General features: G+C 44.0%; 1 protein-coding gene across 2 annotated transcripts; it reads left to right on the top strand.

Moving 5' to 3' along the window:
- Positions 1 to 35,632: 35,632 nt before the first annotated feature.
- Positions 35,633 to 143,144, top strand: LOC125458324 (fibroblast growth factor 18-like). Of its 2 annotated transcripts, none has more exons than XM_048543524.1 (5): positions 35,633 to 35,938; positions 36,396 to 36,432; positions 40,430 to 40,607; positions 126,533 to 126,639; positions 142,268 to 143,144. In XM_048543524.1, the coding sequence occupies exons 3-5, from the start codon at positions 40,436 to 40,438 to the stop codon at positions 142,532 to 142,534; spliced, it is 546 nt and encodes a 181-aa protein (XP_048399481.1). In that variant the 5' UTR covers positions 35,633 to 35,938; positions 36,396 to 36,432; positions 40,430 to 40,435; the 3' UTR covers positions 142,535 to 143,144. The 2 variants fall into 2 exon arrangements, with proteins under 2 accessions (XP_048399481.1, XP_048399480.1); XM_048543523.1 differs by having other exon boundaries at positions 35,633 to 36,214.
- Positions 143,145 to 144,179: the final 1,035 nt, after the last annotated feature.

Here is a 144,179-nt window from a genome sequence, read left to right as displayed (position 1 = left end):
TTATCTTAATACCCTCTTCAACCTACCTCCGCCACACATCCACTCAATGTATTCCATACCCTAACTATTCCCTGAATGAAAAATATTTTCCTCTTTTCACCCTTGCAGATCACTTAAATCTATGCCTTCCTGCCCTTTTTCCTTTTATGAGTGGGTACAGTTTGTCCATATGTACTTAATCCTGCTCACTCATGATTTTGAAAACTTTCAACCAGATCCCCTCTTAGCCTTCCTGTCTCCAAGGAGAACAGTCCTAACTACTTCAATCTGTCCTCAGAGTTGAAGTTCATCATCCCAGGAACTGTTCTTGCAGGCCACTTCTGTACTCTCTCCAATGCATTCAATCCTGTATTGTGTTACACAAAACTGTACTTTACTCCAGCTGAGGTCTAACAACAAGTGTCTTATATAAGTTCAACATCACCTCCTTATTCTTTTACTCTATGCTCCTATGAATAAAGCTGAAGATACTACTACTTTACTCACTGCTCTCTCTGCCAGCCTTGCCACCTTTGATGATCTATGCACAGATACACTCTGAACCTGTATCACACTTAAAATTGTAACCCTTTTTTTGTTGTCTTTCAGTGGTCTTCCAACCAACATACATCACCTCACATTTCTCTGCACTGAATCCCATCTGCCACTTATCTGCACAAGCCACGAACAATGCCCTTATTGCATTTGACACTGTCTACATAGTTTATAACTCTTCCAAGTATTTTTGTCATGTGTAAACTTTGAAATATCCCCGTGCACACCAAGATCTCGATCATTAATGAATATCAGTCAAAGCAAAGGTTCCAATACCAAACCATGGAGAATTCCATTACAAACTTTCCTCCAGCCTGCAAAATATCTAGTCTCCCATCATGCAGCTAATTTTGTATCCATGTTGCAACTGGCCTTTTCATTTTGTGACCTATAACTTTTCTTACAAATCTATTATAAGAACACTGTACCAAATGCCTCCTGAAAATCCATGTACACAACATCAAAAGTGTTACCCTCACTGACCCTTTCTGTTGCCTCTTCAAAAAAAACAGGCAAATTAGTTAAACATGATTTCCCCTGTGACTGTTACAATAATGACTGCAATAGGACAGCATCAAACGAATGTGAAGTGTCAGATACACACTGGTGCTTTGTGAAACTTTGTGAGCTTCATACAGCTTTGTAAAATAGATTAGGCTGGTGATCCTAAAAGTGGAGGCATCAAATATACAGTTGAGGCTGTACAATGGAATGATTTTGTCCCAAGAGAATAAATGAAGCTGAAAGCCCTATTCAATGGTAAGAATGAAGATCTTGAGTTCCAGATTGTACGTGTTAAGCAAAATTTGGTCTGAAGCAAGTGTAAAGCTTGGGCTGGTAAAGGTACTCATTTCAGAAGAGATTTGTCACATTTTTCAGGCTGTTAAGCCATTGACTGCTGAGCAACTCCGAGAACATTATAATGATTATTTTACAAATTTGTACTGTTACAAGTGTATGGTGATACTGGGGCGTAGAACAAGAAGCAGATTGCTCCAGAATAGAACTGCAGTGATTGGAACCAGGTTGACATTATTAAATACAAGGTTCTTGAGTGGGGTTGTTAAAAAGTAGTAACTAGGAGGTTGGCTAAGCTCACCATTAACATGTCTAGGCAGCAGGACGTGGAAGGGGTTATGTGTATCCCCCCCCCACACTCTCGATGCCTTTGGGCGTAGTTGGCATGGCGGGTTATGCAGTGCTTTATTTCCCCCACAAAATCTATTTTGATTTGATCCCTACCCTCCCCCTCACTTTTTCTTTCACATAGGCATTGTCCCTATGGGGGCAGTGCTTGATGCAGTGTGCACCAATACTCTCGACATCATTTGGAAGAGACCGAGACCACGGGGTGTGGAGTGCTTTACTTCCCCTTTGAATTCCATTTTGATTTGATCCCTACCCTCCCCCACACTTTTTCTTCCACGTAGCCTTTGCCCCCAGGGTCTTTGCTTGATGCTGGTTCTTTACATCACATGTGTGTTTTTCCTGGTGGTATTATGTTAATAAAGTTATCTCCATGCCTGTTGTTTTCACTGTGTCTTGCACCTACACACACACATGGGTGCTGGGGACAATAATGAATCTAAATAGGAGATTAAGAATCTGCTCAGTTCAGTGGACTGCCTTGAGCTGATTTGCCACAGCCAGTGTACTGTGCCCAAGTAAATAAAGGGGTGACTTGGTGATGGGACATTGGCCTCTGTGCAGTTATTTCAGCGGCAATGGGAAAAAACAGGGTGTACCTGAAGAACATCCACTTGCAACTGTCATCTAGGAGTTGGGGTAAGTATTTCTGCTATCATGCCTCGATTTGGAAAACCTGACATGTTTGACCCTCCTGTCAAAAGCTGGGCCCAGGATATGGAAAGAATGTGATATGTTTTCTGAGCAAATGATATTGGGGCAGATGAAAAGCACTGAGTAATCCTCCCGACTGCATGTGGGCCGACAACATTTTCAGTTTAAGGGTCTTAACTTTCTCAGCGTCACCAGACACAAAAACATTCCAAAGGTTGACAGGGGGAGGTGATGGCCTAATGGTATTATTGCTGGACTGTTAATCCAGAAACTCTAATAATGATCTGGGGACCTGGGTTCAAATCCTGCCATGGCAGATGGTGGAATTTGAATTTAAAAAATATCTGCAATTAACAGTCTAATGATGACCACAAATCCATTCTTCACTAATGTCCCTAGGGAAGGAAACTGCCATCCTTACCTGGTCTGGCCTACATGTGACATCAGATCCACAGGTTGACTCTTAACTGCACTTTGGGCAATTAGGGATGGGCAATAAATGCTGCCTAGCCACCAATGCCCTCATCCTGTGAGTGACTCCTGAACCTCCTCTAATCCTGAGACACCATTGGTTTTATTCGGCCGTTAGAGAACAGAGTGAAATGTATCAGGATTTTTGACGAGATTATGGCAGAGGCAGGTGATTTTAGGTTAACCCTGAATGAGATGCTGAGAGATTGTTGGTTTGTGGGATCAATGATGCAGAAGCGCCCACTAGCAGAAGCCCAACTGGAATTCAAAGAGGCTCACAACTAGCTTTGTCATTAGAAAATGTGGCAAGTGGAACATGGGGGAGCTACTGGGCATCCCAATGGAAGCGACCACTCTCACCTGTCCAGTTGAGCTGGGGGAACAACACATGAGTGTAGGAAATTGCAGAGCCTCACACAGGGCACATCCTGAACAGAGAGACCTGAGGCCAGTCCACAGCAGAACCCCGCAACAAAGCTGGGCCTCGGCCAAGTGACTAAACAATTCTTCAGGATTTGGGCTGACAATCCATTGCAGTTGTTGCTAGTATGCTGACTTGAGACAACAAAGAAGTCTTACAAGGTCTCACTTGAGTAGGCAAACTCATAGGCCGGTACCCAGGGGAGTGCACACCCTGGAAAGTTTGCCTACGCTTGAGTGGGAACAATTAAATTTCTTAGTGACGCCCAAATCAGAGCTAATTATAATTAATGTTTGGTTAAATGGTCACCCAGTTCCTGTGGAGGTTGATAATGGCATAGCCGCATTTATGGTTGCAGAATCTGTCTTTAACAGTCCAACCTTTAAGCTTGCGCAAGATCTCAAGTCCCAGAATTACTCGACAATTAATAGCTATAACGGTTTATATCAATATACGGACTACCACTTGGGGTATCATCAGCCCATGGCTTTTCCCAGCAGACCATGAAGAACATTTTACAAGGACTACTCCAGGTTGCCATTTATCTGGATGATATACTAATAACAGGGAAGAACATTAAAGAGCACTTGGAGAACTTGGATGTGGTGCCTAAACGTTTCTCCCAAACAGGTGTATGCTTTAGCTGGGAAAATCTTGTGTTCCTGGCACTCCAAGTGACCTGCTTAGGTTACAGAGTTGACAAAACTGTTTACGCTCATTGAAGAATAAAATGAGGGCAATCAAAGGAACCCCGGCTCCCACGTCCGTTCCAGAGAGCTTAGGTCTTTTCTTGGGTTAGTGAATTATTGTGGAAAATTCATACATAACCTGGACTTCATCTTGGCACCATTACACCTGCTACTCCTAGAAGTAGCCTTTAGGGAAATGAAAAAGCGGCTATTGTCAGCTAAGGTACTGGTCCACCACGATCCAAAGTGAGAGGTAGTGCTGATATGCAATGCCTGCCCATATGGTATCAGGGTAGTGTTGGATCCCAATGACCCAACGGAGAGGAACACCCCAGGGCATATGCTTCCCGCTCTTTGGCTGATGCTAAATCAAGTATACCCAGATAGAGAAGGAAGGTTTAGCAGTCGTCTTTGGTGTGAGGAGGCTCTACCAGTAACTGTACAGACAGGAATTTATGATAGTAACAGATCACACACCTCTGCTAGGGATACTGAAGGAAGACAAGGCTGTGCCGCCAGTAGCTTCCCATAGAATTCAGCATGGGGCCTTATTCTCAGCAAGTACAAGAACAGCTATAACACTGTCTTGGAAGTAAAGTAGCTAATGCAGATGCCTTGAGTTACTTCCACTGGTGATACCTCCCCTAGAAGAGTCCATTTTTCCTTTAAACTTCCTGGACAACCTTTCAGTCATCGTGGGCAATATTCGACTGTGGACACAAAAAGATTCTGTCTTAGTGAAACTAAAACAGCTGGTGATAATGGGGGAGCAGAAGGGTCATTGCAACCAGGATTGAAACCTTTCTGGATAGAGACCAGATCACCATAGAGGATGGTGTATTGCTACGGGAAGCCAGGTTTATTGACCTGAGTAAAGGTCACTGCCACATATTGGCTGAACTCCATCAAAGTCATAGAATCATAGAATCCCTACAGCGTAGAAACAGGCCATTCGGCGCAACAAGTCCACATTGTCCCCGCAAAGAGCATCCCACCCAGACTCATTTCCCTACCCCTGATTTCCCATGTCTGACCCACCTAACCTAAACATCCCTGGGCACTATGAATAATTTAGCATGGCCAATCCACCTACCCTGCACATCTTTGGTGGACTGTGGGAGAAAACCGAAGCACCGGAGGAAACCCATGTAGACACAGGGAGAATGTGCAAACACCCTACAGACAGCCGCCCAAGGGTGGAATTGAACCTGGGTCCCTGGCGCTGTGAGGCAGCAGTGCTAACCACTGAGCCATCATGCCAATTGAAGTCATCAGGATTTTCCAAGATGAAGATGCTAGAAAGTGCCCAGAGTGCCAACAAGGACAAAAACTGCCACCAGTAGCACCTCCACATTCATGGGAATTGCTGGGTAAACCCTGAACTCGGTTGCATTTTGACTATGCCATTCCTTCCATGGGTTCAATCTTCCTGGTCATTGTGGACACCCACTCAAAGTGTTTGGATATGCATAAAGTTCATTCAGCAAACTCAGGGGTGGTGATTGAGAAGCTGTGAGCATTGTTTGCACTATATTGACTCCTGGAGGTACTGTTCACATTCAGTGGGACGTCATTTAGCAGCAGGGAATTCAAATGTTTCCTAAAGTCCCAAAGAATTTAGCACATAAGGACTGCTCCATAACATTTGTCATCCAATGGTCCGGTGAAAATAGTGGTCCAAAAGTTAAAGACAGGCTTAAAGAAGTAGCCTACGGCATCACTTGGGACCAAACTGTCCCAGTTCCTGTTCGATTATAAGACCAACACATAAGCAACAACAGGGATAGCTCCAGCAGAGTTGCTGATGGCAGGAAGACTCCACATTGGTTTAAACCTGATATTTCCAGATCTGCGGGGGAAGGTGAAATGCCAGCAGGAATGTTAATGCTATCCAGATGCCACAGAGACAATTTAATTCACGGGTGAAGCTTGGTGCAAGAACCATGGAAATGGCCCTGTATGGGTATGAGGTGAGGTTGATGCAAGGTCAGGCCCGGTGACTTTCAAAGCCCCGTACAAACACCTGGATCACCCTAAAGCTGTAACCTTGCAAACAGGGCAGGAGCAAAATATACCTGGCTCCTGAGAACAGCCCAAAGACTCAGCAGAAACTGCAGATGCTCTCCTTCCTTCCAGTGTCGAGGAAACCTCAGAGTCATCAAAAATGAGATAACGAGAGCTCAGAGGCAGTATGTTTCTGTTAGGGTGAAAAGCAAGGCTGGTAGGTGTAGGGAATGTTGGATGACTAGAGAAGTTGAGGTTTTGGTGAAGAAAATGAAGGAAGCATATGTCAGGTATAGACAGCAGAGATCGAGTGAATCCCCAGAAGAGTATGAAGGCAGTATGAGTATACTTAAGGGGGAAATCAGGAGGGCAAAAATGGGACATGAGATAGCTTTGGCAAATAGGGTTAAGAGGAATCCTAAGGGATTCCACAAATACAGTAAGGACAAACGGGTAACTAGGGAGATACAGGGCCCCTTAAAAATCAGCAAGGCTGCCAATGTGTGGAACCGCAGGAGACTAGGGAGGTACTAAATGAGAATTTTGAATCAGTGTTTACTGTGAAAAAGGATACGTAGGATCATAATTATTTAAACTTTGTGTCACATATAGACATGATGGTTAAAAAGGTGTTTAGCACGCTTGCCTTCATCGCTCAGAAGAACTGGACCTGGGATGAAAGCATTGCATGAAGGAGCTACAAACAAAAGACCAGACCTATATCCCCGGACTTAATAAGCACCCAGCAACAATCCCCTGTGCTATGCTCCAGTCACACAGGAACTGGCTCCCTATCAAATAAGGTGATACCACCTCCACTTTTGCACCCTCCCCTGTCCCGCCTGAAGATCCTATAGCCCGGAATGTTAATTTGCCAGTCCTGATCCTCCATCAACCGGTTGCTGAGACAGTACAACATTAAAGTTCCATGTGTCAATCCATACCTTTAACTCATCTGTCTTGTCTCTAATACCGCCTATCATTGGGAAACAGAGTGGGGAGTGGAAAGTGTATGCTGGTTAGAGTCATAGCTCACACATAGGAAAGTCATTGTGGTTGCTGGAGATCAGTCATCTCAGTGCAAGAATATTGTTGCAGGAATCCCTCAAAGCAATGTCCTAGGCCCAACCACCTTCAGCTATTTCGTCAATGACTTTCCTTCCACCTTCGTTCATGACTCTTCAGGTACTCAGATATGTGTGTCTAAGACTTGGATAACATTCAGGCTTGGGTTGATGAATGGCAAACTTTTACACCACTCAACTGGCAAGCAATGGCTATCTCCAACAAGAGAGAATATAACTTTTGTCTAGTCTCTCCTTAAAGCAATTTAGATAACTCTGACCGGAATATTATAAATGAATTTGCTGTGGAGTCCTACAATACCAAAGCAGTCAAATCAATACATACACTAACTTATGCCAATTCAAAACAGTCCCAACTTTACTAAGAGAAAAGTTACAATGATTTTTAAGACTAAACATAGTATTTTGAATCTTTAATCCTGTTTGGCCCCTTAATCTTCCCAAGTTTCCTGCAAATGTATGCAGTCAATCTATCTTGGGATCTATGAAGCTGCTTTCTCCTATCTCTCTCGCTCGGTCTCTCTCTCTCTGCATGGCCAGCTGGTCTCTGCCTCTTGCCATGCTGGTCTCCTCAGAAGGCCTCAGTTGATTTCAAGAACTGTTCCAAGAGAGAGGTCTGTAGGTGAGCCCTGTTTTGATACCTTCTAGATGGTTTTCTGGAACATTCTGTAGTTCTGGCCAATCAGAGAGATACACTTAATAGTTTGAAACATGAGTCAATCATTTAGATGGCATGCTACAGTTAGTTTCTTTGTGTAGTAGGACCTGGTGTCATTCTGTCTGGGCTCTCCTTTGTGTAGTAGAGAAGTTGCTGGAGGTATGTCTGTCCAGAATGACTGTTGTCTTTTTACAGTATGTTAATATCATTAGCACCTGGCTGCTGTGTTTGCAATGTGTCTGGTGAGTGGGTTTTGTGATTTCGGAGGTTCATTTGGCTAGTGCCCCCAGCATCCCTTGCTGTTTGGCCAAGTTAGCAATCTATCTGGGTTTTCACAGCTAGGACGCTGCCACATTCACCTTTTTTGAACAGAAAAAAGCTCCTGCGAATGAAGTTCAAACCAAATTATAAAAGCTCACTATGTTTGTTGTCAGGGGAGTCTACATGTTGGTACAGAAGCCATTGTGTATATTGTGTACATTGGCCAAGTTTATTATATGAGAAAAAGGGAAAATCCTGTCACTATAATTAATGGACAATGTTCAGTAATCAGAACAAGTACAAGTAACAATAGTACTAACCCTGGGATTTCCATCCATGTGAAAGCTTCTATGTGCATGTACAGTATTATTCAGAGTGAGTAGCTGATCTCGGGATATCAGTCTTTCTCAGCCTGCAACCCAAACAAATACCTTTATTTATAATTCAAATATTTTCAACTTCATAGGTACTAAGCCTAACTTTGTCACTCTGGATTACTGGAATCCAGAGCGCCAAACCCAGTACTTCGCCAAAACTGTCCTCGCAGTTGTCATTATACCATACCTTGTTGAGCTGCTGCAGCTGACAACTAGTGATGTTGGTGTGAGCTCTCTCCTGGAACCAATGTACATAGAGTCATATAGCATGCCTCACTAAGCCAGGGTGGGAGCTTCCCTCGGCTAGCCTGCCTGAGTCCTCCCTCAGCTGTTCAATCATCCAGTTTCACCAGATGCTGCTCACTGTTCTCCCTGATTTGGCCCTGGATGATCTTGTTGTGACCCTCTAGTATCGTCACGAAGTGGTGGCTAGACTGAATCTCCATAGTTATCCTGTGGTCTCTTGTTGATTAGCTGCATTCAGTTCTTATGGGTTTGATTGATTTGTTGGGTCAAGATTCTGAGTTTATTTTCCAAATTAACCAAATCAACGGCACTGATGTTGGCACCCCTGCCCTGTACGCTGTGTCTAGATCATTAAGGATATCTCTTTTCTTTCATCTATTAACTGCTAGAGGGCGCATCTGTACATAACTGCAAAGTCTGGTGGGTCATACCACAGGTATCCTGGGTACATTGTTTTCCCTTGTGCCTGTGTTACATTTTTGGATAGTCATTACAATAATAGATAATATACAATAAACACTTTGTAAGGATTACATCACTGTCTTGGCGTAGCCGCTCTGGTGTGCTTCCTAAAATGAGAACAGGGCTAATTTCTGAAATTATCTTTGTCTAATAGGTGACACCATTCTCCATGTAACATTTTAAAATTGTCAAATTGTCCAATTGTCACCCCTCTTTTTTTTTTAAGAAGACGAAAAGGGCAATAGAATAAATGCGCCCAGTATGTGGATGGCAGCTTGTGCATTTGTGACTGGGTACCTTTAACGCTATTGCTATTACAGGGTTGCCCCTGTCATCTTCAATGTATAAACCACAGCCTGTTTCCATTCTAGCTGTTGCTGCCAGTATGGTACCCTGGATGTTGGCCTCTTTTTCCGACTTCCCAGTGCCAGTTTGGAAGTTTTGGTACCCAGCAGTCCCGGATGAAATGGCCAGTTCGGCCACAGTTATGGCACAGATCAGGTTTGAGGCTCATTTGTGGGGGTTTCCCTATTCTGGGGGCAGGGGAATTGTATGGAGGGTGAGTCTGTCTGGGTTTTCATGATATATTCATGCCCCTTCTTTCATTCCTCCGAGTTGGAAGTGGGGGTGTAAGAGGTCTGGACCACACTTTTGTGCATGGGTTCTGATTTTGGATGTGGGACAAAGGGTAGGGTTTGAAGGTGCTATCACCTGGGAGAAAGGTGGCAGGGGTCCCCATCTGTGGGGTGGAGGTGGAAGTGTCAGTGTAGGGCCTCTCGTTAGCTTCCTGAGGAGGTAGGACCCCAAAGGCACAGAGTTTTCCATTCTGAGCAGAAATTTGGTTCTCTGGGGGCTGTATTTCTTCCCGGTACGTTGAATGCTCATGACTAGGACCTGATGTCCATTGCTCTGCATAGCAGGCTTGGGCAACCTTCATGATTGCATGGAGCTCCATGCATTGTTCTTCCAGCTTCTCAATGTATGCTGAGGCTGCCTCCTGATCCTCAATGGCACTTCACACACCGGAATGGGCTCTTTCTAATTGTGACTGCAACTGTCCTATATGGATCAGAATTTCCTGTATTCTGGTGTCCTGCTCTTTAATCACACGCTTTAATTTTTCTAATTCATCAGCAGTGATTTCTAATTGCTCCTGCAGTGATGTAATCTCATCTGGTCGTCTACGGGAGTCTTCTAGGCTACATGCTGTTGCTATTTCTGTGATTTCTTAGTGGCCTTCCTTCCAAATTTATTATGTGTTTCTTGCCCTTTGTTTTGGAATGTGGAACCCATGGTCCAGGGCAAGTCTAGGCTGTTAAGAATTCTGTCCATTTGGGCCACTTTTTAAAAAGGTATAGTCCTCCCATATTGGATGCAGGAACACTTGTCCCATTTTGCTAAACAAGCTGGGTTCATTACTGGAATTGTCTCAAAAGTAAAGCTTCCTCAATTCTTTGGAACTCAAAGGTCCCTCAACGCTCTTGATCTCAAAATAAAGTTTGCTTGACTCTTAAAATAAAAACTGACTTTCCCTTGACTCCATCTCCACCAAACCTTCTTGAGGTGGGTCAACAAGGGGTCGAAATACAAAGTAAACTTTCCTCTACACATTAAAATGCAAAGTAAGTTAAAATTAAAATCTCCTCAGCTCCATTACCATCAAACACAGGGACAAAAAGTGTTTAAAATTCAGAAGAAAATGTCTTTTACTCATCGGAACTGAAAATAAATAATATAAAACTCTCCTTGTTCTCTCAAGGAGTCCAAAGTGTCTCTAAGGTTTCTACACGAGAGGCACATATCTATCCCCACCTCGGCTGACTTCCTCAGGGGCTCACAATACGCAACTATCCTTTTCCAGCTCATACTTTACTCACTCTGGCTGTAGAACACCTGGATCATGCAGCGCCCGTCACATTTTAAGGTACCTGGTTTATGTGCCTGCATCTTGCACGTTCAGTTATATCCAGACCTTCATGTGGAGCAGCTGCCCTCTTAACAACCAGCTCAGGCTGAATGTGCATGATACCAGGCAAGGTTGGCTGCTCAGGTTTGGAGGACCTTAAGGGTCACTTAAGGTCTCTTAAAGCCCCTTAACAGTAACACCAACCATTGTCTGGTTCCTCTTTAAACAAGTTACAGATAACTCTGACCAGAATGCTACGAATGAATTTGCTCAGGTATCCTACAATACCAAAGCAGTCAAATCATTACGTACACAAGCGGGTACCAATAGAACACAGTCCCAACTTTTATTACAAACAAAGTTAAAGTCATCTTTAAGGCTAAACATAGCATCTCTAATCTTATTTCAACCCTTAAGGTTATAATACTCTCTGAGTCTCTTGGAAACTTATACCGATGTTCTTTCTGTGGCTCTGTCTCTGGGTCTGTGAAACTGCTTTCTTCCTCTCACTCTGTCTGGATGGTTAAATGGTCGCTGCCTCTTGTCTTTCTGCTGCGATGAACAGCAGCCAAAAACCCGATGATTCTGAGAGCGGGTTCCAAGAGAGAGGTCTGTAGGCGAACTCTGCTGTTATACCTTTAGGATGGTTTTCTGGTGTTTTTCTAGTTCTGGTTAATCAGGGAGATACATTACTGGCACACAGTGGCAGCAGTGTGTACCATCTACAAGATGTTGCAACTTATCAAGGCTTCGTCCAAACCCTCCTACTACTACCATCTAGGAAGAAAAGCATAGCAGATACATGGAAACTCTATAAGCTGCAAGTTCTCCTCCAGACCATTCACCAGCCTGGCTTGGAAATATGTCTGCAGTCCTTCACAGTCATTGGGACAAAATCTTGAAACTCATTTCCTAACAGCAGTGTGGTAGTTTAGATCTGTTTAAGGTGGAGGTTCATCCCCACTTTTTCAAGGGTAATTAGGGATGGGCAATAAATGCTGGCCTAACTAATGACAGTCTATTCCTATGAGCAAATAAATTTTTAAAAAATCCCTTCAAATTTAACTGGCATAATGAACATCAAATTGTTATATGTTAAACTCCTAGTTAAAGTTTACAGCATATCTCTCTTTTTTTAGAAAATGAGAATTCCCTTTGAATTCACTCTATCATTCATATATTAGCTACTAGGGATCTGCCTCTAAATTTTACTGGATTCCTTACTGTGAAATTCTCTAGTTACGTTTTTAAAGCTCTAATTATGCTTTATGGGTCATTGTCAAATTCAGTGGTTGCTGCAGGTGGCAATATATTGCTGAAATTAGCTGAAGTACAAATGGGCCAGTTAAATGAGAGCTTACATTTATGTGGTGCCTTTCATGATGGCAGAATGCTCCCAAAGTGCTACCTATCCAGTGCCATGCATTTGTAATTCCAGTTATATTTGTAATGTAGGAACAGCAGCAGAAAACCCGTGTGTTGCAAGATCGTACAAAAAGGTGGTAAATTATTGAGGAAGGGTGAAGGAGGCTTCAAGGCGATTTAGACACAGAGTGAGTGGCAAACACATAGCAGATGCAATAGAATGTGTCTACGTGTGAAGTTATCCACTTTGGTGTGAAAAACAGAAAGAGTATTTTTTAAACAGTGATAAGTAGGGTAGCTTGGATATACAAAGTGATCACGGTGTCCTTGTACATCAGCCAATGAAAGCAGGCTAGCAAATGCAGCAAGCAACTAGGAAGCCAAATGGTATATCGGCCTTCATTTTAAGAGGATTTGAGTTCAGACGGAGGGATTTCTTACTGGAGTCCTACAGGGCCTTGGTGTGGCCACATCTGGAGAATTGTCTGCAATTTTGACCTCCCTACCTAAGAAGAGATATACTTGCCAGAGAAAGTGTGCAGCCGAGGTGCTTTAAACTGACACCAGGGATGGCAGGACTTGCTGCATGAGGACTGGTTCATTTGGCTGGAGTTCACTAGAGTTTAGAATGATGAGAGGGGATCTGATTGAAACGCATAAAATTATAACAGGGTTGTAAAGACTAGATGCAGGGAGGATATTTTGCCTTGGTTGTGGACACAGTTTCAGGATATAGTTTAGGACCGAGATGAGGAAAATATTCTTCAACTCAGAAGGTAGTGAATGTGGAATTCTCAACCTCAGAAGGCTATGGAGGCCAGATCACTGAATATACCCAATAAAGTTTTTTTTTAGATTTTAAAAGCATCAAAGATATGGTGAGAACAAAACAAAATGACATTGAAAGAGCGGATCAGGCACAATCATGCTGAAAGGGGGGAAGCTCAGAGGGCTGAATGACTTACTACTGCTCTTGATTCTATGCTTCTATAATGTTGTCTCAGGCATAATTGTTATCAACAGCCCAGGGAGCTCACTCATTCTTTTTTTAATCGCACCATGGGATTTTCCACTTCTGCCTGAGAGGTCAGACCTGCTGAAAGACATCTGAAAGACAGCACATCTGACAATGTTACACTCCACTGGGAGTATCAGCCTGGTTTATGTTTACATATTTCTAGAGTGGGACCTGAAGCCTTGTTCTCTCGGTCAGAGGCAAGAATGTTACCGCTGAGCCAAGACTAAAAAGTAAACCAGCTAAGATTGCTGCAGTTGATCCCTGTCTACACTGTCTAAATGGGAAATATATATTCATTAGGTGTGACAGTACACCAAGGGATTGTGATGGCCCTGAATGACATGTCTAGATTTGAAGCTACAACTTATAATTGAAGAGCTTGTACAAGGTACAATAAAAGGGGATTCCTGAAACTAGTTTCAGCAAAGCGGAACACCTTCAGGAGGACATCAAGGAATATTGGAAAAAAATAATAGAATTACTTTTTCAGCTTTGATGATTGATCAAAGAACTACCTCAATGACACAATATTGGCAGAAAGATAGGTGCTAAAACAATGTCTGAAATACTCTTCCCCTCCAGTGCTGTCTAACCAGGATCTAGACTGATAAAAAAAATCAAGCAAACAACTTCGAGATAACAAGGTGTAGATCTGGATGAACACAATGGGCCAAGCAGCATCAGAGGAACAGCAAGGCTGACGTTTCAGGCCAAGACCCTTCTGAAGAAATGCATTTCCTCATTGGGTCTAGGCCTAAAATGTCAGCTTTCCTGCTCCTCTAAAGGTGCTTGGCCTGCTGTGTTCATCCACCTATACACCTTGTTATCTCAGATTCTCCAACAGCTGCAGCACCTACTGTTTCTGAAGCAAACAATTCCCATGGGCCAACTTAGTTTCTAGTTCAAGGAGCAGATTTAGACTCATTTATTTAGAATTAGATTTAGTTATTTGTCACATATACTTATATATTCCTATATTTAGTACATCAAAAAGAGCACAGAACTGCCACTCGCTGGTACCCACTTGGTGGCAAAAACAAGAATGAAAAGATATTAGCAATGCTAACAGGTAAGCCATCAGTGCCTCACCGGCCTCACTCTCACTGTCACTGTCGCACCGGGGCTACCAGACCCACTCTCACCGCCATCACTGACTCACTAGCCCAACTCTCACCGCCATCACAGCCTCACCGGCCCAGCATTCACCGCCATCACTGCCTCACCGGCCCCACTCTCAACGCCATCACTGCCTCACCGGTCCGACTCTCACTGTCATCACTGCCTCACCGGCTCCACTCTCAACGCCGTCACTGCCTCACCGATCCTACTCTCACCGCCATAACTGCCTCACCAGCCCCACTCTCACTGCCATCACTGTCTCACCGGCCTCGCTCTCACCGCCATCACTGCCTCACCAGCCCCACTCTCACTGCCATCACTGTCTCACCGGCCTCGCTCTCACCGCCATCACTGCCTCACTGGCCCCAGTCTCACTCTCACTGCCTCACTGGCCTCACTCTGACTCTGACTGCCTCACCGACCCCACGCTCACCGCCGTCACTGCCTCACCGGCCCCACTCTCACCGCCATCACAGTTTCACCGACCCCACTCTCACCGCCATCACTGTCTCACCAGCCCCACTCGCACCGCCATCACTGACTCACTAGCACAACTCTCACCGCCATCACTGCCTCACTGGCCCAGCACTCACCGCCATCACTGCCTCACTGGCCTCACTCTCACCACCATCACTGCCTCACCAGCCCCACTCTCACTGCCATCACTGCCACACCAGCCCCACTCTCACCGCCATCACTGCCTCACAGGCCCCATTCTCACAGCCATCACTGCATCACTGGCCCCGGCTCCACTCTCACTGTCACTGTCTCACCAGCTCCACTCTCACCACCATTACTGTCTCACCATCCCCACTCTCATCGCCAACACCGCCACACCGGCCCCACTCTCACAGCCATCACTGCCTCACCGGCCCCACTCTCACCGCCATCACTGCCTCACCGGTCCCACACTCACTGCCATCACTGCCACACTGGCCTCACTCTCACCGCCATCACTGCCTCACCAGCCCCACTCTCACTGCCATCACTGCCACACCGGCCCCACTCTCACCACCTTCACTGCCTCACTGGCCCCACTCTCACAGCCATCACTACGCCAATGACCCCACTCTCACTGTCACAGCCTCACCGGCCCCACTCTCACCGCCATTACCGCCACAGCGGCCCCACTCTCACAGCCATCACTGCCTCACCGGCCCCACTCTCACCGCTATCATTGTCTCACCGGCTCCACTGTCAATGCCATTACTGCCTCACCGGCCCCACTCTCACCGCCATCACTGTCTCACCGGCTCCACTCTCAATGCCATCACTGTCTCACCAGCCCCACTCTCACTGCCATCACTGCCTCACCGGCCCCACTCTCACCGCCATCACTGCCTCGCCGGTTCCACTCTCACTGCCATCACTGCCTCACCGGCCCCACTCCCACTGTCACTGCCGCACCAGTCACACTCTCACCACCATCACTGTCTCCCCGGCCCCACTCTCACCGCCATCACTGTCTCACCTGCTCCACTGTCAATGCCATTACTGCCTCACTGGCCTCACTCTCACCGCCATCACTGCCACACCGATCCCACTCAAACCGCCGTCACTGCCTCAAGGGCCCCACTCTCACCGCCATTACTGTCTCACCATCCGCACTCTCACCGCCATCACTGCCACACTGGCCCCACTCTCAACGCCATCACTGCCTCATTGGCCCCACTCTCACCACCATCACTGCCTCACCGGCCCCACTCTTACTGTCACTGCCTCACCGGCCCCTCTCTCACCGCCATCACTGCCTCACCCACCCCACTCTCACTGCCGTCACTGTCTCACCAGCCTCACTCTCACCACCATCACTGCCTCACCGGTCCCACTCTCACTGCCATCACTGTCTCACCGGCCCCACTCTCACTGCCATCACTGTCTCACCGGCTCCACTGTCAATGCCATTACTGCCTCACCGGCCCCACTCTCACCGCCATCACTGTCTCACCGGCTCCACTCTCAACGCCATCACTGTCTCACCGGCCCCACTCTCACTGCCATCACTGCCTCACCGGCCCCACTCTCACTGCCATCACTGCCTCACCGGCCCCACTCTCACCGCCATCACTGTCTCACCGGCTCCACTCCCAACGCCATCACTGTCTCACCAGCCCCGCTCTCACTGCTATCACTGTCTCACCGTCCGCACTCTCACCGGCATCACTGCCACACCGGCCCCACTCTCAACGCCATCACTGCCTCACCAGCCCCACTCTCACCGCCATCACTGCCTCACCAGCCCCACTCGCACCACCATCACTGCCTCACTGGCCCCAGTCTCACTCTCACTGCCACACCGGCCTCACTCTGACTCTCACTGCCTCACCGACCCCACGCTCAACGCCGTCACTGCCTCACCGGCCCCACTCTCACAGCCATCACTCTCGCACTAGCCCAACTCTCACTGCCATCACTGCCTCAGCACTCACCGCCATCACTGCATCACCAGCCCCACTCTCACCGCCATCACTGCCACACCAGCGCAACTCTCACTGCCATCACTGCCTCACTGGCCCCATTCTGACCGCCATCACTGTCTCACCGGCCCAGCACTCACTGCCATCACTGCCTCACCGGCCCCACTCCCACTGTCACTGCCTCACCAGCCCCACTCTAACCGCCATCACTGTCTCAGCGGCCGCACTCTCACCGCCATCACTGTCTCACCGGCTCCACTGTCAATGCCATTACTGCCTCACCGGCCCCACTCTCACCGACATCACTGTCTCACCACCCCCACTCTCACTGTCGCTGCCTCACCGGCCCCACACTCGCTGCCGTCACTGTCTCACCGGCCTCACTCTCACCGCCATCACTGCCTCAGCAGCCCCACTCTGACTGCCGTCAATGTCTCACCGGCCTCACTCTCACTGCCATCACTGCCTCACCGGCCCCAGTCTCACTCTCACTGCCTCATCGGCCTCATTCTGACTCTCACTGTCTCACCGGCCTCACTCTCACCGCCATCACTGCCTCAGCGGCCCCACTCTCACCGCCATCACTGTCTCACCAGCCCCACTCTCACTGCCATCACTGTCTCAACGGTCTCACTCTCACCGCCATCACTGCCTCACCGGCCCCACTCTCACGCCATCACTGTCTCACCATCCGCACTCTCACTGCCATCACTGCCACACCGGCCCCAGTCTCAACGCCATCACTGCCTCACCGGTCCCACCCTCACCGCCATCACTGCCTCACCGGCCTCACTCTCACCGCCATCACTGCCTCACCAGCCCCGGCCCCACTCTCACTGTCACGGTCTCACCGGCCCCACTCACACCGCCAATACTGTCTCACCATCCCCACTCTCACCGCCAACACTGCCACACTGGCCCCACTCTCACAGCCATCACTGCCTTACCGGCCCCACTCTCACAGCCATCACTGCGTCATCGGCACCACTCTCACCGCCATCACTGCCTCACTGATCCCACTCTCACCGCCATCACTGCCTCACCGAACCCACTCTCACTGTCACTGCCACACCGGCCCCACTCTCACCGCCATTACTGCCTCACCGGCCCAACTCTCACTGTCACTGCCACACCGGCCCCACTCTCACCGCCATTACTGTCTCACCATCGCCACTGTCACCGCCATCACTGCCTCATCGGCCCCAGTCTCACTATCCCTGCCTCATCGGCCTCACTCTGACTCTCACTGTCTCAGCGGCCTCACTCTCACTGCCATCACTGCGTCACCAGTCCCACTCTCACCGCCATCACTGCCACACCGGCCCCACTCTCACCGCCATCACTGCCTCACCGGCCCCACTCTCAGCGCCATCACTGCCTCACTAGCCCAACTCTCACCGCCATCATTGCCACACGGGTCCCACTCTCACAGCAATCACTGCCTCACCGGCCCCACGCTCACCGCCATCACTGCCTCACCGGCACCATACTCACCACCATCACTGCCACACCAATCCCACTCTCACCGCCATCACTGCGTCACCGACCCCACTCTCACTGTCACTGCCACAACGGCCCCACTCTCACCACCATTACTGCCTCACCAGCCCCACTCTCCCTGCCGTCACTGTCTCACCGGCCTCACTCTCACCACCATCACTGCTTCATTGGCCCCAGTCTCACTCTCACTGCCTCGCCGGCCTCACTCTGACTCTCACTGCCTCACCGACCCCACGCTCAACGCCGTCACTGTTTCACCGACCCCACTCTCACTGCCATCACTGTCTCACCGGCCCCACTCTCACTGCCATCATTGCCTCATCGGCCCCACTCTCACCGCCATCACTGTCTCACCGGCCCAGCACTCACCGCCATCACTGCCTCACCGGCCCCACTCTCACCGCCATCCCTGTCTCACCGGCTCCACTCTCAACGCCATCACTGCCGCACCAGCCCCACTCTCACTGCCATCAGTGTCTCACCGGCCCCACTCTCACTACCATCACTGTCTCACCGTCTCCACTGTCAATGCCATTTCTGCCTCACCTGCCCCACTCTCACAGCCATCACTGCCTCACCGGCCTCAGCACTCACCGCCATCACTGCCTCACCGGCCTCACTCTCACCGCTATCACTGCCACACTGATCCCACTCTCACCGCCGTCACTGCCTCACCGGACTCTCTCTCACCGCCATTACTGTCTCACCATCGCCACTCTCACCGCCATCACTGCCTCATTGGCCCCACTCTCACTGCCGTCACTGTCTCACCGGCCTCAATCTCACCACCATCACTGCCTCACCGGCCCCAGTCACACTCTCACTGCCTCATCGGCCTCACTCTGACTCTCACTGTCTCACCGGCCTCACTCTCACCGCCATCACAGCCTCAGCGGCCCAACTCTCACCGCCATCACAGCCTCAGCGGCCCCACTCTCGCCGCCATCACTGTCTCACCGGCTCCACTCTCAACGCCATCACTGCCTCACCGGCCCCACTCTCGCCGCCATCACTGTCTCACCGGCTCCACTCTCAACACCATCACTGTCTCACCGGCCCCACTCTCACCGCCATCACTGTCTCACCGGCCCCACTCTCGCCGCCATCACTGCCTCACCGGCCCCACTCTCACAGCCCTCACTGTCTCACTGGCCTCACTCTCACCGCCATCACTGCCTCACTGGCCCCACTCTCACCGCCATCACTGCCTCACTGGCCCCACTCTCACTGTCACTGTCTCACCGGCCCCACTCTCACCGCCATCACTGCCTCACCAGCCCCACCCTCACTGTCACTGCCTCACTGGCCCCACTCTCACCGCCTTCACTGCCTCACCAGCCCCACTCTCACCGCCATCCCTGCCTCACCAGCCCCACTCTCACCGCCATCACTGCCTCACCGGCCCCACTCTCGCCGCCATCACTGTCTCACCGGCTCCACTCTCAACACCATCACTGTCTCACCGGCCCCACTCTCGCCGCCATCACTGCCTCACCGGCCCCACTCTCACAGCCCTCACTGTCTCACTGGCCTCACTCTCACCGCCATCACTGCCTCACTGGCCCCACTCTCACCGCCAGCACTGCCTCACTGGCCCCACTCTCACTGTCACTGTCTCACCGGCCCCACTCTCACCGCCATCACTGCCTCACCAGCCCCACCCTCACTGTCACTGCCTCACTGGCCCCACTCTCACCGCCATCACTGCCTCACCAGCCCCACTCTCACCGCCATCCCTGCCTCACCAGCCCCACTCTCACCGCCATCACTGCCTCACCGGCCCCACTCTCGCCGCCATCACTGTCTCACCGGCTCCACTCTCAACACCATCACTGTCTCACCGGCCCCACTCTCGCCGCCATCACTGTCTCACCGGCCCCACTCTCACCGCCATCACTGTCTCACCAGCCCCACTCTCACTGCCCTCACTGTCTCACCAGGCTTACTCTCACCGCCATCACTGCCTCACTGGCCCCAGTCTCACTCTCACTGCCTCACCAACCCCACTCTCATCGCCATCACTGTCTCACCAGCCCCACTCTCACTGCCATCGCTCTCTCACCAGCCCCACTCTCACTGCCATCACTGCCTCACCAGCTCCACTCTCACCGCCATCACTGGCTCACCAGCCCCACTCTCACCGCCATCACTGCCTCACCAGCCCCACTTTCACCGCCATCAATGTCTCACCAATCCCACTCTCACCGCCGTCACTGTCTCACCGGCTCCGCTCTCACTGCCATCACTGCCTCAACAGCCCCACTCTCACTGCTGTCACTGTCTCTCCGGCCCCACTCTCACTGTCATCACTGCCTCAACGGCCCCACTCTCACCGCCATCACTGCCTCACCGGCCCCAATCTCACTCACACCGCCATCTCTGCCTCACCGGCCACACTCTCACTGCCGTCACTGTCTCACCGGCCTCACTCTCACCGCCATCGCTGCCTCACCGGCCCCAGTCTCACTCTCACTGCCTCATCGGCCTCACTCTGACTCTCACTGTCTCACCGGCCTCACTCTCACCGCCATCACTGCTTCACCGGCCCCACTATCACTGTCACTGTCTCACCAGCCTCACTCTGACTCTCTCTGCCTCACCGACCACACTCTCATTGCCATCACTGCCTCACCATCCCCACTTTCACCGCCATCACTGCCTCACCAGCCCCACTCTCACCGCCGTCACTGTCTCACCGGCCCCGCTCTCACTGCCATCACTGCCTCAACAGCCCCACTCTCACTGCTGTCACTGTCTCTCCGGCCCCACTCTCACTGTCAACACTGCCTCACCGGCCCCACTCTCACCGCCATCACTGCCTCACCGGCCCCAATCTCACTCTCACCGCCATCACTGCCTCACCGGCCACACTCTCACTGCCGTCACTGTCTCACCGGCCTCACTCTCACCGCCATCACTGCCTCACCGGCCCCAGTCTCACTCTCACTGCCTCATCGGCCTCACTCTGACTCTCCCTGCCTCACCGGCCCCACTCTCACTGCCATCTCTGCCTCACCGGCCCCAGTCTCACTCTCACTGCCTCATCGGCCTCACTCTGACTCTCACTGTCTCACCGGCCTCACTCTCACCGCCATCACTGCTTCGCCGGCCCCACTATCACTGTCACTGTCTCACCAGCCTCACTCTGACTCTCTCTGCCTCACCGACCACACTCTCACCACCATCACTGTCTCACCAGCCCCACTCTCACGGCCATCACTGCCTCACCGGCCCCACTCTCGCCGCCATCACTGTCTCACCGGCTCCACTCTCAACGCCATCACTGTCTCACCGGCCCCACTCTCACCGCCATCACGGGCTCACCGGCTCCACTGTCAACGCCATTACTGCTTCACCGGCACCCCTCTCACTGCCATCACTGTCTACCGGCTCCACTCTCAACACCATCACTGTCTCACCGGCCCCACTCTCACCGCCATCACTGTCTCACCGGCCCCACTCTCACTGCCATCACTGCCTCACCGGCCCCACTTTCACCGCCATCACTGCCTCAGCAGCCCCACTCTCACAGCCCTCACTGTCTCACTGGCCTCACTCTCACCGCCATCACTGCCTCACTGGCCCCACTCTCACCGCCATCACTGCCTCACCGGCCCCAATCTCACCGCCATCACTGCCTCACCGGCCCCCCTCTCACTGTCACCGCAACACCGGCCCCACTCTCACCGCCATCACTGTCTCACCAGCCCCACTCTCACCGCCGTCACTGTCTCACCAGGCTTACTCTCACCGCCATCACTGCCTCACTGGCCCCAGTCTCACTCTCACTGCCTCACCGGCCTCACTCCGACTCTCACTGCCTCACCGACCCCACTCTCATCGCCATCACTGTCTAACCAGCCCCACTCTCACTGCCATCGCTCTCACACCAGCCCCACTCTCACCGCCATCAGTGACTCACTAGCCCAACTTTCACCGCCATCACTGCCTCACCGGCCCAGCACTCACTGCCTCACTGGCCTCACTCTCACTGCCATCACTGCCTCACCGGCCCCACTCTCACCGCCATCACTGCCAAACCAGCCCCACTCTCACTGCCATCACTGCCTCACCGGCCCCACTCTCACCGCCATCACTGCCTCAGCAGCCCCACTCTCACCACCATCCCTGCCTCACCAGCCCCACTCTCACCGCCATCACTGCCTCAACAGCCCCACTTTCACCGCCATCAATGTCTCACCAATACCAGTCTCACCGCTGTCACTGTCTCACCGGCCCCGCTCTCACTGCCATCACGGCCTCACCAGCCCCACTCCCACTGTTGTAACTGTCTCTCCGGCCCCACTCTCACTGTCATCACTGCCTCACCAGCCCCACTCTCACCGCCATCACTGCCTCACCGACCCCACTCTCACCGCCATCACTGCCTCACTGACCCCACTCTCACCGCCATCACTGCCTCACCGACCCCCCTCTCACTGCCATCACTGTCTACAGGCTCCACTCTCAAAACCATCACTGTCTCACCAGCCCCACTCCACCGCCATCACTGTCTCACCGGCCCCACTCTCGCCGCCATCACGGTCTCACCGGCTCCACTGTCAACGCCATTACTGCTTCACCGGCCCCCCTCTCACTGCCATCACTGTCTACCGGCTACACTCTCACCGCCATCACTGTCTCACCGGCCCCACTCTCACTGCCATCACTGCCTCACCGGCCCCACTCTCACCGCCATCACTGCCACAGCAGCCCCACTCTCACAGCCCTCACTGTCTCACTGGCCTCACTCTCACCGCCATCACTGCCTCACTGGCCCCACTCTCACCGCCATCACTGCCTCACTGGCCCCACTCTCACTGTCACTGTCTCACCGGCCTCACTCCGACTCTGACTGCCTCATCGACCCCACTCTCACCGCCATCACTGTCTCACCAGCCCCACTCTCACCACCATCACTGACTCACTAGCCCAACTCTCACCGCCATCACTGCCTCACCGGCCCAGCACTCACTGCCTCACCGGCCTCACTCTCACTGCCATTACTGTCTCACCGGCCCCACTCTCACTGCCATCACTGCCACACTGACCCCACTCTCACCGCCATCACTGCCTCACCAGTCCCACTCTCACTGTCACTGCCACACTGGCCCCGCGCTCACCGACATTACTGTCTCACCATCCCCATTCTCACCGCCACCATTGCCTCACCGGCCCCACTCTCACTGCCTTCACTGCCTCACCGATCCCACTCTCAATGCCACCAATGCCTCATCGGCTCCACTGTCAACGCCATTACTGCTTTACCGGCCCCCCTCTCTCTGCCATCACTGTCTACCGGCTCCACTCTCACCGCCATCACTGTCTCACCGGCCCTACTCTCACTGCCATCACTGCCTCACCGGCCCCACTCTCACCGCCATCACTGCCAAACCAGCCCCACTCTCACTGCCATCACTGCCTCACCGGCCCCACTCTCACCGCCATCACTGCCTCAGCAGCCCCACTCTAACCACCTTCCCTGCCTCACCAGCCCCACTCTCACCGCCATCACTGCCTCACCAGCCCCACTTTCACCGCCATCAATGTCTCACCAATCCCACTCTCACCGCTGTCACTGTCTCACCGGCCCCGCTCTCACTGCCATCACTGCATCACCAGCCACACTCCCACTGCTGTCACTGTCTCTCCGGCCCCACTCTCACTGTCATCACTGTCTCACCAGCCCCACTCTCACCGCCATCACTGCCTCACCGGCCCCACTCTCACCGCCATCACTGCCTCACCGGCCCCACTCTCACCGCCATCACTGCCTCACTGGCTCCAGTCTCACTCTCACTGCCTCACCGGCCTCACTCTGACTCTCACTGCCTCACCGGCCTCACTCTCACCGCCATCACTGCCTCACCGGCCAAGCACTCACCGGCCACACTCTCACCGCCATCACTGTCTCAGCAGCCCCACTCTCACTGCCGTCACTGCCTCACTGGCCCCAGTCTCACTCTCACTGCCTCATTGGCCTCACTCTGACTCTCCCTGCCTCACCGGCCCCACTCTCACTGCCATCTCTGCCTCGCCGGCCCCACTCTCACTCTCACTGCCTCATCGGCATCACTCTGACTCTCACTGTCTCACCGGCCTCACTCTCACCGCCATCACAGCCTCACCAGCCCCACTATCACTGTCACTGTCTCACCGGCCTCACTCTGACTCTCTCTGCCTCACCGACCACACTCTCACCGCCATCACTGTCTCACCAGCCCCACTCCACCTCCATCACTGTCTCACCGGCCCCACTCTCGCCGCCATCACGGTCTCACCGGCTCCACTGTCAACGCCATTACTGCCTCACCGGCCCCACTCTCACCGCCATCACTGTCTCACCGGCTCCACTCTCAACGCCATCACTGTCTCACCGGCCCCACTCTCACTGCCTCACCGGCCCCACTCTCCCGCCATTACGGGCTTACCGGCTCCACTGTCAATGCCATTACTGCTTCACCGGCCCCCCTCTCACTGCCATCACTGTCTACCGGCTCCACTCTCAAAACCATCACTGTCTCACCAGCCCCACTCCACCGCCATCACTGTCTCACCGGCCCCACTCTCGCCGCCATCACGGTCTCACCGGCTCCACTGTCAACGCCATTACTGCTTCACCGGCCCCCCTCTCACTGCCATCACTGTCTACCGGCTCCACTCTCACCGCCATCACTGCCACACCGGACCCACTCTCACCGCCATCACTGCCTCACCGGTCCCACTCTCACCGCCATCACTGCCTCACCGGCCCCACTCTCACTGCCATCACTGCCTCACCGGCCCAGCACTCACTGCCTCACCGGCCTCACTCTCACTGCCATTACTGTCTCACCGGCCCCACTCTCACTGCCATCACTGCCACACCGACCCCACTCTAACCGCCATCACTGCCTCACCAGCCCCACTCTCACCGCCATCACTGCCTCACCAGTCCAACTCTCACTGTCGCTGCCACACTGGCCCCGCGCTCACCGCCATCATTGCCTCACCGGCCCCACTCTCACCGCCATCACTGCCTCACCGATCCCACTCTCAATGCCACCAATGCCTCACTGGCTCCACTGTCAACCCCATCACTGCCTCAGCAGCCCCACTCTCACCGCCATCACTGCCTCACTGGCCCCACTCCCACTGTCACTGTCACACTGGCCCCACTGACACCGCCATCACTGCCTCAGCAGCCCCACTCTCACTGCCATCACTGCCTCACCGGCCCCACTCTCACCGCCATCACTGTCTCACTGACCCCACTCTCACTGCCATCACTCTCTCACACGCCCCACTCTCACCGAAATCACTGACTCATTAGCCCAACTTTCACTGCTATCACTGCCTCACCGGCCTCACTCTCACTGCCATTGCTGCCTCACCAGCCCGACTGTCACTGCCATCACTGCTTCACCGGCCCCACTCTCACCGCCATCACTGCCTCACCGGTCCCACTCTCACCGCCATCACTGCCTCACCGGCCCCACTCTCACCGCCATCACTGCCACACCGGCCCCACTCTCACCGCCATCACTGCCTCACCGGTCCCACTCTCACCGCCATCACTGCCTCACCGGCCCCACTCTCACTGCCATCACTGTCTCACCGGCTCCACTCTCACCGCCATCACTGCCTCACCGGCCCCACTCTCAACGCCATCACTGCCTGACCGGTCCCACTCTCACCGCCATCACTGCCTCACCAGCCCCACTTTCACCGCCATCAATGTCTCACCAATCCCAGTCTCACCGCTGTCACTGTCTCACCGGCCCCGCTCTCACTGCCATCACTGCCTCACCAAACCCACTCCCACTGCTGTCACTGTCTCTCCGGCCCCACTCTCACCGCCATCATTGCCTCACCAGCCCCACTCTCACCGCCATCACTGCCTCACCGGCTCCACTCTCACCGCCATCACTGCCTCACCGGCCACACTCTCAATGCCATCACTGTCTCACCGGCCTCACTCTCACCGCCATCACTGCCTCACTGGCTCCAGTCTCACTCTCACTGCCTCACCGGCCTCACTCTGACTCTCACTGCCTCACCGGCCTCACTCTCACCGCCATCACTGCCTCACCGGCCAAGCACTCACCGGCCACACTCTCACCGCCATCACTGTCTCAGCACCCCCACTCTCACTGCCATCACTGCCTCACCGGCCCCAGTCTCACTCTCACTGCCTCATTGGCCTCACTCTGACTCTCCCTGCCTCACCGGCCCCACTCTCACTGCCATCTCTGCCTCGCCGGCCCCACTCTCACTCTCACTGCCTCATCGGCTTCACTCTGACTCTCACTGTCTCACCGGCCTCACTCTCACCGCCATCACAGCCTCACCAGCCCCACTATCACTGTCACTGTCTCACCGGCCTCACTCTGACTCTCTCTGCCTCACCGACCACACTCTCACCGCCATCACTGTCTCACCAGCCCCACTCCACCGCCATCACTGTCTCACCGGCCCCACTCTCGCCGCCATCACGGTCTCACCGGCTCCACTGTCAATGCCGTTACTGCCTCACCGGCCTCACTCTCACCGCCATCACTGTCTCACCGGCTCCACTCTCAACGCCATCACTGTCTCACCGGCCCCACTCTCACTGCCTCACCGGCCCCACTCTCACCGCCATCACGGGCTTACCGGCTCCACTGTCAACACCATTACTGCTTCACCGGCCCCCCTCTCACTGCCATCACTGTCTACCGGCTCCACTCTCAAAACCATCACTGTCTCACCAGCCCCACTCCACCGCCATCACTGTCTCACCGGCCCCACTCTCGCCGCCATCACTGCCTCAGCAGCCCCACTCTCACAGCCCTCACTGTCTCACTGGCCTCACTGCCTCACTGGCCCCACTCTCACCGCCATCACTGCCTCACTGGCCCCACTCTCACAGTCACTGTCTCACCGGCCTCACTCCGACTCTGACTGCCTCATCGACCCCACTCTCACCGCCATCACTGTCTCACCAGCCCCACTCTCACCGCCATCACTGACTCACTAGCCCAACTCTCACTGTCACTGCCTCACCGGCCCCACTCTCACCGCCATCACTGCCTCACCAGCCCCACTCTCACCGCCATCACTGCCTCAGCAGCCCCACTCTCACCGCCATCCCTGCCTCACCAGCCCCACTCTCACCGCCATCACTGCCTCACCAGCCCCACTTTCACCGCCATCAATGTCTCACCAATCCCAGTCTCACCGCTGTCACTGTCTCACCGGCCCCGCTCTCACTGCCATCACTGCCTCACCAGCCCCACTCACACTGCTGTCACTGTCTCTCCGGCCCCACTATCACCGCCATCATTGCCTCACCAGCCCCACTCTCACCGCCATCACTGCCTCACCGGCTCCACTCTCACCGCCATCACTGCCTCACCGGCCACACTCTCAATGCCATCACTGTCTCACCGGCCTCACTCTCACCGCCATCACTGCCTCACTGGCTCCAGTCTCACTGGCCCCACTCTCACTGTAATCACTGACTCACTAGCCCAACTTTCACCGCTATCACTGCCTCACCAGCCCCACTCTCCCTGCTGTCACTGCCTCACCGGCCTCACTCTCGCCGCCATTGCTGCCACAGCGGCCCCACTCTAACTGCCATCACTCCCTCACCGGCCTCCCTCTCACCGCCATCACTGCCACACCAGCCCCACTCTCAACGCCATCACTGCTTCACCGGCCCCACTCTCACCGCCATCACTGCCTCACTGGTCCCACTCTCACCGCCATCACTGCCTCACCGGCCCCACTCTCACTGTGATCACTGCCTCACCGGCTCTACTCTCACCGCCATCAATGCGTCACTGGCCCCACTCTCACCGCCATTACTGCCTCACCAGCCGCACTCTCACTGCCATCACTGCCTCACCGGTCCCACTCTCACTGTCACTGCCACACTGGCTGCACTCACACCGCCATCATGGCCTCACCCTCCCCACTCTCACCGCCATCACTGCCTCACCAGCCCCACTCTCACTGCCATCACTGCCTCACCGGTCCCACTCTCACTGTCACTGCCACACTGGCTGCACTCACACCGCCACCACGGCCTCACCCTCCCCACTCACACCGCCATCACGGCCTCACCAGCCCCACTCTCACCGCCATCACTGCCTCACAAGCCCCACTTTCACCGCCATCAATGTCTCACCGGCCCCACTCTCACTGCCATCACTGCCTCACTGGTCCCACTCACACCACCGTCACTGCCTCACCGTCCCCACTCTCTCCGCCATTACTGCCTCACCGGCCCCGCTCTCACTGTCACTGCCACACTGTCCCCACTCACACCGCCATTACGGCCTCACCATCCCCACTCTCACTGCCATCACTGCCTCACCAGCCCCACTTTCACCACCATCAATGTCTCACCAGTCCCACTTTCACCGCCATCACTGCCTCACCAGCCCCACTTTCACCGCCATCACTGTCTCACCGGCCCCACTCTCACTGCCGTCACTGTCTCACTGGCCCCGGTCTCACCACCATCACCGCCTCACCAGCCCCGCTCTCACTGCCGTCACTGTCTCTTGGTCTCACCGCCATCACCACCTCACCGGCCCCACTCTCACTGCCATCACTGCCTCACCAGCCCCACTCTCACTGCCATCACTGCTTCACCAGCCCCACTCTCACTGCCATCACTGTCTCACCAGCCCCACTCTCACTGCCATCACTGTCTCACCGGCCCCACACTCACTGCCGTCACTGTTTCACCGGCCCCGCTCTCATCGCCATCACCACCTCACCGGCCTACTCTTACCACTGATTGTCTCAGCAGCCTGGTCTCGCCCCCTGACCAGCCCACTCTTCTTCTGCTGCTGTCACTCTGGCCTACGCTCGATCCACTGTCGCTACAGAACACCGCCCACGCATGCAGCTCCCGCCACACGGTTCCTGGCCGTGGCCTGACTACTTCCTGACTCCCTTGCTAGGTCGTTAGACGGACAGGAGTGTGAGGAATAGAATTACTGCAGAGAGGAGTGAGAAGAAGAGAAAAAGAATGGAGAAAGAAAGGGAACTGGTTGAGCAGAGTGAAGCTCCAAATGGCGTGATTTAGCTTGCTTGATTGTTTTAGAGCCTGATGCTCAGGGCTAAGTATTTCATATTTTTCCATTGGGAAATTACTGATAGCACTTAATACATGCACACAGATGTACAAAAGACAATAACACTGCACTCAAACACATGTTCGCACATGTACAGGCTCAGATATGGACAGCATTATTGGTGTTCAGTTCATTTGTAAAATAAAAACAAAATATGGTGAAAAATATGTAACTTAAATTATCCTGACTTTTGAATGAGTCCATTCAGGTATATTTTTCAAGCCTGAAGTAAAACCTATGACAAAAAAACGACCCGCAGCTCAAAGCAGCTGCCATTCAATTTTGTATTCAAGTATCATCCTGGATTACATGTTCAAATCTTTAGACTAATTCAAAACAGCTACTTGACCAAGTGTGACAAAGAGGAATTTTAGTAAATTAGAAGTCAATGAAAATTAAGGGAAAGCTCTGCACTGGCTGGAATCACACCTCGCATGTAGAACTTAGTTGTGATTGTTAGAGGCTACTACTCCCAGGACATAATTGCAAGAGTTCTTCAGGCCAGTGTCCAAAATAAAAGCATTTTCAACTGTTTCATCAATGATCTTTCCTTCGTAAGTAGAGATGTTCACAGATGATTGCACAGTGTTGACTGTCCTGCTTATGAAACAAACCATGCCCACATGCTCCAAGATCTGATCAACACTCAAGCTCGGACAGTGGCAAGTAGCATTCATGGCACATAGGTATCACCACCAAATCAAGAGTTACCAAACACCTCCCATTGATATTTAAAGGTAATACCGTTGCAGAAAATCACCCTATCATTACCTTGGGGTCATGGCCAGAAATGCAACCAGGACAATGACATAAATATTGTGGCTACAAGAGCAGATCAGAGGTTGAGAATTCTGTGGCAATTCCTGACTCCAGAAGTCTTTGCACTGTGTACAAAGCATAACCAGGAGCATGTTGGAATACTCCTTAGTCTTCTGAAAGAATTTAACTTCAGCAACTACAGCTTGACATCATCTGAGACAATGCAGCCCTTTGATTGGCATTCAATCCACCACTTTGTACCCTTGGCCACCATGCTTACCTTGTGTACTATTTAAAAGATGCACTGCACACTACAGTTGCAACCTTATTACCTAGCAACACAAGGACAGCAAATGCTTGGAAATATCATCACTTGAACTTTCCACTTCCAAATTATCTACCATCCCAATATGGAAATATACCACCATTGTGGGAAAAATCCTCTAATTTCTTAACTAAAAGTACCCACACAACATGGATTGCAGCAGTTGAAAAAGACAGCTCATCATCACATTCAAGAGTAAATGATGATGGGCAATAATTGCATGCTAATGATAGCTATGTTACATGAATAAATAAAACAACATTCTGATTCAGAAACAAGAGTTTAATCAATCAAGCCAAGATGAAAATTGGAGAGGAAACTTGCAAATGGTTTCTCCCAAGTACAAAAATTCCTCAAGATGTAATAATTATGCAATTCTTGTGTTCACAAACATTTTGTGTTTTCAGTTTGAGGTATTCGCAGTTCGCTGACAGGCCTGGAGTTCACAACAGTTCCGTAAAGTGACCCGCAGGTGGCAGCAGAACTACTTTTGAAGCACCTCGGCTGCACTGGATTAAATTGAAATAGAACAGAAGATTGAGATCACAGGACTGACATCTCACTTGGTGCACAGGTGAAGAAGGCGAAAGAATCTGCACCTCAGGTGAAAATGGAGTGATAATAATCTAACTTGTAATTCTACTGAGTAGCCCTTTGAATTAAATTGATAAGATGAATATAAAATTTTTATATATTAAACTATGACCCCAAAATCATGAGTAATATTTTTGGCTTGGGAAAAAATGGAAATGCCTTTTGCATTAGATCTCCCGGTCAAGTATTAGCTGTTGGTAATTTATGTCTTCACTGGATCGTTCACTCCATCAAGCATTTATTCAAAATTTAATTAAATTTCAATCAGGTTCTTAAACAATAAATGTTTTTAGTCAGAGTTGGTACTGATTCTCTGTGCAGGTGGCTGTTGCATTGTGTAATATAGTTGAGGTATATGGTCACCTAACTTAAGAAAGGCTTGCATTTATATGGTATCTTTCGCATATAGGCATTGCTGTAATGGAGGAAATACAGCTGATAATTTGTGTAAGGTAAGTTCCACAAACAGCAGCGAGATAATAATTAAAGATAACAAGGTGTGGAGCTGGATGAACACAGCAGGCCAAGCAGCATCTTAGGAGCAGAAAAGCTGACATTTCGGGTCTAGACCCTTCATCAGAAATCAGATTTAATAATAATTAAATCTGTTTGAGTGATATTGACTGAGGGTTAAATATTAGACTAGACTCCGAAACAAAATTTCCCCTGCACATGTACAAATAGTGACATGTGATATTTAATGTGCACCTGAAGAGGCATTTATCTTAACATGAATTCTGGAAGTTGGTAACTCTGACTGACTATGTCATAGTAACCTTATTGAGTTAGTGAGTAAATCAGGAGTTGGAATTAATCCTTTCATTGTGTCAGAGTTGAGAAGAGCTACAATTAAGCTGAGAGAAACAAGAAAATTATTTCAGATTTGAGAACCATCTGAAATCACCTGAACCACCCAATAATGGCAGATCCTTGATAAATCATAGATGACAACAAACACCTAATGAGGTAATGTGTGAAAGACCCCTCTTCCCCAGAGCTGCTGAAATGGGAGCTTGATTCTGATAGCACAGACAAACAAAAAATCCCCAAGGACCAGCCTGTTCCTGAAGTGGGGAGATTGTCATTTCTAAAAGGCTTTACTTTCAGGACCATGTTTCTCACCTTTCTGTTGGGAAAACTGCTGTTAGCAGCCAATGCACACACATCAATAGGTACGAACATAGGAATATACAGATATACATTCAATAACACTGCCATTCAACAACTACACACACAGACACATCTCTGCACAGTGCTAATCAATTGCAAAATAACAAATTACAATTACAATTGCAAAATTTGAATTATTCCAATTAATGAACCAACTTTTATAAGCTTATTTTTTCTCAGAACTCTTTAGATCTCTAATCTACCATATGATCTGAAAACTTGATTTCAACAAAATTTCCCAATTCTTGATATATTTTGTTTTTCAGAAGTATTTGTAAAATCAATGTGTTTCCTCCAAATTTAATTTGTTTCTTTGTGACTTAGGCTTGTTATCCTGCAATAAAGGACCCAAGTCTAACTTGGATGGAAGAGGATTATCCAGGTAGAAGGGAAGGAATAATTGTGATTCAGATCCAATCTCAAGTGGAATTTGATGTAAAGAGTAAACAATACATTAAATTGGCTTTATTTGCCTTGTGAAGCACATTAAACTATGCTACAAAGCTGTAGAGGAAGTCAGGACACAAATCAGTCAAAATCTTATTGAACAAAAACAAAGTTACTGGAGAAGCTCAGCATGTCTGGCAACATCTATGGAGGAGAAAACAGAGTTAACGTTTTGGGTCTGGTGACCCTTCCTCAGAACTGGCCCTTTGTCTTGTTCTGAGGAAGGGTCACCTGACCCAAAACGTTAACTCTGTTTTCTCCTCCACAGATGCTGCCAGACCTGCTGAGCTTTTCCAGCAACTTTGTTTTTGTTCCTGATTTACAGCATCTGCAGCTCTTTAAGCTTTTTATAATCTCATTGAATACTGAAGTCTGCCAAAGGTGCTGAATGATCTATTCCTTTTCCTTTTCCTATGTGCACACAGCCTTGGATAGTTATTATAGATGCTAAAATTAAAGTTAATATATATTCTTAAAAACTTTTACATCGGAGATAATTGGGAAATTGTGCCTGAGATGTTTTTAAAATTGCACCTTTCTGCTAAAATTTATTTGCATAATCACAAGCATAAAATCTTCCATAAAGCGAAGCAGTAAAGGTGGCCAGTGTAAATGAATGAAATTGTTTCTATTTTTTTCCTATGGGAAAATATATTAATATCTTTGAGAATGGGAGCCTGTCACAGTTTATTAAAGCAGATAAAAATAGACTTATCACCAAAAGTAAGCATTTTCACTCAGTGTCCAATCCTCCCCCTATGGCTTACTTGCTTTTAAATCACTAAAATACTTAAAACCATGTAGTAATTTAATTTGTATACATTAGTAAGTTTCTCAGTAAAATGAAAAATTATATAATCTTAAATTTGCTTAGTAGTGTTGTGCACTTGAGAAAATGAATTTATTTGTTATTTTGACTTGGGTTTGTGGGCAGTGGGAGGTGATAGCCAATGGTATTATTGCTGGACTGTTAATCCAGAGACCTGGTACAAATCCCACTATGGCAGATGGTGGAATTTGAATTCAATAAAAAAATTGGAAAAAAAAATTGGAAATAAAAATCTAATGATGACATCTGAATCCATTGTTGAATGTTTGGAGGGAGGAAGAAATCTGGTTCACAAATGTGAGGGAAACTTACCTGGTTTGGTCTATATGTGACTCTTAACTGCCCTCTGGGTAATACTGTCCTAGCCAGTGATATCCTTGTCCCATGATTAAACCAAAACAAAAGCTTTATGAGTGGAATCAGATTCAGGTTACTTAAAAGTTCAACTTACCTACATGTGTTCAGACAACACAGATAGAAATAGCCATGGGTGTAGCTTACCGATGTTTAAGATTTCCTAGTCTTTTACACTGATTCAGTTAATTCCAACTGGATTATGCCAATATTACTGCATAAATGAGCAGAAAATCTTTCCTTAATCAATAGGCCTCAAGCAGTCCCTGCCTTGTTTAATTGAATGAATTATGAAAATACATTTCCCATTTTGTACAGGCAATACACCTCTCCCATTAATGAAGACAATTTGTTGATTTCATCATCAACAATTACTATTTCGTTGCTATATGCATTAATGGATCAAAAACCATTTAAGATTGATTATTATAAGGGTAAGGGACAGTGAGCTGAATGCATCAGATGCACGGGGAAATGAACAATTTATTTCCCTTGAAGAATTTATAAATAGTAATGAAGTTTCTAAAATGGTCAGTCTTTGGCTCAGAAAGCAAAGGGTCTGATGTCCTCTGGCTCCAGTGCCTCTGCAGTTCTGACTACTCTAAGTTTCTCTTTGTCGACTTATTTGTTTGCCTCTTTCTGTCTGTCTCTCTCTCTGCCCGTCTCTCTCTCTGCCCATCTTCCTGCCTATCATTTTTAATTTTCATTTAGTCTCCCTCTCTCTGTCTCTGTTTATCTATCTACTTCTTTTCTCCCGACTTTACCTTTTATTCTGTGACCCCCGGTCTTGCTGTCTGTCCTCCCCATTTTATTTTTACACTGCCTTTAATTCTGATCTGCCTCTGTCTGTGGCTGCTCCCTGTATTGTTAAATACCGTTTCATTCTGACTTTTCTTCTTTCTCCATCTCTATTCCCTGCTTCATTTAGTGTTCCGTCTGTCTGCCTCTACTCCCTCTTTCATTTAGTGCCCTCTCCGTCTGCTTCTACTTCCGGTATTATTTTGCAATTTGTCTCTTTGCTTTGCTCTTGCTTTATTTATCGTTCCATCTGCTCCTTGTTTAATTAATTAATTGTGTTTTTCTCTTTATCTGTTTTACAGTCTTGACCATCACTCTGTCCTTCCTTTCTTATTACTGTATTGCTGAACAAAAGTAACTCACTTAACTGCCACATACTGGACACTTCAGGCAGAGGTTACAGCAATAGGTTCCTTTTTTAAAAAAGATCTGTAATTACAACAGAGACGAAAGGAGGAATGGGATGCAACGGCTCAGCACTGATGTCATACTGAAGGCAAAGTATCAGTTCTCGTGGCCCTCAAATTAACTTTCAGGAAAGTTCTCTCGTTCTCGGAATGAATATTATTTCTTGCAACTCGTTTATGGGGATAGTTGTCTTTTAGACAGCTTACAATCCTATGATTTTGTCCATGTGTATGCTTTTTTAAAAAAATCTCTCACTCTGCTTTCATGCCACTGCTGCCCTGAGATTGCGGGAGCCCAGTCGATGCTGTAGAGGGGTAATGTGGAGAGGGAGCGGGGGCTGGACGGAGCGGTCAGGGGGTCGTACACTTGCTGTGGTACCAGGCTGCAGCACCCCTTACGGTTCCGGGCAGTTGTCCTCGAATTGGCACGGGGGGGGAGTCTGTCACACCTCTTTCTCTACCTTGCTCTGTGTGTGTGTGTGTGTGTGTGTATCTTCGCTACGTCCCAGAAGGACACATGGAGAATTAATCAGAGGGTACAGAGAGACTGGAGAGAGCTCGCATCAGAGGTGAAACCTTAGTGCTATACAGACAGAAAGTGAGAGAGAAATAAAACACTGTCAGAGCAAATATTCCGCCTGGGCTGCACCTTTAATCCACAGTGATTATTTCAAGTGCAGGAGATGTATTCCGCAGAGCAGCCGCTGTTTTGTTGAAGGGTGGGTCCCTGAGTGGAATTGATCGAGGAGGGAGGCTGGTTAAAGGACCTTGAGAAACCGACTACCTTGCACGTCTCGGCGCCGCGGACAAGGTTGGTTGATGCCGCTGTGAAGAAGCTTGAGACACTCTCACTCCCACCTCGTACTTCTCCGCATGAGCACCAGGTCCCAGAAGGGAGACTCACTCCCCTACACTCCAATCACTGAGGTGGCACCGAGCAGCAATCAAACGGATTAAAGCCGCTTTTAATTTATTCCCAGTCCCCTCTTTTATTTTCCCTCTTGCAATCGTTATCAGATTTTTAAAAATTTATACCTTTTTGAACATCCACAGCTATGAACCCGGCCTGTTCAACGTTCATTTGCCTGTAAGCATCTCGCAACTTTCTGACCGAGTTTCTGTTTTAATTTGTGATTTTATTGCTACTGTTAATTTGTTTTCTTGAACAAGGGGTTGTTTTAAAGGTGGAATTAAACACGTTTTAATTGCAGAGAATAGGTATCCGGAGACGTGAAACACTTATTGTTTTTGTATTTTCTCTCTCTCAGATGTTTACACGTGATACTACTGTGCTTTGGAATAGAGGTTAGTACTATACCGTTTTAAGCCACTTCGGATTTCCACATCTTATATAAACTAAATATATGGCTAGAAATTTGTTTAAAACAACCATTCAGCCTCTGGCAGAATAGTTCTGACCTAAAAACCATAATTTTACAAAGTCCAGTGCAATTCCGCAGGTAATGTAATTCATATTCTTTTGAAGGTACATTCCTTTTGCGAATGTAGCACGTTAACTGGAGATTTGCCTCATAAGTGTGGGCGATTTGCTGATTTTTGTTATAAGCAATGTGCAACCATTTGGATCGGATCTTGTGAAACTACAAGAAAGGTCTGAGAGAATTCTGCATAACTCGAATATTTCCAGATGTGGATATTTACTGTTCAGCTTGGGATAGTTTGAGAGATCAGAAACGCCGTGCCCTGAGGATTCACCCCCATCTCCCCCACCCCCAAATTACCAAATGGGTGGGGGCGGGGAGGACGGAAAACCCGGAGGCGATTCCTGCTGATGAGGGATCCACTTAAAATAATAATTTTTTCCAAAGAGTGCAAAATTGAAATGAAAAGCAATGTTTTGAAAATCAGTGCAGACTGACTGCAAAAAAAAATCCGCGTGAAGCGGAGCCAACTATGCACCTGCCCCCAGTGCTCACTGGGAGTGGAAGAGATTTATCTGACTGTAAGGTTCCCTTTAAAAGATAAAGACTTACTTTACACATACAGCAGTGACCAGATCATCAGGCGTGAGTGGTGTTGGCTAGGATATATATATTGGGCAGGATAGAACTTTCCTGCTCCTTCCCCGTAGAGATATACGGAATCTTTTACGTTCAGCTAAGAGCCTAGGTGCCGTCTAAGTTGTAAACACTCGTCCAAAATAGACTGTGTAACGTCTCCTCCACTGCAATGAAGTATTAGCCGAGGTTTTTGTGTTGCAGTCCCTGGAATGGAGTTTGAACCCACAAACCACTGAAATGAGGCTCCAACTGAGCCATGACTGATACTTCATTCAGGATCCCAAAGATACCATGGATCAGGAAGAGAAATTAAAAGATACTGCACACTATGCTAAGCTTCTGGCCCACTCACTGAAAGGTACATAACAGGGACCTCAACAATGCAAAACTAAGTGCTAAGTGCAAGGACTGTTTTGTTTCCAAAAAGCATGAAGAACTTGCATTTATATGGTTTCTTTCATGACTTTAGGATGCTTCATTATTGCCTTACAACCAAGAAACAGTTGTACATACAATATAGAATAAATTCAACACAGAAATTGGTACTGCATATGCAGTTATTTACACACTGTAGTGTGTAACGTTCAGCCAGTATACTGGGTGGAGTGAATCCCATGCAGTTGTATGTTGGTCATTTAGAATGAATCCCATATTTATATACTTTCTGGTGTGGATTGTATACTGTTATGCACATAAGTAGTATAGAGTGAATCAAATAGAGTGGCTAGGTGGATTAGCCAAAGGAAATGCGAGATTACAGAGATAGGGTGGGGAAGGGTTTGGGTGGGATGTTCGTCAGAGGGCTGGTGTGGAATTAATGGGCTGAATAGGCTGCTCCCACACTCCAAGGAATTCTATGATTCTGTGAAATACACTTTTTATTTTTGACATGAACTAAAACCCATTCGGTTATTTACCTTGTAAAGATGGAATCCCATGCAGTTATTTATTCTGTGTAGACCAAATCCCTTACTATTAATTATGCTCTATCAAGTGATTCTCTACAGTAAAATATACAGTGTGAGGTGATTTATACAGTTGTACATAATGTGCAGCAAGTATACCATTCATTTTCCCTAGGCATCTGTTTCTGTGTAAATTTCAGCAGTGATATTTAGTTTACATAAATTGTGCAATGTTCAGAATATGCCAGAACATTGCAATGGTGAATGTAACAACATAAAGTTAATCTAATATTGGAAATAAAAAAACTTTTTAAAAATTAAAAACTTTTAAGCGTAGCATGGTGTTATTCTAGTGTTTCACAGTGGGATTAGCACTGTCTACCAATCTTGTAAATGGAAGTTACAAACTCTACTAATCCGATAACCCGGTTTTACGTTCATTCTGTCCGGTTATGTGCTAATGTAAAAGTCTAAGCATTTGAATAGAACCACTGGGTTCACAGTTACTCAAAGTAAATAATATCAAAAAATGAAGCCTTTAAATTGTTGACAACTGGAATCTAGCAGATTAAGAGTCAAACTAAAATCTAACAGATAATTTTGTTTTGCATTAAACTGAGAATTGAATATTACTCACTTTAAACGGGATATTTACAGTAATTAGAAGCCTGGCCAGTTTTAAAGTGCCAAAACATCAAAAAGTGCCTGCTTAACATTAAACCTCAACACAGGTAGAACTCATTGGCTCATTTGTAATATGGTAGCTTTCTGGCCTCTGAGTTGGAGGATGCAGGCTGTGTTCTATACCAGACACTTGTATTATATAATCAATGCTGACTTGTAGCATGTATCCCATGCTAACATGTTGTAAATAATCAATGCTGACTTGTAGTATATAATCCATGCTGATCTGTGGTAATTCTTCCATGCTGACTTTTGGAATACATTCCATACTGATTTGTAGTATATGTTCCATACTGATTTGCAGCACATAATCCATGCCATCTTGAAGTATGTATTCCATGCTGATTTGTAATATATAATCCATGCTAATTTGTCGTATGTACTCCATGCTGATTTGCATATAACGCCATATGATATATTTAATCAAGCCCAGTCTGTGTTCTCAGATTAATGTAAAATATTCTTGTGACACAATGAAAAAAGAGCCCTTGATCAGCCCTGGTTGTAATAGCTTCACCATTGTACCTTTAGCTGGCTTGTCCCTAAAGTCTGGAATTTCATAACTGATCCTCTCTACCTTTCTTGTGCTTTTCTCCCTGGTATGCTGGTGAACAATTATCCCTCAATCAACGTTTTTAAAAAAGCATTTTCTGACCATAGTCATATTGCTGTTTGAAGGACCCAGTCATCAGTACTTTGGCTGCTGTGTTTCTGACAGCGATCACACGTCGGAAACACTTATGGCTGAAAAGTGTTTGGTATGTTCAAAAATCATGAAATTTGGAATGTGAAAATGACCAGGCAGAGGGTTTTAGTGATGTAGTTGAAAGGGAAAAGTTGGCCACGAGAAACACACTGTTCTTCAAATTGTTGTGTTGAATTTTTGTATCAACCTAAGAGAGCAGCTGGAACCTCAGTTCAGCATCTCATCTAAACGTTTTCATAAGTGACAGTACAGCACCCTCACAGTACGCACTGAGTAATTTTTCCAAAGACCCTGAACTTATATCCAACCAAATTTGAGCTAGAAGTGCGACAAATGGAGCTAGAAAAATGACACACACAACAACCCTGTTTTATATATGGACATACAGCACTTCTAAATGTCTCAAGATGTTTCACAGGAGCAGTATAAAGCAAAGTGTGACACTAAATTGCATGAGGTGACATTAGGGCAGATATGAAAAGTTTGATGAAAGAGCTGGTTTTGAGAGAATACCTTAAAGGAGGAGAAAGGAAGAGAGGTTTAGTTATAAAATTCCAGACTTTAGGTCTGAGGTAGTTGAAGCCACAATGGTAAAGCTATTAAAATGATCAAGAAGTTTCAATTAGATGTGTGGATTATATCACAGACGGTAATGCAGCTGAAGGAGATTACAGAGAGATGACGCATGAGGAGAAGTGAAAATAAGGAGACGAGATTTACAGTTGAGGAATTGATTAACTGGAAGTCACAGTAGATCAGCACAAATTTGGTAATAAGTGAACAATATTAGGTGTGAGTTAGCGTGGTTTTAATGATCTCAGGTTTACAGGTGTAGAATGAACAGTCGGCTCTTTTGGTTTTATTTCAACTTTCACGATCTAGAAGCATTTATCATGATAGTTGCCTGGGGTTCAGGGCATTGGATGTTACTGATTGTACCATTGGGCGTTATATCTTTCCCTGCCTTTTTCTCATGCTGACTGTAGGCCTCGATGGAGGAGAACACAGATTTCAGGCCTCACGTGGAGAATCACACCAGACTGAGGGATGACACAAGCCGCAAGTACGTGCGCCTGTACCAGTTGTACAGCCGTACCAGCGGGAAACACCTGCAAGTTCTAGGAAGGAAGATCAGTGCCAAAGGCGAAGATGGGAACAAGTATGGTAAGAACTGACTGATAGGAGCAGCTCAGGGCTGGCTGATGCTGCATTAATAGCAGATGTGAGAGTTTCAATTGCCAGCTGTGTACCTGAGGCAGTGCTTGGCGTTACAAATAAAAATACATAAACACAGTTAAGAAGTTGTGAGTATAATGCCATCTGCAGGCATGATCAAATGACATTAAAATGTTCTTCAGCTTTTCTCTTTCTGTCACTCCTCATGCTCATCTGTTTGATTTCAGAGTGGTTTATTTTGCATTGTATCACTATCTCTTGAGGGGCAAATGAATGATTCCCAGGACTTATTTTGCCTAATTTACAGCTGTAATGAGAGGTTGGATTGGGAAATAGGACGATGGATGCCATATGGCCCTTGGTGAGTGTCAGACAGTTCAAATTTTTTATATTCATTCGTGGGATGAGGGCATCAGTGGCTCGGCAGCATTTATTATCCATCCCTAATTGCCCAGAGGGCAGCTCAGAGTCAACCACATTGCTGTGGGTCTGGAGTCACATGTAGGCTATACCAGGTAAGGATGATCATTTCCTTCTCTAAAGGACATTAGTGAAACAGATGGGCTTTTCCTGACAGTCAATTCATGGGCATCATTAGATTCTTAATTCCAGACATTTTTATTGAATTCAGATTCCACCATCTGCCACGGCAGGATTTGAACCTAGGTCCACAGAATGTTATCTGGGTCTCTGGATTAACAGGCCAGCAATAATACCACTGGGCCATAGCCTTCCCACGCCCATTAGTGAAACTGGCAAATGAGGTAAATGGGGCTGACTTGTATACTTCAAAGTGGAGTTCCAATATGACCAGTATATCCAAAATTCAGTATTGCTGATTTTTAAAAATTGCTTTTTCCCTTTTAAGGCATTATGTTTGTTAATGTGATGTATATGTAAACTGCTTCTCAAGCACAGTGAGAGAGTTTACATTTCTATGGTAACTTTTATAACCCCAAGACAGTTTATTGAGTTTCAAAGCCAGTGAGGTTGCAATCACTGTTGTTCTGTGAACGAGCATAACAGATAGTTGGCACAGAGTACATTTCCACTGTCAGTAAGTAGGATAAATGTCGAGTTAGTCAGCTTTCTATGACATTGGTTGAGGGATGAATGTTGGCCTGGATACCGTGGAACTTGCTTGCTCCTCTTTAAAAGGTATCTTTGAATTTTAACATCAACCTGAGCAGGCAGATGGTTCAGTATCTAATGCAAAAAGACAGTTCCCAGTGATAAACCATGCTTCAATATGCAGTGGAATTTAATCTCAAGTTCTAAGTGAGGGTCCTGAATATGCAGCCTTTGGACTCGGAGGGCACCAGTACCTGAGTACTTTACTGCAGCTAAATGATGCATTTTTGGAGGGGTGTGATATTGATACATTTTAATCGAAAGAATTATATTGTTAGTCTATCTCTCCTTCAAGCCTATCCTGTAATAATTAGGGGAAGGTTCCTATGTTTTCTTACCATTTTTATTGTGCCAATATATGCAGAGTTCATTCGAATCAGAACAGGGAATGGGACCTTCATTAAGTTCTTTTTACAAATTCTAGAACACTGTATCCTGTCATGGTACCCATGACGTTGTTCTCCAGCAGAGGGCACCTGGTCTTGCTGAGACCTGGGATCAAACTTACTCTGTATTGCTGCAGATCCCAGTATCTGGTGTACTTTGATGTGTCTCTGTACTGAATACCAAACTGGCATCCATTGTTTGGGTTCATGCATGGATGATGCCACTCACAGATGAGCTTGCAGACGAGGTGCAAGTAACACCTCAATGCAAGTCAGCAGAAGAAGAAAGAATAATTTATTAACCTAGAAAAGTTCACTTATCAGTGGGACAGAAGGGTGGGCTATCAGCTCAGTTGGTTGGATGACTAGTTTACAATGCAGAGTGACACCAACAGCTTGAATTTAATTTCAGCCTGACTGAGGTTACCATAAAGGACTCTCCTTCTCAATCTCTCCCCTCTCCCAGATTGAATGACCATCAGTTATCTCTCTCTAATGACAGAGCAGCCATTTGGCAACTTTACCTTTTACCTTATTAGTGAGGGGGTCGAATATTTAAGCATCTTCTTTCACTATTGGCTGTTAATTTGATAGTGTAAGTAGGCAAGGAGAGACTTACAAAGCAGTAACCTTCTGCTTCCCTTGTTGCCTGAATAATTGAAAACAAGCTTTGAGTATAAATCCAATCAGTTAGATCAATAAGTTTGAACAGGAGGCACAAGACCTATTTTTATTTCTTTAACAGCAGCTTTACAGTCAAGAACATGTGAAAAATGATATTTTCCATCAACTCATGTCTGCATTTTTGATGTTGACCCCAAACTAAGGATGTTCCTGGATTCTTCTGTTAAGCGTTTGAAAATTCTAAAAAAAATGTCTGCCTTTGTTCGTAATGAGATGTTTGTTGGAAATATTGAGTGGTTATTGATTTTTTTTTTCTCCATGACCTCCAAGGAGGCTAGGGTTCCTGTGAAATTCTCATGACTAGATATTGATGCTGGAGCTAAGGCACCAAATACACTGTGACAGCAAGAATGGAATATTCCACTACACTGATATCACTCAGTCTTGGCAAGGACATGGCTTTATTTGTTCTGTCTGGATTTTCTCTAGATTATCTTCTATCCCCTTTTGTCTCTCCATTGTCTGTCTCGTCTTCTAAAGTTGTTGATGGATGTTTGGGTGTCTGCTACACTGTGTCTTTTATTTACATACAGTTCTGTCTCTTCCAGCCTTTCCTATCAGCCGACTGTGTTCACTTCTCACTAGTGTATTTACACATTCATTAGAGTAAACACAGTTGAATTAGATTGTATATTCAGCTGATGCCCGTGTATGCACACTCACTTTCTCGTAGGACACATCAAACAGCAATTCTGTGCTCCAGTCTTCTGGACTTTCTATCTTTCTGTCTTAGCGCACTGAGATCATTCACTCAGCCCTGTGTAAAAGATCTACACACTATAATTCAGTGGAGGCACCATAACCTATGATTCCCTAGTGCATTCTATCTTGACAAAGGAGAGAAAGGTAACAAACATGTACATGGTGACACATTTCTTGATAGGATCCAATGGATTACTTTGTAACTGGGATGCTGCTTTTTCTTTTAGCTCCTCCCCTCCTTTCAGAGGTTTTAGCCCCTCCCTTCTCCTCAGAGCATATAAGGTTTTAGCCTCCCCCCCCACACACACACACTCCCCTCCTTGCTAAAGGCGAGATTAGGCTGGGATGAATTGATTTCCAGTGACACATCCCATTGAACATTCCCCATGTGTGAGGCGCGATAGTAAATGTTGCAGGTTACTTAACAACAGGGAATGTCATAGCTGACATTACCATTTCAAAAGAAAGATAAACCTTTTATTCTTCATGAGACACTGAGAGTAAACAAATGCCTCAAGTGGCAGGTTTTGCGACAGAGCATATAAAAGAACTCTGTGATATATTCCAGTGTAATCTAAATAAGAAAGAGGTATACGTCACAGAACAATCTGTATAATAGAATTGTGTGATGTATATTGCATCGTCCTCTACAAATTTAATAGCAGTGACATACCTAGGTGTGATCCAATGTGTGCTATACTGCACAGTAATTTATATAGCAGAGGACATTTGATGTATACATTACAGTAAGAAAGATGCCGTTCTGCAATCAATGTAACAGAATTCCTTGTGATATATCTAATTTCTTCTATGTAACATTCCAGTATTCTATATACTCTATTTAGTCTCTATAAGAAATTCTTGAGTCACAGATACTATTTAAGTTATACATATATCCTGGTGTAATCAATTTAACAGAGCTGTGTGCAAGACATAACATTCTAATGTATAAAATAAATCTATGTGTCAGATATCAAATATAATCTATATAACAACTGAATATATGATGTAAAGCTGTGAAATCTACATAACAAAAGTGTGCTTAACACATTTAAGTGCAATCTGTATAAAAGGGATGTATGTAATTTGATCTACTGTGATGTTTAAGATAAAACTGTGTTTGATATCTTTTAATACAATCTGTTGTTGTAAAATGATTGTTACACTGTCCTGTCATTTTGAAACTTTCATTTTCCAGTAGTCCTCATGCCGTCCAGGTTTCAAATACTTATATAATTTACAGAGCACAAGTAAGAATACACAGTACAGCGAATATAGTCACAAAACAGAAATTCCAGCTTCTTTGTCAGCTTCCATTTCCCTCAGTTTTGTCCTTTATATTTAGTTGGTTGGGGAAAGTATCCTCCCATTCCAACTGCGATTACCATTGAAGAATATAAGAACTAGGAACAGCAATAGGCAATTCAGCCCCTTGAGCCTGCTCCACCATCCAATACAATCACAACTGACCTCATCTCAGTTTCAACTTCACTTCCCTGGCCACCACCCATAACACTCCAAACCATTTCCAATTAAAAATCTGCATCTCTGGTTTAAAGTGGAGCTACTTAAATGCTTCAATGGCTGACATTCTGTTAGTCAATGATCCTACTACACATCTTCTCCATTCCCAACACACAGCCACTGGCTCTGGCAGGCGGTGCCAAAGTAGTATCTCAGTATAGTCTTATGTATTTCAAAGCTGTATATGTCATAGATTTCATCATAATCTACATAACAAGTACGCGTAAAGCATTGTAATAGAAGAAAAAAAGATAACGACATCTGAAATATTGCCATGTAGACTATGTAAAAAAACTGAAGTAGAAATACTGTAGTGGAAGCTATATACTTAAGCTGCATGTGAGAAAATGCTGTGTTATCTACATAATAAGGTTGAAAATGAGATATGTAGGAATAAACTAACAGACTGTTGGTATTATATCCCAATCTAGTAATAAAACGGAATTGTACGTGCAATTTGCTGTATAATTGATACAGTGGAGCTGTAGGTGAAATATTCCACTGTAATCTATAGCTAATCTATAAAAGTTGTGTCCGATATAGCATTGCACAGTCTATATTGGTGACTATAGGCTATTGCATGTGCAATAGTCTTTGATATTACGCATGGTAAGTGATATTACAGAGGTACTTGCAACATAGCTACAGGAATGTTTTTATGTATGAATGTGTCCAAGTGTAATCTATAGAGTGAAAATGTGAGGGTATTAATACCTGTGGAACTTTTTCATTCATACTCGGGATGCGAGTATTGCTGATGAGCCTGGCATTTATTACTCACCTCTGCTTGTCCTTGAGAAGATGGTGGTGAGAATTCCCTCCTTGAATTGCTGAAGCCCATTCAATGCTGGGACGCATACAGTGCTATTAGAGAGGAATTCCATGCTTTTGTCCCAACAATAGTGAAAAAATGTCAACATAGTTTCAAATCAAGATGTTATGTGACCTAGAAGATTATGGTTTATTTTATATCTGATGTCTTTGCTATTCTGGGTGGTGGATGTTGTTGAATTGAAATATGCTGTTGAAAGGGATTTGGGAGTTGCTGCATTGTTTCTAGTAAATGGTAGACATTGCTTCCAGTGTGCACCAGTGGTGCAGGGAGAGAACATTTAAGATGGTGGATTGGGTTCTAAGCAAGCAGAATTTTTTTGCTGAGTGGTGAAGAACTTCTTGAGTACTTTTGGAGCTGCACATATCCAGGTAAATAGAAAGTGTTCCATCAGCTCCTCCCTTGGATCTTGTGAATAGGCTGTGAGGAGTGAGGAGGTGAGTAACCCACAGAACTTGCTGCAAACAGGGTAGTTATCTCTGGATTACTACCAGTGCCATGTGATAACACGGTAAGAAATAGGGAGAGAGTGCAGCGAAACATGTGGCTACAGGGCTGGTGTAGGAGGGAGGGCTTCCATTATGTGGATAATTGGAGCACATTCTGGGGAAGGTGGGACCTGGAAAGGAAGGACGGGTTGCACCTGAACCGGAAGGGCACAAATATCCAGGGAGGGAGGTTTGCTCGAGCTATTATGGGATGGTTTAAACTAGATTGGCAGGGGGTGGGGAACCGGATTTATAATTCAGAGGATGAGGTATTCAGTCTTCCAACAGATAAAACAGGGAGTGAGGCTGTTAATAAAGAAATGCGGTCGATGAAGCGTAATTGTGGACACAGAGATGATTTGAGGTGTGTATACTTCAATGCTAGAAGTATCAGAAATAAGGCGGATGAACTTAGAGCATGGGTCAGTACTTGGAAGTACGACGTTGTGGCCATTACAGAAATGGTTGTTGGAAGTTCTGGGATTTAGATGCTTTAAAAGAAATAGGGAGGGTGGAAAAAGAGGTGGGGGATTGGCATTGCTAGTCAGGGCTAGTATAGCAGCTACTGAAAGGCAGTTCGAGGATGATATGTCTACAGAGTCAGTTTGGGTTGGGGTCAGGAACAAGAAAGGGGGTTTTGTTGGGTTTTTTTTAACAGACCCCCTAATAGTTGCAGAGAAGTAGAGGAGCGGATTGGGAGGCAGATACTGGAAATGTGCAGAAGTCACAGGGCTGTGGTCATGGGTGATTTCAACTTTCCAAATATTAATTGGAAACATTTTAGTTGTAATAATTTAGATGGAGTGGATTTGGTCCAGTGTGTTCAGGAAGGATTCCTAACACAGTATGTAGACAGACCAGCACGAGGAGAGGCCACTTTGGATTTGGTGCTTGGCAATTAATCAGGCCAAGTGTTGGACCTGTTGGTGGGAGAGCATTTTGGCGATAGCGATCATAACTCTGTTACTTTTACAATAGTCATGGAAAAGGACAGGTACATACAGCAGGGTAAGGTTTATAATTGGAGGAAGGATAATTACAATTCTGTTAGGCAAGAACTGGGTAACATAAAATGGGAACAGGTGCTGTAGGGAAGAGCACTATCGAAATGTGGAGATTGTTTAAGAAATGCATACTGCGTGCGCTCGATATGTTTGTCCCTAGCAGGCAGGGAAGGTGCGGTCGAGTGAGAGAGCCTTGGTTCTCAAGAGAGGTTGAACAACTGGTTAAGAGGAAGAAGGATGCTTATGTAAAGTTTAGGAAACAAGGAACAGAAAAAGCTCTAGAGCGGTACAAGTTATCCAGGAAGGAACTGAAGAAAGGGCTTAGGAGAGCTATAAGGGGACATGAGAAAACCTTGGCGGATAGGATGAAGGAAAACTCCAAGGCTTTTTACACCAATGTGAGGAATAAGAGAATGACCAGAGAAAGGGTAGGGCTGATCAAGGATTGTAAAGGGAATTTGTGCACGGAGCCTAAAGAGATAAGAGAGGTCCTTAATGAATACTTTTCTTTGGTATTCACAACTGAGAGGGACCTAGTTGTAGAAGATGACAGTGAACAGGCTGGTAGGCTCAACGAGGTAAGTTGAAGATGGATAAGTCCCTGGGCCTGATGGGATTTATCCAAGAATTCTAAGGGAAGTGAGGGAAGAGATCACAGGGCCTTTGGCCATAATCTTTTTGTCCTCACTGTTCACGGGGTATAGTGCCGGAAGATTGGAGAAAGGCAAACATCATTCTCTTGTTCAAAAAAGGGAATGGGATAACTCTACAAATTACAGGCGAGTTAGTTGTATGTCAGTGGTGGGAAAATTATTGGAAAGGGCTCTGAGAGAGAGGATTTATGATCACTTGGAAAGGTACAGTTTGATTCATGATAGTCAGCATGGATTTATGAGGGGTAGATCATGCATCACAAACCTTACTGAATTCTTTGAAGAGGTGTCCAAACACATGGATGAAGGTAGAGCAGTGGATGTGGTATAAATGGATTTAAGTAAGGTGTTTGACAAGGTTCCCCATGGTAGGCTCATGCAGAAGGTAAGGAGGCATGGGATAGGGGGAAATATGGCAGATTGGATTCAGAATTGGTCGATCCTTTGACAACAAAGGGTGGTGGTGGACCGAAAATATTCAACGTGGTGCTCAGTTATGAGTGGTGTACCACAAGGATCTGTCCTGGGTCCTCTTCTATTTGTGATTTTTGTAAATGATTTGGATGAAGGAGTGGAAGAATGGATTAGCAAGTTCGCAGACGATATGAAGGTGAGTTGCGTTGTGGACAGTGTGGAGGGCTGTTCTAGGTTACAAAGGGACATTGATAGGATGCAGAGCTGGGCTGAGAAATGGCAGATGGAGTTTAACCCTGAAAACCCAGGGCGGCTCAGTGGCTCACAGCACCAGGGACTTGGGTTCAATTCCAGCCTTGGGCGACTGCCTGTGTGGAGTTTACACATTCTCCTGTGCCTGCATGGGTTTCCTCTGGGTGCTCCAGTTTCCTCCCACAGTCCAAAAAGATGTGCAGGTTAGGTGGATCGGCCATGCTAAATTGTCCGTAGTGTTCAGGGGTGTGTGGGTTATCAGGGGTTGGGTCTGGGTGGGATGTTCCAAAGGGCAGTGTGGACTTGTTGGGCTGAAGGGCCTATTTCCGCACGGTAGGTAATCGATTTTAAACAAAAGTGTGACGTGATTCATTTTGGAAGGAAAAATGTGAAAGCAGAATACAGAGTTAACGGAAATACTCTTGGCAGTGTGGAGGAGCAGAGGGATTTTGGGATTCATGTCCGTAGTTCCCTGAAAGCTGCCACCCAGGTGGATAGAGTTGTTAAGAAGGCTTATGGTGTGTTAGCTTTCATTAATTGAGGGACTGAGTTCAAGAGCTGTGAAGTAATGCTCCAGCTGTACAAAACTCTGGTTCGGCTACATCTGGAGCATTGTGTCCAGTTCTGGTCACCTCATTACAGGAAAGATATGAAAGCGTTGGAAAAGGTGCAGAGGTGATCTACCAGGATGTTGCCTGGAATGGAGGAAGGTCTTATGAGGAAAGGTTGCGAGAGTGAGGGCTTTTCTCTTTAGAACGACAAAGGATGGGAGGTGACTTGATAGAGCTGTACAAAATGATCAGAGGTATAGATAGAGTAGATAGCCAGAGACTTTTTCCTAGGGTGGAGGTAGCTATTATGAGGGGGCATAGATTTAAAGTGATTGGAGGTATATATAGGGGAGATGTCGGGGGTAGGTTCTTTATTCAGAGAATGGTCGGGTCGTGGAATGCATTGCCAGAGAGGGCAGTGGAGTTGGCCTCATTGGGGCATTTAAGCGGCTATTAGATAGGCATATGGATGATAGTATAAGGTAGAGGTAGAGGCTAGATAGACCTTAGGATTAGGGTAAAAGTTTGGCACCACTTTGTGGACTGAAGGGCCTGTACTGTGCTTTACTGTTCTATGTTCACATGATTTGCTCTTGCAGCTACATTCATATGACTGGTCAGTTAAGTTTCTGGTCAGTGTTGACCTCAGAATGTTGATACCACATTGTAAAATTTTGAGAGGTATACACCTGTGTATTGCATATAACAGAACTGTGAGATATTTCAGTATAATCTATGTAACAAAACTGAGTGGTATATCCCAGTGTAATTTGTATAACAGAACTGTGGATGATACCTCTCAATGTAATTTGTATAATGAAAATGGTTGAGATATTGCAGTGAAATCTGTGTAACAGAAATATGGAATATACTTTTAATATTTTAGGAAGTATACAAACTATAAAAAGAAACAGATATATTCCAGCATAATCTCTATAACTGTGAAATATTCTGGTGTAATGTACAGTAGTCAAAGTGTGCAATATAGCAGTGTAATCTGCATAATAGAACTTTTAAGTATATCCCTCTGATATCTATACAATTGAGTTTTATGTGAAACATCATAGTTCAATATTTGTAATAGAACTGTTTGTATGATATTGCAGTTTAAACCTCATCATAGAATTTGTTTGAAGTATCATAGCGGAATTCTAATAGACAACTGTTTCATCTATACTACATAATATAATAAATCTCCCAGTATTTTATTAAATATATATTATATACATTTAATATAATGTATATTATATTAAATATAGTATACTATATGTGAGATATCGTAATGTAACCCTTATAACAGAGTGAGATATACACCATTGCAATCTGTAAAACAGAATGCATTGTGTAATACACCAGTGTACAAACTGTGAGTGACAAATCCAATAATAATCTATATAATGAAATTTGAGCCTAACCAGCATAACAGAATAATATGATAAATATATCCCTGTATAATCCAACAGAACTATTTGAGACAAATTCCGGTGTGTCCTTTATTGCAGACTTGGGTGTGATTTATCCCAGTGTAACTGATAAAATACAACTGTGACTGAGGCATTACAGTACAATATGTATAAATGGAAGTAGAAATATGCAATGTAAAGAATCTAATTTATATGCTGGAAATGTGTGTAATATTGCATTGCGACCTATTTAATAGCTCTTTAAGTGATAAAATCCTGTATTTTCTTTCTAAAGAATTGTGTGTAATAAATCATAGTGTAATCTGTGTGACAGAATAGTATGCAATGTATTCTGGTGTAATTTATATCACAAGTCAAGATATGGTATATCCTAATGTTTTCTGCAGAACTGAAATAGTCAGATATCACATTTCAATCTATGTAACAGAAATCCATATTAAATATTACAGTGTAATCCTGAGATTTAGTGACATATCAGTGTGTAAGTCATGGAACAGAATGATATACCCCATTCTAATCATGGAATATGTCTGTGACATGGTGATAGTGTCTCTGCCTGTGAGCCAGGTGACCTGGTGTAAGTCCCACTTGCTCTAGAGGTCTATAATAAAATATTTCTGAGCAGGTTGATTAACAGATATCTGGAGTTGCGTGCTATATCCCACTTTAACTAGGAACAAAATTAAGCAACAGGTCCTCAAAGGTTATAATCTCTGGATTAGTACCTGAGCCACGTGCAAATTTGCTTAGGCTAAAAAAAATAGTGAAGTAAACATGTGGCTAAAGGAGTGGTGTGGAAAAGAGGGGTTCCATTTCATGGGATATTAACGTCAGTTTCAGAACAGGAGGGATCTGTACCGTTAGGACAGTCTCCACCTGAACCAGTCTGGAACCAGTGTACTAGTGAAAAGCATAAACAGGGTGGTCACTAGGACTTTAAACTAGCAAACTGGGGGGAAGAGAAGGGGAAAATGACAGGAAGTATCATGGTAAACAGAAAACAGCAGGTTAACGTGCAGGAGGTTTTAACTACATCGAAGACAATGAAATAAGTTAAAAGGAAGGAAAACTTAGGAGATATTATTAATGGAGATGTTAGAATTCAAAAAGAATGTTTAAAAGCTAGCATAAAGGCACTTTACCTGAATGCTCGTAGCATTCAAAACAAGGTAGATAGGTTAATAGCACAAATCATCATGAACGAGTATGATTTAGTAGCCATTATGAAGGCATGGTTGCAGGATGATCATGACTGGGAATTAAATATCCAGGGGAATCGGACTATTTGGAAAGAGCGACAGGAAGGTAAGGGGGTTTGGTGTAGGTCTGATATTTAAGGATGACATCAGGACGGTAGTGAGAACTGATATAGGTTTTATGGAGAATAAGGTTGAATCCAGTTGGGTGGAAATTTGAAATTCTAAAAAGAAAAAGTCACTGATAGGTTATAGTCTATAGGTCATCAAATAATAACATCACATTGGGGCAGGCAATAAACAAAGAAATAATTAATGCCTGTAAGAATAGCATGGCAGTTATCACGGGGGGATTTTAATCTACATGCAGATTGGCTAAACCAGGTTGGTCAAGCTAGTCTTGAGGAGGAGTTCGTTGAGTGTATCCGCGATAGTTTTCTTGAGCAGTATGTAATGGAACTGATAAGAGAGCAAGCTATCCTCAATCTGGTCCTGTATAATGAGACAGGAATAATTAATGAACTCATAGTTAGGGATCCTCTTGGGAGGAGCGATCACAGTTTGGGTGAATTTAGAATACAGGTGGAAAGTGAGAAAATAAAACCCAATACCAGGGTTCTGTGCTGAAGCAAAGGAGACTACAATAGGATGAGGAAGGAGTTGGCTAAAGTCGACTGGAAGCAAAGACTTTACGGTGGGACAGTTGAGGAACAGTGGAGGACTTACAAAGTAATTTTTCAAAGTGTTCAGCAGAAGTATATATTGGTGAAAAGGAAAGATTGTAGAAAAAGGGGTAATCATCCATGGAAGTTTAAGGAAATAAGGATGGCAGACAAGTAGGAGACTGGAAGATTGGGAAAACTTTAAAGGTCAACAGAAATCCACAAAAAAAATTTATAAGGAAAAGTAAGATAGATTATGAGAGTAAACTAGCTCAGAACATAAAGACAGATAGCAAAAGTTCCTGCAAATATATAAATTGAAAAAAAGTGGCTAAAGTAAACATTGGTCCTTTACGGATGACCAGGGGGATTTAATAATGGGAGATGAGGAAATAGCTGAGGCATTGAACAGGTATTTTGTCGTTCTTCCTCAAGTAAGACATGAATAACATGCCAGTAATTGATAATAAGGAGACTAACGTAGGTGAGGACCAAGAAACAATCATCATCATGAAAGAGATAGTGTTGGGTAAGCTAATGGAGCTAAAGGTAACAAATCTCCTGGCCTTGATGGAATACATCCCAGTGTGCTGAAGAGAAATGATGGGAGAAATAGCAAATGTGCTTGTGGTAATTTTCCAAAATTTGCTGGACTCTGGGGCAGTTCTAGCAGATTGGAAAACAGCAAATGTGATGCCATTGTTTAAGAAAGGAGGTAGCCAAAAGACGAGGAATTATAGGCTGGTTAGCATAACTTCTCTAGTGGGGAAATTGCTTGAATCTATCATCATGGGAGAAATAGCAAGGTATCTAGATAGAAATTGTCTCAAGGGGCAGACGCATCATGGGTTCATGAAGGGTAGGTCACATTTAACTAATTTACTAGAATTTGATGAAGATGTTACGAGTGTGATGGACAACAGCAACCCAGTAGATATGGTGTATTTGTATTTCCAAAAGGCATTTGACAAGGTGCTGCATGAAAGGCTGCTGCATAAGATTGAGGTGCATGGTGTTACAGGCAAAGCATTAGCATGGATGGAGGATTGGTTAACTAACAGCAAGCTAAGAGTGGGGGTAAATGAGTGCTTTTCTGGTTGGCGATCAGTGATGAGTGGTGTGCCTCAGGGATGGGACCACCGTTGTTTACAATTTACATAGATATTTGGAGTTGGGGGTGACGTGTAGTGCATTAAAGATTGCGGGTGACACTAAGATGAGTTGTAGAGCAAAGTGTGCAGAGGACTAAAAATTTGCAGAGGGATATAAATAAAGTGAGTGGGCAAAGGTCTGGCAGATGGAATACAATGTCAATAAATGTAACGTCATCCATTTTGGTAGGAATAACAATAAAAAGGACTATTATTTGAACAGTAAAAAAATTGCAGCATGCTGCTATGCAGGGGGACCTGGGTGTCCTTGTGCACAAATCATAAATGTTGGTTTGCAATTGTAACAGGTAATTAAGAAGGCTAATGGAATTTTTCCTTCATTGCTGGAGGGATGGAGTTTAAAAGTGGGGAGGTATGTTACAGCTGTATAGGGTGATGGTGAGGCCACAACTGGAGTACTGTGTATATTTTTGTTCTCCTTACTTAAGAAAAGATTTACTGGCACTGAGGGTGGTGCAGAGGCGATTAACTAGGTTGATACTGGAGTTGTGAGGATTGGCTTACGAGGAGAAACTGGGTATCTAGGATTATATTCAATAGAATTGAGGAGGAGACTGAGGGGGAATCTGATAGAAACATATAAAATTATGAAGTGAATAGACAAGATAGCAGCAGGGAGGATGTTTTCACTGGTTGGTGGAGCTACAAGAGGGCATAGCCTCAAAATTAGGAGGAGCAGACTTAGGACTGAATTGAGGAGGCACTTCTGCACCAAAGGGTTGTGACTGTGTGGAATTCCTTGCTGAGTGAAGTAGTTGAGGCTTCCTCATTGAACATGTTTAAAGCTTTAGATAATTTTTTGAATAGTAAAGGAATTAAGGGTTATGGTGAGATGGTGGATAAGTGGAACTGAGACCACGAAAAGACCAGCCATGATCTTATCGAATGGCGGAGTGGGATCAAAGGGCTAGATGGCTTACTCCTACACCTGGTTCTTGTGTTCCCTTATTTTGAATAACATTGAATATGTGATACAACCAGGTATACCTGAGCAGAATTAAGAATGTAGTACTGCAGTGTTACCTATACAACTGTAAGGGTATTATTCCATGTCTCAGCTTGAGAAAATGGGGAGTGTTAAATCCCAGTATTAGTTATATAACAGAGCTGCCTGTGGAAAATCATTCTGCAAGCTATACAAAATAACTGAGAGATGTATATCATTGTATTGTATAGCACAGAATTCTGCATGATATATTTGGGTATGACCGTGCAGAAATGTGTGTGGGATATTGCAGTGCAATCTGTGCAGAAAAACATGGGATATACTTTGAAATATTTTAATAAGTGTCTAATGTATAAATGTTTGAGATATAGTCCAATATAATTTCTATAACTGAACTATGATATATTCTGATATCATGTACATTACAGTAACGTGCATAATATTGCAGCATCGTCTATATAACAAAACATTGAATGACGTACTCCTGTGAATGCGAATACTATGTGAGGTAGCCAGATGTAATCAGTAGAACAGAACTATATGTGATAGATTGTAGAATATGCTTTTTAGTGAACTTTGAGATTATTCTGTATAATGGAACTGTTTAGGATATATTTCCCTTTATGATTGTTATAACAGAATTATTTGATACAAACTACAATGTAACTTATATTTAAAGATCTGGTTGTGATATGTCCCAGTGGAATCAATAAAATAGAGCTGTCACTGGGACATTGTAGTATAATCTGTGCAAGAAAACTGAGCAATTTGTCCCAGTATAGTCTGTGTAACAAAACTATGTTAAATGTTGAGGCGTAATCTGAATAAAATAAAAATTAATAATATATGACTGTGTAACACCAAACAAAAAGTGTTTGTTATGATAATGTAATCCACATAAGTGTTAAATGATATACTTCTGCATCACAAACAATTCAATACTGAGAGTGAGATGTCTGGCTGTAATCTACATAACCTGTATTATACCTCAGCTTATTATACATATCAGAATTGTGTATGATGTATCCCAATATCCAAACATAATCCATATGGCATTACTGTTCATTATATATTATTCATCAGTATATGAAACAGAACTGTGTGTGATCTATCCCAGTGCAATCCGTACAAAAACTACATATGATAAATCAGTGTCATCTCTATAATAAGTGTAATTTAACCCAATGCAATCTACGCAACAGAGCAGTGTGTGATATTTCCCAATGTAAACTATAGAAATATGTGTACTATTTCCTAGAATAACCTCTACAACAGAAATGTGTCATATCCCAATGCAGAATTGTGTGTGTTGTACTCTAGTGTAAACTAAATAATAGAACAGTGTATGATGTATCTAAACTGCCCTTGATATATCCTTGTGTAATCTGCAGAGCAGACTTGTTTGTGACATCCTGCTGTCCTATATAGAACCAAGAAATGTGATTTACCTCACTGTGTCTTATTCAGCAGAATACTGTGTGATCTATCCCAGTCTATTGGATATGACAAAACAAATGTAATATATCCAAGTGTAAATTAAGTAGCTGTACTGTTTTTGATATATTCCAATATTCTAAATGGAACAAAACTTCAGTGATATCACCCTGTATAACCTGCAGAATTGAACTCTGTTATTTTTCAAGTAATTTATATCGCAGATCTTTGTGATATACCCAGTGTATTCTGTGTGCCATTATTTTGAGTGATAGCTCCATGCCTTGTCTATGGAAATGATCTTCATATGGGATCTCACACTATAATTTATACAACCTAACTGTGATATCCTGCTGTGTAATCCCTAAAGTTCAACCAAGGATGAAAAATCAGTGTGAAACTCAGACAAAATTGTATTTGATTTATCCTGCAGTAATCTATTTAATCAGTAACAGTACGTTATATCTTGTGCAAGTGATATACCTTTGTTGTAATTTAACCTATATGGTTGAACTCATAATGATGAATCTTACTTTAGTTTACAAAACAGCAACTTGATGGATGTGAGTTTGCTCGCTGAGCTGGAAGGTTAGTTTTCAGACATTTCGTCACCATTCTAGGTAACATCATCAGTGAGCCTCCGACGAAGCGCTGGTGTTATGTCCCGCTTTCTAGTTATCTGGTTAGGTTTCCTTGGGTTGGTGATGCCATTTCCTGCGTTGGTGATGTCATTTCCTGTTCTTTTTCTCAGGGGATGGTAGATTGATTTGGAGCCAATGTGTTTGTTGATGGAGTTCCAGTTGGAATGCCATGCTTCTAGGAATTCTCGTGCATGTCTCTGTTTGGCTTGTCCTAGGATGGATGTGTTGTCCCAATCAAAGTGGTGTCCTTCCTCATCTGTATGTAAGGATACGAGTGATAAACTCTCAAAACTCGCTAGCAACTTGATATATACCATAGTCTAATCTATGGGTAAAGGAGACCTCATCATATTTTCAGAAGTGTGCTCTCTCATTAGAGAGGGATAACTGGTGGTGGTTTAACCCGAGGGTCAGTATGCCTCAGGGAAGGGGCAAGGGACAAGGTGGTACTGTCATGGTAACCTAAGCCAGCTTGGGAAGTGAATTCACACTGTTGGTGTCACTCTGTCTTGCAAATCAGCTGTCCAGCCAACTGATCAACAATCTAATCTATGTTATAGGACTAAATGCAATATACCCCAGTGCAATTATTTATATGACCTGACCATGACCATCTCTGTGTAACCTAGAAAACCAAATTGTGGGTGACTATTCAGAATTTGATCGGCAATATAGCTTTTAAAAATTCACGAGTGTAGGCAATGTTGGCTTGGCAGCATTTATTGCTCATGCCTAATTGGCAAGGCAACTGTTCGGAGTCAACAATATTCCTATGGGTCTGAATTCATATGTAGGCCAGACAAAGTAAGGACAGCAGATTGATTTCCATGTAGGACATTAGATAATGTAATATGAAATCTATATCTCTGTATAATCAATATTACAGAGCTATGAGTGATATATCCAAATTTAAACTGTATATCAGAACTATGATGAATATATTCCTATGTTACCTGTGAGAATTGAGACTGTTACATAGCAGAGCTATAAGTGATATATTCAAATGTAAACTGCATATCAGATCTTTGAGTGATTTCTCCCAGCGTAATCTAAGTAACAGAACTGAGAGTGATATATCCAGTGTAAACCACGTAACAATGGTGAATGTTATATCTTAGTTTAAAATATACATCGCTACACATATAGCAGAATTGTGTTTGATATGTCACAGTGCCATCTATATAACAGACCTATGATTGAAATATTCCCTTGTAAAATCAGCATAATCTGTATAACAAAACTGCGAGTGTTATGCCCCTGTGTAGCCTACAAAACAGACTGTGTGCAACATAGAACACATAGAACATTACAGCACAGTACAGGCCCTTCGGCCCTCGATGTTGTGCCGACCTGCCATACCAATCTGAAGCCCATCTAACCTACACTATTCCATGTACGTCCATATGCTTATCCAATGACGACTTAAATGTACCTAAAGTTGGCGAATCTACTACCGTTGCAGGCAAAGCGTTCCATACCTTTACTACTCTCTGAGTAAAGAAACTACCTCTGACATCTGTCCTATATCTTTCATCCCTCAATTTAAATCTATGCTCCCTCGTGTTTGCCGTCACCATCCTAGGAAAAAGGCTCTCCCTATCCACCCTATCTAACCCTTTGATTATCTTATATGTCTCAATTAAGTCACCTCTCAACCTTCTTCTCTCTAATGAAAACAGCCTCAAGTCCCTCAGCCTTTCCTCATAAGACCTTCCCTCCATACCAGGCAACATCCTAGTAAATCTCCTCTGTACCCTTTCCAAAGCATCCACATCCTTCTTATAATGCGGTGACCAGAACTGTACATAATACTCCAAGTGTGGCCACACCAGAGTTTTTTACAGCTGCAGCATAACCTCTTGGCTCCGGAACTCGATCCCTCTGTTAATAAAAGCTAAAACACTGTATGCCTTCTTAACAACCCAGTCAACCTGGGTGGCAACTTTTAAGGATCTGTGTACATGGACACCGAGATCTCTCTGCTCATCTACACTACCACGAATCTTACCATTAGCGCAGTACTTTGCATTCCGGTTACTCCTGCCAAAGTGCATCACCTCACACTTGTCCGCATTAAACTCCATTTTCTACCTCTCAGCCCAGCTCAGCAGCTTATCTATGTCTCTCTGTAACCTACACATCCTTCGTCACTATCCACAATTCCACCGACCTTAGTGTCGTCTGCAAATTTACTAACCCATCCTTCTACGCCCTCATCCAGATCATTTATAAAAATGACAAACAGCAGTGGACCCAACACCGACCCTTGCGGTACACCACTAGTAATTGGACTCCAGGATGAACATTTCCCATCAACCGCCACCCTCTGTCTTCTTTCAGCAAGCCAATTTCCGATCCAAACTGCTATATCTCCCACAATCCCATTCCTCCGCATTTTGTACAATAGCCTACTGTGGGGAACCTTATCAAAAGCCTTGCTGAAATCCATATACACCACATCAACTGGTTTACTCTCATCTACCTGTTTGGTCACCTTCTCAAAGAACTCAATAAGGTTTGTGAGGCACGACCCACCCTTCACAAAACCATGCTGACTATCCCCAATCAAATTATTCTTTTCTAGGTGACTATAAATCCTATCTCTTATAACCTTTTCCAACACTTTACCAACAACTGAAGTAAGGCTCACTGGTCTATAATTACCAGGGTTGTCTCTACTCCCCTTCTTGAACAGGGGAACCACATTTGCTATCCTCCAGTCTTCTGGCACTATTCCTGTAGACAATGACGAGTTAAAGATCAATGCCAAAGGCTCAGCAATCTCCTCCCTGGCTTCCCAGAGGATCCTAGGATAAATCCCATCTGGCCCAGGGGACTTATCTACTTTCACACTCTGTAGGATTTCTAATACCTCTTCCTTGTGAACCTCAATCCCACCTAGTCTAGTAGCCTGTATCTCAGTATTTTCCTCGACAACATTGCCGTTTTCTAGAGTGAATACTGTCGAAAAATATTCATTTAGTGCTTCCCCTATCTCCCCTGACTCCACACACAACTTCCCACTACTATCCTTGATTGGGCCCTAATATTACTCTCGTCATTCTTTTATTCCTTAAATACCTATAGAAAGCCTTAGGGTTTACCCTGATCCTATCCGCCAACAGCCTCTCATGACTCCTGGCTCTTCTGAGCTCTCTCTTTAGGTCTTTCCCGGCTACCTTGTAACCCTCAAGCGCCCTAACTGAGCCTTCACATCTCATCCTAACATAAGCGTTCTTCTTCCTCTTGACCAAAGATTCCACTTCCTTTGTAAACCACGGCTCCTGGGACTTCCTGGATATAATGCAGCTACATGTGATATAACTTATTATAATACACTTAACAACTGAGTATGCCAAATTCTAAATAACAAAAATGTGAATGATATAAAATGGTGTAAATTATGTAACATATCTGTGTGTGAAACGTCATAGTAGATATGCAGTGGAAGTATGTAACATAACTGAGAATGTGTCTTGTTGTAATCTGTTGTCAAGAAATCCAGTAAGAAATTAAGAATGAATGACTTTACCTGAAATGAAGTGTCAATATGGTACTAGTTACCACAGGAAGTGGTTAAAGTGAATTAAGTCCATGAATATTAAGGGAAAGCTAGATAAGCACACAAGGGAGAACGGGCTAGAAGGTTACAATTATGTATTTAGATGAGGACGATGGGAGAGGCTTAAGTAGAGCATAAATGCCAATGTACACTGCTTGATCCAAATGTTCTGCTTCTGTGACCTCAAATGTGCTCCCTGTCATAGATTAGTTAGCTCATGTGGCTGGACAGCTGGCTTGCATCCAACGTGACGACAACTTGAGGTTCAATTCCTAAAGAGGCTAAGTTAATCATGAAAGTACTTCCTTTTCAACCTTACCTCTTGCCTGAGGTGTGGTGACCCTTAGATTAATTTCACTATCAGGTTGTCTCTCTGACTCTGGTGCCTTTACCTAACTTATGCTACCCTGTGTAAATGTGCGATATATCTGTGTGTAATATGTATATAAAGTAGTATAGTTTATGTAATTGATTACAGACAGATTGTAAGTTTCAAAACAAACATTTCTCCCTATTCTTACAATCTGTAAGCAACTTGTGTTTTAAAATTTAATTTGCAACAACGTGGGTATAAAAACAACCAAGGATATCACTTTATCAATGTACTTACTTGGAAGGTCATCTGAGGAATATTACTGAAATGCAGTTTCTGTTTCAGTGAAACAAGGTTGATTACTTGCAAAGAGCATTAAATATTGCTTTTTACGGGCCTACGACTTTTGTTTTCAGCAAGAGTTAAAGATTTGGATATCATCAATAGATGTTGTATGAAAGAAAATGTTACAAATTAACTGCCTGCTGTTTTAAAATTGCATGCTTAAAAGGTAATTGGATTCAACATTGGAGTCATGTGAGCAAGCCTAGAGGGAAGTGGGGGAACTGTTCCCATTGAGACAAAGGTTTGCTGGCCAGTTGTCTACGACACATTTCAGAGGTTAAGTGGAAAGTTATTACCATATCTTCAAATAGGTTGGGGTGAACTTGTAACTCTACAGTGTAATAGTTTTCCTTGGGGGCAGTGTGCTTCTGTAACAGTTTATATTATGACAGCATTCCAGTCCAATCAGGTGGGTATATAAGGAGTTGACTGTCTGGCTGACTTTGACTTCTGAGAAAGTTTCTCAAAGTTATCTAGATCCAGTCGAATGAATATAACATGGCCTAAAGGCCCTCTGCTTCTTCCTGTCCCACAGGCCTGACAAGTCCCCCTCCACCGACACCCTCATTTACTTAGCTGAACTCATCCTTATTCTTAACAACTTCTCCTTCAATTCCACCCACTTCCTGCAGACAAAGGGGGTGGCCATGGGTACCCACATGGGCCAAAGCTATGCATGCCTCTTTGTAGGATACGTGCAACAATCCCTCTTCCATACCTACACTGGCCCTAAACCCACCTCTTCCTCTGTTATATCGATGACTATATTGGCGCCGCCTTGTGCTCCCACAAGGAGCTCGAACAGTTCATCCACTTCACCAACATCTTGACCCCAACCTTAAGTTCACCTGGACTATCTCTGATACCTCTTTCTCCTTCCTGGACCTCTCTGTTTCAATCTCTGGTGACCACCTGGAAACCGATATCCATTTCAAGCCCACTGACTCCCACAGATACCTAGAATACACCTCCTCTCACCCACCTTCCTGCAAAAATGCTGTCCCCTATTCCCAATTCCTTTGCTTCTGCTGCATCTGCACATGAGATGATGAGGCCTTCCACTCCTGGACATTCCAGATGTCCACGTTTTTCAAGGACCACAACTTCGCCCCTACAGTGGTTGAAAATGCCCTCGACTGCATCTCTTGCATTTCCTACAACTCATCCCTCACTCCCTCCCTGCAATAACAACAAGAATAGCATCCCCCTCGTGCTCACGTACCACCCCATCAACCTCCAAATCCAACGCATCATCTTCCGACATTTCCGCCATCTGCAATCTGACCTCACTACCAAAGACATTCTTGCCTCCCCATCTTAATCTGCTTTCTGGAGGGACCACTCTTTCTGGGACTCCCTTGTCTGCTGCACACGCCCCACCACCCCCGGCACTTTTCCTTGCATCCGCAGGAAGTGCTATACCTGCCCCTACACCTCCTCCCTCACCTCCATCCCAGGCTCCAAGAAAACCTTCCACATTAAAGTAATGTTCACCTGCACATCTGCTAATGTGGTATACTGTATCCGCTGTTCCCGATGTGGCCTCCTCCGCATCAGGGACACCAAGCGGAGGCTTGGAGACTGCTTTGTGGAATACCTACGCTTGGTTCGCGACCAATGACTACACTTCCCAGTCATGAACCACTTCAGCTCCCCCTCCCACATGTCCCCTGACATGTTCATCCTGGGCCTCCTGCATTGCCACAACAATGCCACCAGAAGGTTGCAGGAACAGCACCTCATATTTTGCTTGGGAACCGTGCAGCCCAGTGGTGTCAATGTGGACTTCACAAACTTCAAAATCTCCCCTCCCCTTACCACATCCCAAAACCAGCCCAGTTCATCCCTGCCTCCCTAACCTGTCCGTCCTTTCTCCCACCTATCTACTCCACCCACCTCAACCCCCACCCCCACCTCCTACCTACCAGCCTCATCCCTGCCTCCTTGACCTGTCCATCTTCCCTGGACTCACCAACCCCCACCCTAACTCCTCACCTAAAACTCACCTTTACTGGCTCCATCTGTGCCTTCTTCACCTGGCCATCTCCTCCCCACCTACCTGCTCCTTTATCCATCTTCCATCCGCCTCCCCCTCTCTCTATTTATTTCAGAATCCCCTTTCCCTCTCCCATTTCTGAAGAAGGGTCCAGACCTGAAACGTCATCTTTCCTGCTATTCTGTTGCTGCTTGGCCTGCTGTGTTCATCCAGCTCTATACCTTGTTATCTCAGATTCTCCAGCATCAGCAGTTCCTACTATCTCTGAATGAATATAACAGCCATCTTTGTTGGATTGTCATGTGTGTTTTTGAAACAGTGACTAAATTTATATTAAAGTTGATTTTAATATATTTGTGACATCTTTCACCCTCAGGGGAATGCCATTCAACTATTTTAACATGTTCTGATAAAAAAGTGGTAAAGAGGTTTTTATTTATCACCCATTCAGAATTAGAGATCACAAAGATTTGGTTATTTGATGCTACCTCTGCATTTGATTGTAACCCTTCAATTAATGTCTCCAAACTATGTCCTCACGGCTAAATAAATTCTGTTGATGGCGCTCATAATTCCTAGTCTGGACACTGTGTTAAGAATAGAGGCCTCAATGCAATTCAGGTTCAGAAACAATTCCAGATACACGCTACTGGAAAACATTGGCAACTACTAAGGGTTGGCACATTCCAAAACAGCACTGACCAAAGTGGATCTCTAGTTGGTCCTTTCCCATTGCTTTCCCATCTCTTTCCAATCTCAATTTCCTCACAAAGTTGTGACAATCTTCAAGCCTTGAAGTGTGGTCACAGTGGGAAACTGTTTAGGAATCACTGCTGTAAAGTAGTTATTTCAGGATTGCATCCACAATTTCTGTGTTTGGAAATCTAGTTTTCTTTCCAGGTTTATGTTTGGATGATGGTGGGAGGGCAGGCAATGTGTATTGGTTTCAGAAGTCTGTAGAGATCTATGGGACTCTTACCCATTATGGAACTGAGCAGTAGGGCTCAGCTGGCATAGATTACATTCCAGATCATTGAAGGGATCTGTCTTCATTTCTGAGGTCATTATACTGCTGTGTATTGGTGGCAGTTGCTTGATTGGTTGAACTTCAGCAGAGTTAACTCTGCCTTTTTTTGTGACTTTGGGGAGAGGTCATTTGAAACCTGTTTCTGTAACCGTTCGGACTACAGGCCCTCAGGTGACTTTCAGGCCCCTGCTTTACTGCATTGTGGCTTTTCCCTCACTGCCATAGTGTCAATGTGGCAAAAGATTCTGAATAGCCCAAATTCTTACTCATAATGCAGGCTTCTTTTCTTCCACATTTATCTGCCTCATTTGACAACTTTGTGTCCCTGATCAATACTGTAGAGAATGCCTCCCTCTATTTCTGTTCCTGTTCAACATCCTTCATGGTGCCCATCTGGCCCAGGCCTTTTGGTGTTACTATGACTTGATGTAGGAAGTCTATGCCTGCATGCTACTGGGAGCTCTGGACTGATTTCTATGAATACAGGACTCAAGGTTAAACCATACTACAGGTGAACTCAGTGTAGTGGAATAGACATACTCCCTCCATACAATTCTGTGATCTGGATATTTACTTTCACAACTTGGGCAAGGGTGGTGGGAGAAGCTTTAAAATGCTCCCTGATGTCAGGGATTGGACAGTCACCGTACCTCTGAGTGAAGCAATAGACGAAGAGTCATTGGCTTCGAAAAGTTAATTCTATTTTTCTCTCCACAGATGTGACAAGACCTTCTGAGTTTCTCCAGCTGCTTCTGTTTTTGCTTCATATCTCTGCAGTTCTTTGTTTTATTTATTGAAGCAATAGACTTGCTGGCTTTCAGAGAGGAGTACAGGGATGCCATTCTCCTGATGACAGAACTTGCACAGAGTTTGCCTAATGGACCACACACAAAATAGACTCTCCCAAGTGGCTGGATTCCCCAGCAAGGGTACTTGTCGATTCTGCTCTGAAACTCTGCTGAGGTATCACTCTCGGAAATGATCCAATGAGCTCTAACCGTTGCTGCTGGTTTCCCTTTCAACCTCCACAATTCTGGCCGTGAAATCTCACCTTTATTGCAGCAGGAACACCTGGATCTCCAGGGGGTACACCTTTTGGGCTTAGGATGCACTTTTCACATACTCCCCTTCCAGGTTGTGACTCTCTTTTTAATTCCATTCTCCCATGTTATCATTTCACTGTCATTTTGGAGTCACTCTGATAGAGTCAACCCAAATTATAAGTCTCATTAGTGAGCTCATAGTTATCAGCAGTGACTACAGCATTCCAAGCTGTGAGGACTCTATGTTCTACTAGGTTAACTCTCAGTAGTGTGGGAGGATAGGCAAGTTTCAGATTCTTCAAGCAATTGTTTTCAGCTCATGTAATTTATCATAGGTCAGCCATATTTTTACAGAGCAGACCCACTAGTCTAAAATGATTTTGTTTTGTCTTTCAAACTCCAGATAACTCTGCAGCTTTAGTCTGCTCATAATCAACCGATGTCCAGGAGGCTACAATGAAATAGACATTTTGAGAACCCTCCTTGTCAACTAACCCCAAATCATGAGGCCTACATATCTTTTACCCATTTTAACCATTCTACTACATTTTGAACATAGTGGAGCTCGACTCCATATCATTCTCTTTAAATTTAGTAATGAAGTGAGCATATTTAAGGCTTCAAAGCTTGGTTCAACAGCAAGGTGATTTGGACTGTTTATAGACAGAAGAGTTTTTCTCCAGTAGTTTCCATTTGTCTAAGTTCTTTCTAAGCATGTGACTCCATTTCTATTTTTTTGGAATCTGGAAAGCACTTACTTTCTCTCCCGCTTTCTTTGTTTCCTTCCCTTCTTATTCTCTCTTTTCCCCCTTTCTCTAAGCTTTAGCCAAATTTTGAGTCTTTCCAGCTCCATATGGTGATTGGATCAGTTTTCAGTTCAAGTTCTTCCTTTACCTGTTCTGGTTCTGGACTGAAATCTAGGTACTCAGCCAGCACTTTAAGGATTTTGTTCCTTGCTGGGCAGTTTACTTGTAATTCCCTAGCTTTAACAAGTCTGTGCTCAGTGTAGCTAACGTTTCAGTGTTTAAACTGTTCTGTGACATATTTGAATTAAAATGTGCCATTCTAAGTTAGAAAGTTTCAATGTAGACATCTATTTTAAAATCATTTTGGCAATCAGTTTTTCCCCGTTGGTTTCCAATCAGTTTATTTCAGCTTGTTTCTTATATTTTCACTTCTGTTGAATTTCTTCTGTTGATGTCATGTGTTTTTTATCAGACTTGATGGCTCAATTTCTATTATGAATTACTTGTGAGTTTTAAAACAAATTTCTCTCCCTTTTCACACCACCATCCATAAGCATATTGTGATTTTCTTTTTCCTTTTTAAAATGATGTAGTTCCCCATGCTCTCAATTTTTAAGGATCACAACAACATACCTGTAAAAATGTACTAGAAACATTTCACATGGTCTTAGACTTTGGGATTGGGAGTATGTTGGGAGAATATTTTGCAATACTTGCAAAAATACAAGGGAAGTCTTAATTGGAAAGGTAAAGAGATTATTCCTTAGAAACAACTTGCGTGCAGAGGCATCTCATGGATACCAGTTTAACGCTACCCAAGCTTTCAACATTGATTCCAAAAATTCAAAGCAGAAGATAATAGTTTGGAATGCCTTTGTGCAGGCAGGTTATTAGCTAGCCAGCAGTTCGGTAGTCATCTGCTCTTTGAAATTTCTGTGAAGGTCTCCTGAGGAATATTGCTGAAATTTTTGCTATTTTGAAAAAAAAAGTTGATTACTTGCGAAGAGCACAAAATATAGGTTGCTTTTCATAGGTCAAAGACGTTTCCTTTGTAACCCAGATTTAGGGGTTTAGATAGCATCATGAAGCAACGCTGGTTCATGATGATATCTGAAGTAGCATTCACCCCCTAATTGCCTGCAGTTTCAAAATGGCATGGTTTAAATGCAGTTGGATTCAACAATGTTGGTAACCTGTCATGGTGTAATTTCTGGAACAAAACTGCATACAACATATATTCCAGTATAATATATATATTGGAGCACTATATTAAATTGCAGTGGTATTGATGAAATAGAAGACAGTGTGACCTATAAAATGCAATTTGTATTTTAAAAACTGTGGGATATATCGCACTTGATCTACAAAACAGCTTTAAGTGAGGTTTCCCAGTATAGTCTATACAATAGAGCTGTGAGTGATATTTCTCAATGTAAGCTATACAATAAAGCTGTGATATACCCCAGTGTAAACTATACAACACTGCTGTAAGGGTTCCCACTGTAATCTATATAATAAAAGTCTGTGTGATATTGCTATTCAATCTATAATACTGAACTAAGGCTAATTTTTAGGTAGTACAGAACATAGGTATTGATAGAAGAAGACACTTTTTGAACTTATCGTCCTGAAACTGTTAGGACAGTAACAAGAATACCATTGCAACGGGGGACAGTATTTTATACTGTTGGAGAATGAAGTGTTATTAGTTGGCAGGTGGACTTTGATTGGTAGAGACGTTAACTTGGAGAAGGTATCTGTGAGATAATGACTGACAGGAAACTGCTAAACTTTGTATAAATTTAAACCAGGCAGGTTAACTGTGGTTGGTCAAGGAATCACCCTGAGGAATAAACCAGAGAACAGCTGTCAGCTGTTGAGTTGACGTGTACGTGTTCTTTCTAGCGAGTTTTGAGAAGATTTGTAGCTCAGGTTGAGGTTCAGGTTGAGGGTCATTACATGACCCACTATCACTTGTATCCTTACATACAGATGAGGAAGGACACCACTTTGATTGGGACAACACATCCATCCTAGGACAAGCCAAACAGAGACCCGCACGAGAATTCCTAGAAGCATGGCATTCCAACCGGAACTCCATCAACAAACACATTGATTTGGAGCCAATCTACCATCCCTTGAGAAAAAGAACAGGAAATGACATCACCAATGCAAGAAATGACATCACCAACCCAAGGAAACCTAACCAGATAAATAGAAAGACATAACACCAGCGCTTCGTCGGAGGCTCACTGATGATGTTACCTAGAATGGTGACAAAACGTCTGGGAACAAACCTTCAAGCTCAATGAAACAGCTTACATCTGGAACAAAATAAAGACCCACTCTCTTGTGGACCGAGAGGAGGAGAGCGCTGTGTTGGAGGTGGAAGGTAGACGTCGGGTTAGCTGTGCACCCTTGCAACCAGTGGCTCTTAATGCTGGCTTCGGCCTAACGCTGGTTCAGGGGAGCAGCCAACCCGCAGCGATGGCTGCGGCAAGTGCTCGTGCCCCAGGGCAGGGAGACCGGAACACCATCCGTGTTTCCGTAAAGAAGGTGGATGAAGGAGCACCTGTGGACCGCACCTTCTTCGTGAAGAGGGTCCTGTTGGACTGTTGTGGGTTCGCTGCTGCGGACATTTACTGCCTGCAGGATTTCCCCGGAGGAGGTTTTTACGATGTGACCTTCAGGAGTGTCAAGCTTTGCGAGCGCTTCCTGGAGGTTTTCAAGGAGAAAGGAGGTGAGGGACCCCTCTCTGTATTGACTGCTGTCCCGCTGTTTGTGATGCCAGCGCAGAGGAGCCATATGGTGACTGTACACATGTACAACCCGCATGTGCCAGCAGTTGATGTCCTGACCTTCCTTGGAAGGTATGTGAAGGTGGAAGGGGACCTAAGTGACATCATGGACCCCTTTGGCATCTGGACTAGTAAGAGGCAGGTCATGGCGACGCTGAGGATGGGCGCAGACGGGAACATCGTACACCCACCGTCCAGCTTCGCGATCGGTGGGAGCAAGGGCTACCTGACCTATGCAGGGCAACCTAAAGTCTGCCATGCCTGTGGCAGGTCAGGTCACGTGGCGGCCGACTGCAAAGCCACCATCTGCAGGAACTGCAGGGAGGAGGGACACCTTGCAAAGGATTGCCCACGAGAGAGAAGCTGCAACCTTTGCGGGCAAGCGGGCCACCTCTCTAGGGCATGCCCGCTGCGGGGGACCACCTACGCCCAGGTCGCCGGCAGGGGCAATGTGGGGCCAGCCCCCCCCGGAGGAGAGGAAGGCACCAGGGCCCAGCAAGGACCCCACAAATGTGCAGGAGGGCCAGGTCGTGCAGGAGGGCCCAGCCCCGCAGGATGGGCCCAAGGCCAGCAAAGCGCCCCTGCAGGCTCCGCTCCTCCCCCGACAACCCGGAGTCGATGGAGGCGGCAACAGGTGACCCAGGGGAGTGGACGACGGTCCGGAAAGCGAGGAGGAAGGTGCGTCGGCGGGCCCAGGAACCGCAACCATCGGGCTGGAAGAGGCAGCTACAGGGGGTCTATAAGAGCTCCTCTGACGAGGGGGATTTGGAGAGGGCCCGCCCGAAGCAGAAGTTAAAGATCTCGAGGGAGAAGGAAAGCAGCACCACGCTTCCAGGTGACGGGAGGCGTCCTGAGGCTCCCTCCGACACCCAGTCACGTGCCGCTGGGGCACTGGAGGGCCCCCCGGAACTTCCAGGCGGGAAGGAGGAAACAGCGCATCCCCAGCCTGACCCAGAGCCGGACCCTCCTGCCTCCGTACCCCTGACGGGGGGATGCCACCCAGAAGGCAGCACGGACAGTTTCCTGAGCCCGGAGAGCGTCCAGCAGTTAGCCCGGGCAATGGGCATGAAGGGACAGATGGAGGGGCTGGACCTTGGACATGGGGAGGGTACTGCAGTCACTGCCCACAATGGGGGTACGAGTTGCGAGCATTAATGTGCGCAGTGTCAAGTCCACCGCAAGATGTGTATCCACGTTGGCCTACCTGACCACCATCAAGGCGGACCTCCTGTTTCTGCAGGAGTGCGGGATACCGCACCTCGGCAGGTACGGGAAATGGTCCAGCGCCTGGACCTGTGGGCCTTCAATCTGGTCGGGGGGTAACGACTGTCGCTCCTCGGGCCTGGCTATTCTGCTACAGGGGCGCGACTTCACCATCTCTCAAATTCAAGAGGTGGTGGGGGAGGGCGCCTCCTAGTGGCTGACGTCACCTACAGGAACCCTCCCCTGAGGCTGATCAACGTGTACGCCCCAGCGGTACGGAGTGAGCGGTTGGCCATCCTGCAGCAGCTTCCTCCCCTGCTGGCTACGTCCAGGCCGGTCATCCTGGGTGGAGACTTCAACTGCATCATTGATGCAGATGGAAGATCCGGGGTGGGGACAGCGGGTGGGGGGAGTCAACTGGACGTCACGTCCGGATTCCTGATGGGCACGGTGAAGGATGCCAAGCTGCTCGACGTCTTCAGCACCCCTGCAGACGGAGCGCAGCGGAGGTACACCTGGTCGCGGCCAGACGGGTTTATCCGCTCAAGGATAGACTTCCTGTTTGTGCCGCGGGCGTTCTCGGTCAGGTCCACTGGCGTCGAGCCGGTGTTCTTCTCTGACCACTGCCTCCTGCTGGCCGGCTGTCACTTACAGGACGACCAGCCGGCCGGCAAGGGGACGTGGAAGCTCAACACGACTCTGTTGACCCCAGAGAACGTCGAGGAGCTTAAGAGGGAGTACGCCGGTTGGAGAACCGTGAAACCCCTCTTTGAGTCTCCGGGCGAATGATGGGAGACGGTGAAGGAGAATATCAAGAGGTTCTTTGTCCTCAAGGGTGTTCGGAAGGCGTGAGAGAGGCGGGGAAACCTGTTGCGACTCCAGAAAAGGGTGCAGAACCTTCTCCTTCTGCAGTTGATGGGGGTTGATGTCACGGAGGACCTCCATGAGGTGAGGGGCCAGCAAGCCTCACTCTTCGCCGCGGAGGCCTCCAGGATAATCTTCCGGTCTAGGGTCTGCTCCGTGGAGCAGGACGAGACGTGCTCGCGTTTCTTCTTTCAGAAGGTGCACAAAGAGAGCTCTGTGCTTAGCCGGCTGAAGGAGGATGACGGCTCGGTGACGTCATCTCGGCCCGACATTTTGAGGATCAGCAGATCCTTCTATGCCGGACTGTACGACACAAAGCGCGCGGACAGCATGGCCTCCGAGTCGTTCCTGTCGTCTATCACGGAGGTCTTAGACGACGGCACGAGGGAGTGGCTGGACCTGCCGATTATCCCTGGACGAGCTGACCAGAGCCCTCAAGTCCTTGGAGAAGAATAGGACTCCCGGGAGCGACGGCTTACCGGTCGAGCTGTATTACGCTCTGTGGGACCTGGTCAGCCAGGACCTGCTAGAGGTGTACGATAGTGCGCTTCGGGCAGGGGAAATGTGCAAGTCCATGAGGAAGGGCATCATCACCCTTGTTTACAAGAAAAGGGGGAGAGGGAAGAAATTAAGAATTGGCGTCCCATTTCACTATTGAACGTGGACTACAAAATCTGGCCAAGGTCATAGCCAACCGGGTGAGGTCTGTCCTGGAGTCGGTGATTCAGCCTGACCAAACCTGTGCTGTGCCGGGCAGGAAGATCGCTGAGAGCCTCATGCTCATCAGGGATACGATCGCCTACATGCAGGACAGGCCGGTGGACACCTGCCTCGTCACCTTGGACCAGGAGAAGGCCTTTGACAGGGTCTCTCATGCCTACATGAGGGACGTCCTCTCCAAATTGGGTTTTGGGGAGGGCATCTGCAATTGGATCCGGCTGCTCTACGCCAACATTGTTAGCGCAGTCTCGATCAACGGTTGGGAATCGGACAGTTTTCCTGTCAGATCTGGTGTCAGGCAGGGCTGCCCACACTCTCCTGCCTTGCTCGTGTGCTGTGTGGAGGCCTTCGCCACATCCATCAGGAAGGACGTGAGCCTGAAGGGTGTGACTATCCCAGGCAGCGGAGGCCTTCAGATCAAGACCGCCCTGTACATGGACGATGTCGCCGTCTTCTGCACCGATCGTCGGTCGGTGAGTAGACTATTGGACATCTGCGGCCAGTTTGAACTGGCCTCGGGTGCCAAAGTCAATAGGGGTAAGAGCGAGGTCATGTTCTTCGGGAACTGGGACGACCGCTCCTTCATTCCCTTCACCGTCAGGACAGACTACCTGAAAGTGCTGGGTGTTTGGTTTGGTGGAGCTGGGGCGTGCACTAAGACTTGGGAGGAGCGTATCACCAAATTGAAGCAGAAGCTGGGCAGGTGGACGCTCCGGTCCCTCTCCATCACGGGTAAGAACCTGGTTGTCAGGTGCGAGGGGCTTTCGGTACTGTTATATGTGGCGCAGGCCTGGCCTATTCCCTGGACCTGCGCCGCTGCGGTCACCCGGGCCATCTTCCACTTCATTTGGGGGTCGAGGATGGACTGGGTCCGCAGGGACACCATGTACAAAGACCTGGAAAATGGGGGAAGGGGCGTACCGAATGCCACCCTCGCCCTGACGGCTACCTTTGTGTGCGGCTGCATCAAGCTGTGCGTAGATCCTCAGTACGCAAACATCAAGTGTCACTACTTACTGAGGTTCTACCTGTCCCTGGTGTTGCGAAGGATGGGCCTGACCTCGTTGCAGCCGAACGCTCTGAGTAGTTGGACCGTTCCGTACCACCTGTCCTTCGTGGAGAAATTTTTGAAAGGCAACACCTTTGACCACAAGGCCGTCAGGCAGTGGTCAGCACGTAGTATCCTCGGGACCCTTCAGGAAAAGGAGAGGGTGGATCCTGTTGTGTGGTTCCCCACGCAGACTGCCAAAGTCATTTGGCAGAATGCCTCATCGCCAGAACTTTCAAACAAGCACAAGGACATTGCTTGGCTGGCGGTGAGAGGGGCTTTGACAGTGAGATCCTTTATGCATGCCCGGAATCTCTGCGCCACCGCACGCTGCCCTCGAGGTGGCTGTGGGGGGGACGAGACAGGCACACTCCAGAAGGAGGTGATTGACAATGTGCAGGAGGTCTGGAGGGGGATGCAATGGTATTTGTCGAGGTTCGTCCCGAGTAGCTCCGTGACGCGTGACTCCGTGCTCTACGGGCTGTTTCCCGGGACGCACACTGAGACCAACATCAACTGCGCCTGGAGGACCATCAATGCGGTGAAAGACGCTCTTTGGTCTTCCTGCAACTTGCTGGTTTGCCAGCTGAAAGAACTGACCCCGACCGAGTGTTGCAGACTGGCGCACTCCAAGGTCCAGGACTACGTGCTGAGGGACGCGCTGAAGTTTGGGGCAGCTGCCGCCAAGGCGCGGTGGGGAAAGACCACGGTATGAAACCCCTCGTCCAGAATAGAAAAAAGGGCCCTATCTGGTAACTGGGCCCAGCTGGCGCCTTCCCCAACTGGTCAGGGGGCCAACGGGGACTGTGAGGGGTGACGACTGCCGGGGTGTTTTCTTTGCTTTGTTTTTTTTTTCCTTTATTTGGTGTATGTACCCCCTGGGTAGCCCGGAGCGGCTTGCCTGACTGGGTAGGTGTGTAAATATGTTTTATTTTTTGTACATCTTACGAATAAAGTATATTTTTTCAAATAAAAATAAAGTGACGAAACGTCTGAAAACTAACCTTCCAGCTCAGCGAGCAAACTCACATCCAGAACATGTTCTTTCTGTCTGGAAAGAACAGGGCCCGGTGTATTAAAATATGTGAATGCTGAGTATAGTAAAAATGATTTTCTAGGGGCAACCTCTGACACAGTGGTTAGCGCTGCTGCCTCGCAGTGCCAGGGACCCTGCTTCTAGACTAGGGTGACTGCCAGTGTGGAGTTTGTGCCTTCTCCCTGTTTGTCTGCATGGGTTACCTCTGGGTGCTCTTGTCTCCTCCCACAATCTAAAGACGTGCAGGTTAAGTGGATTGGCCATGCGAAAATGGGATCTATAGGTTAGGTGGGTTAGGCCTATTAAAAGCACACATGGGGCTACAGGAAAGAGGTGGGATGCTCTTCGTAAGGTTCATTCAGACTTTATGGGTTGAATGGCTTCTTTTTGCACAAAAGAGATTCTATGATTCTATGTTGGCAACCAGCTTAAAATTGTCAGTTAAGATCACAGTGTGGACAACTATTGCACACTGAAAATCATACATATTGATAAGGATTCCATTGCCTGCTTATCCTAATGGTGCTTAGAATCACAACCAAATGGAATATGTAAAGCACAAAGGAAATCTAAAACATGGAATAGTAAGAGCAAAGAGAATGCATGATAGCATATTATTGGTGAAAATTTAAGTGAAACTAAAATATTTTTATCCACGTAAATGAGAAAAGGATAGCCAAAAGAATTGTAGTGAGATCTCATGGAGGTAAGGGATGAGTTACAGAATGAATACTTTGTTTCTGTCTCCATTAGAGAAGGATATATTGCCAATGCAGGCGCAAAATAAGAGGCAATAGAAATATTTTATGTGATAAAAAGAAGAGTTGCTAATTGTAAATAGAAAAGTCGTCTAATCTGGATGGTATGTACCCTAGGTTACTGAGGGAATTAGTGATGGAAATTGCAGAGACTCCAGCCATGATCTCCTTGGATATGGGGGTGCTGCCAAAGATTGGAGAATAGTGAGTATTACATTCCTGTTGTGAGAAGGGGAGAGGAATGAATGTGGTAACTATAGGCCAGTCAGCCTAATTTGGTGATGGAGAAACTTTTAGAGATAGTTATCTGAGACAAGATTAGAGAACTGGATCATTGAATCCCTACAGAGTCTTTGATTGTTCTGGATTGTTTGACATTTAGAAAACTTTGGACTAATAAAAGCTTAAAAAGTATTTTTTAAAAGCAAATCATGTTTGACAAATGAGGCTGCAATTCTCTTACAGTATGTATTAAAAGCCTAACTTTAGGTATGAGCATAATTCAAAGTTTGCAGGTGAAACATTACTCGGAAAACTGAACAATGAAAAGTATATCAACAGACCTGAGTAGACTGGCTAAGACTGGGGCAGCAATATGGCAGAAGAATTAAGTAAGAAGTGACACATTTGGTTGGAAAAATGGGCTGGGGAAAAATAAATAAGAAGCTATAGTAGGTGAAGAGAGACCTGGGTATGAGCAGAAGTCTTTGAATTTGGCATAGGTTGAGCAGATGTTTAGAAAGAACAGCAAGTTATGCAATAAAATATTGGTTAGGCCAATTCAGGATACCAGATTTGAGAATGGCTGTGAAGACATTAGAAGGTGTAGAAGAGATTTACTAGAATGTTAGCAGCATTGATGGACTTCATTTATATGAAAAGACTAGTGACACATTGGGGTCGCTAGAAGCCTAACAAGCAAGTTGCTAGATACATTCAAAATCATAGAAGAATTTTGTGCAGAAGAAATTATTCCCAGCAGCAGAATGACTGCTAATCATAGAATCTCTTCAGTATGGAAACAGGTCATTCAACCAATTGAGTCCACACTGGCCTTCCAAGGGTATTCCACTGAGATCCAGCACTTACGCTTTCTCTATGACCTCATATTCCCCATGGCTAATCCACGCAACCCTGAACTATGGGAGGATACTGGAGCACCCAGAGGAAACCTATGCAGACATGGGGAGAATGTGCAAACTCCACACCGGCAGTTGCCCGGGTCCCTGGTACTGTGAGGTAGCAGTACTAACCACTATGCCACCATGGTCCCTTCTAACTACAAGACACAGAGATAAGAGAGATCCAAACATAAATGACAAAATAATGTTTACTCATGAGTTGTTGTGACCTGGAATGTGTTGTCTGAAAAGACGTTAAAAGCAGATTCAAAGTACCATTCAAAGGAAAATTGAATAATTACCTGAAGGAAAAAAAAATAGTTTTGTGGAAAAAGAGACAGAAGTGTGACTAAAAGGACAGCTTTAACAAAATGTACTCAGCAGGATGGGCAAATAGCACACTTTTGAGATTTTATAACTGTCAATCATAACAAAACTGTTTGTGACATAACTGGTCTAATTTCATAGATCTGTTTGTAATATAACCCTTTGTCATCCTAATAACAGAACTGAGTATCTAAGAATGATTATGTGACAGACAATTGGTTTACCCCAGTTAATCTACGAAAACAAATCTGTGTATGATAAATGCTGGATTAATCTATAGAAAGATAATGTGAATGTTATATATAAATATAGCCCATATTAAAGAACTGTGTAATATATTCTGGTGTAATCTATGTAACACAGCTGTGAGCTAACTATCTAAGTGGAATCTGTAGAATGGAAAAATGTGCAATAATCTGGATATAATCTAGACACAGTAACCAAACTATGTGTGATGTCAGACATATCCCAGAGTAATCAAACAAACACCTGTAAATGATATATTATGATGTAATCTATGTGTTAGAACTGCGTGTGAAATATCTGTGTAATTGAAGAGTGTGTGATATATTCCAGTGTAATCTATAAAGGAGCTGTGAGTAATAATCCCCATGTAATCTATGGAAAATAATTGTATGTAGTATACCCCTGTATGATTTAAGTAATTTAGCTGTGAATTTTTATATATATAAGTGAGTAATGTGCAGAATATCTCAGCATATTTTATAGCAGAGCTGAGAAGATAAATGTTAAGGGGTTTGCTAGCATAGTAATACTGGGTTTATAATCTGGGAGATTGGACTATTAATATAGAGACACAAATTCAAATGTAGTTAATCAAATAAATTGGAAAGGGAAAAACTAGCATAATAGTGGATTGATGTGAAAAATCAACTGGTTCACTAATATATTCCAGGGAAAGGAACTTGTCATCTGGTCTTTTTCTGATTCATTCATGGAATGATGGTGTTGCTGGCCCGAGTATTAATTGCCTATTGGGCAATTTGGAGTCAACGACCTTGCCAGACTCGATAAGAACAGCAGTTTACTTCTCTGAACTAGATAGGAGTTTTCTGACAATCAACAGCAGTTTCGTGATCATCATTAGACTCTTAATTCCAGATTGTTATTGAATTCAAAATTCACCATCTGCCATGGCAGAATTCAAACCCCGGTCCTCTGACCATTACCTGCGTCTCTGAATTAATAGTCTAGCAAAAAAACACTAGGCTATTACCACCCCGCAAGGCGACTTAATTTGTGATTTCAGAACTGCAGAAATGCAGTTGATACTTAAGTACTTTCTTAGATATCTGACTGGTCATTCACTTGTATCCACTGCTCCAAAAATAAGATGAAAATTCAATAGATGAGTCGGTATTGTCATAGACATCTGATTTCGACACTTGATCAGATCTCACATCCTCACTAGCATCTGGAACCTGGTGCAAAAATTGAGAGCTGTCTAACAGATTTAACGAACAGTGACAACGTGGCCATATTTACAGATCACACCTACCAACCAATGTTATCCCACCATCAGGATAGAAGAGGACAGGGCAGTTGGAAGGATGAGCCCTGAACACTGTCTGATGAGGTCTCATGGTTCTAAACAGAAGGAAGTCATTTAGCTTCCCCCTGCCACTGTAATTAACTCTGTTTGTCCTAATCCCTTACTTTTTTCTGTAAGTCCTGCAATTCATTGTGCACCCCATACGAAGAAAATGAGTCTGAACTTTTCCAGTGAAATTTGCATAACAGAATTGTGTAATATATCCAAGCATAATTAATGGAACAATAAGTGATATATTCCAACCTGATCTATACAACAGAATGAATGACATCCCAGAATAATCTTTTTCCATGGAACTGCAAGAAATAGTCTAATCTATGCAATAATGATGTGTAATATATCCCAGAACAATCTTTACCACAGAACTGTAAGTAATATAACCCAGCTTAATCTATGCAAAAGAACAACGTGACATATACCCAACCTAATCTATGCAATAAAACTCTGATATATGGGTGCAGCACGGTGGTCCAGTGGTTAGCACTGCAGCCTCACAGCACCAGGGACCTGGGTTCAATTCCAGTGGCAGGTGACTGTGTGTGGAGTTTGCACATTCTCCCCGTGGTTGTGTGGCTTTCTCCAGGTGCTCTGGTTTCCTCCCACAGTCCAAAGATGTGCAGGCTAGGTGGATCAGCCATGCTAAATTGCCCATAGTGTTCACGGGTGTGTGGGTTATAGGGAGATGGATCTGGGTGGCATGCTTCAAGGGGCAGTGTGGATTTGTTGGGGTGAAGGACCTGTTTCCACACTGCAGGGAATCTAATCTAATCTACCACATCTTAATCTATGTAATAAAACAATGAGTGATATGTTCCAGTCTAATTTCTATAACACTACTGTGTGATGTATTCAGGCATAATCTCTATCACAGAACTGTGGTTGAGCTGTAACAGTGTTTTCTTGCTATGACATGTTGGCATTTCAGCACCTCTGGCTTAAGGAGTTCACATTTGACCTCCATCTCTGGTGGATCAAATTGTGATTCAGTAACAATGGAGAATGGAATATGAGGCTATGTATTCACCATGTAAATAGCAGATAGTGAATATAGTAAATAATATATGGGCAGTTTATGTACACAATAGTGTTCTGGCTAAAAATCAATAAGTTCACTAATAATCAATTTATTGCCTTTCAAGCAGTCAACTGCTATCAATGATTCTTTGACTCTAAGAGTCATTGCTTACCAATCTATATAATAGATAAGTGAGTTCAGAATCCCAGTATCCTCCATTAGGAAACTTTTGAGTTTATACAACCCAGCATACGAGATATTACAGACTGAAGGTAAGTACTTCAGAATATTCTAAAGAGCAGAACTATGAACATTGTATTGCAGAACATTCATTGATATATTTCACATATGGTAAAGAAAGATTTGTGTGCTATTTCCCAACAAAACTTGATAACAAACTTTGGGTGTCATCTTCTAGGCACATGTATATAAAACAGAACTGTTTGATATAAGAGATAATGGGAACTGCAGATGCTGGAGAATCCAAGATAACAAAGTGTGAAGCTGGATGAACACAGCAGGCCAAGCAGCATCTCAGAAGCACAAAAGCTGATGTTTCGGGCCTCTGATGAAGGGTCTAGGCCCGAAACATCAGCTTTTGTGCTCCTGAGATGCTGCTTGGCCTGCTGTGTTCATCCAGCTTCACACTTTGTTATGAGATAATAAAATGTGAGGCTGGATGAACACAGCAGGCCAAGCAGCATCTCAGGAGCACAAAAGCTGACGTTTCGGGCCTAGATCCTTCATCAGAGAGGGGGATGGGGGGAGGGAACTGGAATAAATAGGGAGAGAGGGGGAGGCGGACCGAAGATGGAGAGTAAAGAAGATAGGTGGAGAGAGTGTAGGTGGGGAGGTAGGGAGGGGATAGGTCAGTCCAGGGAAGACGGACAGGTCAAGGAGGTGGGATGAGGTTAGTAGGTAGCGGGGGGTGCGGCTTGGGGTGGGAGGAAGGGATGGGTGAGAGGAAGAACCGGTTAGGGAGGCAGAGACAGGTTGGACTGGTTTTGGGATGCAGTGGGTGGGGGGGAAGAGCTGGGCTGGTTGTGTGGTGCAGTGGGGGGAGGGGACGAACTGGGCTGGTTGAGGGATGCAGTAGGGGAAGGGGAGATTTTGAAACTGGTGAAGTCCACATTGATACCATTAGGCTGCAGGGTTCCCAAGCGGAATATGAGTTGCTGTTCCTGCAACCTTCGGGTGGCATCATTGTGGCAGTGCAGGAGGCCCATTTGTTATCTTGTGTTTGATATAACCTAGTGCTATTATCACAGATAAGGTCAGGATTTGAGAATCTCTATCTCAAGTACTTCTGACTAACCATTATGTCCAATGGACATACTTGTGCTTCACCCACCTAGAAAGCAGATCCGTGACTTAAAATTGAGGCTGATAACTCACATCAATAATTCAAATAATTTAAAACATTAAATATTTATTTAGAGTCAGGTTTCCCTGCATACACAAATCTCATATCATGTAATGCAGTTTAGCAAACATAGAATGCACACAACAGCAATTTAGCCAAAAATCTGTAAATTCATCAACAAACTATTGTCCTTCAAGCAGCCAGCTACAGTTCAATGATAGAAAGATTCAGTAACACCTGTGGTTCAATGCCAGTTATGGGTCTTCAGAACTAATCAGTGGAAAAGAACTGTGAGTGATTTATTAACAATATTTTCCATATGACAGGATTGTGGTTGGAATATCCCAATAAATTTTACATGGCACTACTATAAGCCCAATATATCCGACATAACTGAACTCTGAAAGCAATGTCCCAAAGTATTCTATTTAAGAAAATAGTGAATAATATGTTCCGGTGCGATTTAAATCACAGAACTGTGTTTGCTATATTCCCAATTAAATGCATAACTGAAGGTTACATACCAATGTATTGTGTCTAACAAAACTATCACCAAGTATCCCAGTTCTGTCTTTCCATGAGAGATATTACTGGAAACTGGGAACCTTTATCTGAAGTGCTTTTCTACTGACTGTCAGAAGTCACATAACACCAGGTTACAGTCCAACAGGTTTATTTGAAAGTGCAAGCTTTTGGAACACTCTTCCTTTGTCACTTAAGTGTCTGTAGTGTTGCGATAGAAGCTGGGTGTTCATTGTACAATGGATTTCAAGATGCCCTAGACATAGCCAAAGAGATTCTCACACAGGGTCCCATTGCCTGACACGATGGGATATCTGGGAGTGTGTGTATCATCTGAAGCCAGTAGAAGTCTCCTGTGTGAGAAGTACATGGGACGAGAGTGCATCGGATAATCTGAAGGTCTGGAGAAAAGGTCTTGTCCATGGGTGTGTCTTTGGTTGGATTGGAATGTAATTGGCTGTAGTGGTCCTGCTTATTCAGTTGTCAGCATACTTCTTTTCAGTAATCTGTTCTATTCTGTGAGAATGGCTCCTCCTTTGTCTGCACGTTTGATGACGATGTCACGGTTGGTCTTGAGAACATGGATGGCATTGTGTTGTGCTTGGGTGACATTCTGGGCTATCTTTTGAGCACGGCTGAAGAATCTGGCATTGAATCAACTCCTGACGGCTGGAACATACATGTCGAGCCGAAGGCTGTGGCTTTCCGGAGGGATCCAGATTGACTCTTCCTCCTTTGGTTGCTGCACCACAGATCTCTGTTAATTGATCTTTGCTTAAATTGGCCTCACTGTTGACATCTTGGGGTTTGTGGAAGAATTTCCAGAGCCCCATTCACCTGATGAATGTGTCTGTTCCAAGCCCGATGGATCCATCTTTGTAGTGGGGCAGAAACTGAGCCCTTGGCTGAGAACTTCGATTTTGTCTGGTTGTATGTGTGGTTTGGACATGGACTCCCCTGTGATGGTACTGGTTTCAACTGTGGTGCTGGGGAGGCTTGGTTACTGCTGGTGGTGATGCCGAGTTTCTCAAGTTTCCTGTTCTTGGTGTTCACGTAGGTGGTGTAGTACCATTACCTTGGCAGTGTCTCGGAGCTGATCTGCTTTTTCATGATTGAACATTAAGATTATAAGCTCTATCTTGATTTCAAGGTTTCAGTGTCTGCTGTAGAGCTGGTGTACAAGATGGTTGAAGAGTGTGCGAGAGATGCAATGGCAGAGTCTCTCTGTGTAGTGTGTGTTGTGGATCGACTTGAGGGGGTTTGTGATCTCTAGTCCTTTCAGGATCTTCTCTGCTTTCTTTCATCTCTGCAGACTATCCTGAAACTTGCTGTCTGTGTCAATATATACAATCTTCTTGGAGATCCTCTCTACTTTGAGCCAGCAGTTTGTGGTGTTGATGGTAGCCATGATGTGAAGGTGCTGGTGTTGGACAGGGGTGGACAAATTCAGAAGTCACACAACTCCAAGTTATAGTCCAACAGGTTAATTTGAAATCTCAAGCTTTTGGAGTGCTGCTGCAGGTAAATTGACACCAGGTTATAGTGAAACAGGTTTATTTGAAATCACAAGCTTCACTTCCACCTAACGAAGGAGCAGTGCTCTGAAAGCCTGTGATTTCAAATAAACCTGTTGGACTATAACTTGGTGTCCTGTGACTTCTGACTTTGTCTATCCCAGCCCAACACCGGCATCTCCGCATGTTGTTTTTATGGACAGAATGATGGTCATTAGCCAACGATCGTGCTGTCAGTTAGCATTGACATTTAAGATTCACCATCATTCAACGTTCTGTGCTAGTTGATGTTTAACAATGGTTGATATACATCAGCAGCTAATTGCTACAACAGAACTGCAATTGTTATTCCCTCTATAGTGCATATTTTGCCTGCAAATGAAATATCTCAATTATGTAACACAATTGTGATAAATATATGTTAGTACGACCTGTATTACTGAACTGCGTAGCATACAGGCCTAAATTTTTGCAGCAACGGAGAGCCACTCCATTGTTGCAAACAAATCACACAGAGTTTGCAGAGAGATTTAAACAGGTTACTTGAGTGGGCAAGATCTTGGCAGATGATATGTAATGTGAGAAAATGGAGGAAGACCAGACAAAAATCTTTAAATGGAGGAAGACTGTAGAATGTTTCAGCACAGAGGATTTAGGAGTCTTCATGCATAACGCACGGAAAGGTAGCATATAAGTTAATCAGGTAATATGGAAGGCAAATGGAATGTTACCTATTATTTCAAAGGGAATAGAGTATAAAAATAGGGAAATCTTTCTAAAACTATGAAAAGCCTAAGTTAGACTATAGCTAGAGCACTGTGAACACTTCTAGTCTCTCTATAGGATAACAAAGTGTGAAGCTGGATGAACACAGCAGGCCAAGCAGCATCTCAGGAGCACAAAAGCTGATGTTTCGGGCCTAGACCCTTCATCAGACCCTCATTGATGAAGGGTCTAGGCCCGAAACGTCAGCTTTTGTGCTACTGAGATGCTGCTTGGCCTGCTGTGTTCATCCAGCTTCACACTTTGTTATCCTGGATTCTCCAGAATCTGCAGTTCACATTATCTCTCCAGTCTCTTTATACTGCCTTTATACTTGCATTGGAGACAGTCCAGAGAAATATCACTAGGCTGACACTTGAAATGGAGGGACTGTCTTATGAAGAGAGGTTGATCATGTTGGACTACTGTTCATTAGAGTTTAGAGGAATAAAAGGTGACACTATTGAAACAAAAGATTTTTCAGGGACTTTGCAGGGTAGATGTGGACAGGTTGTCTCTTATTGTTTGAGAGAGTAAGATTAGAGGACATAATCTCAGAGTGACTGATTAAGACAGAAATGAGGAATTTCTACTCTGAGGGTAGTAAATCTTTGGAATTTTTTTTACCACAGGGGGCTGTTGACGCTGAATAGTTAAATATATCTAAGGCTGCAATGGACACTTCCTAAATCAGTAAGGGAATTAAGGATTGCGGGAAAGATCAGGAAAGTGGAGTTGAGGATTATCAGATTAGCCATGATCTCATTGAATGACGGAGCATCTCAATGGGCCAAATAGCCTGTTTCTGCCCCCATTTTTACAGTCTTATGATCTTGGAGATTTGTTTGTATTTAGTCTCATTATTTTCACTTTTACATTTTTTGTTACACTAAATCAAATAAAACTCCCACTATTTGATTCATATTCTGCTCATATCTCTGGTATTTTACTCTCATCCCCTGCTGTGAAAACTGTTAGAAAGTAACATTTAGTGAATTGTCAATTTCAGATTCTCAATTGTAGTCTTCAGTAAGGAGATCACATTATACTTAGCTACTATGATTTTCTTAACATACTTGCAAAGACCTTTACTGTTTTTCTTCTGGTCTGTCCTTTTTGAAATTATTATTATTTCTTGCTTTCCCTTTGTTCTTTATATTCCTCTAAGTTGTTAAATCAACCTTGTTCTTTGTATTTGCATTACTGTTTATTTTAGTGCTGACCAAGAATATTTATTTACGTAAGTAGAAATCTTCCCTTTTGAGTTTGAAAAGATTTTGTAATCAATAAAATTTCTCTTTAAAGACTTCTGACTTTTCTGGTTTTATCCATTAATAAGTAGTTCTACCCAACTTACTACAGGCAATTTTTGCCTCATCCCTCCACAATCCATATTGCTTAAAGTTATAAAATTCATTTACAGATTTCTGCCATCAGATTGCAATTGAATTTATCTTTTGGTCACTATCATTGAGATGTTCCCTTGTAGGATTATTGGCTAGGCTTGTTACTGATTCTTAAATTGATGTAACCAGTTCATTTGTTGGTGAAAGAACACATTGTTCCAGAAATTATTTTGGGACTTGAGCAGCTTTTCTTTTCCCACTTTATACAAAAATTAAAATCTTCCATTCTGTTGTAACAATCTGTTTTCAGAACGAATTTCTCTAATCTCAAATTGATTCAAGTCAGGATCATTCCTGATATTTGTAAATAACCTAGACTTGGATGTACAGCATATGCTGTCGAAGTTTGCATTATGGCACAAAACTTGAAAATATCATGAACTGTGAGGAGAATAGTGATAAACATTTACAGGTACATGTATAAGCTGGTGGGAATGGGTCGACAAGTAGCAGCTGAAATTTAATATCATGCAACGTAAAGTGATTGATGAAGATTGAGGAGAAGGTGTAATCCTAAAGTGTAGATGAAGCAGAGAGACCTGGGGTTGCATGTGTACAAATCATTGAAGGTGGCTAGAAATGTTGAATAAGTGATTAATAAAGCGTATAGAATTTTGGGCTTATCAAACGTTGTTTCAGCCTCAACTTCACTATTGTGTACAATTCTGTTTAGGAAGATTCTGAAGGCTTTCGAGAGGGTGCAGAAAAGATTAATGAGAATAACTTCAAAAATCAGAAAACTCAGTTATGTGGATATATAAGAGGAGCTGGACTGCTCTCTTTGGAGAAGATGAGATTTGGTAGATGTATTGAAAATAATGAGGGATCTGGATGGAACAAATTTTCAGGAGAATGGAGAATTGGATCGCACCACTATAATATGAATGGCAAAAGTAGAAGTGAAGAATTGAAGTAAACATTTCGCCCAGCAATTGATTAGGATCTGAAATATAGTCCCTGAGAGAATGGTAGAGACAGGTTCAGTTGTGGTTTTCAAAAGAGAATTGGACAATTTTCTGAAGGGGAATACTTTGCTAATGTACTGGAGAAGGGTGAGAAGCGAGACTAGGTGAGATGCTCTTGCAGAGAGCCAGAATTGGACACATCAGATTAAATAGCCTCCATCTGGTTATTAACTACCTATGATTCTGTGATTCATTACTTTATCACTGCTATTGAGTGGCCTGTAGGCACCAAAGTCTTGCATGCCATTCTATTGCCCACTTTCTCCCTAAGTGTTTCAAGTATCTGTACACCCCACTGATATCCCTTCTTTCTAACGCTGCAATATTGTGCTTGATCAATATTGTTACTAATCCAAGCTCAAAACTCATCACTAAATCTAATATGGCCATTTCCCTTGTTGCTTTATTAATACAGCTCGAAGATTCATCGGCAGCTAAGAATCTTCGGCAACTAAGATGGATCGGTATCTAAGGTTCATCAGCATCTAAAGTTCTTCGACATCTAAAATTCAGCAGGAACTAAGGTCCATCGGCTGCTAGAATACATCAGGAACTAAGGTTCATGGACAGAAAAGGCGCATCAGGGACTAAGCTTCCTTGGCAACTAAGATATATCAGAAATTATAGTTCATCGGCTGCTATGTTGCACTCCAAGTTATCCCAACTTGGAAATGCACCACCGTTCCCCAGTAAAATCCTGAGACTTCCTTTTGAATATGATTGTGGGTGTACCTACGCCACTCATCGACTACAGCATTTCAAGAATCTGGTTCACCACTGTTTTTTCAAGGAGACTTTAGGGATAGGCAATGAATGGTGGTCTTCCCAACAATGTTTACACTTCATGGACAAATATCAATGAAAAATCTAAGCTACATCAGAAACTAAAGATAATTGACAGCAAAGATTCATCAGTTGCTGAAGTTCATCGACATCTAAGGTTCATTGTCATCTAATCTTCCTCAGCTCAAAGATTTAGCTCAAATGAGCTGAAGTTCATTTAGTGATCAGGTTATTCAAAAATTCAGTTCACTGATGGCAGAGTTGTCAAAAACTCGGGTTCATCAGAAACTAAGTTCACCAGTAGCTAACCTTCGTCTGCAGTTTCAGTTCATTGACTCAGCATGTCTCATTTGCAAGTTCTTTTTTACCTAATCATGTAATCTGCACAGAAGAATTACAGTGTACATCCCAGTATAATTTACAGAAGAGAAGTTGCCCAATATATCACAGTTTAATGTGTATAATAGTGCTCTGAGTGGCATATCCCCATCATCTCTGTCGCAAATGGTTCAATGAATTGTCCCAATATAATGCCGAAACCCTCTTGCACACTGTTTTGTTAATTTAAATGTGACTATTCCAATGCTCTCCTGGCAATCTTCCCTCTTCCACCTTATATTGACCTAAAATAGTCCTATCCTGCTTCCCCTGTTCTAACTTGTACTAATTCCCTTTTACCTTTCAGCCTTTTGCCCAATGAAATATATCCAGCATGCCTCATTTTTCAATTCTCATCCTTATTTTAAAAATTTCTGTTGCATTACCTACTCTGTAGCCTGTTCAATTCTTACACGTCTCTGAGATTTCCACCTTGACTACTAGCCCAATCATCTCACCACTGTTCTACTGCTTTCCTGAATTCAAGTGATTCATTAGTTAGGAGAGTGAAGTCATGCTCAAGTACAATCCACCACTTCAATAACTGAATTAGTTTAACAGAATTCGTACGTTATATGGTTACATCCATCAAAAGACAGATTTGTAACAGAAAAGTATATGTTCTATAACATTAATAAAGCTAACATGTATAATATTACCAACAATTAAGGGGGACGGGGTTGGGTGATGGCCTAGTGGTATTATCACTGAACTGTTAATCAAGAGACCCAGATAATGTTCTGGGGACCTGGGTTTGATTCCTGCCACGGTGGATGGTGCAATTTGAATTTGAATTTAATAAATATCTGGAATTAAGAATCTAATGATGACGATGAATCCATTGTCGATTGATGGAAAAACTCATCTGGTTCACTAATGTCCTTTAGGGAATGAACTGCCATCCTTACCTGGTCTGGCCCACATGAGACTCAATCCCCACAGCAATGTGGTTGACTCTTAGCTGCCATCTGGGTAATTAGGGATGGGCAGTAACTGCTGCCTAGCCAGTGATGCCCTCATCCCGTGAATGAATAAAGGTAAAAAAAAACTATTGTCTGCCAATCGGGCAGCTACAGATAACTGGCAACTAAGTTCTATTAGCTGTTCAATCTTGCGCACTTTAGATTTTTGGCAGCTTAGATTCATTACCATTCATTGACGTCTGAAGTGCATCCAAACCAAAGGTTTTCAGCAGCTGAGATTATCAGGAGCCCAGATTAATTGGCAGATAACATTTGTTGACAGTTTAAGTGCATCAAAAACTAATATTCATCAACTGCTTAGGATTCATGTAACTCTAAGATTCATTGGAGCTTAAATTGAAAGACATCTAGTTTTTGTCATAGATCAGTATCCCAGTGTAACCCAGATGATATTTTGAGTGATATATCCCTGTGAAATCTGTGTGGTGAAACATGTACGTGATATTATCTCATTGTAAACTGTTACATTTAACTGGATGAAAGCTATCCTAGTTTCTTCTATTCAATATGACTGAAGGTGATATATTTCACTACCCTATATGGGAGAGCTGTGTGAAATATGTACCAACCTAATCCATATTACAGAACCCGAAGTAAGATAACTGTATAAAATAATGTGAGTGATGTTTTCCAATGTAATTGGTATATCAGAACTCTTGATTTGTATTGCAGAATCCTTGAATGGTGCACCACTTTGGCAGACCTATCTCCAGCCCTTTCTGCAATAGTCCTGAAATTTTTTTTTCTCTTAAGAATTTATTTAATCGCCTCCCTTTGAAAGTTACTACTAAATCTATGTTCACACCATTTGAAGCAGTATATTTCAAATCACAATTTGTTATATCTTGATTGTTGACCCTGCTATCTCTGAAAATTATTTTTCCTTATTTAATTAATCAAAGCTACAGAGTTTTGAAAACCTCTGTATAATTTGTTATCCTTCTCTCTTGCAATAAAGTCTAGCTTCTTCAGTTTCTGCGCATAAATGGGCCCCTCATTTTTGCAATATTCCAGTGAGTATTTTTCTGAGAGTCATAGACATGTACAGCACAGAAACAGGCCCTTCAGTGCAACTTGTCCATGCTGACCAGAAATCCTAAATTACCTTAGTCCTATTTGCCAGCATTTGGCCCATATTCCTCCAAACCCTTCCTATTCATTTACCCATCCAGATGCCTGTTAAATGTTATCATGGGATCAGCCTTCATCATTTCCTCTGGCAGTTCATTCCACATAGGTACCACCCTCTACATGAACAAAAAATGTCCTTTAGGCCCCTTTTAAATCTTTCTGCTCTCACCTTAAATCTATGCCCTCTAGTTTTGGACTCCCCTACCCTGGGGAAAGGACCTTGCCTAGTCAACCTGTCCGTGCCTCTCATGATTTTATAAATTTCTGAGGTCACCCCTCAACCTCCAACTCTCCAAAGAAAATAACCCCAGCCTATTCAGCCTCTTCCAATAGCTCAAACCCTCCAACCCTGACAACATCCTTGTAAATCTTTTCTGAATCCTTTCAAGTTTAACAGCTTCTTTCCTATAGCAGGGAGACCAGAATTGAACGCAGTGTTCCAAAAGTGGCTGAATCAATGTCTTGTACAGCTGAAACATGACCCTCCCAACACCTATACTTAATGCACTGAGCAATAAAGGCAAGCATATCAAACATCTTCACTTTCTAAGTCCTGCCATTATTAGTAACTATAGTGCTTACATTGCAGACAAACACTCCAGATGAGGCCAATTTAACATTTTACAAATTAACTTCATTGCTTCTGTACGCCAATGCTTCAATTTACAAAAAAACACACATTTTTAACAGCTTTGTTAACTTATCCTGAAACCTGCAAAAGGTCTGCATATATGGGATGGGCAATAAATACTGCCCTGGTCAGAGATACTGACATCCCATGAATGAATGATCTCCCAATCTAATCTATTTAACTGAAATGTTAGTGATATGTTCAAGGTTAAAGTACTTGATTGAGCTCTGTAATATACTATAGAATGATATAGTATTGAGGGCTGGTGTGATATATGTCAATATGCTCTACAAAACAGACGTCTGTTTCCGGTATCCCAGCCTTGTCGTGAGGGATAGGGTCAGTATTTGAAAAATTCCAGATCGGTTACCTCTCTTCTGGCTGCTGTGTCCAGTGACACTGCCTGTACTTTGCTAGCCAGGATGAATAGTGCCGTGTCTTAAGCTCAAAAGCACTAAACTATAATAATACTTAGACAAACTTGAAGAATTATTCCTTTACTTCATACCAAATTTCTTGTGTTATTTAAATCTCACTTTTGTTGACTTACTTTGTCAAAAGGTAAACAAGTGGCAGCATAGTTGTAGAGTTATAGAAATAGTTATAGAGTTATACACAGCACAGAAATGGACCCTTTGGTCCAACCGATCCATGCCAAACATAATCCCAAGTAAACTAGTCCCACCTGCCTGCTCTTGGCCCCTATCTCTCCAAACCTTTCCTATTCATCTATCCATCTAAATGTCTTTTAAATGTTGTGATTGTACTCGCATCCACCACTTCGCCAGGAAGTTCATCCCACATGCAAACCATCCTCTGTGTAAAAATTTTGCCTCATGTCTTTCTCCTGTCACCTTAAAATGTGCCCTGTAGTCTTGAAGCCCCCATCTTCGGGAAAAGACAGCCACTATTAACTCTATCTATACCTCTCATTATTATATAAACTTCTATCAGATCACCTCTCATCCTCCTACATTCCGGTGAAAAAAGTCACAGCCTACCCAGCCTTTCTTTATAAGTCAAGCCTTCCATACCCAGCAACATCTTGGTAAATCTCTTCTGAACCCTCTCCACTTTGTTAGTATCCTTCCTATAACTGGGAAACCAGATCTGGACAAAGTATTCCAGAAGAAGTCTCACCAATGTTCTGTACAACCTTAACGTGACTTCCCAATCCTATACCCAAAGGACTGAGCAAGGAGGGCAAGTGTGCCGTACACATTTTTAACCACCCTGTCGATATGTGACTTAAAATTCAAAGTATTATGTAACTGTACCCTATGTCACTCTGTTCTACAATACTACCCAAGGGCCTACCATTAATTGTATAAGCTCTATTCTTGTTTGTTGTACCAAAATGCAATACCTCGCGTTTACCCACATTGACCTCCATCTGCCATTTTTCAGCCCATTGACCTATTTGATCAAGATCCCTTTATAATCTTAGAAAATCTTCCTCACTGTCTACAATGCCACCACCTTTGGTGTCATCCATAAACTTACTAACCATGCCTTTTATATTCACGTCCCAATCATTATATAAATGACAAACAAAAGAGGACCCAGAACCGAACAGGCCTCCAGTTCAAAAAGCAACTCCTAACATTACTCTCTGTTTCCTGCCGTTAAGCCAATTATGTATCCAGTTGGCAAGCTCACCCTGAATCCCGTGTGACCTGACTTTATCAATTAGCCAACCATATAAAACCTTATCAAAGGCTTCATTAAAATCCAAATAAACAATGTCTGCTGCTCTACTATCATCAATTTTTTTGATAACTTCATCAAAAAACTCAATCAAGTTGTGAGACATGATTTTCCTCACACGAAATCATGCTGACTATCCCTAACCAATCTTTGCCTGTCTAAATGTCCATAAATCCTGTCTTTTACAAACACCTCCAACAATTTGCGCACAACTGAAGTCAGACTCACATGTCTTTTGTTTCTTAATTTCTTTTTACAACCTTTCTTAAACAAAGGTGCAACATTAGCCACCCTTCGGTCATCAGACACCTCGCCTGCAGTTATAGATGAGTGGATGTACGTGAAAACAATAAAGCCAAAAATATAAAACCTAACCAAAAATCAATCTATTGTCCATCATGCAGGTGAGCTGCTGAAAAGCAGGTAAGATTTATTGGCAACAAACGTTCATCCACTTCTAAGACTCATCTTTCATCCCTCAGCAACTAGGATTTATAGGATCTCAGGTACATTGGTCTCTCACTGGACCACTTAGGTTCATTGGCAGCCAAAACGTTAATTGACAACATAGGTTCATCAGCAACTAAATTTCATGGATACAATGGTCTTTAGTATTCATCCACAACAAAGATTCATTGATGTTCCGTTTGACGACTTTGAAAGTTCTTTGGCTGCCCGGATTCATTGGCAGTTAGGGTTAACCAACAACTAAATCATCAGCTTTGACAGACTGGTAGCTAAGATTCATTGGCAGCAAAGGTGTCTCAAAAGATAAAGTTAATTGGCATTGAAGGTATATCAACACTAAGATTCATTAACAGTGAAGATTCAAAGGCAGTTACTACTGTTTAAAATTCACTAGCATCTGAAAGACATCGACAGCTAATAATCTTTGACACAAAGGATCAATGGCAGCTAGTATTCTTTGACAACTACTGTTCATTGACAGCTAATATTTATCAGCAGCTAAGATTCGCCACTAGTTTAGGATTATTGTTAGTTAAGGTTCATCAGCAACCAGGATTCATTGCTACAAACATTCATTGCATGCTAATGTTAAGCAGTGGATAAAGTTTGGTGATGATTGAGCTCCATTAGTAGCTGCAGATCATTTGTTTAGTTTGCCTCACGCATTTGATTTATATCTCCTTCTAATTTCCACTTGTGTTGTATCGTATCCTGCACCACAACCTCATTTTTCAATTTGCACAATCAGCTCTGTGAAAGATATAGTTTTTCTCCACTTGTTATCTCTATTTTGTTTTTCTGTGCCATTGTGGTCTATTTCTTTTCTGCAACACCTGTCTAATTCTAAGTGATGGCTCCCATTGTGCTTAGAACAGTTAACAGTTTCAGCAGGAAATTGTCCATTAAAAAGAAAGGGCACCATTCATCCTTGACTGTGTTTCAACACTAGAGATAGTATTCTGCAAGAAGGAGGATCAAGTGACCTGAAATGCTGTTATCATTCAAACCTTTCTCGTGACCTTAAGCAAAATGACCATGTTTGTACTGTAATGTGATATTTTTAGCTTGTCTATGTGAGTTATTTTGTATTTTCAATGTTATATATTTGCATTTTGAATACGTATTTAATAGGTAGTACATAAAAGAGGCATGATAAAAGTCAGAACATGTGAATTCTGGTGACAAGTAGTAGAATAACAAGCTGATTAAAAACAGAAGTCGAAGCAAGAGTTAGGCAGAGCTATTCAGATTTGAAATCTGTGGAAAACACAAAGATTGGTGCTGGAAACTCTGCTTTTCAGCATTTATATTAATGATTTGAATTTAATAATCAGAAGTACAATCGACATTTTGCATTTAATGCCAGATTGGCATTTTTGAAGTATTGAAGAACATACACGTACTTCTTATGCAACATATTACAGGAAGACACAAATAAACTTGGAATGGTGTGTAATTGGAAAGTGATTTAAAACATAGAGAAGTGGTGATGGTACCTTTAGGAAGGAAGAATACGGAAGCCACATACTTAACTCCCTGCTGTGTACAAGCTTAAATAATGTAGTGTGCGGTGGTTGGAGATACACAAATCACTAAAATTAACAACAGAGAGTATAGTGACCATTAAAAATAACAAAGAAAGCATTTTTCCTTGAAGATTTCTTCAGCTGCACAGAGTTATTTTAAATGAAGGACTTACAGTCTGAAGAAGTTTGAGGCTACTAGAATAGAAGTATTTAAGAGAAATCCAGTTAACCACATGAGGGAGAAAGGAACAGAAGATTTTGCTGATAAAGGTAGATGAAAGGGACAAGGTTCATATGGAGCTTATCACACTAGCAGCGACAAACTGGTTTGAAAGGACTGTTTTTGTGCTGTAAGTACTGGATACTTCTATGTACCTTATTATATCTGATATATTGTATTTTTTAATAGGAAATTAATTGCCTATTGAACACATTTTAACAAGACAGTTAACAGGATAATATCTATTGTATATCAGATATTTACTATCAGTGTGGTCCACAGGATATTTCGCAGAATAAACAAACCACCTAATAATTTAGTGTTTTGTATGGAGGGGATTAAGCAATTACATGGTCACAATCTTAGTTGGTTCTGGTTGTTAACTCATAAACTGAATGATTAAGAGAACAATCAACAATTTCGGGGAAAAAGGAAACAGACTGTGTTCCCCAGAAACTTTCTAAATAGGACTGTGCTGGAAGGACCTAAGTGTTGTCTGTACATTGAAACTGCGTTTGATATCTTCTTCAGTTGTCTGCCCAAAGGTAGGTACAAATCAGTCTTGGGACCATTACCACAGGTGGCACAAGGAGACAGGTTCCAAATCCACTCCAACCAGAATGTTTATTGAAACACACCCTCTCAATATAATTCAGGTCAGAAATCCAACCAGCCAAACCCTCCAAGGAGTGTGGGTTGCTGTGGCAACACATAATTTTACATGCACACTGTAGCCTGCTAGCTAAAGTGAGGTGATGGTATAGTGATAAAATCACTGGACTAATAATCCAGAGTCTCAGGCTGATGTTATGGGCATGTTGATGTAAATCCTGTTATGGTAACCGCTGGAATTTAAATTTGAGGGCCCTTGAGGTGAAGTGATAGTGCCCCATCTCGCGGCTAGAGGGTCCAAGTTTAAGGGTGACCAACTCCAAGGCCACTGTTGATTAAAACTATCTACAGACTATAAAAGCTTAAGTTTTTTGTCATCATGACTGACCAGGAAACTGCTCTTGCCATCTGTCATTAGCATGAACTGCAAGTCGATAGACAATCTTTTAGGCTGTCATCAATATGCTTCAAGTACATGGATGTAAATGATTCATCCTTGGCTAATTTATGCCACAAAACTGTAAGATGAATCCAGATTTGTTCTGTGTAATATAAAATTATAAATTCTAATTTACATTCAGATTTCTACATCCCAAAATATTTTGCATTGTGTATGTGTGTGTCACATATTAATATAACTTATACAACGGATATATGGATAGCTCACCCTCGTAAAAGCGTATGACAGAGCTTTGTGAGATTTAGTTCCCTTTGAGTAAAATAACAGATCTGTGTGCAATATATTTTGTGTAATCTGTGTAACAGGAATTATATATCCCATTGCCATCTATGAAACAGAACCATGAGTGATACATCCCACTGTAAATAATATAGCAAGACAGTGAGTGAAAAATCCAAATGAAATCTATGCAACATAACTTTAACTTAAAATCAAAGTGAAATACTGCGCATGTTGGAAATCTGAAATTAAAACAGAAAATGCTGGAAATACCCAGCTAGTCTAGGAGCATCCATGTGTACAGAAACAGAGTTAATGTTTTGGTTTGAATACAAAAATCATAATTTACTCTGTTTTGAACTTTGAGTAAGATATGTCAGTGCAAACCATGTTGTAGAACAGTGATTGAAGAATCAGTGCACTATGTATAACAGAAATGAGAATAATCCAACTTAAATTATGTAACAAATTAAGGGATATCTCACAAGGTAATATTTGTGTAATAATTGATCTGTATAATGAAAGACTGTATGAAACATTTATCGGGCAATGTTGTAAATGATACATGCCGGTACTATCAATGAAACATATTGATGAGCTATTTATTCCAATATAATCTTTGCTAAGATTCACAGTGAAATATAGCAGTGAAATCTATACAGTAGAGCTGTGTGAGATATGTCCCAATTTAAACTAAGGGTCTTGTGTTTTTATTTCTGATTTCTACCATCTGTAATATTTTGCTTTCGTTTTGATGGAATCCTACATTGAAATCTGTTGTGTTACTTGAGTAGCTCCTAGTACAAACGGACTGGCTGTTTGATGCTGAGTCCAGATTGATGTACTTCTGGGACGCTGAATGAAAGGAACTTCTGTAAAGGTGCTAAGGAATCTCTACTTGATGGAGCGTGGTCATTATCCCTCAGTTCTAGATGAAGGAGAAAGTGAGAGAGGGGAAGAAGCTCACATGCGTGCGATGTTCTTTCATTTCATTTTGTTTTTGTGATTCTATCTGATTCAATTACCTTTGGAGATTATGATAGCAACAGATTTTTGTGTTTTGGTATTGGTGTTGGTCTCCTAACCCTGCATTCCATCTGATGCCACGAGATCCCCACTTCATTTTGCCTTTCCAGTTACTGTAAGCTATTAATTTTAATTGACAAGTCAAGGACCTTTAGAATCTAGAATCAGGTATATTGTACCTCCTGCAAACAAGTGAAGTTATCTGAACAAGGCACATTGAGAAGTGGCATTTGGATCAGCAGAAGGATCATCTCCGTTGAAGGACAGAGACAACTGAACTGTATTCCCAGTCTTTCCCTTTGCTTGTAAAACTCATTTTTTTCTTTACTGGCTGAGTCTGCCTGTATGTATGCAGCAGGGAAATTTATAAAGGGATTAGAGTTTTAACTAGTAGAAGTGTTTGTCAAGGTTTAGAACTGTTTACTTGTAGCTAGAATCTATTTATTTAAGTAATAGATGATCATTCTCATTAAGTACAGAAACCTGGTCACTGCTTTTACGCCAACCTTGGTCTAAAGGCAGGTAAATTGAGAATTTTTGAATACTTTTTAAAATCTTTAACTTTTGTGAGGACTCCAGGAATATTGAAACTTAATTTGTAGCTCATTACCTTCATGAGGTGTAACATAGCTCCTGCTCCTAATTCTTATCTTCATAACTCCCACTCTAGTGAGTAGAATGGAACAGTGTATGATACATCCCAGAGAAACCTATTTGCATTATGTGTAAAATAATGGCACCCATTGCAGTGTGTAAACAGGAGTGTGTGATATATTCCAGGGTACTCCATATCAATTATGTGTGAGTAATTTATCCTGATGGAATTTATATGACAGAATTGAGAATGTGTTTCAGATCTAATCTCTACAACTGAGCTGTGAAAGATATATCTGAGTGTAATTTATATGAATTAATTGTGAATAATATGTCCTGATTTATTTCTACTCATTCATCTAGACTTTAAGAGATAATGGGAACTGCAGATGCTGGAGAATCCAAGACAACAAAATGTGAGGCTGGATGAACACAGCAGGCCAAGCAGCATCTCAGGAGCACAAAAGCTGACGTTTCGGGCCTAGACCCTTCATCAGAGAGGATGATGCATTTGGTGCGTTTCAACAGAAGGGTCTAAGCCCGAAACGTCAGTTTTTGTGCTCCTGAGATGCTGCTGAGCCTGCTGTGTTCATCCAGCCTCACATTTTATTATTATGTATACCATATACCTGTGTTTTATGTATGTATATATATATTATATATGAGAGTTGTCAATGATCTAATTATCAAAACAGTAAATTGGCAAATTGAAAAAATGTATATCTATGTGTAATCTATAAAATAGAATTTTGAACACAGTGTTCCAGTGCAATTTGTCTATATACTATAGCCTGATCTATATGACTGAAAGTCCAGTGTTACCTGTATAATAGTAAAATTAGTGAATTATTCTACTATAACATATATAACAAAGCTCTATCATAGTTACCATCATAGCATATATGTATTGCACGTGGTATATCCTGATGTAAACTCTGTAAAGTAATTGTGAGTGACCTACACTGCTTTCATCATCTCAATAAATTTTCCTGAGCAGAACTCATGTAGTCTGTAAAATTAAACTCTGAATAATATATAACACAAACTAGAGTTGTATTTCCTGGAATTTAGATGGTCTAAAGGGGACTTGATGGATTGATAGGTGATTTGATATGGTAGATGAAGAGAAACTATTTTCAGTGTTTAAGGAGGCCATTGGTTAAAAATATAGTCGGACCTGTCGAGATTGAAATTAGGATGCAATTCTACACACAATAGAGGATAGAAATTTAGAATTCTCTTCCCAAACGCAATTGATACTTGATCAATTGCTAATTTTAAATCTGAAGTTGATGGGATTTTGAGAATCAAAGGTATTTAGGGTAATGAGGCAAAGGCAGGAATATTAAATAAAGGAACAAACTGTTGGGGGTGGTGTAATGGTAAATGGGCTCTTCCTGTTATTTTACTTAGTGTTCCTTAGTGTTCCCCATGTAATGTACTTAGCAGAACTATGTATAACATGCTGCAGTGCAATTTGAGAAATACTGTGTGATATTTTCCAAACTATTCTGACTGTAATTCATACAACAGAACTGTTAGTGGTAAACCCCAGTGCAGTTTGAATAACAGAACTGTGAGTGATATTTCTTGTCATTGTCTGTATAACATAACTCTGAGTGATCTCCCAGTGTAATTGGTAGAATTGTCTGTAAAACATGGCTTCTTAAGTGATATAACAGAGTTGTGCCTGATTTATGACTCGGAGTAAACTGAAATCTGAGTGATACATCAAGATGTACTTCATATATCAGAACAGTTGACTGTTTATCCCGGCAGAGTATAAAACAAAGCACAGGGTATTATAGGCCCCAGAGTAATTTTTTTAACAGCTATTTCAATGTTATAATCCAATGTTAATGAATATGGTTTAAATACCACTCTTCAATCTGTAAATGGAACAGTAAAGGATGTAGCTAAGATATACTTTGTTACAAAGCTGTGAGTAATGTACGTCAATTTGATCTGTGCAAATACTTAATATATCTCAGTTCAATCTATATAACAGAACAGAATAATTTATCCTGGTGTAATAAAAAAAACTGACATTTTAATGCTGTAAAACAAAAGAAAACTCCTGGTGCTAGAAATCTGAAACAAAAACAGAAATTGCTAGAGAAACTGAGCAGGTTTCCCAGCATCTGTGGAGGGAAAGCAGAGAGAACTTTTTGAGTTCAGAACTGTTCTGAAGAAATCATACTGGACCCGGAATGTTAACTCTGCTTTCTCTCCACAGATGCCCCCAAATCTGCTCAGTTTCTGCAATGATTTCTGTTTTTGTTTCAATGCTCTATCTCATGGGAATTTATGCACCAGAATTCCACATGCTATATTCTAGTATAATATATATAATTGGAAGTGTGATATTGTAATCTAGTTTAAGGGACTGTGAGTGACAGATGCCAGTGTAAGCTTTATAACAGAGTAGCGAGGGCTGAAATAAAAATAGTAATTGCTGGAGAAACTCAGCACGACTGGCAGCACCTGTGGAGAGAAAACAGAATTTGCATTTTGGGTTCAGTGACCTGATGGAGGGTCACTGGATTCGAAACATTAACTCTGCTTTTTCTCCACAGGTGCTGCCACATCTGCTGAGTTTCTCCAGGAATTACTGCTTTTGTTTCTGATTTTCAACATCCATAGTTCTTTGGCTTTATTGGCGAGGGCTGTGTTTGACTTATCCCAGCATAATACAGTATACAACCTGAATAACAGAACTCATTGAGTTATATATCACAATACAATCGACGTCTTAAAACTGAGTCATACATCTGAGTGAGGTCTATATTATAGAAGCCTTTATGACACATTCTGAAGGATTCTGATAACAGAGTGTCAGAGATAGTCCAGTCTGACAAAATGTAACAAAATTTGATGGTGGACAAATTTTGATTAGATTAGATTAGATTCCCTACAGTGTGGAAACAGGCCCTTTGCCCCAACAAGTCCACACTGCCCCTTGAAGCATCTCACCCAGATCCATCCCCCTATAACCCACACACCCCTGAACACTATGGGCAATTTAGCATGGCCGATCCACCTAGCCTGCACATCTTTGGACTGTGGGAGGAAACCAGAGCACCTGGAGGAAACTCACGCAGACACGGGGAGAATGTGCAAACTCCACACAGACGGTCACCCGAGGCTGGATTCGAGCCCGGGTCCCTGGCGCTGTGAGGCTGCAGTGCTAACCACTGAGCCACTGTGCCGCCCAATTTTAAAGCAGAGAAATATGAAGTAATCATTTTGGTAGGGAAAACACAAACAAACAGATTGAAATAATAAGTATAATTCTAAAAGGGATACAGAAGCACAGGGACCTGCGTATATACATACATAAATCATTGAAGGTGTCAGGGTGGGTTGAGAGAGCCATTGAAAAAGTATATGACTTCCTAGCTTCACTAATGGGGCATAGAGTACAAAATCTGGGCGGTATCATGAACCTGAATGAAGCACCAGTCTCTCCTTAGCTGAAGAATCATGACCAGTTCAGGGCACCATGCTTTAGGAAGGATGTGATGACTTTGGAGACAACGTAGAAAAAATCATGATAATCATTCCAGGGATGAGGAACTTCAGTTGTGTTAATAGGTGGAGAAGTTGGGAATGTTCTCTTTGGAGAAAAGATTGTTGAGGAGATTTGGTCAAGACTTTCAAAATCATAATTGGACTAGAAAGAATAGGTAAGGAAATACCGTTCTCATTGGTTCCAGGATCAAGGTTCAGACACTGCAGATTTAAAATAATTTGCAAAATAAACCATGACGTCGAGCGGAAAATCTTTTCATGCAGTAGGTGGTTAGGTCTGCAGTTCACTGCTTGAGATTAAGAATCCTAATTTGTCCTTTGTAGTTCTCTGTGAGTGAAAGCATACACAGGCTGAGAGTGTGGTGAGTGTAAGCACTAATATTGTTGATAAAATCTAAGTTCTAGTCTAAGCCATAAAAATATTTACAGGTAGAAGGCTGCTTGGAAATTACACAGACATAGAAACGTGGAAGGTAGGAGCAGGAGGAGGCCATTCAGCCCTTTGAGTGTGTTCCGCCATTCTTCACGATCATGGCTGATTACCCAACTCAATAGCTTAATCCTGCTTTCTCCCCATGACCTTTGATCCCATTCACGCCCAAGTGCTATATCTAGCTGCCTCTTGATGCCAAAAACATTGAAAGTATTCATCTACTCACTGTGGTAATGAATTCCACAGGCTCACCACTCTTTGAGTAAAAATATGCCTCCTCATCTCTGTCCTAAATGGTCTACTCCGAATCCTCATACTGTGACCCCTGGTTCTGTTCATGCCTACCATGGGGAACATCCTCCCTGCATCTACACTGCCTAGTTCTGTTAGAATTTATAAGTCTCAATGAGATCCCTCCCTCATTCATCTGGACTTCAGCGAAAACAAACCTAACCTAGTCAACTTCTCCTCATTCGTCAGTTCTGCTATCCCTGGAATCAGGCTGGTAAACTTTCACTGCATTCCCTCGAGAACAAGGGCATCATTCACAATATTCTAGGTGTGGTGTCACCAAAGCTCTATATAACTGCAACAAGACATCCTTGCCCCTGTTCTCGAAATGTCTTGCAATGAAGGCCAAATACCATTTGAGATAACACGGTGTGAGGCTGGATGAGCAGGCCAAGCAGCATCAGAGGAGCAGGAAAGCTTGACGTTTCGGGTCGGAACCCTTCTTCAGAAGAAGACTTAAAGAGACACATACCATTTGCCTTCTATACCGCCTGCTACACCTTCAGTGACTGGTGTACAAGGATAGCCAGGTCCTGCTGCACACTCCCCTCTCTCAATTTACAGCCAATCAAGTAGTAACCTGCCTTCTTGTTTTTGCTTCCAAAGTGAATAATCTCACATTTATCCATATTATGCTGCATCTGCCATAGATTTGTCTATTCACCCAACCTGTCCAGATCCCCATGCTGAAGGAGCTCTGCATCCTCGTCACAGTTCATTCTCCCACCCAGCATGGTAACATCTGCAAACTTTGAGATGTTCTGTTTTGTTCGCTCATCCAAATCATTAATATATATTGTGAAAGCTGGGGTCGCAGCACTGATCCCTATGGCACCCCACGAGTTACTGCCTGCCAATTTGAAAAGGATTCTTACTTTTTGTTTCCTCTCCACCAACCAGTTTTCTATCCATCTCAATACACTTACCCCAATCCCATGCACAATAATCTGTTACGTGGGACTTCGTCAAACACTTTCTGAAAGTCCAAATATAAAACATTGACAGGCTCCCCCTTGTTGATTGTACTAGTTACATCTTCATAGAATTCCAACAGATTTGTCAAGCATGATTTCCATTTCCTAAATCCATGCTGACTCTGCCTGTTCCTGCCACTGCTTTTTAAATGCTCCGCTATAAAGTCCTTGACAATAGACTCGAGAATTTTCCCCACTACTGATGTTAGGCTTACTGGTCTATAATTCCTTGTTTTCTCTCTACCTCCCTTTTTGAATATTGGAGTGACATTAGCCACCCTCAAATTTGCAGGGACTGTTCCAGAATCTGTGTAATCCTGGAAGATGACATGCACCCACTATTTCTAGAGCTACTTCCTTAAGTATTCTGGTATGTAGATTATTGGGCTGTGGGAATTTATCTGCTTTCAATCCCATCAATTTTCCCAGCACCATTTCTCTACTCATATTGATCTTCATCAATTCTTCTGTGTCACTAATTTTTGCATTCTTCAACATTTCTGGTATCTAATTTGTGTCCTGTTTTGTGAAGACAGAACCAAAGTATGTATTCAGTTGCTCAGCCATTTCTTTGTCCCCTATTAAATACTCACTCATTTCCATCTGTAGGGGATCTACATTTGTCTTCACCAACCTCTTTCTCTTCACGTACCTATAGAAACTCTTAGTGTCAGTCTTTATGTTTCCTGCAAGCTAATGTTTGTACTATATTGTCCCCTTCTTATTCAATCCCTTGGTCCTTTGCTGAATTCTAAACTGCTCACAGTTCTGATTGATAGCTTTAGTTTAATTTCACTAAACTTCTGTACACCAGATACTGGAAAGTGGGATTAGAATATTCAGGTGGTTGTTTTCAACCTCTGTGAATCTATGGTTGTGATTCTTGTTATATTTTGTTTAGTAACTAATGGAATTTAGGTACTGAATTGTGGATACCCTAAAGTAACAGTTTTAAGTATATTATAGTTCAGAAATGTAAAGGGATATTTACGTTGGCACCCAGAAAACTATAGAAACTAGATCAAGAGCTGGAAATATTTCAGAGAAACGTGATTGAATCAGATGATGATGCTTCTGATAGGATCTCTGAAGATTTATATTTACTTATTCCTCAATAATCAATAGGCAGTTGGCAGGATCTGTCTGTTTTTAGCTGGGTATATTTGGCAACTGTTAGAACCAGCCACCTTTTGCAAAATATTTTACGCATCGAAAATGATATTATCTTCGAAGCCAGCCCCTCTGCTTCTTTTGAGAATCAATATTAGGCAGGCACAGAAGGTCAGAGCTATGTCTTAGGATCTTCCATTCTGTATTTCCACAGTTTTATTTTGTGACCACCTCAACATTTTCTACAAATGTGTCTTACTTGTGAAACATCATGGGTTAATCAGATTGGGAAATTATAGCCCTTGTGAATTTTGAATAAATCATGCACTTTTCCTTCCCTACTTTCACGCAATCCAAGCTGAATAATTCTGATCTATACAAGTAAAGGTTAACTACATTTTCCATCTAGTTTACCCTTAGTATTTTGACCACGTATTCTGAATTTACCATTATGCCCATTGCCTAACAACCCTTGATAACTCTGCATCTGAAAAGCTTTCTATCAAACACCAATATTAACCCACCAACAAATGCACCTCAATCTTTGTCTCCTTCCTCTGAGCCTGCTCTGGGATATCAGGGCCAGTGGATCCCCTTTTGCTGTGGGGATACAGGGGCCAGTAGATCCCTTTTTGATGTACAGATGTCAGTGTGGCAGATCCCTGTCCTTCTGTTACAGGTGTGTCAGTCCAGTGTATCCCTCCTGTTGTGGAGGGGGGCAGTGGGGGAGAAGGTGAGGAATGGGTGGACAGGTGAATCTGGTGAATCCTTCTGCTGTGGTCATGTAGGTACGTTGGATCCTCTTCTGCTTTCAGGGTGTCACTCTGGTGGATTCCCATCAGCGGTGAGATTGTTGGAGCTGGTGAATCCCCTCTAGCTGTGGGTCTGGTGGGTCCCCTGTAGCTGTGGGTCTGGAGGATCTACCTCCAGTTGTGGAAACCAGCTTTACTCCGTAAATTATTTTTTGCAGTTCCTTTCTCCTGGTAGCATGAATGTAATGTGCTTACTGCCCTCAGGAGTCCTGACAGGTATTTGTTTAGATCTTTTTTATCCCCAAATTCCTTGGTCTTTTTGTTGTCCTCTTGGGGTTAGAGCAAAATGCATGCCATTTTCTTCCACACCTCAACATTTTATTTTCCTTCCCGTTGTACGCTAGTCCCTTCACATTTTCACCATTTCTCGTGTTCTTTATTTCCATGCACCATATTGGATTCTTTTAACTGTTACTACCTTGTTCATATTTCCTATCTGCATAGACTGTAATCCATGTCTTGGTGCATGGAACATTGGTGAAATAACATACATTATCAAATGCCTTCTGTCACTTATTAAAAATAGCTACTATTGCCCCATTGTCTTACCCATCTATCCTGTTCCAATTCCTCACAAACTGGTTCTTTAGCATTTAAACATAAACAGAGGCCAGTCATTATTCTGCAGCAATGAATGAATGAAAGCATGCACAAGCTTATCTTTCACTTGTTTACCATTCCATCATTGCTTGCAATAGCACCCTGAGCCCAACTACCTTCTGTCAGAGATAATGGGAACTGCAGATGCTGGAGAATCCAAGATAACAAAGTGTGGAGCTGGATGAACACAGCAGGCCGAGCAGCATCTTAGGAGCGCAAAAGCTGACGTTTCGGGCCTAGACCCTTCTAGGCCCGAAACGTCAGCTTTTGCGCTCCTAAGATGCTGCTCGGCCTGCTGTGTTCATCCAGCTCCACACTTTGTTACCTTCTGTCACTCTGCTTTCTATAACAATTACCCATCCTTACCTACCTTTCCATATTCCACTGTCTGTGGCATATATTGTTGTTCACATTTTGAGTGCTTTCTTCATATACTTGAGTATTTATGTTATACAACCAACCACAATATTGTCCTTGGACTATTATACAGTTTCGTCGCAACCCAAAACTTAATGAATACTTCATTTTTGAATGTATAACTCAAATGCTTCTATTTGATATAACATTATAAATTATTGTCCCAAGTTGAGTACGAAATGTGACATTTTTGTCTAAAAATGGATCTCTTGTATTAAGAGGTGTAAGGTGTTTGTTCCAAAGTGTACAGCAATTACTATTTATTAATGCATAAAAACAGGAAAATCAGGAGCAAGAGCAAAGGATTCAATTACTCGAGCCTACTCTGTTCTTCAATAAGATCATGACTCCATTAATTGTAACCTTGAATCCGTATTTCTGCCTATCTCTGATCCTCTTTCGCCCCCTTAAGAACCTATCTGCTCCTGCCTTCAAAATACTCAAAGACCCTACTTACACCACCTTTTCAGCGATAGAGTTCCAAACACTCATGACCATCTAAGGGAATTACTTTTATGCCTAATACTATTTTAAATTGGTGACCCCCCGTGATCTCCAGTAAAGATGTTCAAGCATTCAGTCACATAATATACACAATAAAATATTGAGATGCAATGCTAAAGTTTAAGAACAAATAGATTCTGAGATGAATAATTTGAGTGTCATTGTGATAAAAATTATATAGCCCAGTCTTACTCAATGGATATTCTAAAGCTTATTTTTTAAATGCAGATGTAGAGTTTAAAAATCTTTAGTTTTGGTGGCCAATCTGCACACCGGAAGCCATATGTCAACCATTTTCTTTATCATTAGGGCCAGCAGCTGCATGTTTTGCGCCTTCTTTCAGATAACATTTTGTGCCTGAGACCACGTTGTCTTATATACAGAAAGTCAAAAAAGGGACAGGGGACCTAGTATTGACCAGATAAGGCTTTTTAGCCTTGTTTTGCCTCTCTTATGTTAAATTATGCTTGAAAGCATAATGATGGCTTGGGGTCAGGTTGCATCTAATCCAAACCTACTCCACCAGTTTTTAGGGGTTAAATGTACCCCAGGATACATAACATATTTATGAAATATTCTCTATTTAACCTCAGTTTATACAATTTTTTTAGCTGGAGAATGTTAACAATGAACACAACAATTTCTTTCTTTACCAAGCCTGTGAAAGTACATGGCTTGGAAAATATATCAGAACTGTGAGTGATTTTTCATAGTACAGTAACAGTATTGATAGCAGAATTGTGTGTGACACATCCCAATATAATCTGTATGATAGAGGTGTGACATAGCCCAGTGTAATTGTTCTAACAGTAAAATATGTGATATAGTTTAGTGTATTCTATCTGATAGATTCCAAATCTGATCTAAAATTGTATCATTGCATGATTTACGTAATGTTTGATGTATCTAAAGCTAGTGAAAAAACAAGAATTTTATGTAACAGATCACAGAGTGATGTTTATAACAAAATGTAGATTATATATCCTTGTATAACAGACTCGCATTGAAAATATCACATGGCAGAAAATGAGGAATGGATATAGGAGATCAGGGAGAGCACAGAACTGACAAAGGGAGGAGGAGACCAAAGGCGAGCATTCAAATTTTCTTTGAAATTAGGTTGAACTCCATTTGTTTAATAAAAATTATTTGGCTTCTTTATTCACCAAAACCCAATTAATCTGTAGGCCAAATTTTAATAGATTAATTTATTCTGGTGTTACACATTGAAATGGAAGACTGGTTGGAAATTTTAGTGGTGCATAATGAAGGATTTAGTTGAAAGAGGCTGAACTTTAAATATTTTAAGTAACTAATCTTTGTCAATGTGTAAAACATTGAAAGCTGTTTTCGGGTTGGGGCAGGAGGACTTACTAAACTGGGCATGTGAAATATAGTGGTCCCACTACTCCACCTGGTGTTGGAAAACATGCAAGGTAAAGAATGGTATAAATATTCTCATTTTAAAATTTTATTTATCCAGTTGGATTGTGAGGTCCTAGTTATTAATACAGCTTCATAAAAATTTTGAGGCATGACCAGGAAATATTGCTCTCGGTGCAAGACCTAGGTAAATATTGAGACTTTGGAGGGGCGAGGACCCTCACGATGCAAACATCATACTCAAAGTTTCAAATGCATGTAATTACAGACATAGAAAATGATTCATTGAATGTTGGTTGTTCTTAATTTGAAACTAGATGTTCTCAAGTTACAATCAATGTGGAAGCCTCTCTGATCAACAATAATTCAACTCTGGCCAGCCAAATAATCTAGAGCAATTAGCTTCTACTTAGTCTCAGGTTTTTGAAATTCATTCTGGGGATTGAGGCTTTGTTGGCTGTGCCAGTATTTATTCCCCATGCATTTGTTCTTGAGAACATAAGTCCATAAGAAATGGGAACAGGAGCAGGCCATTTGGCCCCTTGACCTAGCTCCACCATTCAATAGGATCATGATTGATCTGGCATTCCTCATATCTACTTTCCAAGAATTTATCTACCTCAGCTTTAAATATACACAAGAACTCTGCTGTCACAGCTCTCCATGGCAAGGAGTTCCAAAGACTCATGAGGTGTTGGTGAGCAGCCTTCTTCAACCACTGCAGTCTGTTTGATGCAGATACATTCACAATGCTGCCAGGGAGTGAGGTTGAGAAATTTGATCCAGTGACACTGAAAAAAAAGTGATATATTTCCAAGTGAGGGTGAGAACTTGCTGCCCTTGCTGTTCTAGATGGTAGTGGTCTTGGATTTGGAAGGTGCAGTCTGAGGAGCCTTGATGAATTTCTGCAGTGCATCTTGTGGATGGTATACACTGATGCTACTGAGCGTCGGTGGTGAAGACAGTGGGTGTGGTGTAATTCAAGAGGCTGCTTTGATGGTGTCAAGCTTCTCAGATGCTGCATTTAGAGTTGTGGAGTCTTACAGCTTCAGTCCAAATTGCCCGTTCTGATCAAACTAGCTCCACTTACTTGTGTTTGGCCCATACCCCTCTAAACCTTTCCAATTCATGTAGTTATCCAAATATGTTTTAAATGTTCTAACTGCACCTTCATCTACCACTTCCTCTATCAGTTCATTCCATATGTCCAGGCAAATGGGGAGTATTCCATCCCTCCTAACTTATTGCCTCGTAGATAATGGACAGGATTTATGGAGTCAGGAAGTGAGATCCTCATTTCAGGATTGCTAGCATCTGACATGCCACTGTATATTTTGGCTAGCCTAATTGAGGTTCTGGTTAGTAGTGACCTCAGGATGTTGATGGTAAGAGATTCAATAATGGTAATGCCACTGAATGTCAAGGGACAATGGTTATGTTGTCTTTTGATGGAGACAGTCATTGCCTGTATTTGTGTGGCATGAATGTTACTTGCCATGTGTTAGGTCAAGCCTGGATATTGTCCAAATCGTTTGCATTTGTATGTGGATTCCCTCACTATCTGAGGAGTTGTGAATGGTGCTACATTGTGCAATTACCAGCGAACATTCCCCACTTCTGACCTTATGATGGAAGGAAGGTCAATGACAAGGCAACTGGAGACGTTTGGCCCTAGTTCACTACCCTGAGGAACTCTTGTAGAGATGTCATGGAACTGAGATGACTGACCTCCAGCAAACACAACCATCTTGCCATGTGTCAGGTATAACTCCAACCAGCAGAGAATTTTCCCCCAATACTCATTGGATGCCACACTTGGTCAAATGCAGCCTTGATGTTAAGGGCTGTCACTCTCAATTGACCTCCAGAATTCAGCTCTTTTGTCGATGTTTGAAACAAGGCTGTACAAATACCAGGAACCGAGTGGATCCGGTGGAACCCAAACTGGGTATCACTGAGCAAGTTATTGCTGAGCAGGTGCTGCTTGATAGCACTGTTGATGACACCTTCCATCACTTTACTAATGATCAAGAGTAGACTGGTGGGGTCATAATTGGCCAGGTTGAATTTGTCCTGCTTTTTGTGTACAGGACATACTTGGGCAATTTTCCACATTGTTGGGTAGATATCAATGTTGTAACTGTACTGGAATAGCTTGGCTAGGGGAACGCTAGGTTTTGGAGCACAAATCTTCAGTACTGTTGCCCAAAATGTTGTTAGGGCCCCTAGCCTTTGCTGTATTCAGTGCCTCCAACTGGTACTCGCTATCACGTGAAGCGAATTGAATTGACTGGAGACTGGTGTCTGTAATGGTGGGGACTGTTGGAGGAGGCCGAGATGAATCATTCACTCGGCACTTCTGGCTAAAGACTGCTGCGAATGCTTTAGCCTTATCTTTTGTACTGATGTGCTGGGCTGTTCCGTCATTGAGGATGGGGATATTTGTGGAGCCCCCTCCTCTAATGAGTTGTTTAATTGCCCACCACCGTTTATGACTGGATGTGGCAGGTCTGCACAGCTTAGATCTGATCTGCTGGTAGTGGGATCGCTTAGCTGTGTCTGTCACTTGCTGTATTTTTAATTGTGCACTTAAATACCAAAACAACTATTGTAAAAGCCAAGGATGTCTTATTGGTTACTGCTGCGTTTTTAGAAAACAAGAAACCTGACACTTATGGTGAATGTTGCTTATGCAGGTACTTGTTCACACAGTAATTGAAGTTGAGTTTGCAGGTGAACTGGATCTGAAGGGTTGTGTACAAATAAAGCTTTGGTTGGCAACAAGTAGCAGATTGTCACTCCCAATGACAAAGGTCTGCTTCTCCTAATAGCCATGTGAATGGTTCTCTGGTAGCTGAAGAACTTAGGGCTGTGAACAAGATACAAAGAAGCTTTCAGACCACAACCAGCCAAGTAACTCTTTCTCAGTTCTGTGCAGTATGGCACTGTAAACCTGAAGAAAGTTTGTTTATCTTTACTTCAGCAGATGCTGTTAGCTGTGACTTTTAATTAGTGAGTTAGAGACCTTTTGTAAGTGAACCAGTGTGCCTCTTGCAAGCCAATGGATGCATCTAGAGAAGGAAGACTGACAAGCAGCATTCTGATCAGCACAAAAATCATCACAATAATTTCAGCAGCTTTGTGAACAGGAACCAGTGACTGCTTTCCTGGAATTTCCATCTTTCCCTAACACCAGTATGTTTTTCTGTTCATGTGTGTGTGTGTGTCTTAAGGGGAGCTCGTGAAGGGATTAAGTTGTCTGGTAACAGTTCATACAACCTACACACTTGTAATAAATAGTATTTTTTTTAAAGTGCAGAAACCTGCGTGTAGTTTTAGTCAATGTGGGTGTAGAACGCATGTAAATTAGGAAAGCTTGCATATTTTTAAAAAATTAATATTTCTAACAGCACAGGAATAATGGGGATTGATCTCCAGCATGCCAGTGCAGTATGTCAGGACAATGTGTATCAAATGATAGTGAATCTGCTGGTGTATGAACATAGAACATTACAGCAGAGTACAGGCCCTTTGGCCCTCAATGTTGTGCCGACCTGTCATACCAATGTGAAGCCCACCTAACCTACACTATTCCATGTACGTTCATATGCTTGTCCAATGACGGCTTAAATGTACCTAAAGTTGGTGAATCTACTACCATTGCAGGCAAAGTGTTCCATTCCCTTACTACTCTCGGAGTAAAGAAACCACCTCTGACATCTGTCCTATATCTTTCACCCCTCAATTTAAAGCTATGGCCCCTCGTGCTCGCTGTCACCATCCTAGGAAAAAGGCTGTCCCCATTCACCCAATCTAACCCTCTGATTATTTTATATGTCTCAATTAAGTCACCTCCCAACCTTCTTCTCTCTAACGAAAACAGCCTCAAGTCCCTCAGCCTTTCCTCGAAAGACCTTCCCTCCATACCAGGCAACATCTTAGTAAATCTCCTCTGTACCCTTTCCAAAGCTTCCACATCCTTCTTGTAATGCGGTGACCAGAACTGTACACAATACTCCAAGTGCGGCCGCACCAGAGTTTTGTACAGCTGCAGCATAACCTCTTGGTTCTAGAACTCGATCCCTCTATTAATAAAAGCTAAAACACTGTATGCCTTCTTAACAACCCTGTCAACCTGGGTGGCAACTTTCAAGGATCTGTGTACATGGACACCGAGATCTTTCTGCTCATCTACACTACCAAGAATCTTACCATTAGCCCAGTACTTTGCATTCCAGTTACTCCTACCAAAGTGCATCACCTCACACTTGTCTGCATTAAAGTCCATTTGCCACCTCTCAGCCCAGCTCTGCAGCTTATCTATGTCTCTCTACCCCACAACGTCCTTCATCACTATCCACAACTCCACTGACCTTGGTGTCATCTGCAAATTTACTAACCCATCCTTCTACGACCTCATCCAGGTCATTTATAAAAATGATAAACAACAGTGGACCCAACACCGACCCTTGCGGTACACCACTAGTAACTGGTCTCCAGGATGAACATTTCCCATCAACCACCACCCTCTGTCTTCTTTCAGCAAGCCAATTTCTGATCCAAACTGCTATATCTCCCACAATCCCATTCCTCCACATTTTGTACAATAGCCTACTGTGGGGTACCTTATCGAACACCTTGCTGAAATCCATATACACCACATCAACCAGTACTTATTGCCCCATCCCTGGCTTAGCCAATGATGCTACATCCCTATTAGCGAATTAAAAAGTGTGTTCAGGAACGTGCTCAACAGAAACACTCAAAAATATGCAAGTTATGACAAGATGGATAGTGACAGATTGGTTCCATGGTTGCTTAGGTAAATGACAAATGAGCACACATGATTTTAAGAAAGCAAAACAATCAAATTGAAAGGCAGAAAACAATCCAGCACACACAGAATGCAGAATTCTTTTTGCAAAGCACTGCAGAAGTAAAGCACAGGAATACTATGAAAAGGGGGAACTAGGATGTCTGAATAAGTGCAAACTGAGGTTGTGGAAAGTGAGTAGGTGAATGGGTGTAGACTGTATGATTCGCGTAAAGACATCATGAATGATTGGTGAAAGGCCTGTTATATGCTGCAATTCTACTATTCAACCAAACAAAATATAAAGGATTATCATTTACATGGCATCCATTGTGACCAATGGATGCTGTAAAGCATTTCACAACCAATAAAGTCCTTTTCTGAAGGTTAGTCACTACTGTAATGGAGGAAATTTGACAGTCAAATTGCACATAGCAGCGAACTCTCAGAAACAGCAATGTGATAAAACTAGGCTTTCTAAAAACAAAGTGACGATGGATTAAATATTGGCTAGAAATTGAGAGAACCCCATTGCCCTTCTTTGTAATTGTGTCATTGCCATCTATCAACAAAGACGACCCAGGCTGTTTTAGCTTCTCTTTGGAAGATAAGTGTAAATATCAGCGCTCTCCCTTACACACAACGAACAGCTTTACTTGCCGTGATTTCACTAGAAAATGTCTGGTGCCACCAAGTCCATCTCTCACCATCAATATCGTAGATCCAGTGTTTACACTGAGACTTAATGTGCTGGTGTATACGTACACTGACAGTGAATCGGCTGATGTACATGCACGCTGACAGTGAATCTGCTGGTATGCACATACACTTAGATTGAATCTGCTGGTGTAAGTGTACACTAATGATCAATCTGTTGGTGTATGTGTACACTGAGACTGAATATGCTGGTGTATGTGCATGCTGACAGTGAATCTGCTGGTATGGGTGTACACTGACAGTTAATTTGCTGGCAAATGGGTACACTTTCAGTGAATCTGCTGATGTGCATGTACAATGACAGTGAATCTGTTAATGTATGTTAACACTGATAGTGAATCTGATGGTATATGTGTAGATTGACAGAGAATCTGCTGATGTATATATACACTGATAGTGAATCTGCTGATATAGTTGTACACTGATAATGATTCTGCTAGCGTGCAGGTAGACTGCCAGTGAACCTGCTGGTGCACATAAACACTGACAGTGAATCTGCTGATTTGCCTGTACATTGATAGTGAATCTGCTGGTGCACGTGTACGCTGTCAGTGAATCTGTTGATATACGTGCATCCTGACAGTGCATCTGCTGGTGTACGTGTACGCTGACAGTGAATCTATTGATATACGCGTAACCTGACAGCAAATCTGCTGGTGTACCACACACTGACAGGGAATCCAGTTGTGTATGTCTATCCTGACAGTGAATCTGTTGATATATATTTGAACTGACGGTGAATCTGCTGGCGTTCACATACACTTAGAATGAATCTGCTGATGTAAACATACACGGACAGTGAACCTGCTGGTGTAAGTGTGTTGTGAGAGTGAATCTGTTGGTGGCTTGTATGTACCCTGACAGGTAATCTGCTGGTATGGGTGTACACTGACAGTGAATCTTCTGGGGTACAGGTACAGTGTCGGTGAATCTGTTAATGTACATGTACACTGGTGAATCTGCTGGTGTACTTGTACAAGGATGGTGAATATGCTGATGTATGCCTATACTGACAGAGAATCTGCTGGTGTGCATGCACACTGACAATGAATTTTGCTAGTGAATGTATACACTGACAGTGAATTTTGCTGGAGAGTGTATACACTGACAGTGAATCTACTGGTGTATGTGTACACTGGCAGTCATTCTGCTGATGTGCATGTACGCTGACAGTGAATCCAGTGGTGGACGTGTATCCTGGCAGTGAGTCTGTTGTTATACATGTGCACCAACAGTGAATGCTGACAGTGAACCTGCTAGAGTATAAGTATGTTGATAGTCTGCTGGTGCACATGTACTCTGACAGTAAATATAGTGGTGTACATGTACCTTGACAGTAAAGCTGCTGCTTTACATGTGCACTGATAGTGTACATGTTTATCAGCAAATTTACTAACTGAATCTGCTGGCATATGTATACCCTAATAGTGAATGTGCTGGTGCACATAAACACTGCCAGAAAATCTGCTGATTTATGTGTACGTTGATAGTAAATCTGCTGGTGCACATGTACACTGACAGTGAATCAATTGGTGTATGCATATCCTGACAGTGAATCTGCTGGTGTACATGTACACTGACAGTGAATCTGCTGGCGTACATTTACAGTGACAGTGAACCTGCTGGTGTACATATGCACTGACAGTGAATCAGCTGGAGTACATGCACCATGATATTTTGTGCTTTCTAGTGTACATTTACAATGATTGTGTGTCTGATGGTATAATTGGATGAGGCTGTTAATTTATATTTCATCCTATGATCTCCTCTACTATTCACACTGCTAGATAATGGACTATATTTTAATTTCAGCATCTTATAACAAACAATTAAATATTCAAAGTTTTTGTTAAGAGAGTATTTTTCAAACTCAATGTAACATACCCGAAGGTTTCTTGCAATGGTTTACAGAAATTTATAGATTTGTATGTTCGGCAATCCCAAATTGTAGAATGACTATGCCGGTCTCCAGTGGGATAATGGGAATGTTTTTATATGGCTACACTATGTATACACTGATACAGTGAGTCTGTGAGTGTAGTTGTGTACTTGTGATCTATTTGTATGCTGACACAGTGAGCCTGTGGGTGTAACTGGATACTGCTTGTCTATTAGTGCACTGCTACAGTGAGTCTGTGGTGTAGGCTTTATCAAATCAAGAGGAGACTGGTTGAGGTGAACTATTTGATTAGGACACCAGATAGAAGGAAAACTCAGTCATATGAATTCGCTCAAACAATATTGTGATTGGGAAGGAAAGCAAAAGGAGGTGTTACTTGTCACAACTCAGAGTGAAGCACAAAATCCAAATGATTCTGAATTTCACATTCCTCAAATTAAATTGGTCAGTGATGAAATTCTGAAGAATTGGAATAAATTATTTAGCTACCTTGCAGAGGAAAATCAAACTGACCTGAGAGAGTTATTACAATCACAAGGAGATATATATTGGGAATAAGATGGGAGGTACTAAACTGATTATATTATGTTGTCAATATGGGAAATGCTCTTCCAATAAGCATTCTCCTCATAGGCTTAACCCTCTAAAATTGGCACAGCTTCAAAAGAGATTGAAAGCATGCTTAGAGACGACATAATCAAAGTGACTTCCAGAGAATGGAGCTCACCCAGAACCAGATGATACCCAATGATTGTGTGTGGATAATCAAAAAGTCAATGCAGTTATGAAGCCTGATTTGTATCCTATTCCACAGTTGGAAGACTGCATTGAGAAGATGGGACAAGCAACTTATATTTCTAAACTTGGCTTCCTCAAAGTAAACTGGTAGGTACCTTTATCTGAAAGATCGAACAAAATTTCAGCTTGCGTGGCACTGCTATTTGATATGAAGGATGCACCAGCCACATTACAAAGATTAACCAATAAGGTAGTTTCGGGATTACTCAATTATGTGGTGTACATAGACGATCTGCTGATTTTTAGTCACACATGGAAAGAACATATGGAGCATCCCGTGGAATTCTTTGATTGACTTCAGGAGGCAGGTTTGGTGATAAACCTGGCAAAGAGTGAGTTCGTAAAAGGCCAAGTCACGTTCCTAGGCCACACCATTGCTCATGTACAGATCGGTCCACGGATGTGAAAACATAGGCCGTTCGGGAGTTTCCAATACTGTCAATAAAAAAAGAAGTAATACCATTTCTGGGAATGAAAGGCTGTTTCTGGAAATTTATACGGTATTTTGGCTGAAAATGGCAGATGGAGTTCAATCTGGATAAATGCGAGGTGTTACATTTTGGTACCACAAACAAAAGTAGGGCTTATACAATTAATGGTAGGGCCTTGAGTAGTGTTGTAGGACAGAGGGACCAGGGGATGCACATACATAATTCTTTGAAGTGTGTATCACATATAGACAGGGTGGTTAAAAAGGCATATGGCACTCTTGCCTTCATTGCTCAGTCTTTAAGGTATAGGAGTTGGCAAGTCATTGGTGAGGCCTCTTCTGGAATACTGTGTCCAGTTCTGGTCACCCAGTCATAGGAAGAATATTGTTGAACTGGAGAGGATTCAGAAAAGATTTACCAGGATGTCGCGAGGTATGGAAGGTTTCATTTATAACAGAAGGTGGGATAGGCTGGGAATTTTTTCACTGGAGCTTAGGAGTTTGAGAGGTGACCTGATAGAGGTTTATAAAGCAATGAGAGGTATAGATAGAGTTAATGGTAGTTGCCTTTTCTCGAGGATGGGGCATTTCAAAATTAGTGTTACATTTTTAAGGTGAGAGGACGGAGATTAAAAAAGACATGAGGAGCGAATTATTTTACACAGTGGGTGGTTTGCTTGTGGAATAAACTTCCTGAGGAAGGGGTGGATATGGGTACGGTTACAATGTTTAACAGACATTTGGATGAGCACATGAATAGGAAAGGTTTGGGGGGATATGGGCTGGGGGAAAGCAAGTGGGACTAATTAGTTTGGGATTATGTTTTGGACCAAAGGGTTTGCTTCCGTGTGCATGACTCTATGACTTTATGACTGACTTGAAGTAGTGCAGAAAATTTTAGTGGACAGAAAGCTGTGTTGACCACTGTCCTGGTGTTAGCAATATCTAATTATGCAAAGCCACTTAAGGTGATTATCAATAAAAGTGATGTGGGTGTCAGTGCTCTATCCATGCAAGAAGGCAATGAGAGTAAATAAAGACCTATTGGGTATTTTTTCAGAAAGTGGACTGTTCATCAAAAGAAACATTCCACCGTGGAGAAAGAAACAGTGAGTTTGGTATTGGTGTTGCAACATTTCAAAATGTATGTGACTAGTAATGTTTCTGAGAACAGTGTGTATACTTATCATAACCCCTTGATTCTTTTGAAGAAATTTAAGGATAAAAATACCAGACTACTCACATAGAGTTTATTGTTACTGCCATTCAATTTGAAAATTATACATGTGGCAGGATGTAGAGAACGTAATTGCTGACACATTGGTACAACTTTGGTGAAGGAAGACAGAGGTATTCAGTGGCTGAAGAAACAAACTAAAATGGACTATTATTGAGTGTTTACATACGTAGAGTTAGTTATATATATTATGTAAGTATTATTAGTATGAAACCAATGGCTTTGAAATTAAAGCCTTACTGATGATATTTTTGTGGGGGGAGGTGTGATAATACTGTGCCTGTAAGAGATGTGTTTTATCCTATTTCTCTAGCAGAAGGTGTTGTCACACTGGTGACGAAATGTCTCCTTCAGACAGGCAGTTGGTAAACAGCTTTGAGTTCTCCTTAGGTGTTTTTTTTTAAGTCAAAAGCATCTTGAATGGGTCAGGCTCACAACAGACCATTCTGGTTTTGTTTTTAATTGGTTGGTAGGTTTTTGCAAGCTACTGGAGCAAAAATCTTTAGCTGTCAGCTGCAATATATTCTACGCCTGTGCGCCTTCCTCCACCTGACAAAGGAGCAGCACTCCAAAAGCTTGTGATTTTAAATAAACCTGCGGACAATAACCTGGTGTCATGTGACTTCTGACTCATACAGTGTGGGACTGTGAGGGTAGTTATACACTACTGGTCTATTTGTGCATTGATATAATGAGTGTGTGTGTGGAAATGTATACTACTGGCCTGTGTGCGCACAGACATAGTGGGTCTGTAGGTGTAATTGTGTATTGCTTTTCCAGATGTTCACTGATACATTGAGTCTGTGGGTGCAGTTGTATCTGCTGGTCTATTTGTACACAGATACAATAAATATGTGGGTATAGCTGCTTGTTGATATGTGTACTGATACAGTGTGTAAGTTGTGTGTTTGTCTGTGAGTGTAATTGCATGTTGTTAATCTATTTGTGCACCTTTACTGTGAGTCTATGGGTGTTTTTCTGCTTTGCTAGCCTTTTTTGTGCACTGTTACAGCAATTCTGCAGGTGTAGTTGTACACTGCTGGTCTATTTGTGTATTGATACACACTGAATCCATGTGTGTGCTTCATTATTGTTGGTCTATATGTGCGCACATACAGTCTTGTTTTATATGGCTATGTGTACAGTGACTCTGTGAGTCTGCTTGGATGCTGCTGGTCTATGTGAGCATTAATACAGTGCATCTGTGGGTGTAGCTGTATATTGCAATTGTATTTTTGCACTGATACAATGATACAATCATAGATCAGCAACATACACCTCCACTAACAGACACACTGTATCAGTGCTCACATGGACTAGCAGCATACAAGTACAGTCACAGAGTCACTGTATCAGTGTACACAATGAGTCTGTAGTGTAGTTGTGTACTGCTGGTATCTGTATGAATTAACAGAAACATTCTGTAGGTGTACTTGTGTACTTCTAGTCTGTGTGTATACTGATACATTAAGTCTGTGTGTCAAGTTATATACTGCTGATCAATTTGTGTACTGATACAGTGTGTATGTGGGTGCAACTGTACATTGCTAGTCATGTGTGTTTACTGATACAGTGAGTTTGTCGGTGTAGTGTGAAGACTGCTAGTTTATTGTGCACTGATAAAGCGAGTCTGGGGTGTAATAGTATACTGCTGTTCTAATTGTTCACCAGAGAGGCTGTGGGTGTAGTTGTACCCTGCAGTTCTAGAGAGAGTCATAGGTTCTGTTTCCATGCTGTATGAATCTATGCCGACCATAATCCCAAACTAAAGTGCTCCCACCTGCCTCTGCTTGGTCCATATCCCTCCAAACATTTCTTATTCATGTACTTATCTAAATGTCTTTTAAACACTGTAACTATACCCGCATCCACCACTTCCTCTAGAAAATCATCCTGCACACAAATCACTTCCTGTAAAAATATTGGCCCTCATATCTTTTTAAAATCTTCCTCCTCTCACCTTCAAAATATGCCCCCTGGTCTTGAAATCTCCCAACCTAGGGAAAAGACACTTGTCAGTCTCCTTTCCTATACCCCTCATTATTTTATAAACTTCTAACAGGTCACCTATCAACCACCTAAACTCCAGTGAAAGAAGTCCCAGTCAATCCAGCCACTCCTTATAATTCAAAACCTTCATTCCCAGCAGCATCCTGAAAAATCTCTTCCAAACCCTGTCCAATTTAATAATACCCTTCCTATAACAGGGAGACCAGAACTGCATACAGTTCTCTAGAAGAAGCCTCACCAATGTCCTGTACAATCTCAACAAAATGTCCCAACTCCTATATCCAAAGTTCTGAAGAATGTTCACCTGAGACAGTGAATCTGTGGATGTAGCTATGTATTGCTGGTCTGCCTGTGCATGGATACAGTGGGACAGTGGTTATAGATCTATACCACTGGCTTATGTGTGCTTTGCTACAGAATCTGTTGGTCTACTTGTATTCTACTGCGCATTTGTACACTGAGATGGTTAGTTTGTGAGTGTAGTTGTATACTGATGGTCTCTATGTACAATGATACACTGAGTAGTCCCATTCTGCAGATCTATGTGTACACTGATACAGTGACTCTGTGACTGTACCTGTATGCTGCTAGTCCATGTGAGCACTGATACAGTGTGTCTGTTAGTGGAGGTATATGTTGCTGATCTATGATTGCACTGATATAGTGAACCTGTAGGTGTAGTTGCTTACTGCTGGTTTACATGTACACTGATATAGTGAATCCATTGTTCACTCGGATACTGCTGGACTGTTTGTGCTTTGATACAGTGAGTCTGGAGGTGTAATTTTATCCTGCTGTTCTATTTGTTCACTGACACAGTGAGGTTGTGGGAGTAGTTGTATCCTTAATAAGACCATAAGACATAGGAGTGGAAGTAAGGCCATTCGGCCCATCAAGTCCACTCCGCCATTTAAATCATGGCTGATGGGCATTTCAACTCCACTTCCCTGCACTCTCCCCGTAGCCCTTGATTCCTTCTGAGATCAAGAATTTGTCGATCTCTGCCTTGAAGGCATCCAACATCCCGGCCTCCACTGCACTCCGTGGCAATGAATTCCACAAGCCCACCACTCTTTGGCTGAAGAAATGTCATCTCATTTCAGTTTAAATTTACCCTCTCTAACTTTAAGGCTGTGCCCACGGGTCCTAGTCTCCCCACCTAACGGAAACAACTTCCTAGCATTCACCCCTTCTAAACCATACATTATCTTGTAAGTTTCTATTAGATCTCCCCTCAACCTTCTAAACTCTAATGAGTACAATCCCAGGATCCTTAGCCGTTCATCATACGTTAAACCTACCATTCCAGGGATCATCCGTGTGAATCTCTGCTGGACACGCTCCAGGGCTAGTATGTCCTTCCTGAGGTGTGGGGTCCAAAATTGGACACAGTTCTATGTGTGCACTGATGCAGCGAGTCTGTTGGTGTAGTTGTATCCTGCTGGTGTATTTGTGCAATGATACCATTAGGTGTAATTGTATACTGCTGACCTATGTGTACAATCATACAGTGGCTATGTGCAGTGTCATTGTACAGATAAGCAAGCAGTATACAAGGAAACGGTGAGTCAATGAGTGTAGTTGTATACTGCTGGTCCATGTGCTTGTTGATGTAGTGAGTCTGTGCTTGGACTTATGTACAGCCACTCTCTTTCTGCATGGAGTTGGAAAATGGAAATTGCTTTGTACTACTGGTCTATGTATGCATTGATGCACTGAGTCTGTAGATGTAATTGTATACTGCTGTTGTATTTGTTCACTGACACATTGAGGCTGTGGGTGTTGTTGTATCCTGCTTGTGTGCTGATACAACATGTCTGTTGGGTTGTTGTAAACTGCTGGACTATGTGTGTATTGAAACAGCGAGTCTCTTGGTATAGTTTTGTCTGCTGATATATTTGTGCAATGATACAATAAGTCAATGAAGTTGTTGTATACTGATGACCTATGTGCAAATAATGATACGTTATGCCTATGTGTGGAGTTGTCTATTTCTACCCCTCAAAATTGTGTCTACCTGAATCATGTCAGCCCTCACTCAGCCTTCTCTGTTCCAAAGAAAACATTCCCAATCCCTCAAATCTCTCCTCATAGCTACAATTCTCTAGCCCTGGTAACATTCTCGTAATCTTCTTTGCACTCTGTCCAGAACAATTATGTCCTTCTTCTAATTCAGTGACCAGAACTGCACACAATACTCCAGTTACGGCCTCAACTGTGACTTGTACAGTTTCATCATTATTTCCCTACTTTTGTACTCCACTGCTCTTCCAATGAATGACAGCATTCCATATGCCTTCTTTACAACCTTATTTATCTCTACAGCTACCTTTAGGGACATATGCACTTGCACATCAAGATCTGTCACTTCATCTATTCCTCTCAGTATATTCCTGTTTAGTGTGTATTTTGTTTCACAGTTTGAGTTCCCTAAATGTATCACCTCACACTTGTCAGAGTTGAACTCCATCTACCACTTCCCTGTCCACTGCATGAACCTTTCGATACACTTGTATTGCATTAAATTCTGGTTGCCCCGTTACAGGAAGGATATGGAGGCATTGCAGAGGGTGCAGAAGAGGTTTTCCAGGATTCTGTCTGGATTGGAGGGCTGTAAGGATAGGCTAGAAAAACTTGGGTTGTTTTCTGTGGAGCCGTGGATGCTGAGAGGAGATGTCTACATAGAAGTCTAAAAACTTATTAGATGCATAGACAGGGTTGACGGTCAGAATATTTTTCCCAGAGTTGAAATATCTAATACTAGGGAGTCTGTATTGAAGTTGAGGGGGGTGAGTTCAAAAAAGATGTGAGGGGCAAGTTTTTTTTGCACAGACCTAGTGGAGGCGAATATGTTAGGAACATTTTAGGGACTTTTAGACAAGTGTGTGAACATGCAAGGAATGTAAGGATATGGACCAAGGGCAGGCAGAAGGGATTAGTTAATTTGGCATCATGTTCGGCACAACATTATGGCCCAAAGGGCCCAGTCCTGTTCTGTACTGTTCTACGTTCTAACTGTGTCTCGTTTTATTGAGGACACAGTACATGAATTTTTCACCCTCCGTGCCCCTTATGTTGTTTATATTACTTTTATTATTTATAATATATGTTTTGTTGGTCTTTGTGCGCCCTGATACATTGAGTCTGTGGGTTATGCTGCTGGTGTAATTTTGTAGTGCTACAGAGAGTCTCTGAGTGTAGATGTATGCACCTGATCTATTTGTGCATTGAGATAGTAAGTCTGTGGGTGTAACTGTATACTGCTGGTCTATTTGCGATTGATACAATAAATGTACGGGTGTTGTCATTTGCTGTTTTATTTGTGCACTGAAACTGTGAATGTAGTTGCATACTGCTGGTCCAGATTTGCAGAGATCCAGTGAGCCTGTGGGAGTATTTGTATACTGTTGGGCTGCTTGACCACTGATAAAGTGAGTTTGTAGGTGTAGTTGTATACTGCTGATCTATGTGTGTACCGATGCAGCGAATTTATGGCTGTAGTTACATACAGGCTGTCTTTATGCACTAATACAGTGATTGTATGAGTGTTGTTGTAATCTGCTGGTTTATTTGTTCAGTGATGCATTGAGACTATAGATGTGGTTGCGCTTTGCTGGTTTATTTGAGCAATGATACAGTGAGTATGTGATGAAGTTATTTACAAATGGTCTATTTGTTCCTTGATACAGTGAATCTGTAGATGTAGTAAAATACTACTGGTGTATTTGTTCTCTGAAACAGTGTGCCTGTGTATCAAGTTGTATACAGTTGGTTTATGTGTACATTGAGACTATGAGTCTGTGGCCATAGTTGTGTACTGCTGATCTCTGTGCCATGATACAGTAAGACTGTGATTGTAATTGGTTACTATTTGTTGTTGTGCCTATTTATGATCTATTTGTGCACTGATACAGTGAGCCTGTTGGTATAGGTGTGTACATCTGGTCTATTTGTTCACTGATACATTATGTCTGTGGGTGCAATTGCATATTGTTGTTTAATTTGTACACTGATACAATGAATTTACAAATGAGGCATTGCCAACCCTAACAATATTGTCTTAGAACATAGAACATAGATCATTACAGCACAGTACAGGCCCTTTGGCCCTCGATGTTGTGCCGACCTGCCATTCCAATCTGAAGACCATCTAACCTACACTATTCCATGTTCATCCATGTAATCATGGCATTGGGTACAAATATGTCTTTGTGACTGCATTTACCCTTCCACAATCTATGCAGAATCTAGTTGAAACATTTGATTTAGGAGCTAACATGATTGGTGAATTCCAGCTGCTTGAACCGAGCCAAATCAAGTGGTCTTCCAGCATGTCCTGAATCTTTGTTTCCACCTAAGCTTGTTTTTCTGGGCTCAAATAGTAAGAATTTTTTTTTTTAGTGACTCTCCCATGTCCACATAGGTTGAGTGAATGCAGTACATCCAGGTGTACCTGCACAGATGACCTCATACTCAGAAATCTTACAAAATCCTTCCATTGCCTTTCAGTCAATATGAAAACAGTGTCTAACTGTCCCAGTGAAGGTAACTTCACTGTTGCCCTATAGAGCTGCTCTGTCATCAGAGAGCGAGATGACTGGTGATGGTTGAACTTGAGGGTCACCATTCCTCAGGCAAGGGGAGAGGTTGAGAAAGAGTTATTCCTGGTGTCCTCAGCCAGTGTGGGAACTGAATCCAGACTGATAGGTACCATTCCAAATCACAAACCAGCCATCCAGCAAATTGAGCTAAATTAGACTGTCATTTTGGAGAGGGATTGCTTTGAGAACTGTCTACATCTGCTTCCATTTGACACTTGTCTCTGTCATCTTCCCCTCCTCTGACTACCAGACACACTTCTTACTCCTCACCCTCTTCCCTGCAATGATACCTTTCCAGTGTGTCTGTGTAACATAACCAAGGAAGGATTTGTGTAGAATAAAGGAAAACCCAAAGGGTTTTTGGACATATAAATAGCGAGAGAATAGCCAGGGAATGAGTAAAGCCCATGGTGACTATAGCAGTAATCTGTGTGTGGAGCTAAAAGACGTGGGCACAGTCCTCAATGAATACTTTACAATGGTTTCATGAAGGAAAAGGATAACACAGGTATAAACTTCAGGGTAGAGGTCTGTGAAATGATATTTGAAATTATCACGAGTGAGGAAATACTGGTGGGTTTTAGATAAATCCGCACGCTCAGATAAGATGTGTCCCAGGCTATTGAGGGAGTTTGTCGGGAGTACGTACAGGAGTTTTGGCAGCAATTTTTAAATCCTCTTTGGCCACCCGTTGAATCCAAAGCAAAGTGCCATATCAGATCCAAAATTGGCTGACCAGTGGGAATTAGAAGGTGATGGCAGTGGAATGTTCTGTAACAGGAATTCTGTTTCTGTAGAGCTGTGCACAGCTCAATGAGGGTACCCTTTCTCTTTTGTGGTTAAATTAATGATTTGGACTTAAATGTAGACAGTATGACCAAGAATTTCGTGGATGACATAAAAATTGGTGGGGTGCTAAATAGTGAGAAGGATAGCTGTAAACTGCAGGAGGGTATCAACAGACTGGTCAGCTGGGCGTAGCTGTGGCAAATGGAATTCAACCTAGGAAGTTGTGAGGTAACGAACTTAGGGAGGGCTAATGAAGCAGGGGATTGTACTATGAATGGTAGAACCCTGGCTAGTACTGAAGATCAGAGGGGCACCACAGATTCCTGAAGGTAGCAGAATGGGCCAATAAGGTGATTAAGAAGGCATATAAAATACTTGCTTTTGTTAGCACAAGATTGCATAGGCCTTGGTTGTTCTCCATGGAACGATAATGATTGAGAGTATTCCTGATCGATATATACACAATTATAAGGACATAGTCAGGTGGACAGGAAGGCACATTTTCCATTAGGAGTCAATAAGTGGGGGATGTAGATTTAAGCCAAGAAATACAAGACTATGAGGAGAGTCGCAGAGAATTTTTTTTCATTTAGAGGGTGATGGGAGTCTGGAGCTCACTGTTGGAAGGGATGGTTGAGATAGAAACTCTCATAGCATTTAAGCAGTTTTTAGACGTTCACTTGTATGGTCATCCTCCAGGGCTATGGGCCACAGCTTGAAAATAGTATTATTGTAGTTAGATCTTTGCTGACTGGCTTGGGCATGCTGGGCCAAATGTTCTCTTCCTGTGCTGTAAACACCTATGAATATTCTTTAACTTAATAGGAATAGCACATTGACAGGTTTTAGTTCCAAATCCCACTTGGCAATCTGTCGGATAAACAAAAAGAAACAAAATACTGAAGTAAAAGCTGAAAATACTGGAAATGCTCAGTTGGTTAATGGATAGTCTGGCTAGTGGTCAGGTGCAAACATCAAAAGCAGGATCTATAGTCAAAAACTGTTTGTCACACTCCCAAAAGATGTGACAAGGTGCTGTATGAAATTATAATTTATAACCAAATTAACCTGTTCTCCTGTATGCGTCGGGAACATCCGTGGAAGTGGTGACTCTGGCAAATGGTGATCTTTGTGGGATCAAGAATCAAGGCAGCTTGCTTGGTTAAAGTATGAAGTCCATTTCTGGGATTTACCCATTGTTATCTGTCTTCATGAGCCTGATGCTTCGTTTATCCCAATCTTCTTTTGAATGTCTCTCTCAATCTGTCAGAGTAACATTCATGAGTTATATTTGTTATGGTCCCAGATGATGTCAGTACTGTCAAGTCAGATCCCAATTTGAAATCTGGATTGTTGTTCATAGATCATAGTTTGTCTTGTTTAGGTTTTAACAAGGCATTCTGCCATTGAAATATGAACATGCAATGCTGCAGATTTGGTTTGAATAATAAAACAGAAGTTTATGTTACAATACGAATGAAGATAAAACAGAATAAGGCCTTACCATTTACACATATAACACAGACTTAGAGATTTTGAAACAAGTGATAATATAGAAGCCTAAAAATACTAATTTACAGATGCAAAAAATACCCCTGTGCAGCACCAAAAGGAACTCATTAAGTATGCACACCAGCTGAAACAAATCTTTTTCTCTAACGCTTGGAAAATCAGATTATGTTTCCCTAGAGCTATTATACACCTGAGCTTAAATGTTGTCAGCTTCACATAACTTTTTCAGATGTTTGATTCAAACACTTCTAGTCTGGAACTCTTACTAAACTTCTCACTCAAAGGTAATCTATTTTAACTCCTTTCTCCTTCTTTCGGAGCACTGTTTCAGAGATCCAGCTTTGTCCAAATACTTCTGCAGAATGCCCTAAACTGAAACTAAAATGAAAAGCTGCATTTTTTCGAGCTATGGGTGTTTCCCAATGTTGAAAACAAAACCAAGTTCAGGAATTTCTAACAGAGAACCTGAAGTACAATTGTTTACCTTGCTCAGTTGTAAAATATCCTAATTTGCTTGAAAACATTCATTCTAACAACTACTTCTCCATTAAGTTGTTCTAACAAACTCACATTGGCAAGAAAAATATTAACAAGTATTTGATGAGGACAGTGTAGAGGCAGCTTTACTCTGCATCTAACCCCATGCTGTTCCTGTCCTGGGACAATTTGATGGGGATGGTGTCGAGAGAACTTTATTTTCCATTTCCTTTCCATTTTTAAAGAGTAGGAAGAGCTTTACTTACAGGTTGACAGAGTAGAAGAAGCTTTACTTTCAGTTTACCTTCAATTCACAGAGCGGAGGAAGTTTTACACTATATTTAACCCGAGGCTGTCCTGGGAGAGTTTGATGGGGATGATGTCGAGAGAACTTTATTTCGATTTTCATTTTGGTTTTAAAAGAGTAGAGGAAGTTTTACCCTGTATCTAACCCCGTGCTGTCTCTGTCTTGGAAGAGTTTGATGGGGATAGTGTCAAGGAAGCTAAATGTTCAGTTCACTTTTAGTTTAAAAGAGTAATGGGAATTTTACTCTGTATCCAATCCTGTGCTGTACCTACCCTGGGAGTGTTTGATGGGAACAGCATAGAGGGAACTTTACTCAATATCCTACCCATGCTGTCCCCGTCCTAGGAGTGTTTGATGGGTACAGTGCACATGGAATTCTACTTTGTACCAACCCCGTGCTGTAGTTGTCCTGAGAGAGTTTGAAAAAAGAGATCATATGACATAAAAATGATTTGGATCATAAAACTTGTTCTGCTATTCAGTTAGATCAGGTCTGATCTGATAATCGTGGAGTCTACTTTCCTGCCTTTTCCCCACCTCCCTTATTGATTAAAAATACATGTACTTCAGCCTTGAATACACTTAGTCACCCAGCCTCAACTGCCTTGTGCTGTAAAGAATTCTGCAGATTCACGAAACTCTGAGTGAAAATAGTCCTCAACTCTCTCTTAAATGGGTGACCCCTTATTCTGAGATTATACCCTCTGATCCTGACACTCGCTCAAGGGGAAACAACTTCTCAGCATCTGTGAAGTCCCCTAAGGATCTCATTTGCTGCAATAAGATTGCCTCTTATTTCTCTAAACTCCAATAAAATGCAGGCCCAACGGACTCCACCTCTCCTCATGAGGCAAACTCTCATACCTGGGATCAGCTGAATGAACCTTTTCTAGATTGTCTCTAATGCCTGTACATCGTTCCTAAGAGAAAGATCTCAAAACTGTCCACAGTATTCCAGCTGTGATCTGACTACTGTCTTGAGTTGTTTTAGCAAAACCTCTTATTTTTACACTCCAATACACTTGAAATAAAAGCTATCATTCCATTTGCCTTCCCTATTGCCTGCTGAACTTGGTAACCAGGTTTTGGTGATTCAAGCATTAGGTTTGCCCAAATTGCTCTGTACTGCAGGTTTCTGTAGCCTTTCTCATTTAAATAATATTCAGCATTCCTGCACATGTGCATAACCTCATAGTTCCCCACATTGATGGGGAGGGTGTGGATAGAGATTTACTGTTTCTCTGATTTCAAGGTGGCCTTGAATATTTGATGTTTTACCTCTGCCATCTGTATGAATTTTTATTGATCAGTCTGCTGTGGGTGATTTGTGTCCCTGTAGCTGCAGGCTTATTAATGTGACGTGAGCCTTCAACCATCTTAATGTTTCTATCTTCTTACTTTCCAAGCCCAGCTCTTAGTGGAAACAGACACATTTGGCAGCCAAGTCAGGATCAAGGGGAAGGAAACAGACCATTATCTCTGCATGAACAAGAAAGGAAAGCTAGTGGGAAAGGTAAGTGAGGCATGTGGAGGTCGAGTTGAACTTCTATCTTTGAATTCCCTACTTTAGTCAGGAGTATGGTTGGGGTCCAATAATTCCCATTTAAGCCCCAATATTGTGCTGAATCTTGTCACTTTGGGTCTCTTTCCTGTCACACTCGGTCTCTATCCTGTTGCTCTCGGTCTCTATCCTTTCAATCTGTGTCTCTATCCTGTCACTCTCGGTCTCTGTCCTGTCACACTCTGGGTCTCAATCCTGTCGTTCAGGGTCTCTATCCTGTCACTCTCGGTAGCTATCTTGTCACTCTGGGTCTCTATCCTGTCACTCTGGGTCGCTATCCTGTCACTCTGGGTCTCTATCCTGTCACTCTGGGTCTCTATCCTGGTGCTCGCTGTCTATATCCTGTCACTCTGCGTCTATATCCTGTCACTCTGCGTCTATATCCTGTTGCTCTTGGGCTTTATCCTTTCCATCTCGATCTGTGCCCTGTCTCGCTTGGGGTCTCCATCCTGCTGTTTGGGTCTCTATCCTGTCACTATGCATCCCTACCCTGTCACTCTGGGTATCAAACCTGACACTCTCAGCCTCCATCCATTTGGCCTGGATCTCTATCCTGTCACTCTCGCTTTTTATCCTTTCGCTTTGGGTCTATATCCTGTCACTCTGCATCTCTATCCTGTCATTCTCAGTCTCTATCCTATCAATCTGGGTCTCGATCTTGTCGTGCTCGGTCTTTATCCTATCACTCTGGGTCTCTATTCTTTTGTGCTTGGTCTTTATCCTGTCACTCGGTTTCTATCCTGTCACTCTGGGACTCTATCCTGACAGTCTGGGTCTCTATCCTGACAGTCTGGGCCTCTATCCTGGTGCTCGCAGTCTCCATCCTGTCATTCTGACTCTATATCCTGTCACTCTGCGTCCCTATTCTGTCATTCACAGTCGCTATCCTATATCCGTCGGTCTCTATCCTTTTTCACTCTCGGTCTATATCCTGCTCTTCTGGGTCTCTATCCTGTCATTCTCTGTCGCTGTCCTGTCACTATGGATCCCTATCCTGTCATCTGGGTATCAGTACTGACACTCTCAGCCTCCATCCATTTGGTCTGGATCTCTATCCTGTCACTCTCGGCCTCCTATCTTGTCCCTCTTGCTCTTTATCCTGTTGCTCTGGGTCTCGATCCTGTCCCTCTCGCTGTCTATCCTATCGCTTTGAGTCTCTGTCCGGTCATTCTGGGTCTCCATCCTGTCGCTCTCGGCCTATATCCTGTCATTCTCAATCTCTATCCTGTCACTCTGGCTGTCATGGCTGTCATTCTGGGGTTTCTCTCCTGATACTGTCGGTCTCTTGCCTGTCACTCTCGGTCTGTATTCCGTCACTCTCGGTATCTATCCCATCACTCTCGGTCTCTATCCCGTCAAGATAGGTCTCTGTCCTGTCACTTTGGATCCCTATCCTGTCATCCTGAGTCTCCATCCTGTCACACTTGGTTTCTATCCTGTCACTGTTGGTTTCAATCCTGTCACTCTCGGTCTCTATCCTGTCACTGTCAGTCTCATTCTAGTCGCTCTCGGTCATGTCCCAGTCACTCTCAGTTTCTTTCCAGGCACTCTGGGTTTCTACCCTGTCGCTCTGGGTCTCTATCCTGTCACTATGGTTCCGTATCCACTCACTCTGGGTATCAATCCTGACAATCTCAGCCTCCATCTATTTGGTCTGGATCTCTATGCTGTCACTCTCGGTCTCCTATCTTGTCACTCTGGTTCTCTATCCTGTCACTCTGGGTCTCGATCCTGTACCTCGCTGTCTATCCTTTTGCTCTGGGTCTCCATCCTGTCACTCACGGTCCCTAGCCTGTCACGCTGGGTCTCTATCCTGTCAATCTCTGTCGCTATCCTGTCCTAACCTGTCACTCTGGTTATCATTACAGACACTCTCAGCGTCCATCCATTTGGTCTGGATCTCTATCCTGTCACTCTGGGTCTCCTATCTTCTCCCTCTTATTCTCTATCCTGACACTCTGGGTCTCGATCCTGTCAGTCTGGGACTTGATCCTGTCCCTCTCGCTGTCTATCCTATCGCTTTGAGTCTCTCCGGTCATTCTGGGTCTCTATCCTGTCATTCTCAATCTCTATCCTGTCATTCTCAACCTCTATCCTGTCACTCTGGCTCTCTATCCTGTCACTCTGGGTCTTGATCGTGTCCCTCTCGCTGTCTATCCTTTTGCTTTGGGTCTCTATCCCGTCTCGCTCTGGGTCTATACCCTGTCACTGTTCCTTTCTATTCTGTCACTCAGTCTCTATCCTGTGTCCATCGGTCTCTATCCTGTTGCTCTCAGTCTGTATCCTGTCTAGCTCTGGATCTCTATCCTTTCACACTGGGTCTCTATCGTGCTCCTCTGGGTCTCTATCCTGTCACTCTCTGTCGCTATCCTGTCACTATGGGTATCAGTTCTGACACTCTCAGCCTTCATCAATTTGGTGTGGGTCTCTATTCTGTCACTCACAGTCTCCTATCATGCCCCTCTGGGTCTCAATCCTGTCCCTTTCACTGCATATCCAATTGCTTTGGGTCTCCATCCAGTCACTCTTGTTCTCTATCCTGCCACTCTGGATCGCTATCCTGTCGCTCTGGGTCTCTATCCTGTCGCTCTACGTCTCTATCCTGTCGCTCTACGTCTCTATCCTGTCGCTCTACGTCTCTATCCTGGTGGTCACGGTCTCTGTCCTGTCACTCTGCATCTGTACCCTGTCACTGTTCCTTTCTATTCTGTCACTCTCGGTCTCTATCCTGTGTCAGTCGATCTCTATCCTGTTGCTCTCGGTCGCTATCCTTTCCCTCTCAATCTGTATCGTGTCTTGCTCTGGGTCTCTATCCTTTCGCTCTGGGTCTCTATTGTGCTCCTCCGGGTCTCTGTCCTTTCACACTGGGTCTCTATCATGCTCCTCTGGGTCTCTATCCTGTCACTATGGTTCCGTATCCACTCACTCTGGGTATCAATCCTGACAATCTCAGCCTCCATCTATTTGGTCTGGATCTCTATGCTGTCACTCTCGGTCTCCTATCTTGTCACTCTGGTTCTCTATCCTGTCACTCTGGGTCTCGATCCTGTACCTCGCTGTCTATCCTTTTGCTCTGGGTCTCCATCCTGTCACTCACGGTCCCTAGCCTGTCACGCTGGGTCTCTATCCTGTCAATCTCTGTCGCTATCCTGTCCTAACCTGTCACTCTGGTTATCATTACAGACACTCTCAGCCTCCATCCATTTGGTCTGGATCTCTATCTTGTCACTCTGGGTCTCCTATCTTGTCCCTCTTGTTCTCTATCCTGTCACTCTGGGTCTCGATCCTGTCAGTCTGGGTCTCGATCCTGTCCCTCTCGCTGTCTATCCTATCGCTTTGAGTCTCTGTCGGTCATTCTGGGTCTCCATACTGTCGCTCTTGGTCTCTATCCTGTCATTCTCAATCTCTATCCTGTCATTCTCAACCTCTATCCTGTCACTCTGGCTCTCATGCCTGTCACTCTGGTTCTCTATCCTGTCACTCTGGGTCTTGATTGTGTCCCTCTCACTGTCTATCCTTTTGCTTTGTGTCTCTATCCTGTCTCGCTCTGGGTGTCTATTTTTTCCACTCTGGGTCTCTATCCTGTCAGTCTGGGTTTCTATCCTGGTGCTCTCGGTCTCTATCCTGTCACTCTGGGTCTATACCCTGTCACTGTTCCTTCTTATCCTGTCACTCAGTCTCTATCCTGTGTCCGTCGGTCTCTATCCTGTTGCTCTCAGTCTGTATCCCGTCTAGCTCTGGGTCTCTATCCTTTCACACTGGGTCTCTATCGTGCTCCTCTGGGTCTCTATCCTGTCACTCTCTGTTGCTATCCTGTCACTATGGGTATCAGGTCTGATACTCTCAGCCTCCATCAATTTGGTCTGGGTCTCTATTCTGTCACTCACCGTCTCCTATCATGTCCCTCTGGGTCTCAATCCTGTCCCTTTTGCTGTATATCCAATCGCTTTGGGTCTCCATCCAGTCACTCTTGTTCTCTATCCTGCCGCTCACGGTCTGTATCCTGTCGCTCTGGGTCTCTATCCTACCGCTCACGGTCTCTATCCTGCCGCTCTGGGTCTCTATCCTGTCGCTCTACGTCTCTATCCTGGTGGTCGCGGTCTCTGTCCTGTCACTGTGCATCTATACCGTGTCACTGTTCCTTTCTATTCTGTCACTCTCGGTCTCTATCCTGTGTCCGTCGATCTCTATCCTGTTGCTCTCGGTCTCTATCCTTTCCCTCTCAATCTGTACTGCGTCTTGCTCTCGGTCTCTATCCTTTCGCTCTGGGTCTCTATTGAGCTCCTCCGGGTCTCTGTCCTTTCACACCGGGTCTCTATCATGTCACTCTCTGTCGCTATGCTGTCACTATGGCTATCAGTCCTGACACTCTCAGCCTCCATCAATTTGGTCTGGATCTCTATGTTGTCACTCTTGGTCTCCTAACTTCTCACTCTGGTTCTCTATCCTGCCACTCTAGGTCTCGATCCTGTCCCTCTCGCTGTCTATCCTTTTGCTCTGGGTCTCTATCCTGTCACTCATGGTCCCTATCCTGTCACGCTGGGTCTCTATCCTGTCAATCTCTGTCACTATCCTGTCCTATCCTGACACTCTGGTTATCAGTACTGACACTCTCAGCCTCCATCCATTTGGTCTGGATCTCTATCCTGTCACTCTGGGTATCCTATCTTGTCCCTCTTGCTCTCTCTCCTGTCACTCTGGGTCTCGATCCTGTCCCTCTCGCTGTCTATCCTATTGCTTTGAGTCTCTGTCCGGCCATTCTGGGTCTCCATACCATCGCTGTCGGTCTCTATCCTGTCATTCTCAAACTCTATCCTGTCACTCTGGCTCTCATGCCTGTCACTCTGGGTCTCTCTCCTGATACTGTTGGCCTCTTTCCTGTCACTCTGGTTCTCTATCCTGTCACTCTGGGTCTCGATCCTGTCCCTCTCACTGTCTATCCTTTTGCTTTGGGTCTGTATCCTGTCTCCTGTCTCGCTCTGGGTGTCTATTTTTTCACTCTGGGTCTCTATCCTATCACTCTGGGTCTCTATCCTGGTGCTCTTGGTCTCTATCCAGTCACTTTGCGCCTATACCCTGTCAGTGTTGCTTTCTATTCTGTCACTCTCGGTCTCTATCCTGTGTCCGTCGATCTCTGTCCTGTTGCTCTCGGCCTCTAACCTTTCCCTCTTAATCTGTATTGTGTCTTGCTCTGGGTCTCTATCCTTTCACTCTGGGTCTCTATTGTGCTCCTCTGGGTCTCTATCCTTTCACACTGGGTCTCTATCGTGCTCCTCTGGGTCTCTATCCTGTCACTCTCTGTCGCTATCCTGTCACTATGGGTATCAGTCCTGACACTCTCAATCTCCATCAATTTGATCTGGATCTCTATTCTGTCACTCATAGTCTCCTATCATGTCCCTCTGGGTCTCGATCCTGTCCCTTTCGCTGTACATCCAATCGCTTTGGATCTCCATCCAGTCACTCTTGTTCTCTATCCTGCCGCTCGTGGTCTCATCCTGTCACTCTGGTTCTCTATCCTGTCACTCTGGGACTCTATCCTGACAGTCTGGGTCTCTATCCTGGTGCTCGCGGTCTCCATCCTGTCATTCTGACTCTATATCCTGTCACTCTGCGTCCCTATTCTGTCATTCTCAGTCGCTATCCTATATCCGTCGGTCTCTATCCTTTTTCACTCTCGGTCTATATCCTGCTCTTCTGGGTCTCTATCCTGTCATTCTCTGTCGCTGTCCTGTCACTATGGATCCCTATCCTGTCACTCTGGGTATCAGTACTGACACTCTCAGCCTCCATCCATTTGGTCTGGATCTCTATCCTGTCACTCTCGGCCTCCTATCTTGTCCCTCTTGCTCTTTATCCTGTTGCTCTGGGTCTCGATCCTGTCCCTCTCGCTGTCTATCCTATCGCTTTGAGTCTCTGTCCGGTCATTCTGGGTCTCCATCCTGTCGCTCTCGGCCTATATCCTGTCATTCTCAATCTCTATCCTGTCACTCTGGCTATCAGGCTGTCATTCTGAGTCTCTCTCCTGATACTGTCGGTCTCTTGCCTGTCACTCTCGGTATCTATCCCATCACTCTCGGCCTCTATCCTGTCAAGATAGGTCTCTGTCCTGTCACTGGATCCCTATCCTGTCATTCTGAGTCTCCATCCTGTCACACTTGGTTTCTATCCTGTCACTGTTGGTTTCAATCCCGTCACTCTCGGTCTCTATCCTGTCACTGTCAGTCTCATTCCAGTCGCTCTCGGTCATGTCCCAGTCACTCTCAGTTTCTTTCCAGTTGCTCTGGGTCTCTATCCTGTCACTATGGTTCCGTATCCTGTCACTCTGGGTATCAATCCTGACAATCTCAGCCTCCATCCATATGGTCTGGATCTCTATGCTGTCACTCTCTGTCTCCTATCTTGTCACTCTGGTTCTCTATCCTTTCACTCTGGGTATCGATCCTGTACCTCTCGCTGTCTATCCTTTTGCTCTGGGTCTCCATCCTGTCACTCACGGTCCCTATCCTGTCACGCTGGGTCTCTATCCTGTCCTAACCTGTCACTCTGGTTATCAGTACAGACACTCTCATCGTCCATCCATTTGGTCTGGATCTCTATCCTGTCACTCTGGGTCTCCTATCTTGTCCCTCTTATTCTCTATCCTGACACTCTGGGTCTCGATCCTGTCAGTCTGGGACTTGATCCTGTCCCTCTCGCTGTCTATCCTATCGCTTTGAGTCTCTCCGGTCATTCTGGGCCTCTATCCTGTCATTCTCAACCTCTATCCTGTCACTCTGGCTCTCTATCCTGTCACTCTGGGTCTTGATCGTGTCCCTCTCGCTGTCTATCCTTTTGCTTTGGGTCTCTATCCCGTCTCGCTCTGGGTCTCTGTCCTGTCACTCTGGGTCTATACCCTGTCACTGTTCCTTTCTATTCTGTCACTCAGTCTCTATCCTGTGTCCATCGGTCTCTATCCTGTTGCTCTCAGTCTGTATCCTGTCTAGCTCTGGATCTCTATCCTTTCACACTGGGTCTCTATCGTGCTCCTCTGGGTCTCTATCCTGTCACTCTCTATCGCTATCCTGTCACTATGGGTATCAGTTCTGACACTCTCAGCCTCCATCAATTTGGTGTGGGTCTCTATTCTGTCACTCACAGTCTCCTATCATGTCCCTCTGGGTCTCGATCCTGTCCCTTTCGCTGTATATCCAATCGCTTTGGGTCTCCATCCAGTCACTCTTGTTCTCTATCCTGTGGCTCACGGTCTCTGTCCTGTCATTCTCGATCTCTATCCTGTCACTCTGGTTCTCTATCCTGTCACACTCGGTATCTATCCTGTCACTCTGGGTCTCCATCCTGTTGCTCTACGTCTCTATCCTGTCGCTCTACGTCTCTATCCTGGTGGTTGCGGTCTCTGTCCTGTCACTCTCGGTCTCTATCCTGTGTCCGTCGATCTCTATCCTGTTGCTCTCGGTCTCTATCCTTTCCCTCTGAATCTGTATTGTGTCTTGCTCTGGGTCTCTATCCTTTCGCTCTGGGTCTCTATTGTGCTCCTCTGGGTCTCTATCCTGTCACTCTCAGTCGCTATCCTGTTACTATGGATCCCTATCCTGTCACTCTGGGTGTCAATCCTGACATTCTCAGTCTCCATCCATTTGGTCTGGATCTCTATCCTGTCACTCTCCTTCTCCTATCATGTCACTCTGGGCCTCTATCCTGTCCTTTTCGCTGTATATCCTATCGCTTTGGGTCTCCATCCAGTCACTCTGGTTGTCTATCCTGCCGTTCGCGGTCTCTATCCTGTCACTATGGTTCTCTATCCTGTCACTCTGGTTCTCTATCCTGTCTCTGTCGGTCTCTGTCCTGTTAGTCTGGGTCTCTATCCTGTCGCTTTTGGTTTCTATCCTGTCGCTCTCCAGTCAATAGACAATAGACAATAGATAATAGGTGCAGGAGGAGGCCAATCAGGCCTTCGAGCCAGCACCACCATTCATTATGATCATGGCTAATCATCCACAATCAGTATCCTGTTCCTGCCTTATCCCCATAACCCTTGATTCCAGTATCTTTAAGAGCTCTATCTATATCTTTCTTGAATGTATCCAGAGATTTGGCCTCCACTGCCTCCGCAGGAACTGATCCTGAATCTATAGAACATTGGAAAATAATTACCAATCTGTCCATGATTTCTAGAGTCACCTCCTTAAGTACCCTGGGATGCAGACCATCAGGTCCCGGGGACCTCTCTGCCTTCAGACCTAACAATCTGTCCAACACCATTTCCTGCCTAATATAAATTCCCAGCAGTTCATCCATTACCCTAGGTCCTTCAGCCACTATAACATCTGAGAGATTGCTTGTGTCTTCCGTAGTGAAGACAGATCCAAAGTACCTATTCAACTCTTCTGCCATTTCCTTGCTCCCCATAATAACTTCACCCGTTTCTGTCTTCAAGGGCCCAATTTTAGTCGTAACCTTTTTTTTCTTTTCACATACCTAAAAAAGCTTTTACTATCCTCCTTTATATTTTTGGCCAGTTTGCCTTCATACCTCATTTATTCTCAATGTATTGCCTTTTCAGTTATCCTCTGTTGCTCTTTAAAACTTTCCCAGTCCTCCGGCGTCCCGCTCATCTTTGCTATGTTATACTTCTTTTTTATTTTTATACAGTCCTTAACTTCCCTCGTCAGCCATGGCCGCCCCTGCCTCCCCTTAGGATCTTGCTTCCTCTTTGGAATGAACTGATCCTGCACCTTCTGCATTATATCCAGAAATACCTGCCATTGTTGTTCCACTGCCATCCCTGATAGGGTATTGAACCATTGAACTTTGGCCAGCTTCTCCCTCATAGCTCATAGTTCCCTTTCTTCAACTGCAATACTGGCACTTCCGATTCTCCCTTCTCCCTCTCAAATTGCAGATTAAAACTTATCATATTATGGTCACTACCTCCTAATGGCTCCTTTACTTCAAGGTCCTTGATCAAATCTGGTTCATTGCACAACACCAGATTCAGAATTGCCTTCCCCCGGTAGGCTCCAGTACCAGCTGTTCCAAGAATCCATCTTGGAGGCACTCCACAAACTCCCTTTCTTGGGTTCCAATTAAATCCTGATTCTCCCAGTCTACCTGCATGTTGAAATCCCCCATTACACCTGTAGTAATACCTTTGCGACAGGCCAATTTCAACTCCTGATTCAACTTACACCCTACATCCAGACTACTGTTTGGGGGCCTGTCGATAACTCCCATTATGGTCTTTCTACCCTTAGAATTCCTCAGCTCTATCCATACTGACTCTACATCTCCTGATCCTATGTCCCCCCTTGCAAGGGACTGAATATCATTCCTCAACAACAGGGCCACCCCACCCTCTCTGCCCATCAGTCTGTCCTTTCGATAGCACGTATAGCCTTGAATATTCATTTCCCAGGCCCTGTCCACTTGAAGCCATGTCTCAGTTATCCCCACAACATTGTACCTACTAATTTCCAACTGAGCCTCAAGCTCATCCACCTTATTTCTTATGCTTCGTGCATTCATATATAATATTTTTAATTTGTTACTCCCCTCACCCTTCCTATCAATCCCTATTTCACCTGACCATTCTGTATGAACCCTTCTTGAGTTTTCTGCTCAGTTGATTCTGTTGTCTTTCTTAACTTCTCTTATTTTCACTTTGCCTTTAACTTCCTGCTTACATTTCTATCTCTACCCTGTCACTCTCGGTCTCTACCCTGTCACTCTCGGTCTCTACCCTGTCACTCTCGGTCTCTACCCTGTCACTCTCGGTCTCTATGCTGTGTCTCCCGGTCTCTATTCTGTCACTCTGGGTCTTACTCTGTCACTCTCCGTCTCTATCCTGGTGCTTGCTGTCTCTATCCTGGTGCTTGCTGTCTATATCCTGTCACTCTGCATCTATATCCTGTCACTCTGCGTCTCTATCCTGTCACTCTTGGTCTCCATCCTGTCACTCTTGGTCTCATCCTGTTTTTGGTAGCTATCCTGTCAATCTGTGTCTCTATCCTGTCACTCTTGTTCTCTATGCTGTGTCTCCCAGTCTCTATTCTGTCATTCTGGGTCTTATCCTGTCACTCTCGGTCTCTATCCTGGTGCTTGCTGTCTGTATCATGGTGCTTGCTGTCTCTATCCTGGTGCTTGCTGTCTCTATCCTGGTGCTTGCTGTCTCTATCCTGTCGCTCTGCGTCTATATCCTGTCGCTCTGCGTCTCTATCCTGTGTCTCTTAGTCTCTATCCTGTGTCCCTTAGTCTCTATCCTGTTGCTCTTGGTCTCTATCCTTTCCCTCTCAATCGGTGTCCTGTCTCACTCTTGGTCTCTATCCTGTCACTCTGGGTCTCTGTCTGTCACTATGGATCCCTATCCTGTCACCCTGGATATGAATCCTGACATTCTCAGCCTCCATGCATTTGGTCTGGATCTCTGTCCTGTCACTCTCAGTCTCCTATCCTGTCATTCTGGGTCTCTATCCTGTCACTCTCTGTCACTATCCTGTAAGTATTGATCCCTATCCTGTCACTATGGATCCCTATCCGGTCACTCGTTGCGGTCTCTATCGTGTCACTCTGCATCTATATCCTGTCACGCTCGGTCTTTCTCCCGTCACTGTCAGGATAGAGACCGAGAGGGAAAGGATAGAGACCGACGGACACAGGATAGAGACTGAGAGTGACAGAATAGAGACGCAGAGTGACAGGACATAGAGGCAGAGTGACAGGAGAGAGACTGCAAGCACCAGGATATAGACCCAGAGTGACAGGATATAGACCCAGAGTGACAGGATATAGACCTAGAGTGACAGGATAGAGACCGAGACACACAGGATAGAGACCCAGACTGTCAGGATAGAGACCGAGAGTCTGGGTCTCTATCCTGTGTGCCTTGGTCTCTATCCTGTCACTCTAGGTCTATATCCTGTCACTCTGGGTCTCTATCCTGGTGCTTGTGGTCTCTCCTGTCACTCTGCCTCTACGTCCTGTCACTCTGCATCTCTATTCTGTCACTCTCAGTCTCTATCCTGTGTCCGTCGGTCTCTATCCTGTTGCTCTCGGTCTCTATCCTTTCCCTCTCGGTCTGTATCCTGTCTCGCTCTGGGTCTCTATCCTGTCACTCTCGGTCTCTATCCTGTCTCACTCTGGGTCTCTATCCTTTCAATTTGGGCCTCTATCCTGTCACTCTTAATCTGTATCCTATAACTCACGGTCTCGATCCTTTCTCTCTCGGTGTCGGAACTTTCACTCTGGTTGTCAATCTTCTCACTCTGGGTGTCTATCCTGTCGCTCTCGGTCTCTATCCTGTCACCCTCGTTTTCTACACTGTCACTCTCGGTCTCTACCCATCAGTCTGCGCCTCTATCCTGACACTGTGTCTCTATCCTGTCATGCTCGTTCTCTATCCAGTCATTCACGGTCTCTATCCGTTCACTCTCAGGCTCTATCCTGTGTCTCTCGGTCTCTATCTTGTCACTCTGGGTCTCTATCCTGGTGCTTGCGGTCTCTATCCTGTCCCTCTGGGTCTATATCCTGTCATTCTGCGTTTCTATTCTGTCACTCCCAGTCTCTATCCTGTGTCCATTCGTCTCTTTCCTGTTGCTCTCGGTCTCTATCCTTTCCCTCTTGATCTGAATCCTGTCTAGCTTTGGGTGTCTATCCTGCTCCTCTGGGTCTCTATCCTGTCACTCTGGGTCTCGATGCTGTCCCTTTTGCTGTCTATCGTTTCGTTTTGGGTCCCTGTCCTGTCTTGCTCTGTGTCTCTTTCCTGTCACTCTCTGTCTCTATCCTTTCCCCTCGACCTGTATCCTGTCTCACTCTGGGTCTCTATCCTGCTCCTCTGGGTCTGTATTTTGTCACTTTCTGTCTCTATCATGTCATTATGCATTCCTGTCCTGTCACTCTGGGTATCAATCCTGACATTGTCAGCCTCCATCCACTTGGTCTGGATCTCTATCCTGTCACTCTCGGTCTCCTATCTTTTCCCTCTGGGTCTCGATCCTGTCCCTCTGGGTCTCGATCGTGTCCCTCTCCTGATATCCCGTATTGCTTTGGGTCTCCATCCAATCACTCTGGTTGTCTATCCTGCCGCTTGCGGTCTCTATCCTGTCATTCTCGATCTCTATCCTGCCACTCTGCCTCTCATGCCTGCCACTCTATGTTTCTATCCTGATACTGTCGGTCTCTTCCCCGTCACTCTCGGTTTCTATCCTGTCATGATAGATCTCTGTCCTGTCACTTTCATTCCCTATCCCGTCGCTCTCGCTCTCTATCCCGTCATGATAGATCTCTGGCCTGTAACTTTTGTTCCTTATCCTGTCATTCTGGGTCTCTATCCTGTCGCTCTCGCTCTCGGCCTCTATCCTGTCGCTCTGCATCTCTATCCTGGTGCCCACAGTTTCTACCCTGACACTCTGGGTCTGGATGTGAGTTTGCTCGCTGAGCTGGAAGGTTAGTTTTCAGACGTTTCGTCACCATTCTAGGTAACATCGTCAGTGAGCCTCCGACGAAGCGCTGGTGTTATGTCCCGCTTTCTATTTATCTGGTTAGGTTTCCTTGGGTTGGTGATGTCATTTCCTGTTCTTTTTCTCAGGGGGTGGTAGATTGGCTCCAAATCAATGTGTTTGTTGATGGAGTTCCGGTTGGAATGCCATGCTTCTAAGCATGGCATTCCAACCGGAACTCCATCAACAAACACATTGGCTCCAAATCAATCTACCATCCCCTGAGGAAAAGAACAGGAAATGACATCACCAACGCAGGAAATGGCATCACCAACCCAAGGAAACCTAACCAGATAAATAGAAAGCGGGACATAACACCAGCGCTTCGTCGGAGGCTCACTGACGATGTTACCTAGAATGGTGACGAAACGTCTGAAAACTAACCTTCCAGCTCAGCGAGCAAACTCACATCCAGAACCTCAACCTGAGCTACAAATCTTCTCAATACCCTGGGTCTCTACGTTGTCATTCTCAGTCTCCAACCTGTCACTCTCGGTCTCCTATCGTGTCACTCTGGGTCTCTATCCTGCTGCTTGCTGTCTCTATCCTGTCACTCTCAGTTTCTATCGTGTTGCTCTGGGTCTCTATCCTGTCACTCTGGGTCTCCATCATGTCACTCTCGTTATCAATCCTATTACTCTGAACCTGTATCGTGTCATTCTCGATCTCTGCTCAGGTTGTCTATTTTGTGAACCAGGATCTTTTATCTGGTGAGTCTGAGTTTCTTCTCTGCCACTCGGGTTACCTGTTCTTACTATCTGCCAGTCTCTATCTGGGTCACTGCTCTGTAACTGTGCAAAGGATATGCAGGAGCGGAGTGATCTGGGTGCCTACGTGCTTCATATGCTCAAGGTGCGAGTTTAAATTGAGTGAGCAGTTAGTGAAGCATACAATTTGTACAGATTTATAAACACAGGTATGTAGTATAGGATCGAGGAGGTTTTGCTGAATTTCAATGAGACACTGAATGAGTTTCAGGCGAAGGACTGTGTACAGCTATGAGCGCTGCATTTGACATGGATATAATAAAGAGAGTGCAGCAAGAGTTTATAAGAACCATTCCAGGGATGAGAAACTTCAGTTATGAAGTTCCATTAGAGAAGTTGGGACTGTTTCCCTTAGGGAGGTGACAGCTCTGAGATCTGGTAAAGCTTTTCAAAACAGATAAGGTTGGACAGGGAGAGTCTGTTTCCACACATAAAATAATTGAGGATGAGAGGGCATCAATGTAAGACAACTAGAAACAAGTATGCTCTAAAAATCTTTTATCACAAGTCGTTACCAAGCCTGCCCCCTCTGGAGATGTGGTGGAGACAGATTCAACTGGGAAATTCAAGATAAGTAATCATATCATGCTGTCTTGAATTCCCCATTTGAATCTGTCTGCACCACATCTCCAGAGGGGGCAGACTTTTATTTAAATAATCATATCATATTAATAGAAGCAATATTTAGCTTAGGGGGAAATGGCAGGAGAATGACATTGAGTCATTATGTTCAGCCAGAGAGTTGGTGGAGACACAGTGGGCAGAGTGGCCTCCTTCTGTCAATTTTGTCATTCTGATTTGCATTTATGTAGCACCTTTCATGATCATATGAAGTGTTAAAACACTTTGCCAACAATCGAAGTAAGTACAGGAAACAAGTCAGTCAATTTGCATAGCTCAGACCTCCACAAAGAACAGTTTGATAAAACCAGATAATGTATTTTGTAAAGAGATAACAAAGTGTGGAGCTGGAGGAACACAGTGGGCCAAGCAGCATCTTAGGAGCACAAAAGCTGATGTTTCGGGCCTAGACCCTTCATCAGAAATATTGGCCAGGATATCTTCTCTGCTCTTCCTGAGAGTTGCCGAGGGATCTGTTATACTACTCTGGTAGGCAAGATTTTTAAAAAAACTCTCACTGTAGGATAGCACTTCTGAGAATAAGCTTCCCTGAGTATTACACTGAGTGTCACCGTTAATTGTTATGCAGAAGCCCCAAAGTAGGATTTAAACTAATAATTGTCTGACAGAGGTTGGAGTGTTACCAACTGAGTAGTGGCTGGCATGATAATTGAGTCAGATATGATTCAGTTAGAATGTGGAACAGAGTCAAGGAGCTGAATAGACTCTCTATGGCAAGAAATATGTGGTTTTTAAAAATCAACTTAACGTCTTGTCCAGGTGGATACTGAAACAATCCTGGTCTCCAAATCCTGGGTTAATATCCAATTAGATACTTAATTCAAACAGCTTTGGGCTCTCCCACCTCCTGGTAGATCATTGTGAATCAATTTAATGGCATATCAATGTAAACAGATTCCTTTCTAAAGAAACAACTAAAAACACTCTCTGCTGGATATTTGAAACAATGTAAAGTATGGTTTGCTTCATATGTTATAAGGTAGAAGAAGGAACGTGAGAAAGAAACGGAGAAAGAGACAAAAGATGAAGGTGTGAAATTAACTACTTAGGATGTACGTAACTGACTGATAGTAGCCATTCTTCCAGTTTTTCTTCATTCATTCATGAAACTCTCCCATCTATAATCTCTCTGTTTGAAATGCTTTTATTCTCTTTTCATCACTTCTTAGCCAGCTTCCTCAAATATCTAAAGAAATCAGAGTAAGTGAAAGCAAAGAAGACAGTTGAACAAAGGTAGACAGTACCGTGGTGTCCACTGTGTCATTATGTGGGAGTATAAGTGTAATCTGCATGATGGCCCCTCCACACATCATCAAGAGATTACAATGGACTAGAAGTTCACAAAGAAAGAGATATCATCAGTGGTAAAATGAAGACTGTGACAAGGACAGATGAAGAATGGAGGTGATAGCACATTGCCTCTGCCCTACTCTGAATCATGAGATGCAGGACAATAAAGTTAAAGGATTTAGACATAGGCCATTGATAATTTAATGCTGTAAACACTCAAAAACCACAGCCTTTGTTGACTATATTCTCACCTCTTATTGAGCATTCTAAACCAGGTCTGAACACCATGAAAGAGGGAAGTGAGGGTCGCTGGAGGGTGGCTGACACGACCCCTGTTGCAGAGTACTAACTGCTAACATTCTTCTTTTACTTTTCTGTCCCATGCAGCTCAGTGACAGAAGCAAGGAGTGTGTCTTCATAGAGATAGTGCTGGAAAACAACTACACGGCCCTGATGTCTGCCAAATATACCGGCTGGTACATAGGTTTTACCAAGAAGGGGAGGCCGAGGAAAGGACCCAAGACTCAACAAAACCAACAAGAAGTGCATTTCATGAAAAGATACCCAAAGATTCAGGGAGAGACCCAGGCACCATTTAAGTTTACCACAGTTAATAAGAGAACTAAACGAATACGACCCTTGAATTCCAGTTAGAGGACCTCACAGATCACAAACTGTCCCAGAGCATTATTTTTGCATCATTATTATTAATAAGAAACAGAAGGATGATCTATTTTTATATATTGTATGACAGGTTGGGGGTGCTGGGAAAGGGAAGAGTTGTACCTATTTGTTCCAACCCTTTTAATGTAATCAACCTGTCTTATTTAAAGGAAAGTTGTTGATTTGAACAATTGGAACAAAAAAGAAGCAAGAAAGAAGAGAGAAATAAAAATATATAATGGGACTACAGTCCCTCCTTACAGATTGGTAGTTTTCTGAGGGGTAAAGAAAAATATATAGAGAATGTTGACGAAATGCAAGTCTGACTTGTCTGGAGCTAGTGTGTTGCCTATTGGTTCTTCTGGAGGTATGAAAATACAACAAACAGGAACTCTTCTTGGATCTCAAGTGCTTCTCAAGGCAACTAAACTATTATTTTTTTTCCCAAAATATGACTGTATCTTGTCCTCTGTTCTGGACAATGCTACAGATTGCTGCTATACATTCAAAGAGAGACATTCATTTTCAGTTAAAGCTATCTAATGAGCAAATATTTATTTCCTCTCTATGTATAATACAGATCCCTTGAAGCAAACTGTACTGCCTCAGTGATTAAATGCGAGAACATATTTAAAACATTGTTGTGAGCCATGCAAATATTCTGTTATTTCAATATTTCTAAAGTGAATTGCAATGGCTGATGAACTGAATTTCAGTAAATCATGGGGTGGTGAAATATTCTTGCTGTGCCCTCTTGAACTGTAACAAATGACATCTAGACCACTTGGTTCATTGTTGTTATAGAGTTCTCCCAAATGGCCTGGCCTTGGTCCCACAACCAATCTGAGTTGCAGATTGTCTGACTATTTGCTTCATTGCTTTGGTGGAATTATTGCCTGCTACATTTCTCTACATTACAAGCACAACCTTCCTTGTAAGCACATCCTGAAAGGCGATGTATAGTGCCTTGTCTTTTTCTCACCTTTCGATCTCAAGTGGTGGTTCAGATTAAAATTTACAGCATCAGCATATTAGTGTAGCTGCTTCATCACACAGTCAATGGCATTGTGCAGATTTCAGAAGGTTTATTTGATTTTTTTTAATCTACTAGAAAGGAACAGAGATAACCATTGTGGGTTGAGAGTTTTAATATTCTCTTGGTGGAACGTTCCCCTCCCTGGAGTTGGTGGGAAAGGTAGTGAGAAGGGACAACAATGTGGCAAATGAGTCCTGGAAAGATACTTCTCCCCCTTCTATCAAGTGTTGAGTGAAAAAATTCATTCGGGACTTTCTCAACTCACCAGCAATTATAGCCTTTAAATGGAAGCTGCAATAGCGTTGTGGGTTGCCCCAGTTTAGGCACAGATGGGGAGGCTAACCCTTGCTCTCCAACCACGCCCCCATCCCCCCAAAGAAAACATAAAGAAAACCGCTGACCCATTTGTCATTGGATCCTCTGAAGATTAGGCCTTGACCAACATCCTTAGGACCCAGAGGCTGACAGCCTCTGATTGGCCAGCAGCTTCAGTTGAGGCAGGACTGCGCCATTAAGGCCTGCAATTTGGAGGCTTTTGTGGTATTGGGGGTGGGGGCAGGCAGTCAGTAAACTCAGGGGCACCACACAGGCTGTTAATGT

The sequence above is a fragment of the Stegostoma tigrinum genome, chromosome 13 (genome assembly GCF_030684315.1).
Source record: "Stegostoma tigrinum isolate sSteTig4 chromosome 13, sSteTig4.hap1, whole genome shotgun sequence".
NCBI lineage: Eukaryota > Metazoa > Chordata > Chondrichthyes > Orectolobiformes > Stegostomatidae > Stegostoma > Stegostoma tigrinum.
This window is presented reverse-complemented; position numbering and strand designations above follow the sequence as displayed.

Excerpts from the sequence above, each read along its gene's own strand:
- LOC125458324 (XM_048543523.1), top strand. The coding sequence starts at position 36,183 with ATGAACCCGGCCTGTTCAACGTTCATTTGCCT. Across the intron at positions 36,215-36,395 it reads TGTTCAACGTTCATTTGCCT|ATGTTTACACGTGATACTAC; the intron begins GTAAGCATCTCG and ends TCTCTCTCTCAG. Across the intron at positions 36,433-40,429 it reads TACTGTGCTTTGGAATAGAG|GCCTCGATGGAGGAGAACAC; the intron begins GTTAGTACTATA and ends TGCTGACTGTAG.